Source organism: Haliotis cracherodii, unplaced genomic scaffold (genome assembly GCF_022045235.1).
Source record: "Haliotis cracherodii isolate W230 unplaced genomic scaffold, xgHalCrac1.p SCAF_5, whole genome shotgun sequence".
Classification (NCBI taxonomy): domain Eukaryota; kingdom Metazoa; phylum Mollusca; class Gastropoda; order Lepetellida; family Haliotidae; genus Haliotis; species Haliotis cracherodii.
Window position 1 is genome coordinate 41,616,568 of NW_027266308.1, and position 112,398 is coordinate 41,728,965.

Below are 112,398 nucleotides of genomic sequence, written 5' to 3' on the forward strand. Positions count from 1 at the left end.
AGGTATGGATCATTTCATCTTTATAAGTCCATCCTTGAAACATATTCGAAAGCAATACATAACAAATAAATATGTAATTCGACCGTCAGTCCAACAATTTATTCGCCTTATGGCAACCTCAAATTATTTAAAATCTGTTATGTTATATTTCAAATATGTCTTCAAGATCAGAAATGTACTGACACGAAACGTGTGAATCTGTTTGTAAAATGATCCTATAATGCATTGTATGCACTTCATGTATTTGGGCCAATGGCCTTTCTAAATGAATCAAATTTGAATCTGAGTGCATAGACAATGGGGTCTATTACACTCTCCCAGCAACCTATTACTGAAGGGACATGTATTCAGGGCTTGTTTCTGTTTACCTTGTCAGAACTTTCTTCCACATCAATTGTAGTTTGTTGTTTAAAGTGCAACTTACAACTATTGATAAATAATTGAATCTGGACCAGACAAACCGGTGATTGATATTATGAGAAATGATTCATGCTGTTGGGTACATGAAACAACCAAGTCAACGCGCCCGACCAGCAGGTCCATTCAGTCATATGAACATAACCTGACCTGGAAACCCCATGAGTCCTTGCACAGGTGACCGCCTTCCGTGGTCTAATGGTAGAGCATCCGCCCAGAGAGCGGAAGGTCCGGGGTTCGATCTCCAGCCGCGTCATACCAAAAGACCTTAAAAGATGGTACTTGTTGTTACCTTGTCTGGCAGTCGTCATTAAGGGGCTAAAACAAGGACTGGTCGGCTCGGAGTCAGTATACTGTGTCTGAGTTGGGTATTCATGTTAAACTGCGGCATGGTATCTCAGTGAGCTAGCACTATAAATCGGCATCAGTCCGGACTAGTACAAGAAGCCACACACACACACGTGCATGCACGTTGCTATAAAAGTGCAATAATCTTGGACGTGACGTTAAACCCCATTTCACCTCACCTCACCTTGCACAGCTGCACTGTCAGACTCTCTGATGAGGCACAAAAAAGGTAATATGAATACTTTATTTCACAATCACACACACATCTGACATTTCACACGTCATCAAGTTCAAGTTTGACAGATTAAATGCACTGTGTCAACAGATAATATAAGGAAGAGAATTTATGGATTTCAACTTCTTTGTTATGAGGGACACAACGTTTCAGAGTATGTACTTACTCCTTCATCAGGTGAATGAATGCCATGAGGCAGAGAGCATATATATGTATAGGTAAGGACAACAAAATTAATAAGATGACAAAAGGGTGGCAAATAACAAACGGTAGAAACTAACAAGGGAAGCCAACAGATGATTGGTGCTGATAGGTGATTAGCAATAGACAATGGAGGTCAACAATGATTCAGTAATTAGCGCTGTCATCTTTGTCATCTAATTAATTTTGATGAAGGAGTTAGCATATACTCTGAAATGTTGTGTTCCTCATAATAAAGAAGTTGACATACATAAATTCTCTCCCTTAGTGTATCACTTATAAATGCCTTTCAAAGACCTAATAGATAATATCTCCAACAGATGACCTTTGACAGACCACATCAGGTGATGTATTTGTCCTTGACACCAAGATCAGTTGACAATCTCATTAAAATCAGACCTCAGTTCTCGCTACTGCTAAACAAAGATCTTAGGACATCCCATTAGGGGTCACGTCAGAACGACCTTTCATCCGACCAATCAGAGCATCGCTTACCAGATTATGAAAGTGACAGTCGGAATGTGATTTCTAATCATGCAATCTCGAAAAACTTTAGCATGGGGTATTCCGAACGATAGTTACGGGTTTAACGACTGATTCTATACAATCTGGACCATCTATTAGCCATTCCAGACTGTTTTTTATGTTTCGAAGGGTAGTCGCCAATTTGAAATTAGTACGAGAAAGCTGCCTTCTGATTGGTCATTCCATTGGTCGGTCAAAGTTCGTGCAAGGTCGGTCTGACGTGACCCATAATGGGATGTCCTCAGATATTTGCTTAGCGGTACTGAGAACTAAGATCTGATTTTAATAAGATTGGATCAGTTGATAGCACTAAACATGAATAGCACTGCAGTACTCTACCTCGACATGACGACATTCCTGTACACAGCTCACATTGAACAGACCCACGTCTGAAGATATGCAAACTTTGTCACACTGATACGGATGTGTTTTCCAGGACTGTGTTTCACAAAGCACTCAGAGAGCTAGAACTATCAAAAGCCTATGTTAAAAGTAGTGATGATATGGCGGTCGTAACTACTACGATCACTGAGAATTACAGCCAAGTTCCTTACTCATGCCATCACGGACTTCAAGAAGCTGATCACATCAACAGGAAAAACCTTAGAGTTCCTGCTCATTCTGTACATGTACTGTGTACGTTGAGGTAAATTATCAAGTCGAATTTCACAGAGGTGACATTCCATCTCATGATGCTCACACAAAGGCTGTATCACTAACACAACAAACATATCTTATCATCTTTGCTGTAGAGCTGATCTGTCCCTGTGGTTGATCTATGCCGTCCATGTTGTTGATATTTACCTTACACTCATCCTTGGCTACACTCATTCCTGGCTGGCATCTCCCATCTTGGATTATTCCGAGTATTACATCTCCATTCCATTATGATAAATACCTAGGACACATCTGCCACAATAGCTTTGTTTGGAGCCAAATTCAAATTACACGACACTAAATAAAGACGTCCAATCACATTACCCCCATGAAAGAGATATTCTGTGCCGAGGGAGATTAATATGGGGATGATTTGTTTGTCTGTTGTTTAACGCTCAGCAAAATTCCAGCTATATGACGGCGGTCTGTAACTAATCGAGTCTGGACCAGACAATTCAGTGACTGACACCATGAGCTTCGATCAACGCAATTGGGATACGATGACAATCATCAACCAAGTCAGCGAGCCTGATCCCCCGATCCCGTTAGTCGATATTGGGATGTCATTTCCTCGTTAAAATGGGTCCATGATATTCATCATAATAGAATGGAGATATTATATACTTGATTGTGGCTGACCATTTCCGACAGATACAGTGTCATCTCCCCGTTCTCCTCCTACACACAGTCTCCAGGTTCACCTCTTGCTGAGGGGCAGCTTGTACGGCTTGATGCCTCTGTGACTATGGAACTTGGTGTCCATCTCTGTCTTGTACATCTGATACAACAGCTTCTCCTCCAGCTTCTCCACAGCCGCCACCGTCAGGACCAGCGTCTCGTGCTTCAGCATACTGTACACGTTCAGCCCTGGACAGATAACATACTGTACACGTTCAGCCCTGGACAGATAACATACCGTACACGTTCAGCCCTGGACAGATAACATACTGTACACGTTCAGCCCTGGACAGATAACATACTGTACACGTTCAGCCCTGGACAGATAACATACCGTACACATTCTGCCCTGGACAGATAACATACTGTACACGTTCAGCCCTGGACAGATAACATACCGTACACATTCTGCCCTGGACAGATAACATACTGTACACGTTCAGCCCTGGACAGATAGCATACTGTACACATTCAGCCCTGGACAGATAACATACTGTACACGTTCAGCCCTGGACAGATAACATACTGTACACGTTCAGCCCTGGACAGATAACATACCATACACGTTCAGCCCTGGACAGATAACATACTGTACACGTTCAGCCCTGGACAGATAACATACCATACACGTTCTGCCCTGGACAGATAACATACTGTACACGTTCAGCCCTGGACAGATAACATACTGTACACATTCAGCCCTGGACAGATAACATACCATACACGTTCAGCCCTGGACAGATAACATACTGTACACATTCAGCCCTGGACAGATAACATACTGTACACGTTCAGCCCTGGACAGATAACATACTGTACACGTTCAGCCCTGGACAGATAACATACTGTACACGTTCAGCCCTGGACAGATAACATACTGTACACGTTCAGCCCTGGACAGATAACATACTGTACACGTTCAGCCCTGGACAGATAACATACTGTACACGTTCAGCCCTGGACAGATAACATACTGTACACGTTCAGCCCTGGACAGTAAACTTACAACAGTGTGTACAATTTTTCCTTTGAAAAATCTTGTTCATGTTGTCAAGGCCACAAAAAATATACTATTAAAAATAGAGCTACAAGGCTCTGATTCTCAGCTTCAGATGTCTGTTAGCACACCATAGCTGGGATCATTCATACAAAGTTTCAGCTTCATAGTCCTTGTCGTTTCAGAGGTACCAAAAAAATGTAGTAACACTAGAAAAAGAGGGCTTTTTGCAGGGTCAAAATACAAAATGTGTCACCACTGATTATAATACTTCTTATTATAAGTTATTCTGCATACCAAATACTTGCAGCATATCAAACTTCTTATTGATACATGTAGAAATGGCAGTGTAATAGGCAAAAATGACTTGATGAAAATCGGTTTGGAATTCAGTGAGCACAAGAGTTTCAGCTACACAGGTCTTGTACTTTCAGAGGAAATGTCAAAAATGTAAATGTTTACGAAGGACAACTGGTCAGACGGACGACGACATCATGACATCAGCTCATTTGGCTTTTAGTCAGGTGAGCTAAAAATCTGAGGCGGTAGGCATTCTATTGTTTAGATCTTTTCTTAAAACGATCTTTTCAAAGAATCTGTGTACATTATTTCATAGTAACCGTCTATGGATGTGACTCAGATGATGAGTATGATGTATTTCATCAAGTGGTCATCAGGAGGCAATCTGGCAATGTATATATACATGATATAGTGATATTCTTCATCCATAGGTGGGGGGCATGGGTGGCCTAGACGTCTAAGGCGCCACGATTCGCGGTGCAGTTGCGTCCGTTCGGCACGCCAGAAACCTATGATTGTGGGTACGAATCCTGGTTCGCCCCTATTATGTTTCTAGGTTTGTCAGCACCATACCCGTGCTCGTGGGTTTCACCGAAGTGGTAAACCTGCATCACTTCAGGCTTTCCTCCCACATTAAGCTGACACGCCGCGATATAACTGGAATACTGTTAAAAGTGGCGTTAAAACCCAACTCACTCACTCATTCATCCATAGGTCCTTGAGGACAATAAAATCATGTGGTGTGAGTGGGGATGAAAAATCTTATAATTAATGTATGATGGCCGCAGTTTTGACGAACTGTGTTCATTTAAACAAGTGGGTCTTCTACATCTGTCTACAAGTGACTGAGAGGCATCTCACCATACACAGGCAGCAGGTTGAAGTGGGGAGTGTTGCTCAGGGCCACCGCTATATTCCGGGGCATGTAGTCCGTGCTGGAACACACACCATGTACAATGTCACATCACTGCTTGGAAACATGTCTCAGCTCAGGTATTGAAATAACTCGCACTGCATATCTTAGCTTGAGGTCTATCACTGAACAATGGCCTGATCACCCAACAATTATTTTCATGTCATTTAGTAACAAGTATTTTTGTTAATAACTACATAATTTTGTTATAATTGTTTTATAAATATCATGTGAAGAGGCAATTTTGTGCAAGAAGGAGTACAAGTGACCCTATGTCAGGGAATTACTTGTAACGGGGGACCGTCTCCCATATGAGTTACATCCCCTACACTACTCTACTGTAGTAGGTTTGGTGAAATGGGGTTTAACGTCGCGTCAAAGATTATTGCACTTATATATAGCGACGTGCACGTACGTGTGTGTGTTTGTGTGGCTGCTTGTACTAGTCCGGACTGATGCCGATTTATAGTGCTAGCACACTGAGATACCATGCCGCAGCTTAACATGAATACCCCACTCAGACACAGTATACTGACTCCGAGCCGACCAGTCCTTGTTTAAGCTCCTTAATGCCAAGCACCAGACAAGGTAACAACAAGTACCATCTTTTAACGTCTTTTGGTATGACGCGGCTGGCGATCGAACCCTGGACCTTCCGCTCTCCGGGCGGACGCTCTACGATTAGACCACAGAGGCGGTTCTACTGTAGTAGTACTTGCTATGATAATGATGGCACTCCATGATCATGATAACTACTTCCCTGGTCAGTGGATCAGATATGCTGGGAATTATTAATTATCCTCTTGTCCTTACACAAGGAAAACAATTCATGATGAACATGTGCAAACACATCCTGTACAGGGATTGATCTGGACCTGCCCAGAGGCCGAAATCTGGCCGTAAATCTGTAGTAAATGTCAGCAAACATTCCAAGATTGGACGAAAAAATATCCTAGTTCATATTATCATAGTCATAACTAATGTTATTGCCTTGCAGAAGTGACATGTATTTCACAAATTACAGGACCAAAAAAGATGAAGAGCCTTAAATACTTTTTTGACTGCATTCACAATGTTAAAAAACCTGTGTATTTAAGAAAATAATACAAAAATGTAACACTCTATTTTGTAAAACTATTCCTAACTTTCCTGCTAAGGGCACTCAGTTCCTAGTTGTAGATAAATCCCTGTTGTAATTCGTGAGGGTGTTGGCTACTTACTCATCTACAAAGAGAGCGGAGTATCCCCAGTACCGACTGTCAACCAGGTCCTCCATGTACTGCAGGAGGAGAGAAAAGAAAACCTTCAGAATCCAAATGATGCCAATGCAATGTCCACCATGGAGAGTGAAAGTCCATGTTATACTAACACCTAAGATTTAGGGGGTCTCTTGAAAAAAAATACCAGAGAGTGCCTTATGAACCCCCATGACCCCCTTAATTTCCAAGACTGCTCTTTACAATTATTGGAGTCCCACTCATTTGGGGGTTGAAAGATCAAACAAAACATGTCAAGACTCTTAAGTCAAGAGAGTGATCTGGGTTTAAACTTAACACCTTAACACTAGGACTTTTTTGCCTTAAATCAGAATCTGGTTGTCTGATTGGCACTCATCATGCTTACTTTCACTTTGGCACTCATCATGCTTACTTTCACTTTGGCACTCATCATGCTTACTTTCACTTTGGCACTCATCATGCTCACTTTCACTTTGGCACTCATCATGCTTACTTTCATATCAACATAAACTGTGTCCAAAATTACACTTCACACAAACACACAAGCCTAATGTTGAACATGTAGATGAGACTCTTTTAAGCGTCAATTGTTGTCAGGTTACCATGGTTACTGCAGTTACTTTATCAACAAATGTTCACATCTCATTTTATGAATATTACACATGGATACTAAGTACTTACTTGTGGATCATCAGTGGGTATGTCTAGAGAATCAACTATATGTAAGTCATTCTGAAAAAAAAAAACCAAAATCATTTATAAAGGCACCATGATAAATGTCTGATAGTAATACCCATTCTTGAAAAATTATTTATCCGATTCTTTGAGAATATGATATTCATAATTTGTCTTCTAAATAAGATAAGCTTACAGCATGTTAATTGCTAATATGTTATAGTTTCTGTTGATGACTTTAACAATATTCTACAATGTTTTCATTGACCTGTCTATATTTGACAATATATTCCCACTCAACTGTGCGTATTTAACAGCACTTTTTCCAACTCAACTGTGCATATTTGACAACTTTTTCCAACTCGACTGTGCATATTTGACAACATTTTCATTCTCAGCTGTGCATATTTGACATTTTCATTCTCACCTGCGCATATTTGACAACATTTTCCAACTCAACTGTGCATATTTGACAACATTTTCCTTCTCACATGCGCATATTTGACAACATTTTCATTCTCACCTGTGCATATGTGACATTTTCATTCTCACGTGCGCATATTTGACAACATTTTCCCACTCACCTGTGCATATTTGAAAACATTTTCCTTCTCACATGCGCATATTTGACAACATTTTCCTTCTCACCTGTGCATATTTGACAGACAGCGCCACCCTCAGACCCTGCACCCTCACAGCTGTGGGTAACATGTAGAAATAACTCTTAGGGCCCCTGGGTCCCATGGCTCGTCCACCTGCAAAATTACAGTTGGTTAATATTTTGTGATGATACTTTTTTCAATTCAATTTAGGTATAGGGTTTTGGACAGGAGGAGTTACCTCCCTTCTACTGTTAAGCAAGATAAGCCATCAGATGTGTAAGTCTGGGAGTAATTTGAATCCCCAACAACTTTTTCAGATGTCATAGCTTAATGTTCACATCTCAACTGACCTCACATCGTCATATGCCGGTCACTTATATTCCAGCCATACCTATAGTCATTCCAACAGGTAAACGATCAGTTGTGGGCCATGCAACTCAGTGGTTGATATACATCACATGGACAACAGTGTTGTCGGCACAGTAAACACGAGTGTACCCATCTGATCATCATTCTAGCTGCTCTTATGAAAAGCATGGGAGGATAGATATGTTTGCTCGTCCATTAGCCAAAAAATAGTGAAAAATCTAGATATATTACCTATCCACAAGTCTGAAATGAGTTAGATAAGACCAATGGAGCTTAAGCCTGTATGGGCGGAGCTCTTGTACTCCAGAACCCCCAGGGCCTACACTTTGGGAGTAACTCACCTCCGACCCACAGTGGTGATCTGATGCTGCTGTGTCGAGCTCTCCCCAGGCCCTTCTGTGGCCACGGCCGCTTCCCACCCCCCTGCACCTCCGCCCGGGACTTGGTCTTGGCATGTGACTAGCAACAACAAGCATACCAATTGGAGCACCTATTCACCGGTGTAGAGAGCAAACTTCATAGAGGCAGGGAATATAGCTCATATTAATATTACCTTCAAACCCATATTGTTACTTGGGTAAACATGGTAAAATACTAAAAATAGCATGACTATTTTGTTTATTTACTATCACTTGACCTTTTTACTAATAGCATATCACGCACTGAAACAGTCTGTGACTCTAGCCACTAGTTTGAAGCCCAAATCAAGTAAAATAGTGTTTTGTCTAGCATGTCTAGTAAGCTAGTAGTAAAAGCCCATACATTAACACTAAGATACTGAAAATTATATCAAGTGACAGGTTTGGTCTTGCAGACTCAAAGGTTTTGGGCACAAACTGTAGAAGTAAATTGTGTGAAAAGTGCTGATTTTGAAGACCCGTGAAGATCCGGGGTAGAATAGGTCTTCAGCAACCCATGCTTGCCGTAAAAGGCGACTATGCTTGTCGTAAAAGGCAACTAACGGGATCGGGTGGTCAGGCTTGCTGACTTGGTTGATGCATGTCATCGTTCCCAATTGCGTGGATCGATGCTCATGATACTAATCACTGGACTGTCTGGTCCAGACTCAATTATTTACAGACCGCCGTCATATAGCTGGAATATTGCTGAGTGCGGCATAAAACAACCAACCAACTAACCAACCAAAGCTGATTTTCAAACAGTTGTAGAAAACTTAACTGAAAGCAAGTTCATTTACAAGATGCAGTTTTCACATCTGTACAGCAGTGTCATGTTTATGGGCTGATCTGATTCATCTCTTATAGTCTGTGAGTCTGCTAATTCCCCTGAGCGACACCATCTCCACCACACAACACACTCCTGAGCCACTACATCGACCCTGTCAGCCAGTAGTTCGCCCCTATTATGTTTCTAGGTTTGTCAGCACCATACCCGTGCTCGTGGGTTTCAACGAAGTGGTAAACGTCTGAGACCTGCATCACTTCGGGCTTTCCTCCCACATTAAACTGACACGCCGTGATATAACTGGAATAGTGTTAAAAGCGGCGTTAAACCCAACTCACTGTCAGCCAGTAAGCAGCAGTAACACTTATTACACATATACACTCTACTATGACTACAGAGGATTTGACTTCAATAGTATCACTGTATACTCACAATCCTCTTATATGTTGTCTGCCATTGTATATTCTTGTGAAGCATGTCTAACCTGAAAATAAAGTAGAAATGAACTAGAACAGGTTTTTACTCACAAAAACAAGTGTTTCTCTGCTCCTTTTTTGGCACATCACTTCAAGTTGTTACTATAAATGTGTTTGCAAATCCGAAAAACAATAATAGCAAAGATGTACTGGTACAGATTCTGATTAACATGATTAATGCACATGTACAGATTCATGCAATTATTATTCATTACTTTGAGAGTTTTCAAGTTCTGGCTCGAAATAGGATGGGAACACCGATGACGACGAGAACAAGCCCAAAAAATATGTCTCCCCTCCTTTTGAGAGGTGGACATAATCGCCAGGCTTTGTGTTATTAGTGTCAGCACTGACTAGTGCAAGTGAGTTTGGAATAGTATTCCAGTTATATCACAGCGTGTCAGCTTGATGTGGAAGGAAAGCCTGAAGTGAAGCAGGCCTTAGACGTTTACCACTTTGGTGGAACCCATGAGCACGGGTATGGTTGCACCGTGCTGACAAACCTAGAAACATAATCGAGGCGAACTGGGATTGGAACCCATAGATCAAGGGGCGCAACTCTGCACAGTGAATTGCGGTGCCTTATATGACGGGGCCACTTCCATGTCAGGTGAGCTAAAAAACTCAAGATTTGGGGGTGGGGGGGGGGGGGGGGGGGGGTGGGGGGGTCCCTGGATTCAACCACTATACCAGCAACCTCAAGGATCCCTCTACCCCCACTAATCTCGAACACTGCTAATAGGTAATCATGCTAACAGTATCCAAACAGTTTGACCGCTACCTTGGATTGGTAGCAAATATTTCAGGATGAAGATCAATGACCCCCAGCTTCTCATCTTCTATAGTGTCCAGGGTCTCCAGCCATGCCTGGCGGGATCTCATGCGGGGGTGGAGGTAGTCAACCTTGCGGGATGTCATGACCGGCAGGGGTGGGCGCATGGTTGGGGGTTGGGGGGACTGAGCCTCTGGAAGTGGAAAATACAGTTATATTGTCCGTGATGCATTGATGAAAATATCTGAATGATGTACGGTTAAAATGATATGATATTAACAGGGATGCAATTTCATCATTTACTAGTCTGAATACTAGTGAGTAAGTGAGTTCGGTTTAATGCTATTTTGATTACAAAAACCCACCATTTCTATGTCCTGTATATTACATGTGGAAACTTTCAATACAACGTCTTACAATTTGTAATATCACTTGTCTTCACATTAACATGATTATCATGACTGTTACATGTTAATTATTATCTCTGACAACTCAACATGCTCGGCATGTACAAAGAAGTGATCAGCTAGGTTTTCACTGAATAATATGTTATCATGACATAATTATATTGTTGGCTATGTACATCTTGACCATGTTTGGTCAGCACATTGAACATATTAAACATATCATAAATATTTGTCATGTTTAGATTTTATTCTAACAATGCCATACAACAGCCATGTTGTCATGGTTACCAGTTGTATTGTTAGCTGTGACAATGTCTAAGAGTGACAAATGTCAGGCGTTCTAAGACAGAGCATAAAATCATCCCTGGCAACTTACTGCTACTGCTTTCCGGCTGCTCTGTCAACTCCTGTAGTTTGTTTGATGTTGTTGAAAACGATTGAAGACAACGTTCCTGGAAATGCAGTCATATCGAATATGAGCTACTCAGCTTCAGCAGATAACTAGCCTGTGATAGTCAGATGATACTCAAAATCCTATTCCTGGATCATAAACATGATAACGGGATTACTGGCCACAAACCAGTCACTGACATTTTTTGGTGTTACCGTATTTGACGTAATAAGCGCCCGGGGCGCTCTCAAAATTAGATAAAAAGGGACACTTATTTGAATATAATTTTGGTGAGAAAATCGTTGAATGATCGTAAATGTTGTGGTTTATGCTGACAGCCTGAAATGATACAAAATGCTTATTACTTCGAATATATTTTCCAGAATTTATATGCCTTTATCATGTTTATAATTAAGGGTGCATATAACACACAAGTGTGTATTATACATGAATAAATAAGTCTTGTGTACACTGATCAATCGGAAGGGGTGCCAACTGGGATTGTTCACTATCCCATGTATTTGCAAATATTGCTGTGGGCGCTAATTAGAGTGGAGCGCTTATTACTTCGAATACAGTATTTGTGAAACATTTCGAAATAAAAATTTACTGTACCATGCTGTACTACTAAACTTGATTTTTTTAAGCGAGGTGTGACTATTAGAAAATGTGTTCATTTCAATCTATGGAAAAATGTTGATTTCTATTCATTCAATACCATAACAGTGTGTATAGAAACAATGGAAACAGGAATATCCATTCAACTAAACATGCTAACTATTTCAGTTGCCACCTTCTTCTTCAGATATAACAAATTACCATTACCATCCTTATCAAGAACACTATTTGCTATGGATTTTGCAATATAACATATGCATGTTTGGAAAAAGTACTAAATTAGGCTACAGGATCATATTTTTGTGAACAAATGACAGATCGATTAATTGTCAGCAATGATTGAACAAAATGTGAATCAACTGGTTGTTGAATGTTTACGTGAACTAGTCACATGACAACACTCATATGTCCTCTCTAAAGTTATCTTGAAGTAAAAGATATCTTGTGTAGTTTTACTCCTCCCCACAAGAATAAGATCATGTTTGCTTATTATTTTAATATAATATAATTCTCGCTTGTAATTCCTTAGGAAAAGGGCAAAAGTAAAAAGAGTCGAGAATTGAGATCATGCATGATGTAACTAGCTGTTGGCGATAACTGGTCCTTGGGTGATAGCTGGTTGTAATCCAGTGTACAGTAGCATTTAATTCCAATCAATCCACACCATACACACTTATCAGATTCAGTGTCACTGTGAACATGGTGAACACATTCACAAATACCCGTCAAATACAGGTAAAATGATTCAGATAAAATTAACAATTCTAATTTACGTCTTCTTTTTTTTGCATTTCGTCAAAGTATAAAATCTACCCAAGATAATCTGCAGCAATGTGTGCAACAGTAAACATGGTAAGTAAAGTTCCATGATACAAAAACAAAAATGGTGAGGCCACCCTTTACTGTTATTTAGCAACTCACTTTGATCTTGTTCCTTGCAACGGTTTGTCGGACCAGGAATGACGACATTACTCTTGTAAGGAATGCCATTTGAGTCGTGCACATCTCCATGTTATGTGTGTTGAATTATGAGACTTAGACTTCTGTAAACTAGATCTTGAGCTAGCCTAGAGGTCGCATGGTTGAAACAGGAAACAGCAAGAGTAGCCCGCCCTTAGTTTACAAAACTGCAAATCGTAAATATTACCAAATGTGGGATATGATTTGTCTAAACTTTTAATTTGGGAAACATGAGACACACGTCTTGAGCATCAATTTATTAGAAGTGTAATATAACTCTTCTCCATTTTATTACGACTCATGTCATTGAAATTGTAATGTGAATAAAATCGAAAGATTGCGATTACCACGGGCTTAAATTTACATAAAGCCAATATTAAAGTCGCAGAACTGTCAAGAAGAGAAGGATATTTCCTTATTTCTATTTACAAAGACGTTTTGATATACATCGGCAATATACAGATACAGTAAGTTTACTGATATATCCATTATTAATTTCCCCTAAACATTATTAAAATGTTGAAAGAATTTTAGCAGAAATGGATTTTGTGCAAAACTGTTTATGTTTAGTAGATCTAGCCAACTTGTTTTGAAATCTAAATTGAAAAACTTTACAGGATTTGTGTGTTGGTTGTTGATCAGCCAATACAATGTGTTTTTAAATGTATTTATATTTATATAAATATTTATATTTGAAACCTCTGATCAACCTTCCTGGCACACATCATGCTTGCCATAAAAGGCGACTATGATTGTCGGAGGAGGCGAGTTTACGGGATCAGGTGGTCAGGCTCGTTGACTTGGTTGATGCATGTCATCGTATCCCAATTACGTGGATCGATGCTCATAATATCAATCACTAGATTTTCTTGTCCAGACTTGATTATTTACAGACTGGAATATCATATAGCTGGAATACTGCTGAGTGCAACGTTAAACAACAAACAAACCAAACAAAATCCTGGCACACATAATGTTTGTCTCCGACATAGATGATACAAGATATGGAGGGTCACAGATGTCCCAGTTATCTAGCATGTGTTTTAGCACCAAGAGCTGAGGCAAAGGAGCAGTTAGCATATAGCAGTGGTGGAAGTGTGTAGCTTCCAAAGTAACAGAGTTATGGAGAGTGTGGTGGGAGTCCATGAAGCCAGCGTTAGAAATTGGCACTGGTCCTATAGTCCTTGCCAAACTGCCCACTGGTAAAGGTATCATAAGGACTAGAAGAAATTTGCCCTTTTTAAGGGTTTTGCTTTATGTTATCATTATAAGGACTAGTGGCCAAAAACTGTTAGTTTCTAACCCTGATAAAGCAATTACGTATGCCGTACATGTACCTGACTGTCTTAGGTGCCTTGTTTCTGAGGCATGTGAGAAACATATTATCGTCAGTTTGAAATGCCCTGATTCAATTTCCATGTTTGTCAACATCATAGAGCTGAGTATCGCCTGGTATCTTGCATTACGATTTGTATCACGATACGGACTGATGATACAACTAGTATCTCGATAAACCACATCAATTAGTTAGAAATGATTAAATCACTGAAATACAGCTCTGAAACCTCTTTCTTCATACATTTATTTATTGTTATCTCAAAACCTTTATCAAAGAAAACCCCAAGGAAAAAAACAGTTTGAAATGAAGGGATGATTATTAAATGTAACAGTCGGTGGGTCCTCAGTGCTCAGCCACCACGTCCTCGTGTTCAGCCATGCTTACAGGTGGCGCTGTGTTACTTCTGCTATTACAGAAAGTAACTCTGTTAGTTCCTGTTCTATTTATATTATTGCGGGATCGGGTGGTCAGACTCGCTGACTTGGTTGATGCATGTAATCGATCCCAATTGTGTGGATCAATGCTCATGATATTAATCACTGGATTGTCTGGTCCAGACTCGATTATTTACAGACCGCCGTCATATAGCTGGAATATTGCTGAGTGTGGTGTTAAACAACAAACCAACCAACCAACTATTTATATTAGTGTATCATGATCTAACAAACTGACGATTCAAGTATTGTGTGTGCCAAATTATCATTGTTGTTTGTTTGTTTGTTGTTTAACGCTGCACTCAACCAAGTCAGCGAACCTGACCACCGATACAGTTAGTCAATGATACAGTAGGTATCTGTGAATCGTTACAGCCCTACAACACCATGCCCGTACTCATGATGTTAGTGAAATACTGTTGAAAGCGACATTAAGCCTCACTCACTCCAATCAATGTTATCATCCTGTAGGCCAAGGTGATCTCTGTGTAAGATGTCTCCGGTGCCAGACGAAGACCCAGATAAGCAAGGTATTGAGGACATTGAAGACATGGAGACCCCAAACATGGTGATGCCAGCCGTCATGGAGGACAGTGAGGACGAGGAGGAGGACACTGTCCCCCAGGGCTACCAGCCTCTGTCTCAGGGACCAGAGGACATGAATGGAAACAATTTTGATGAAGATTCTGACGATGACTCTGGCATGTCAGAAGGAGAGGAAACTGGTGGTCAGAATGTCGCTATGGGTACTGGAATAGTACCAAGTGGACTTTATCCCAACTATCCTGAAGGAGAACTTCCCTCATATTTACAGGTAATTTCTGTTTAGATGATGAGGATTAGTTTTGTCTATGGAATGAATCTGGATGGATGGATGGATTTAGTGTGGCCATTATTTCAAAAAAATAGATGATGAGCAGAATTAACAGAAAAGGTTTCAATTTTGACAACTCTTTCATGTTTCCTTTTTTACCTTATAATATAATTGTGATAAACTGTAGACACTTTGCACATGTTAAAGTCAAACACATGTTAAGAATTACCCGTTCAGATAATCAGTAAGTAGAAATACTAAGTGAGTGTTATAAATCAGTTATTTTTGTGGGAAGAATGAACTATTGATTAGGACATTGTAACATATGCCCAACATTAACTTAAGTAGACCTAAACACCTAAACTAGTCTTTGCTGGTGATGAAGTGCTCAACTGGTCAACTCTTGCTGTTTCAGGTACCTGATCTTCCACGAACAGACAAGAAAGATATGCTGTGGAACCAACCACGTCACGCCAGCGCTGATGGAATGGACTCAGGCAAGTGTTTGTCACTGCTTTACAGAGTTGTTTCCCTTAGACACGCCAGACTCATCTGTTCCTGGATTTCAATCTATACCTCGATTCCTCCTGCCAAAATTCAGATGATAATTGTGAAGTTTACACGATTACACACTATGAACCACGTATCTGAGCCTGACCATTCGATCCTTTTGGCCTCTTACAATACCCATACATTTATTGGGATCTTAAGAGGCACAGTCCGGGCCCCACATTTCACTGTCCCCAGCAACCTATGTTTGTCGTTACAGGCGCCAAATGGATCAGGTGGTCAGGCTCAGTGACTTGGTCACTACCCCGATTGCATGGAGCGTTGTTGACACTGTCATACATTGGTGCAGACGTGATTATTTACAGGCGGATGCCATATAGTTGGATGAATGATGAGTGCAGTGTTAACAACCAATAAAGAAAAACAAACTGTGCAACCCACTCGCTAAAGAAATAAACAATATTGGGATACAGCTTTTGTTTTACTATTTTACATGTAGTTGTGTCGGTATGAGTATGTCGGTCACTGTACTGTTATCCTTGCAGGTCAAGCAGCTGCTGTTAAGAATGCCATGAAGGGGTTTGAACTTCCTGGATGTAGCATACCTGACTGGGCCAAAAATGTATCAGAGGACAAATGGAAAGAGCAGCTTATGTCTCGCCTGTCTACACACGGCCCCCGAGATAATATCTTCTCAGCCTCCCTTGTGTCTAGCAGTGAGATGTCGTCACAGAGCTCCGAAAGCAGCCTCAGTGAAGCAGAGAAGGAAATTGGCTGAGAGTATTCCATACTCTTGTGAAATAAACTATTGCATGAAGGAATAATGTGCGTGAATCTGAAAGAAATTGTTTATGGCAAACTGACTTTCTCTGAATCCAGCCATGATGTATGCCGTAACTGTACTGCAAAACGTCAGCCACTTTCACCGACTCATTCACTCACTATCTAACCACTGTCTCCAACGAAGATGATGCTTGTTAAAATTAGAATAAAAATACTTTCAATTACAATGACCGAAAAAATGTACCAATACAGTTGAAAAAAACAATTTGTTCGGCGTCTCATGTCAGAGAAAAAAAATTGCATGTCTTAAACATTTTTTTTGTTTTTTTAACAAAAATCCCAGCCCCCGAGAATAAGATGTAGCACTCCTTACGCAGTTGAGTGTTGTTATCAGATCCAGTGTCTATAAGTCCATGCACTAATGACTTGACTTTTGAAGTTGTTAATGTCATTAGTAAGCTCCAGTAGCATAGTGCAGTACAATTGCTGGGTTTTGTTGCTACGGCTCCAAACCACAAAGCTGCTTTTTACCCCTGGTAAGGACTGAACATTTAGTACTGCAGGCTGAAGAATGTGTAGTCCATAAATGCCTTTGTTTTCTTTCTTTTCTGTCTTAACTGCTGAATTAAGACCAAAACTAAATTTAGAAACTCTGCTTGAAGATCAAATTAACTGTGAACCATGTGTATTGCTGCTTTTACAGGAAGTAACATTTCTAGGTGATATTTAAAGTATATCTATGCCAGACTTCTTTATTTTTTGGTTTAAAGCTTTGTGTGAAAAAATCCTGGTTGGTAGCTTTGTTAGGTGGAATTTGCAAAAATCTTCTTCTTTTTCAAAATATTTACAGTGCTGATGAAGCCAATCTTGTCTGTCTTGCAATTTAATATATTGTGAAAGTAATATATATTTTGTGGTGAAAATCCAAGTGTAATGTGGTCTGCTCTCTCATTGCTTTAATGGCAGTCATTGGTAGGGTTCTCCCAAAGTCCATGTACGAAAGGGGTTCATTTCACCTCAGGAGATATATACAGCCCCATGTCATCAGCTGACTACAAATAGACAGCCAACTACACTGCTAAGTGTCTGTATGTATTCATGGGTGATGGAGATGTGGTTACAAACCCATGAAGTATTGACTATGATACATATAGTTGTTATTCTTATGATGAGAGATGTTATACAAGGAGGGACAGTAGGTATTTCAACCACACTGCTGTAGACCAGGGCCAGTCAGGGACAAAACCGATCCCAAGCACCCCATACTCATCAGTATAGCAAGACTGAATAGGTGAGGTCACCATCCATAGAAAGTCGCATTGGGTGAACTTCCTTATCAGCGTCAAGGTTTCTAAAGTTTCGATACAAGTGAGAGAAACGTTTGTGAAAGTATAAAACAAATATATTTGGGGAGTTCCGATTGCAAGATAAGTGAATCTACACTCTTATAATGTGGATATTTTATACTTCCGTGTTTCCATGGCATTTACATCGAAAAGGTCCTACTATTGAGGCTATGTTTGTATGTTATGGCAGTTTCCCTTTGCTAAGATTGATATTTTCAAATCAAGGTAGTAAACATGGTAAAAAATTAAGTTGAAGCATTTTAGAAAGCAGACATTGCATTGGCTAAAGCAGCAGCGCATCCTTCATTAAGTCAAGGTCAATGTTTGCTCAGGGTTTACTTGAAACAACCAACCGGCTTAGATCTTCCTGCATAGAGGTATCATATTGGAGAACAAAGATTCAATAAGATTGGCTGTCTGGTGTAAGAGACCACTCAGTCACTGTTGTGTACCAGATTTTGATACAATTTAAAGTAGATATCTAACCCTGCTAATCATTTCACCGTTGTTTTACAAATATGATTTACACTCATGTCAGAAACGGGAATGATGTTTTCAGGAATATTTGTCCTGTGAAGTCATTGCAGCAGGTCTCATGTTTAAGCTTCCATTTCCAGATTTATTTATTATTTCCACCTTTGCAATAATGGAACTTTGTCAGGGGGATTTAGTTGAAAATAATAATTAATTGCAGAATACATTACCATGCCTTTGAAACTTGCGTTGAGATCAAAATTCTATTTCACCATGAAGGAACTAAGACTTTAAGGTGATAGACAGAGGAACTTTTTTTTTTGTTAAGACCAGATTTATGAGGACAAAGTTGTACTTATTTTTTTTGAGGACCATATATGTCTGATTTGTGTACATGCATCTGTGTATTTTCATAAAGGAGGCATTCATTGTGTGTATGAAATAAACACAATTGAAAATGTTGATCTGCTTTATGTCATTAATGACTAAATTATAGTTCCTACTGTGTTGTATGCATATTGTATTAAGTGAGTGAATGTGAATTTTGTTGTGATTCAGCAATTATTCAGCTACTTTATACAAACACTGTACATCTTCCTTCCAGACTGTAAGCAAGAGTCCAGCTTCCCTCCACACATTGACTAAAAGTCAATCTTCCAGACATCTTTCTTCAATACATTGACCAAGAGTCCACCTCTCCTCCATACATTAAGCAAGAGTCCACCTTCCCTCCAAACACTGACCAAGAGACCATCTTCCTCTACACATTGACTAAAAGTCAATCTTCCAGACGTCTTTCCTCAATACATTGACCAAGAGTCCACCTTGCCGCCAGAGATTGTCTAAGAGTCCATTTACATTCAGACATTGACTAAGAGTACATCTGTCCTCCAAACATTGACCAAGAGTCCCTGTGTCCTCCAAACATTGACCAAGAGTCCCTGTGTCCTCCAAATATTGACCAAGCCTCAGTCTTTCCCGCAAACAGCGACCAAGAATCCCTGTGTCCTTCAAATATTTGCCAAGCGTCCATCTTTCCCCCAAACATTGGCCAAGATTCAATCCATCTTCCAAACATTGACCAAGCGTCCATCTTTCCCACAAACAGTGACCAAGAGTCCATCTTTCCTACAATCTTTGACAAGGGTCTCATTTTCCCTCCAGGGGTTGTACAAGAGTCCACCTCCCCCCAGACAATTACCAAGAGTCCATGTCCCATCTAGACATTGACCAAGCGTGCATCTCCCATCCAGAAATTGAGACACCGAATTTTCCTAGATACTGACCAGAAGACTCCCTGTCGTCGAACCATAACATTGTGTTCTATAACTGAACTGAATATCTTTCCCACTTCAATCGAACATAAAATGTATGCAGTATGACATGCAATGGGAGTCCGTGGCAAATTAGTCCATAGCAACCTGCGCTAGCTTAAGGAGATTTGGTTGATTGTCTGTCACAGTACAACGACAACGTGGGACCTTGTTTATAATATCAACCATTTGTTTGTTTCGAATACTGATGAATACGGCGTTAAAGCACACTCAATCGTACCAATGTTACTGTGATCGTCCATCCAAAGTCCAGGGCAAGTGAATCATTTTGTCGTCTTTTAAACACCGAAGAAACACCCATAACATGGTAAGTATCCACTGCTTCTGTATATCTCTGAAACAGTTGCAGTGTTTGAAGTTTGAAATAGAAACAATACCAGGCTGCCATCAGGACTCAAAGACTTTAGGAACTTCAGGCCCTGACCAAACTCTTCAGGCACTCATTGAAAGATGCATCAGAAGATGGTATGTCCCCCTGGTCTGGTGCAATTCGGAAATGTAGCTGGGATACTGATACCCTACTTTTGGTTCATTGCCACTGGATAGGTTCAGTTCAGTGACGAAACAAATAATGCTGTCCCAAATCATCACAAGGCACCAGTTCACCGCTAGACGATCAGTATAGCAAGTTTGATCCAGAGATATTCAACGGTTTGGGAGTTCTGCTTAGGAAACGAGCATAACTGTCTATGTAAGAGGAAACTGGACTTTTATAGTCAGTTAACCTCTCTTGCCTTGGGAAGCGATGTCCAGGATGGGGAAATAAAAAAACATCCAGATGAACCAAATTTAACATAAATTACCACAGGGCCACGGATAGCCATACCATACTGACTGTACTGATAACATTCAAAATTTTAATGTAATCAGTACAATCAGTATAGTATGACTATCCGTGGCCCAGTGTAAATTACATTGTAAAATGTTCATGTATTGTTTTACGGTAAACTACCGACAGCTGTGCTGCTAAACTTTTACCGTGAAAAATAACTTTATTAACTTTTTTTACCGTATATTATTACAGTAAATTACCATAAAAGCTTTTCGCTAAATAATTTGCAGCTATGTTAAATACGTTTTGCACCTTTCCGCATCTCCTCCCTACTTTTGGTGAATACCCAAAAGGATAACTCGACACTCGCCAACGCACATTCATGAAACACACTACAACAGAAGAATCAAGAGAAGTTTTAAGAAATTATATTTAAATGAACAATATTGTGTCCATGGATAGGACGGACTATTGAAGTATTTTTTTGAAGGGTATCTTCCCGCGGCAAGAGAGTTAACTGACTTTAAAAGTCCAGTTCACATCCTTGCCGAACTTGGCTGGAATTCCTGGGCTCGATCGTAGCGCCACCAGTGGCTATTACGAGTTGTGTCCTTTCTATGCCTCTCCTATTGACCAATCAGATTCAACCTCTCGTATCACTTGCATTTGCTTCAAACAAAACGGTGGCGCCCAGTCAAGACGATCTGATCGATAATCATGATCTATATTGTGATTAAACGAGTCTTACATTGCGAAGTGCATCAGATAATCTGAGCACCTTGATTAAAATCATGAAAAGATTTAGAAAATATCTGTTGACAACGAGTTAGCGGTGCACATGCTTTGCAAATCCTGCAGTCGACCGAAATCTGCTTGAGACTTTACGAACCGGATTTCAATTTCAGTGCGCGATTTTGATTGGACTATGCATAGACTCGTTAGTCCAGCCACAATGTAACTCCATAATACCAGCATAGTTCGGCAAGGGTGGAAACTGGACTTTTATATAGTCAGTTAACTCACTTGCCTCGGGAAGATGTGTGAAGGGCGGCATTGAAATGTTTTCTGTTGTAATTAATTAGTAGGTGAGATGTTTGAGATAGTTCGCAGCCGCCTCAAATGCATGAACAAATACATAACCTTCATATAGTACCTATTGAAAATAGAGTAATTTGTACAAAGCTCGACAGCTTTATCTGTATTTATGACTCATGTTGCATGATTACAACATTTTAAAGGAGGTGTGAATTTTGCAGTAGTCATGTTATTTTTATTGAAAAAATATTTTCAAATGCTTCATACAGTAACAGTTCATTACAATTCACCACAATATATAAAACTTTTAAATATATAAATGTTAAGTTATCCCGCACATGTAGCGGAAGTATTCTGAAATATTGTGGCCCCAAATAACCTGTGAACTACCAGGAAGGCAGTCTGTCATACAGCCCATGCAAGCCTATAATATTTGGCAAGTCTAGATTACTGCAGTATCTGAAAATGAAGAAAGTCTCTGGGATCTGCATTATTATTTTTTCTGTAAAATAATTCATTTCAGAGACTAGATGTTAGTCTACCAAGAAGGCTGCGTATGCAGCCAACCCATGGAGTTAGTTGCTGCCTGTCCCGGAGCGTCAGGTCGAAGTCCGTCTGAGGGGAGCCCGATGTAGTGTTTGTTTGTGGTTTGTGTTTTGTTCAACGCCACACTCAGCAATATGACGGCGACCTGTAAATATTCGAGTTGAACCAGTGACTGATATGTGAACAACGATACACGTCGTCGGTGTTCGATGACATGCAATCAGCAGTTTGACTACTTGCCTCTTACAACTCTACATGATTATTTTCACATGTTTTGTTTGTTGTTCAACGCCGTTAGATGTAAATGAGCTCAATATGCTTGTTGCGCAGGGTCCTGGCAGCCATTGCCAAGTGTTTTTTACATTACACTTCACGTAGACATATCGCTCTAGTGAGATTAAGCCATTACCAAACATCATGCAGTTAACAATTCCCTCTCAATGTTTGTTTGTTATTTAACGCCGCCATATCATCGCTATAATACGGCGGTCCCTTTAAATGTGTCTCCTGCATGTCGTGCTACTCGTTGATTGACAAGTGTCCAGTTTCCTCTTTGACTAAGATCGGTCTTGAATTTGACCGATGGGGTTTTGAATATTTTGTAAATCACGCTATTGTCGCCATTCTTAACCCAATTTAAAAGATTACTAAACAACAGGTCATGCAAATTATAGAGGAATCATATTTCGGGTAGCCTAGTGGTTAAAGCGTTCGCTCGCAACGCCGAAGACCCGGGTTCGATTCCTGACATGAGTACAATGTGTGAAGCCCATTTCTGGTGTCCCCAGCCGTGATATTGCAAAGAGCGGCATAAAACCATACTCACTCCCACATAAGTCGGAGAAATCATGAGATTCTGGTGCTTCTACTTCCGGTATAAACAGTTTCGCATTCCTCCATTAAATTTAGCCAGGACGTAAAAAGAGTTATGTGGATTGTATGTGGTCAAATAGCCAATTCCCTTCTACTGATAAAGCAACTTGAACTAGAAACAAAGGAGACCAGTGAAACACCCTCATCTCTTTCATATTTAGATCAACGCATAAAGAGTCGGTGGAAAAAAATACTATCAAGACTGGCGTCAAATTCCACTTCTTGCTGACCAATATTCCAGGAGCTCCAGCCTTTCAAAGCTGTTGCGGTACAATCAAGCACCCTCTTTCTACGAAGATTTAAAAAGGTGTCAAGACTGGCTGAAAGTTGTTTGATGAGGGTTAGAGCATTCAGCACGTTCAAGGCTTTAGTAAAGCTATGTTGTAGGGTAGACATTTCTAACTCAGTATTTAGACTCGTACCATACGTTCCAGTGTTTATTCAGGTGAATTTTTGCCTTGCCTTAGCTTGTGTTTGTGACGGGTGCCCCCGCGGTTGTGCAGGATAAGCTCACCTTCTCACGAACACCTGTATCCTCACGATTTAATAATAATTCAGTACCACATATTCAAGACATAGTCGTTGTGGTACAAGAGTCTATGCCTCATTTTAATTTTCTTATGGGTATGGAACAAATGTTACATTATTATAATATAAACATTCACAGCTTTCCAACCTCTTTTCATCATTTTCATCCAATACCACCAATTGCTAAAATGAACTTTTCAGTTTATTATACAGTTTTACTGCATTTTAAACGATAATGTGGTATTTAGAACACTACCGTTACAGTTGCATCTTACTTTTGCAATACTATGGTGATATGAATACCTTTCATTTTCCAACATTGATTTCCTTCTTAATTCTTAATCTTTGCATGTCCTTTTATTAATTAGGTCTGATCATATCCATAATAATGGCATTAATAGTCAGGCGTGATATCAGTGACAACTATTGATATTTTAATTTTCCATCAATATTTTGCCATGGGATCAAGGACAAAATATCACATCCATATGTTATCAATGGTAGAGTGTGGTTTCAGTGTCAACTCTTTATAATTAAACTTATCATCATTTTGCCATTGGATTATAATTAGTTCCATCAACCATCACAAGCCTAGACACAAGATGATAATTTCCAACTAACAATACTGAAACAATATCAAGGCAAAGAGAGTGAGTTATATCGGCAGTTTTCTACAAAGATGTCACTGATGGTAGTGCACCATATAAATGATTCTGAGAACAAAGTAACAAAACCCAAGTCAACATTATAGAGTAATAATTTTATAAGATCAAATTACATCATCTTCAATATTACAAGAGGTCATTCATGTTAATGTGTTGCAATTTTATTCCACAAAAGACATCATACACTATACAGCAACTTTTCTTCCCTCCTTGCAAATGGCTTTCCAATAAGGTTGACCACACCTTTCTTTGAAACAATGTATAAGCATGTCATGCATACCCTATACCAGGTAGCAATGCATATAGCAAGAAGTTACTGAATAAAATGATCTTATGTGCAGCAGTTACATATTTAATGATCCTAACCAAATAGTCAAACAGAAGGCATACAATCCAAATATAAAACAAATTACACTAAACCTCCCCAAGCATAACTTGGAGGACTTGAGACCCAAGAAGTTAAGCTGTAAGGTCAGTCAAGAATTCCCTATTTACAGAATCATAGTAATCATACAATGTAACAACCAGGCAATGTATATATATGCTTATCACACCTTTCTGGTGGGAAGATTTAAGCTATAATTTAAGCTTTTATTTAAGCTTTTAATTGTGGTTTTATATGCATCAGCAGTTATCACTTGAAACATGATAACGAAATGAACTACCCATTTAAAGTATTTATCATTTATCTTAAAATTTGAAGGGACGGACAGAGATCCTTTAAGTAAAAAGTAACATGCATTCGAAATGAACTACCCATTTAAAGTATTTATCATTTATCTTAAAATTTGAAGGGACGGACAGAGATCCTTTAAGTAAAAAGTAACATGCATTAACAGTAGAGGCATGATTTGTTTAAGTTAGCATGTAAAATTTGTTAGCAAAAACTTGATCTGAGATGACCATTAAATGTATATTGTTCATAACAGGTATACTATCACCTTAATACTACATACTCGTTTGTCAAATATTTTCTCTTCCAGTTGACCACTGTGAAACAAGTACGGGAATGAAAGTTCCAGTTTCGGTTGAGCATGCTTTGAAGGAATGAAGATAAATACAGTTATACTAATCAGTTCAAAACAGAATAAATGAGTCTGATAACGTTCCATGTTTATTTTGCACAAGTTCTATCCAAAAGCGCTTTTACGTACCACTATTGGTGGTATTCAAAGTAGACCCCACAACTGTATGATTCCACGCCAGGTTGCCGTTGTACAAAGTGATCTTAGTGCTAAGGAGATCGTAACTCCCATACCTTAACACAGACAGTGGAAAGGCTGTTTTGTACAACGGCACCCTGGTCCATTTGTTTAGCATTGTTTCCTTTGCGAATCACATAACCCCAGAGTTGCATTATAGACGAGATTCAAACACTAGTATTTGGTAACATAAGTTCATGTAATGACTGCTCGAGGTTTTATCTACAATAGCTGCATAAGAACCAGGGTTTCACCAACAACCTTGAACAAGCTATAACTGTATAAACAGCATTGTAGAGACTATTTTGAAGGTGTTAAATTATTTTGACCGACCAAACAGGCCACAGTTTGAATTCACAGTCCCTCTATACGAGTCATTAGTGCATTACATATAAAAATTATGAATATGATTATGTGCACAAGATTTACATTCAATTTCTTGATCTCATTGAAGAAGTGGATATTTAAGGAAACCAGTGTGATCCCCACTCCATACAGCTTTATGTCTATCTACAATGTTGAATAGCTATTCATCAGGTCATGTACACTACTCAACTTTTGCAAAGAAAATTAGCATCTGATGTGTTAATGACATGTATCAATGTACTTCAGTTATTAACATCAGGAAAAAAATCACTTCTGTTATGACTTTTCTATGCACTAGATTTGCACTTCTTCTGCAGTTGATTTTGCCAACCTCCCTTACAAAAGTAGAGTAGCATACATCAGTATAAAGATATTCCTTCATGTGTGTATCTTTAGTCGACTAATAATTTTGCTATTACACTGAAAAATTAATGTTGAAAACAACAGAAACCCTTTAATAAAAATATGCATTTATTACATTAAAAGTCCCACATTTGAACATTGTTATAGTTTCAACAAAGTGATTATCAAGATTTCATATTATACTCATATGCAAATAAAAGGACACCTTCATTATAAAATCGGTATTACTCCTTACCTCTAAAAGCTTTCTTGCTGAATAAAATGACATCTCCTTGCTGAGAAGCAGTGAGGAGATAGCAACATGGTTCATGGCATGAATCCTATACACACAAGAGACTTCATGGTTCTACATTCCCTTGCTGGAGCACACTACAAACTGATGCTCCAATGCCGAGCACTAACATTACATCAAGAAGATAATCACAGATGTTCGGTTGCCTTGTGAAATGTTAGAAAAGGATTGTTTCAAACAAAATAAAAAATATCCTCAAAACGGCTGACAGAATTTCATGACCACTTTGATATCACTACAGACAATGACATATAATTATCACTCATGCGGCTTAATGCAGTAAGCCAGAAACAATAACAATGAGCATTGCTCATAATTTCTCTCACACCCATACGCTAACTCGCATACCAGTCTCATTCGAACAAGCTAAAATATTACTTTTTCTCAACCGGGCATTTAACAAGTCACAGACATTGTTGAACTTTCTTCTGGTTAACGAGTGCAGTTTCTAGATGCTGCTATAGCAATACTAGACACAACCATTATAACACAGCCACCATGTTAGAGTCACACTTTTCTCCAAACATGATTAATATCCACTAAAAACAGAGTCTATAAAACCCTCTTTTCGAATATAGCTGTCAGAAACAAGGATAATATTTGTTGCTGATATCCCGTTTAGCATGTGCAACCAGACACACAAACAATAAGGAAGTGAAAAATGTTCAAAATTATCATAAAGTTCATTCTTATTTTTATGTTCTTCATCAATCAGCAAATATTCAGTAATAACCATCATGAGCAGCAGAAATGTGACGACTTGAAGAAATGGGCCTTACATGCACTCACTATCAGGAAGAAAATCTAACAAAGTAGGACGAGTGGAAAATAACATGCTTCTTGATAATGTCAGGACACCGTTTGCATATTAAGCACAGAACCTATATAATACAAAGTACATTAAATATTAGTATACAAAGATAAATCGTCAACACTTTACACGTCTCTATCCTATAATTTGGGTTCCTTTACAGTCGAGATAAAACGTATGCATCTGCAAGGAATACATCTATAATGCAATTATCTGCTACATGGTACATCATTCTGGAATATATCAGGTATACAGTCAGGGCTTTTCAGTTAACAAACAACTCAGAACTCTCAAAATAGAAACCCCAAGATTATACAATCAAGGGATCTAAAAAATAACAATTTCTGGACAAACAAAAGAAATGGGGTACAAAAATTATTCATGCACAGCTTTGTTTCTTTCTTAGGGAAAAAAGTCACTCTGTGAAAGAAGTATGGGAAGCTTAATCTATGAAGAACACACACATGTTGAGAGATAAACGCCACCAAGTGACTGGAATCATGAGCCTTAAATTAGGATTGAGCCAATAGGTAAGAAAAGAACTGATGTGGAGATTGAACATAATACACAGCCACACACTCGTACAGACATGCACACGCACAATCAAAGTTGAAGAGTGACAAGTGAGTGAGCCGATTACAGTGAAACAGTGTGAAATCAATGGACTAGTCACAAACACACGCATTCAATAGTTACATGATTTACCACCTGATTGTAAGTGGGTTGTCTTATGCGAATGAATGATAATACATCAAACACATGGTAGTAATTATATTCTGACTACCTACGTCTCTTACGGATATACTTGCACCAAACTCACGGTCCTCGCCTCTCAGAGAGTAAATAAATAATACATTAAGTGCCTCGTCACACATCTAATATTCCATTCATTGTCAGCCTCTCTTTCAAACCTCATAATGGAAGCCGAAATGGCCGACCTACAAGCTCGGAGGAGGAAGAAAGCAAGCAGTTTGAACTTTATTAGTTGCGGAACGGTGTGAGCTACCACACAGGCAGGTTGTTGGTGGATAGCACACACTCTATGCCTGTACACAAACAGTAAAACAGTATCATGAATCAGGACTATGTACAATAAAATGTCAGTGTTTTCTATCTACACTACTTCAGTCGCAGATGTTAAGTGCCGCTCAAACTGCATGCTTTCTTCTTCACTATATTTGGTCAGCGGGGTAGCAGGGTGGGGTGGGTAAAGCCACAAATCCCCTCCCTCCCGCCCCGGTTAGTCTAAGGCAACACCCATCCCTCGCTATCTTCTGCCTCTGGAGACGCTCGTCCATCGTCGTCAATTGCTTTCGGAGGTGTTAGTCAGATATTCATCTGACCTAGTGTGGCTCTCCAATGCTTTAATCATAGTCATGTCATGTGGTAACTCGGATTTACGTCGTAAAAGGGGCTTGTCTTTTGGTTTTTTCTTGGTAATCTGGAAAGTAAAAGAAGGATATAACTATTTGTCAGCCAACCAGCCAATACAAGTTCATCATGGCTTAAATTAATGCCTAAAATTACAAACCAATCAACTGAGTATGTCCTCAATTATCTTCTGAAGCTTGTAATAATGCTTCTAGACATTATTGCTATCAATGGTCTTATTTCATCTTTCAATATTTACTGTAGAAAAGCATAATATTAATAAACCTTTATGAAAGCACGAATCTAGATATGTACAATATCAATCTAATCTAATACAAAAATAACGAAACAACAAGTAGTCCTGGTTAAAGGTGCAAATCAGGTAGTATTGATATAACTCAAAATATGAACCCAATCAAATGCAAACCAGCCTTCCAACAGCCGAGAATACATTTTGGCTTTACTTGCAGATGGTATGTACTAAACCGAACTGAGGTGAAACAGGCTATCAGTAACAGTCATACAAGTGCCGAGGACCAAGGCCTGGTGCGGATAATCGAAAAATTATGCACAGAACAATGAAATCAAAAGCATTTATTGTTTCAGTGACATCAACATGTCATTTACCAGCATTCAGAGCACAATTACCACCAGTGCAGCCTTTCCTTGACACCAGTCAGAACAACTTCCTAAACAGTATCTTCTCTGAACTTTTGAAAGATATTTTCAAGTGTTTTGATGTCCAGGACAATTTTCCTCTTCAGCCATGGGTTTAATATTTTGATGCACACATTATATTATATAGATCTATTATGCTTTGAAAGCTGTTAGCAAGGATTTCAAAGTTTGATGTTAAATGTCAGAATGGCAATTTCACACAATCAAGTTAGACATGATTGTTCCTATGTGTATTTAAAAATAATAGGAACTTATTGAATCACGGACGAAAGAAATGAAATGCCCACAAATTTGAAACAAATGTAAATTTTAAATGTTTCTAAAGATTAGTTCTTATTGTGTTGTGTCAATATTTTAAAGTGAAAAGGCATGCAGAAAATCTCAATAAATCAATGTTTCTCAAGATAGCAAAACAAAAACGTAACAATCAAACAAATAAACATGATAAATCCAACCGGAAGTTTTGCCTTACAATATAACCATCAGTCTATGACAATAGCCACTAGTCCGAACACGCAGGTCAGTAAAATTTCTTTTTGTCTTCGCGAATAAAAGTTTGTATATTAACATACACAAAATCACTGAAAAGGGATATTGGGAGCTCAGTTCGGGCTAGTAGACTCAAAGGTTTCTGACATATATCAAATAATTAACATGATTCAGTCTAATTTGAATGAACTTGTCAAGAAAGTAATATTACCTTTTCCGCCTTACATGCAAGAAAAGAAAGAATAAAATATTTCAACAATTATTGATTTGTTCACATTTCACAAGAAATGTTAGTAAAACAGATTCAACCAACACTGATTTTTGTCACTTGATTAGAGAACTTGGTTTTCATGCTATAACTAAATATTGGTTTTGGGTCCAAGCACCATTTCGATGAAGAACATCCAAAAATAACCTTGAAAGAATATCAGCTAAAAATACACAAGAAAGGGGCATATTGGACTACAAAGTATTCTGCACACATACCCACCTAGACTGTTTGAAAATAATTTGACATCACTATCCTCAGCAACGTCATAACACATTAAACATGGACACTCAAACCCTGCATCTTTACAGTCTTCACCTTACTTAATGGCAAACTGCTAACAAACACACTGAAATGCTGCCATCGACCTGTCCTATTTGTCACTTCTGTCAAAGGAAATCTGCTGCTATTATCAATGCTAACTCTCAAGAAGTTATCAATTCTTTGACAAAATAAGAACTAACTTTCCCTAGATCAAGTGCAAATGACACTATACCAATCACTATACACTACTACCTGAAGTTCCATCTAAACAAAATTTCAAAACATTAGGTCTTATAGTTCTGTAAAACTTAAAACCTTTCTTATTGTTCAAGTGGGAAGAACTTTGAAATAACAATCATACACTTTCTTCCCATATCAAGTTACTGTCAGAATTATATTTATGAAATTTATTATAAAGTTCATCAAACCATTGAAAAGAAAAAGAAAAAAGCCCTTTCCCAAACCGCCCCATGCAAAGCAGGGTTCACTGTTAATAACTGTTTCTTCTATTTGACAAATAGAACTTTTGTAAGTATTAAATCATACTCTGAACAAAAATCAATGCTCATGCTCAAATTTGAGAAATAACTTTGGTATGCACATTGGATGATTATTTAAAAAAAAAAAAGTGTTACATTTTCAATGACAAACACAAGAAATTCTTTGATGCTCATGCCAAATTTGTTCAAGGCATTCCAAAACGTTACCTTCTAAAAGAGTTTTTTCCCTCCTGAAAATGTGAACACCATCTAACTTGCACAATATTAAAAAAACACATGGTTTTTCTATAGTTCTTCCTGTGACAAAAATTTGAAATTCATGATGGCAGTGATGGAGTTACGAATGATAGTGAAATCTACGACAGGAGCAAGATCACACAGCTGTGGTTAGCACTATGTGAAAGAAATCATTCTCTGCTGAGAACAAGCGATGTAAAACGTGACGTGTAACGTGATGTGTGACGATGTTATTTATGCCCATTTGTACTGCTTACCGATTCCACAGCATCCATGTCATTGTTTCAATCTACACAGTGCATAACTTTAAGATCTATGATGAAAATTGGCAATGACAAAAAAAATATGTTTGATGGAGTCCTAAAAATTAACGTTAGAAAAGAGTGGGTTTAAGAAAAAGGAACTATTGACAGCGACAGAGGCAGCTGACAGACTGTCTACATTAACACGAAAAATGTGTCTTCTAAAACCGATTACCAAAACGATGTCGGTATGTCCCAAAAACCTTAGACAGCTGAAAATAATTAAACCAAATAATCAAAAATAAATCATAGGCGCTACCTAATTAACCATGAAATAAGCAAATACTAACAAGAATTGCAAAAGGGCAAAACAAGTCACAATGGATGGTCTTGCCTAGTTGATCAGAAACATTTGCTACCTCAATCTTCAGTTTCTTGTTGTTGAAACTGGCATTGTCAAGGGTTAAAAAAAAAAATGGACAGAGGGAACACATATATCCAAATATTGTTTCAAGAAAATGAACACAATGAGAATGATGCAATAAATCAAATCGAGTATAGGATGGTGAAACTTCAATGAGAATCCTGTGACAGCCAGATAGCAAAGTGAAATTATTTCTTCCGTTAGTGTGCTAGTTTTTCAAACTGGTCACAGATGACCGACATAACAGCACACTGTGTTAGATTCAGTTACCGTGGAGACAGTGACAGTTATAGAGTGACATGATCAATGCCTTGTGAGCAAATACCAGTCTGTGATTGGGTTCATTCTGCTTCTAGTCAGCTAGAAACAAAATAAGCAAATCAAGCAAAAGGGATTATACGAAAATAAAACTATCCAAACCACTGAAGACCAAATCCTACCAGATAAATGCTTGCTGCTACCGATTGCAACTCTGGAAGGACAAAAGATGTCATCACTGGTCATTTTCTGCATTGGTACTGTTCCTGATGAACACTTCCGTAGAGCACTACAGTATTCTAAGGGTAATGTCAAAGTTTGCACATCAGTTCCTAACATGATTAAGTATGAACCTTGACCCCATAGGGGACCTCAGATGAGGTGGAAGTAACAAACAACATGTAAAACATTCAGCAATCATAAGCATTTTTAACCTTGAAACAAAAGTAAAATGTCAGCATATTAAGTTTCAAGAAATTGATGAATGTTGAATCTTCAATACTTTCATAAGGAGTTATTGTAAAAAGTGAGGTGTTCGGGTGCCTGAGCATACCATAAATAACTCTCCATGAAAGTATATTAGCGAATCAAACAAATAAATCCTGCATGGAAATAATGTACAAACTGACAACCCCAACATGCAAATGGGCAGGGCCGTACACATGTTTTACTTACTGTTCAACAAGCATACTACTCTTATGTCTTATACATCAGACACATTAATCACCATTGAAATAGAAGTACTATGCACTCAGAATTTGAACAGTATGAGGAAACTCAGGTTAAAGGAAAACATACAGCAAACCTGACAACTACTAAGAGTTCATACAGTTTCGGACGAGGTAAAAATATAAAAACACTCTCCTACATATAAAAAGGAGACTTCCAATTATGAAATGAACATTCCAACAAACAAACCTGAACTACTATTTGTTAGACAAGGGATGGGTTACATTAAAAGCTGGAAAGAATCACTTATATGTCTATCAAATTTGTTAATAATAATCTACAGCAAGCGCAAGCAAAACATCAGCAGACTAGGCATCACCTGTGCTTCTCAAACAAGCATATAACAATATCCTGCTCAGTCATGTCACAAGCAAACTGACGAGGAGTTCCAAGTGAAATTATTCACACTAATTATGAATGAAAACAGGTCTTTGTGAATCAATGTGAAGTAAGACACAGGTTGGGAGGAAATGGCTCAATGTCAATGGGAGGAGCAAGTGAAACCTTTTATTACATATGTCAATGATAATGCAAGTGTTACTGAAAACATGATATTTCAAACAGTCTAAGTGAGGGTAGGTGTACAAGGAAATAAAAAGGGAAAAAACTGTGGAAAGAAAACTGAATTCATCCATATATGAATAAATGATGCAATTATGGAAATTGTTTGTAATGCAATACCTTTCTTGTGACTGATAAGAGTTACGTCCCTTAGTACATATTGAATTCAAATTGTCCCGTTTTTGACAGCAATTTTCAAGTCATTCTTTAACTTAATCACCTGAGCTACACAATGTAACATGTGTTCAATCAAATCCTTACGATAAATGCGCCATAAACATTATAACAAAGGATTTTCCTTTCTTTAAAATTACATTCAGATGTCCATTTATGAAAAGTGTGTCATAATTCCTAAACCAAATGGCTGCATAATGAGTGGCGCCGTCACTGTGTAGCGAAACAGCTGCCTACCTCCTTAGCCTCGTTTTCCAATTTTTCCATGGTAAGGTTCATGTCCCCCTCATCCTCTGCTGTGTTGTTGGGTACCGGCGAGTTACCGGAGTTGGCCGACATTTCCGTCGGCGTGGTACTCCCTAATGATCTAAACTATAATAAAAAAAAGAAAACATTTGAGGACTAGACTGTCCCCTTGCTTACAAGCTGCATTCTCTCTTAGTGAAGCTTGATTTTGCCATAAGCGACTAGACCAAAACACTGCCACAACCAGAAGCAGGCAACGTATCCATGGAGATAAGCATGTCCCGCTTTAAACAATTAAATTTCATTCACTGCTTACTGGTGTTCTTTTCGAGACTTTGTTTGAAATGAAATATAATGTGGGTGAGAAGTTAAAAAGGTTGCTCAACAAATTCTAATGTGAAACACAACAGCAATTCACACAAATACATGCTCATAATTGTTACATTTTGGGGATGTTATTAATAAACTGCTTCAATGAAATCACTGTCAGTGTACTGTCTGCAAATAAAGTAATACATGCATGAAGATGGGAACCTAAAAAATGGTCTAATTCATTCACATTCTGTGTGATAAAACTGGCGATGAGGGAAATGGTCAACTCGAACAGGCGTCATGCTGCATGCGACACAATCTACTACACTTTGGCAGGATACCCTATATCATGTTGCCATGGAAACAGACACCAGTTGTGCTCAATAAGATAGTTAACAACAAACAAAACACTCTCATAATATGAAATACTGATATCTCAAAATATTGTATTATTTTAAGGATACTTTCCTGACCTACAATGTCCTATCTGCACCATCTTCATCCCCAAGACTCAAGGTGGTCCAATAACACGGCAATATAATATTTTTAACACAATTAACCCATTGAAGCCTTGAATACAGTGATTAATGTTGACTGAAGCCCTCATTGACAAAACAGTTATAGTATCTCATTTATTAGATGTCTTTTACCTAAACACTGACTGGCATCAGTTGAATCACTTTATGGAACAGGGCCTGGGATCAAACATTACTAAACAAGATCAAAGGCACAATATAAGAGCCAAAACTATTTACCTTATTAGAGACCTACAAAAAGTGGTATCTTTCAGTCATCCTTCTTATCATTAACATATACCAATTGAGCACCCGAGTCTGAATGTTGTTTCTATGGCAACCTTGAACGCCGGATCCTGCCAACAGCATCAGTGCACACGTACCTGTGGATTGTCTTTGGCCAAGGTGTGGATTTTAGTCCAGGCTTCTTCTCTTTGTTTGTTTTTCTCCTTTTCCCTGAAAGAATCACTGATCCTTAGCAATATGTTGCCTATTCATTTGTATCAATTTCTCGTGGGTGATTTTATTACAGACTAAAACATGACATGAGTGAGAGTCAAAATTGGTATTAGTCAAATGTAATTCAAGCAATATCATGTCAAACAAACCAGTGGTTGATAGGATGAGCATCACCATATGCATCAGGAGTAATACAACAAAACTTAGTGCTCCTCCTCAGAGGGAGAGCAAACCTAAATATTTTTCTGAAACAAATGTAACCACCTGGTCAGAAACTTAGATCGTCTTTTACAACAAGCATTGGGTACATAAGACCTAGTCTGCCTCAGATTCACCACTTGTGGACATGTGGATGTGACAACTAAAAAGTCACTCACGTTGACAGATGCACAATTAAGTTTATACTCCTTTTGCTCTTTCACCAATCACAAAGTTAAATGCAATATTTTTCAATGGAATCAGCTCTTGAAACTTGCAGCCACATCAAGTAGCATATGACCAAATTTTCTTCATGCTGAGAATGCATTTCACCTACAATACTCCCAATAACACTGAAGATAAGGAGTGAGTGAGTGTGAGTGAGTGTGAGTGAGTTTGATTTTATGCCACTTTTAGCAATATTCCAGCAATATCACGGCGGGGGACACCAGAAATGGGCTTCACACCTGAAGATCAGATATGAGGAGTTTAACATCGCGTTCCAAGATTAGTGCACTTACATAGTGACTTGCATGCACGTGTGTGTGTGACTGCTTCTAAAACTCCCGACTCCCAGTCTTTTAGTACTAGGCCATTAAGATCCTAAGTCTCAGTTTAATAGGATGCCCTGCTCTCAGAGTAACCTGACTGGCCGACCAGTCCTTGTTTTAGCACCTTAATGCCAAGCACCAGGGAGCGTAACAACAAGTACCATAATAACACTGAAAACTATGAAAGAGAACCACCCACTTCTGTCTCTCTGCCTTGTATTGCTGAGTGCAGTCATCAAACAGTTTCTGATTCATTTCCATGAAGAGCTTGAGAGCGTTGTAGATCAACCCGTGTATTGTCCTGTAACCAATCATACTTCAACGTCAACACAACACAACCTCCTTGCAGCAACAGCATGCATTTTCAATTAAAAACTCATCACTGTGAACAATTTAATAACAATACTAACATTTAGTATTCTGTTGATCTGATGATTTGAAACAAAAACATTTTATCACCAATCAGTGACAATTGTCTTACATTAAAGTTAAGTGTGCAAGACATGGTTTTGACAACACTCAGTACATATAGAACTTTATCCCTACACACAGCTGTTGATGTGAGAATCTACATGCGCACTCACACACAAACACATCAGCTGCAATATCATGCCATCAAAATAAAGATGATTACTGTTGAACCACCTTCATGCTAACCAAAGTGGTAGTAGTGCAACCAAAGTAAAGGTATCAAATCTTGTCAGTGAATCCAAACATCAACTGATGGTAGGTATCAAATGAATGGCAATGTTACGCATGAAAGTTTCATTCCAGGTTTTTCTTACGACTTTCGTCACAAACGCTGGCAAAACATCAGGATTATTTCCAAACTCAATCCGCTGAAATCAGCTATTTATATCAAGCTTTTTGTGGTTAGTTGATAAGCTTGCATGATTTTTTTTGCGCATTTGTACCCTACCTACCTAAGCTAAGTGAGTGAGTGAGTGAGTATGGTTTTACACCGCTCTTAGCCATATTCCAGCAATATCACGGCGGGGGTCACCAGAAACGGGCTTCACACATTGTACCCATGTCGGGAATGAACCTGGGCCTTTGGCGCGATTAGCAAATGCTTAAACCACTCGGCTCCCACACCGCCCCCATCCCCAAAGCAAAGTGATTAAATTGGCATATTCAGCGTCAACTAACGCGCATAATGTTGGCAGCTTACTTGTTCCAATGCTCCTTGCTCTTGTAAAGAGCGGGGAACATGATTGGCAAAACGGCTGAGGCATTGTCACTGATCAAACTCAAGATGTACTCGTTATTCCAAAAATACAGTGCTCGCTCGGCAACCTGGACGATGAAACAAAAATAGCAAAAGAACTGATGACAAGCATGACAATGGATCCAATACATAGGTATGTTTGACAGATATGTATATATGTACAAGGTAGATATGAATTACTCATGCAATGCAGAGCATAGAGACACATGGGGAACTGAAAGAAAGAAGTCAAACTCAAATCATGTGAAAAATGTATGGCTTGTCTGGCACCTTTACATAATGGGGCTCTATGTATAAGGATGGGATGACAGGGATACAACTCTGATACAGTCTTAGATATTTTTTGTTGCCCCAAATCTGTCATTAACATTAGAAACAGAAGAGGACTGCTTGTCTTTCATACCAAACATTGAACACTGGCCAAGAAATGTCTTTCAAGTCATAGACTTCAAAGAAAGAAACTGGTGAAGTAAAGTCTTGAATGATATATGAGTGGTAATTCAAGTATATCTTGTGTTGCATCATTCTGCATGTTACTTCAGAGACTTTTAATTCAAAGTGACCAGTAGGTGACTCCAGACAAGAGTTGTTTTCTAGAAAAGAATTGATTACTGGCATCAGAGAAAGTACTACAGATAATGAGGCCATCTTGTGCTCCTTGAAGGACTTCCCCTAAAGGTAAAGGCATCAGACGTGGCCAGGGGGGCCTGAGCAACGCTCTTTCAGGCAGGGCAGGAGGGGAGCGGTCACCATGGAAACGAGGCATTGTGCACAGACAACCAGGCTCAGATATGTAATGGCTGCAGATTACCTGAAACTCGATCACCAAAGTGTTATTTCCTCTACTGGGGAATATTTAATCATTGATGTCATTGATTTCATCAATGGCTATCAAAATGTCAGTGGCCTTTACGAATCCAAAGACATGCACATAAAGAAGATTGAGTCAAAATGCCACCAAAATATTTCAGACATGTTATCAATTTTATTTTCTTTGGTCATAAATTGACTGTTATAAAAATCAATAGTTTAATTAATTTTTTTTTTTTTAATTTTCAGTCAGAGTGTGTCTGTTCATGACTTAAAATTCACATGGTACAAGACTTAAAAGAATAAGAAACCCATTACAGAATTTTTTTAAACTTCTGGTTGCAAGCATACTGCAGTCAAAACCATCTCCAACCGACAGTTGGCATGCACGCATGTGGGGTGGCTGGACGGACGGATGGACATATGTACGAAAGTAGGGGTAGGAAGAGACCAATCTTACTTGTTCCAGTGTTGTTTGGTCTTATAGAGAGCTGGGAACATTACAGGGAGGATGGTACTAACATTGTCGCTGATTAGACTAAGGATGTACTCATTATTCCAGTAGTACAGAGCCCGCTCTGCAACCTGCAAATACAGACAGCTTCTCTTGTTTAGTCCACAGTATATAGGATACACACAGGGCCTCAACTACACAAACTCAGGGTATTGGGCTACACAAACACTCCTCTCAGACTCTGTGAGGAATAGTGACTGCGGGCTGCAACAGGATAACAACATCAGGAATGGCCACAAGACAATCCATGGAATGTTCAGTTTGGAATGTTTGGAAACATGCATTAACCATCTCAACAAGAGTATTTCTAGTCCGAGTGTAACATTTGACTATCATTTTGTATTCATATTTTATATTTTTATTGCAATATGTGACGACTGTATGATCTATTGTGAATTGCCTACTAGGATGCTCCTGTAGTGATGAGGGCACAAATACCTGGAAGTGTGGACTTGAGACACATTTGGCCAGCTGTTTGAAGAGAGGGCCCATCACCTTGGTGAACTCTGCTGGTTCTATCACATCAAGGATCTCCTCAAGCTCGTTCAGAAACATCACCTGAAAACAATCCCATTGGAACTGTATGGGCAAAGTTTCATCTAATTCTTAATGATCATATGGTTCCCAATGCAATAGTTAAATGTTCTTATTATATCACTATTAACTTTCCCTACTATAATAGCAAAACATGTTTTACAGTGATTTCACTGCAGTGTTCCAGAGTCCAAAAATTTCTGGAGGAAAGAATATTCATAAGGAAAAACATTCCAGTGTGAGTAAGATACCGGCTAAAGAAATAATATCCTTGGCACAGTGGAAAGTTTTACAAAAGATATTACTTTCTCCTGGAATGAATTTCCAGGGGGAAATAATATCCTATTACACTATACTTTGAGTAACTTTTGACTCCTACCTCTTTTGGACTGTGCACTTTGGGCCAGAATTTCAACAGTCCCATGATAACCTGCAAAAAACAAAGCATACTGAAGAATGTGGTCTATGAGGCGTTCTACCCTGTACACATTTTCTCAAAGTCATCTGAGCTTGGGTGCTATTTACAAAAACATTTACTAGACAACACAGTCAGTTGTACAGGAATAGGAGACCAGCCCATGTGATCCAAGGTCTCATTCAACAAAGCAATGTTATTGCTATGATTATTGTTAATCTATGAAGTAATTTATGATATTCCAACAGTCATGGTGAAAAGATTGCTATGAGGGCTGGAGCCGTGGAAATCAACGTCTATTTGATGGGCAATGCTTTAGAGAAAGACAGCTTTTTTTTTTCTCTACACTAATCCAGAAATCACTAAAGAAACATTAACTTCTTCTAAGACATTACACATATATCATGTCTATAAATGGAAAAGTCAATTCTGGATATATTGAGACACCCATTATAAATCAATCGCTACGGTTCCAGCTCTTACAAAAGGTTTCACATCTTGAATAAAAAGTGACAGGATGAAGTGAAATGAGGTTGAAGGTCATTACACTTATATAGTGACGTGCATGCATGCATCTGTGTGGCTGCTTGTACTAGTCTGGACTTATGCCAGTTTCATAGTGCTAGCCCACAGCGATAGTGAGTGAGCAATATTCCAGTTATATGATGGCGGTCTGTAAATAATCGAGTTTGGACCAGATGATCAAGTGACTGACATCATGAGCATCATTCTAAGCAATTGTGATATGACATGAATCAACCAAGTCGATGAGCCTGACCACCCGATCCCGTCAGTCACCTCTTATCACAAGCGTAGTCGCCTGTTACGGCAAGCATGGGTTGCTGAAGACTATTTTCTACCCGGATCTTCACAGGTGCTACTAGCATACAGTATTAAGTTGCAAGACAACATGACATAACTAAATGTGTCATGTCCAGGAAACACTAACACTGTGATGCTCCAGGTTTTGAAGAGGTTTCTCATTAGAACTTACAACTCCTGTCCAAAACACTAGACTGACAAAATATATTTCAAAAAGCTTTGTAGAAGAAATATTGACTCACTGGTTCTGTGAGACTGGGGTCTTTCTCTAGGAACTGCACCACACAGTAGGCCAGCTGAGGGTGGTACACGCTTAGAGATTTCACCTTATGCAGAGGGAGTAATACTTTCAGCAAGAATACTTTGTGCTCCTCCTTCAGAGGAAGAGCAAACCCATTTATTATACTGAAACAAATACAAAACAATTTTTAGACAAACGAATTCAGTATAAATTATATACAGTAAATAAAAACTAAAAAGACTTTGCTGATCCAATTATACATCTGCCAAACTATGTTGGTATTATTTCTTTAATTGATACTCATATCTCTGCCGAAAGTCCCAAGATGTAGTGCAATATTTCATTCTTGAAATTTTTTTTTTATCAGTAACATCACACATGTTAGGTAGGAATCAAAAGGGCAAGTACACACATTGGAATAACATCTGAATGCCTGTTTTTCAATAATTTTAGCGCCGTTTTAACCAATCATCAAAATTCAAACCAACACTAAAATTTGATAGCTCTGCTTAATCATGACCGCAAAAACATGCCAGACATATTCCACAGGGTACTGTACACATGACAAAACACAATTATCTACCTTCCCATAAACAACAAGCCTCATTATAGGGTGGTAATAACTTTCTATCAGGCCTTAGCACATCAGAGTAAGGTTGTGTGCAGAGTCCTAGCTAATCATCAATCAATGACAGTTTGACGGACACGTTAGGAAATGAAACAAGACAGGCCTCTCTTAACCAGCTCACGACTTACAGGCACATACATCTTAGTGAATATTGATTCTAGTTGAACTTCAAGTTATCTTAACTAAACTATTAATGCCTTTCCTGATATAACGACTTATCTGATGCAGTATCTAATAATAGCATAGTGTTTATAACTTAAGATCTTGACAAGCTAACACTTTAACAACGCAACTACCAATATTGCCCAACTCGGAGACATCAGTTGAACTTTCAAGGAACAAAGAGCAATACCTAACAATATTTTACAGCAATTAAAATCTCAAGACACTATCTTCACAAGCAAACACCTTAACCACTACTCTACCACACTCCTAAAGTAATGGGAAAAGATAAGAGTCTAAGGTTAAAGGCTCAAAAGTGACCAATAGGAAAGACTCTAGATTGAAGTCAACAGAACAAGGAACCATACCTCATCAAAGCGACAATCAGTATAGACACTAGATCTTGAAATGACACCTACAGTCACACGGTTACTAAGTCACAGAGACTATTAGCATATGTAAACTAACTATCTCAACCATGCCATTGAAGTACGTATCTTAGCAGGCAAACACTAAAATAGAATTCCTAAGAGAACCCATCCCAAATCCTACAGAACAGTATGTGAGGTTAGGCTGGAAAGCCTTCAGAGTAAAATGAATAATTTGTTTTCTAAAACAAACTTTTTTAATAGAAAAGTAGCAGAAACCAACAACTCACCTTCCCAAGATTTCTAACAATTCTGCAATACCGTTATGATGCTCTGTTTCATAAATAAACCTGGAAAAAAGACTAAAACACCTTATCAGTATGCTCTATGAAATAACTGGCCGTTAGAACTAACTATACAAAGGGATAAAATTGAAAGCAACGTGGAAGGCTTTTTCAATCATTAACTTATCGGAATGATAATGACATTTCAAATCATAACATAAAGTTTTTTCATATAATAAATGAGAAAAATATGCAAAATGTTGATCTGTTAAATTACAAACTAAATTACAGGTCTGACTACCTGTTTTGATAAGCTCCAAGATTTTACAAGACAAAATGGTGCCCAGAGCATCAACTTTTGAGTTAATCTGACAAAATAGTGCTGTGAGGCTCTGCAGCTCACTTTCATCTCATGATGTCCACAACATCACAATTCACATTGACAACTTTTTAATGATCTAAAGAAATATGAAGAATTATGTTTCTATGGTTTCATTATGAATAACCATGCAATGTGCTATATGAGTAGTGGATGAAGCTTTGTTTTTTATTGTGGCAATACCTCGATCTAGTTAAAACAACTGATTAAAGTGTCCATGGATAAGATGAGTTCATAAACTCAAGTTGTTTCTTGATATCATTAGAGTTACAATCTCATTAAAATCAGACCTTAGTTTTTGCTACCGCTAAACAAAGATCTGAAGACATCCCATTAGGGGTCACGTCAGAACGACCTTTCATCCGACTAATCAGAGCGTCGCTTACCGGATTATATAAGTGACAGTCGGATTGTGATTTCTAATCATGCAATCTCGAAAAGTTTAACATGGGGTATTCTGAACGATAGTTACGGGTTTAACGACTGAATCCTTACAATCTAAACCATCTATTAGCCATTCCAGAATGTTTTTTTGTTCAGGTTTCAAATCTGTAATCGAGAATTTGTCAAAATATGTTTCGAAGCGTAGTCGCCAATTTGAAATTAGTGCCGTAAAGCACGAGAAAGCGGCCTTCTGATTGGTCATTTCATTGGTTGGTCATTCCATTGGTCGGTCAAAGTTCATGCAAGGTCGATCTGACGTGACCCGTAATGGGATGTCCTCAGATCTTAGTTTAGCGGTAGCGAGAACTAAGATCTGATTTTAATGAGATTGAGTTGGAATGGGCAAATACAAAAATATACATACTCCTTGTACATCCAATTTCAGTCTGGACCAAAAACATTTGAGTCTACTAGTCCGAACTTAACCCTAAATCATTTTCAGATACATAACAGGCAAAATGATACTTCAATATGGCTGTCATAACAGCCATGCTACAAACCGGATCTGAATTCTGTGAGAAAGGTTTATTTTTACGAGTTGCAAACACCATAGGCACTTTGAGAGGAATCGATGAAATTGTAATTGTTCAGATGACAGACAAGTCCTCACAGTGTAAGTTCACACGAAACTGTGGTTCAGCTACTTGAACAATATAAACTTAACATTAATAATATGATGTCAACAGCCTCTGCCTCAATCTTATCCAAATAATGTCTAAAATATTATTAGATACTTACCTATAAAATATGTTATTAATTTGTTTTCGTATGTATGCCCGCAAACCCAGGAACTTTCCGTATATCCTGTGTAATATTGTTTTCAAAAAGTCTCTTTCCCTGGGATCTTCACTATCAAATAAATCGAGAAGCTGAAACAAGACAAACAGTGAATTAAGATTGTGCATTTATGGTGAACAAACTTGTTTCATGACTGTCAAACCTTTCTTCCAAGCTACCATGTATTGTATGCACCCACGTAAAATGTTTGGAATGAGTGAGTGAGTGAGTGAGTGAGTTTGGTTTTACGCAGCTTTTAGCAATATTCCAGCAATATCACGGCGGGGGACACCAGAAATGGGCTTCACACATTGTACCCATGTCGGGAATCGAACCCGGGTCTTCGGCGTGATGAGCAAACGCTTTAACCACTAGGCTACCCTACCGCTCCTGTTTGAAATGAAGCGGGTCCTAGAGCCCGTGAGGTTTGCTCCTGTAGTATTGAATCTAAGAGCCCCTTAAAGTTTCAACTTTCTATACAAGAATTCTGACAAGGACCACTTGACTTTAATGCTAACTACGAAGTATGTACTGCATCATCATATCATTACAACACACATAACATGCATTCTTAAAAAACAAACAACTTCAGCATTCATTCATTCATTCATCAGTATTAAAGCTACATCATATAAGCAATCCCACTTAGTCATACAAACATGTGGCCAACAGTGTGAGTGAGCTTCAGTGCGAGTTGATTTAACTGGTAGCTACCCATCCAAACATTGTACATGCTCAAGTGGTGACCAAATCCCCCATTTGGGCAGTTCTTACAACTGAACCCCATTGATTCCCTTCACTAGATTAAAACAGCAAATATCAAGACTTCAAGCATTAATATCTAGAGAAGAGATCATGCCATTATTCATGTTGATTACTTATTATATTCCAAACATGCAAATCAAGATAAAGACCGTAATTACCTGCAGAACAAACTTCTGATCTATGTATCTCTTTGCTGTGTTTGGTTGAAAATCCGGAGACTCAAGAAACCGGAGGAAAAACTCATACACCAGCTGAAAAACAATACATTGTTGTAAGTCTTAATGCATCTGGAGAGGCATCTCAAACATATTTGGGCTCTTTCCATATGGCTGCTAACTGTTTGTTTAACACTGCACTCAGCAATATTCCAGCTATATGACAGTGGTCTGTAAATAATCGAGTGCACCAGATAATCCAGTGATTGACACCATGAGGATCGATTCATGCAATTGTGATTGATGACATGCATCAACCAAGTCAGTGAGCCTGACCAACCGATCCCGTTCGTCGCCTCCTACAATAAGCATAGTCGCCTTTTACGGCAAGGAAGGGTTGCTGAAGACCTGGAATGACTTGCCCATATCAGACTAAACATATCTTAGCTAAGCTCTTAGTGACACCTTGTCCTTCAGCTGTACACTTTAGGTAATTGGAAGGAAAGTTGTTTGGAGCTGCTAGACATACGGAAAACGCCTCTGTGGTCTAGAGGATAGGGCGTCTCTACAAAATTGTTGAAGGTCAGTGGTTCAATCCCCAGAACATTTTTTCCCAGATGAAGTTAAAAGATGGTACTTCTTGTTACCCTGACTGGAGCTCAGCATAAAGCAGATATAAAAAGTACTGGTCGGCTCAGTGTCTGAGTAGGGTATCCATGTTTAACCGCAGCATGGTATCTCGGTGGTCTAGGACTATAACACCAGACTAATACAAGCAGCTACATACACATGTGCATGCACCTTACCTCTTATGTGCAATAATCTTGGAACATGACATTATACCCCATTTCCCACACCCTCACATCATAGGTACTTTCCAGTGACGATAATTGATAGCTTACAAGACTGAATCCCATTTTAAAAATCCACATCAGTGCCACAACCACTGCAAGACTATTTTTTTAAGTATGAAAGTTACAACAGCTGTAGACCCTACATCCCCTGAGAAACTGAGTCTTGATAACTGGACACACAGTATTAGACATGTCAATGAATACAAAGATTTAACCGGCCCAGAAATGACATATCCAAACACTGGCAGCAACAGAAACTAACACTTAGTCCACTAGTCTTCATAAGGGTAACATATAGCAAAACCCTTACAAATGGCAAATTTATATTAGTCCTTATGTCTCAGCTACTGGGCAGTTTGGCAAGGAATAAAGTGCCTGTTGACAATTTCTATTGCTGGACTGGTATTTCCTGATGCTCTGTGCTATATAATGTACATGAGCTGTATCAGCACAAACCTGTAGATGTGGCCAGGCTGCCTCTAGTGTTGGTTCATCTTCCTCGGGGTCAAACTCAGCCCCGCTTGGGTTGGACGATGGTGGCAATGTCCGAAACAGATTTGACCCAAACTGCAAGATAAACACAAATACTTAATTCACAACTTGTTGGTATACAGACATTTTACACAACTTACAGGGATACAAGTAAAGATGGTAATGGTTCTTATAGCATGTGTGTAACTCCACGGTAGAAAGTACCAATGATAACACCCAGTTTGTCAATGAGATACTCACCATGTGTATGACCTCATGGTAGAAAGTATCAATGATAACGCCACACTCAGCAATATTCCAGCTATATGATGGCGGTCTGTAAATAATCGAGTCTGGACCATAAGCTTCTATCCATGCAATTGGGATATGATGACGTGCATCAACCAAGTCAGCGAGCCTGACCATCCGATCCCGTTAGTCGCCTCTTACGACATACATAGTCGCCTCTTACGGCAAGCATGGGTAGCTGCTGGACCTATTTTAACCCTATGAGATACTCACCATGTGTATGACCTCCGGGTAAATGGCATCCGTGATCACTCCTCTGTTCTGGGTGACATACTCCACCATCTCGTTGAGAGCGGCCCTTTTCACTTCCTTCCATTTCAGATCACTGAGTGGATCCTGCACGAAGTCAAAGAGCACGCAACACTGGCGGATCTTCTGGACAAAGAGCTCCTCCCTTTCGGCTGGTGTTGCCTCTGTTAACAGAAAACAACATGCCATCACACATTAGTCAGTCTGTCTGTGAGATTTCACTCACTATTCAGTCAAACTTGATCTTCCCTGCCAAAATACATTTTTGGCAGACACCTGGATCACACTATAGCTGCATTTGTAGATCCTTCAGGAGATGTATTCAGCACACTTTGCATGTCATTATATACATTTATTTCCCTGGTGTTGGACCAGAATAGGTCGACAGTACCTCATGGGTTTGAAATTGACTAGTCTGTGACTAGTAAATGCAGGAAGGACAAGTGATATGAATTTGTGGATAAACACTTTAACCATTGGGTAGAAAACAACTCGGTCAACTAGCAGATGACTTATGCGGATTAGTGAAAATACAAATTAATTCCTAACCCTGAATGCCGATCAACAAAGAGTCAATAGGATATAGGAATCTGGTACTTTTGGTAGACAATTTACAGGGTGCAGTGGTATAGCTGTGATACTGCTGACTCTGGCACTGAGCAACATTCACTCACTCACTCACTCACTTCACATATATCCAATTAGTCTTGTACCTGTTGTATGACGCTAATGTTTAAAGATGAACATGTGGTCAAGTCATAAGAAGTGCCGTCATTTGTGGTCAAATAACTGACTCAGACATATAATGCCTTAACTTCTTCAATGAGTCATCCTTTTGGTAAGTATCTTCTGTTTATGAACAAAACTGACAACAACCAGCGATTGTTGAAATATGTTCCTAAGTATATCATAATATTTCATATTGACAGGTGTTTATTTGATGCAATTTAAAAACAACTTTAGGTACAGAGATAAACTGTGAACTCTGATATTGTCATCAAGATTTCAAAGCATAATTTTGTACTTGGGTCAAAGCTATTTATCTCACACATCTTTCTGACATAATAAAGACCCCAATAAAGAATGTTTCAGGCATATTAATTATAACAATTGTTTACTAAGATGACCAACTACTCAGTGTCAAATTTACGGCAACAGGTGTACCAATTACAAATGTTTGCAATCAAACCAAAATAATTCACCAGAATAAGGGACCATACATGAACAAATACTGTCTACATTTACATCAAGAGACACATTCGTTTGTTTGTTGTTTAATGCCACACTCAGCAATATTCCTGCTATATGACGACTCTGTAAATAATTGAGTCTGGACCAGACAATCCAGTGATTGACATCATGAGCATTAATCCACACAATTGGGATCGATGACACATCAAGCAAGTAGGCAAGCCTGACAACCTAATCCTGTTAGTCGCCTCTTACAACAAGCATAGTCGCCTCTTACGACAAGCATAGTCGCCTTTTACAGCAAGCATGGGTTAGTTAAGACCTATTCTACCCCGCATCTTCACGGGTCCAAGAGATTCGTAAGTAGCAATATAGTAGCAAGTAGTAATATGAATACCTGTACATAAATCAGTGCTCAATGCTGAAAGGTTTCCATCCAGTGTCATAAAAGAGTGATATCCCAATATCCTTTAACCATGTAAACCATGTTTTCAGAAACACAAGGTACTTTTTTTATGAAAATAGATATATTAGAATTGTTAGTTTGTTCAATGCCACCATCAGCATTGGTATGTAAATATTGGAGCCTGGACCAGACGATCCAGTGATTGACATCATGAACAACGATCAATGCAATCGGTATGCGCTGACATGCAATCAGCCAAGTCAACAAGTATAGGTCTCTAGGGACCTATATTTTTACCCAGAATCCCAACAGGCTTGAAATATTAGAATGCATGAATGAAACTTAAATAAAACTAAACAAAACCAATGATTACATTTGCAAAATTAACATTACCATAACATTCAGTAGCTATTAAGTAAATAGTAAACAAATCCTGAAGATCAGTACACCCAACTGTGCAAAGATTTCATCACTTCTGCTGCATTAACTTTCTATCTACGTCTCACAGGGCACAATTCAACCTGTACAAACATACTCTGTAATCCCTTTCCCCTCATACAATAACACACCACCGAAACAACAAAGGCTGTTCTTACCACAAGCAAAGATTTTACCTTCTGAAAATCACATATTCTAGAATACGATTCTTAGTTATTTTATGCTAGAGTGGGTTTGGCTCTCCTCGGAGCAAGGATTTCAAGTAGGTTAAATAAGCGTCATGCTTCAGAGATTTCTTCCATTCAATCAGCTAAGAACTTGGACTCTGTTCACCCCTCCCACAAATACAGCTAATATATCTGAATGCATTCCCCGGACACAGAAGGCCATGACAATGAACAGTGATCTACTCTTGGCAGTCTAGACTTGCCTGTTCCATGGAACACTAGACTAAACCAAGAATTGACAAAAACAAACACCTTCCTATTTATAATCCTCACAACTTCGACTTTCAGAGTTTGCCCATTTTAAATTTTCAAAGGATAATACAACCAACAAGTTCTTTTAATAAATTTGTCTTTCTAAACAGAAACACCTTCGACAAAAGACAGTGGAAGAATAGTTACTTATGGTTTTTTTATAGTCAACAATAAAAAATAAACAATATGAAATAATGGCTTGCTCAAAGAATAATCAGTGACTACTATGCATACAAATAAAATCTTGCTTTCAAGAAGCATTCACAGATAATAATAATGAAATCAGCTTTCTATTTTCGAAAATGAATTTACCGATAGATATGTTAGACAATCAACTCTCACCATCACTGACAAATCATTAAGAACTGGTCGTTGACATCTACCAGTTTTGATGCTATAGAATAAAATTCCACACAAAACATCTGGTAAAAAATGCCCCAAACATCATCAAATAATGAATACCAGCAGTGACGTAAATGCTATACCATACTCACATTACAGATCTGACAAATCAATATAATGCTTAAGCAATCCAATTGCAGACTGGAGGTAAGGTGAGGTGAGGTTATAGTGCCAGCCTACAGTTTAACATGGATACCCCACTCAGACACAAAAACTGACACAGAATCGACCAGTTCGTCTTTTAGCCCCTTAATGACGATCGTCAATACAGGGTAACAAGAAGTACCATCTTTTAACGTCTTTTGGTATGATGCTGACGGGGATCGAAAACCCAACATTCCGCTCTCCAGGCAGACATTCCATCCACCAGATCATGGAGAGGGGCCATTTCAGATTGGAGCAAACACTTAAGTTAATTGTTACCTACAAAGTCCATTTACATGGATTGCCAACACAAAAACATTCCATGGGGAATACTGTAGTGTGCATTAGAATCTATTGTGTTATCAGCATATCAACAGGTTTTGATCAATATCTAATCAAATAGATTAGCACTGTAAGCACTAACAATGCTACATTAGAAATATCAATCGTCACAAAAATCCTGCTTTACTAAACACCCCCTATTGAGCAAGAGATCAAACTATGTACTGTTTAAAGTCCACAATAAACCAGATCAATCATGGCCTTGACACCAAGATAAAAATAGACAGCAAAGTTAAAATGTGTTGAAGCATAACTATGTGCAAGGTATCACTATTCCCTTCATTGCAACACACGGGCACATACTTCCACAGAAACAGACACCGACCATCAAGTAACATATGCATGCTGTCTCAGCAGAGACTGCCAAATCTCACAGACGGATGCTTCATCATGGTCCCTGGGCAGCAGACATAGCTCTCACCACTGGCCACAAAATGTAAGAAAACAACATGGAACACAAAGTACCTTTGCAGAAATCTGCATCTAAACTGGTGGCACGGCAAATCAGTGCATTTGGGGATGTTTTCTCCATCATCTTAACAAAGATCATTCCATAAACATTTGTGACGAGATGATCTTAATTGCTTCCAGCAGCTCGTCTTTAGCCTCGTCAGAAATCCCAGCTGCCTGCAACAGGCGTGCTATGAACGACAACAGAGTTTGCCAGAAGTCCACCTACCTTCCAGCGAGACAAACGTCATTGTAGCACAGCGCTAAGTTGTGATATATTCAGTGCCATTCCCTTTAATCAACAAGTCCAGTGTGAACACACATGAAACTGTTTTTTACAAAGCAGACATGGCTCACTTGTTCTAAACATAGCAACTGTCAAGTCCTAATCAATAAATGTCACATGTCATCAGATCTCATGTTAATAACATGTTGTACATATCAAGGCGTTAGTTATTCCTCAAACTGCCAGCTTATGAAGAGGGACTTGCAAAGGAATTGATTTTCTGAGGTGCGTAGACATAACTATTTCACCTGCAAGTGATTGACGTTGATGGATTGTAGTGACCATAGCAACTGTCTGACGATCAAACTTTGACAACAAAAACAACTTCTTTCTGCAAAATCTATTTCTGACTTAAGTGCTATCTTTGAAATGTCAGGAAGCTTGATAAAGAATGTGCATGCCACCACAGGGTTTGATATAACCCTGCCAAATACCTATGTAAGAAACACCTACATGCTCCAGACAAAGACGTGACATCACATATCCAAAGAAATATTTTATGATGTTAAAAATGTCATTGCATTCACACAGTTAATGAACAAAAGTCAACAAATATAACTTTAAAATTTGCTGGACTTGTAAAAGTATGTTTAATACTTTTGTCAATTTTAATTCTAGAAACTCAATGTTATTTAAGTGGCAATTTGAATGTCAACAAAAAATGTATTTCATATGACAGAGCAAAATCTTTTTGATTGATACTGAAATTGAAATGAAAGTTATGTTCAGATTTTGCAACCTATATTGGTAGACAAACAGAATACAAGGCACTTGTCATCTTGCAAGAAGCAACCTCATGTTAAAAGAATCCTTTTGGGGATTGGAAATGTCTTATATTTGATGCTTCGCCTGTAAGTTACCATTACTTAGGAGAGTGCTGGAAAAAAGAGTCGAATTGCCTGAAGCTGATAAACATTCAACTCTTTGATTCTTAACAAACCAGTGCCATCAGTAACACATTTCTTATCAGGATAATAACAAACATTTTTGTTTTAATAAAATATAATAACTTAAGAATATATTACTGAAAATCATCAAACTGATACTTAAACTATAAAAAAGTTGGTATAGGTGAAAACATACATTTAAAATGGCATCCTAAAATGCAACACTGTCAAACACGCCTCCAAAACACATACCATCCAGCAAAGACAATATAAAACTCAATATATCACAGCAATGAGTGACATATGTCAATGTTGACAGTTGTATATAGCACATCAATCAGTCATGTGTCACACCAGCTCCAATGGTGACGCCTTTTATCTTAGCTGGAGTTCTATGCAAAACATCTATTATTGACCTGACCTACATACCAGACTGACATTACGCCCACTATCATTGCTGTTCTGCATAGACTTGACATACACAACTACTTGCAAAATGGAGACCAGGTACACCTGTGTTCGGGCACTCTTAGTCTGTGGAGGGAACAATCTTGGCTTACATCATTCCAAGGTCAATATAACACATGTACCTGGAAATAGTCAGAGTCCATCCTGTGTGTTTCGAGGGGACAGTGATGTAGTATATATGTCTCAAGCACATTGACATGCGCATACATTAATTTTTATACACATAATTATTTTTCACATCAAAAACTTACATTTCCAGGCGTGTCCTGTTACAAAGATCAGGGTCTGGTTGTTATAGGATTTATAATCACCTTAGCGCAAAGATCCCTTTGTAGAGAGGGGCCCTGGACTTGAAATTAATAGGAGCAGGTAGGAACAAATACATATATGTCACTCCACAAATTAGCAAAACGCTACTACAGCTACCTGAGTAACTTGCTCCCATGCCCTCATGTATTTGTTACAATTTCAAAGTGAAAAATATTTGTTCATAAAAAATAAATTCATACTAGAGAATACAATATTTAAGAATGAGACACTGCTTATTATGTGTTATTAAACTGTTTTGTCATGGATGGATTTTGCCCACAGGGAATGGAAAATGTTACCCCAAAATCAGTTACAGAAATTCAATATTGTTTGTTTACATCAACTAGGAAATGACAACTAATACTGTAATGCTTAGCAATTGGCTAGCGGGCAAGATATCAAGGGTATGTTGGATCAATAATAATGAAAAAGTTAAAAGGGGGTCGCCGACACTTTCAATATTAACACGCTTCCATTCTGGCCCAACACATTATGAATCCAAACAAGGCTACCCGGGTGACTGAAAATATAACAACTAATGAAGTTTATTCTGTGAAAAGGCCCTAGGCTTGTCAATAATAAATTCAGAAAGATTATGGATATCTGAGCGTTACCTGTCTGTATTGCATACTTTATATCTTTGTTCATGTTGTTGGGTCAGAACACTTCAAATCTTGCATCTATCTGTTATTAGTGTTAACAACGTAACAGAGCAACAATGTTAACTATAGATATTTTAACAAGACATAAATGCACTGTCATAGGTCTGTGGATTATTGTTACACCAAACCATTGTCCTTGAATAACTTAGTCACATGAAGAAGCCATGACTATGAAATAACTGAGCACAGCCTCCCACTCAGGTTGCTATAGAGATTTGACTGCTACTGATTAATTAGAAACAATAATGTCTTCAATTTAACGTCAGGTACTGACATAAAATACATTACATTTTGCAGAAAACCTGGATAGCTCTCCTTCAAATCAAACTTCAAATCTTAGCTTGTATTTATCCCATGGTGTAGCCTTATCAACACAAAGACAGACATAAGGCAAATGAAACCCAAGTGACAAAATGTTCAGATCGTTCACACAAATCTAGTTGTTGGATATCTACAAGCAATTACTGTTGAGGGTCTCCAGAACGCTTTGAATGTAGAACAATGCCATCGGCTGAACGTCTTAGAAATAAATCTGTCTGTTGAAATGGATGTTAGTGAGTACATGTAGTAGGAACCACACATGTTTTATTATGACAACTCCATTACTGTCAAGAGGACTCTTGTAGCAGTGCCTATTACATGTAAGTACAACACACCTTCAGGACACATCTGGTTCAAGTGTAGACCTTACATATGTTACACTGAACAATTTGATAAAAATGTTATATACACAACCTTACGTGATAATTAGCATGTTAGATCTTCGTTTTATCAAAATACAGGAACAACATCGATATTTTGGACATGTTGTGACTCGGCAGTGTGTGTTTTGTGAAATTCAAATGGCACGGGAAAATGGTGGTTACAAACAAACAAAATGATCAAGGTAACAAAAGGTTTGGATGTATCTGTGAAATTCAAATGACACCGATAAATGGTGGTTACAAACAGCAATGGTCAAGATAACAAAACATGGTGAGGGCAAACATCATTATGTATTTATCTGTGTTAAAGTATGAGAGCTGCAATGTGGAAAGACAACCAGGCATAATGACCGACCAGTGCAATACACAGGGCCTTATTAGAGCTAATGATACTGGGTCCTCTGCTTTCTGACTCTTCAGTTAACCCACAGGACAACAGCCTCCAGTATTGATGTGTGAAAGAAATGTATTTTCGGTATGCAGCTGCACAGAGCGCTCCCTGATAATAGAGTTTCTTTTGCAGTGTTGTAGATAAAGCCTTTGAACATGAGTAGTTGTCTAATTTCTAATCTAGAGAGCGGGGACAAACTACAACATGGAAGTGATGGCTGAGCTGTTCGGATAATGGCACATCCCCAACTGAACTTCATTAAGTGTATTGATACCACTTACATTTAAAAAACACATGATTCAATGTAATTATCAGCATAGTATCATTAATCTTAGGCTTGAGAGTCAAGCTACGGATAAGGCTTTCAAAGATAGCATTGCATGCTGGCTATCTAATGTGTACTTTAAATTAAAGACAGACAATATATCTCTACATATATACATATACAGAGCTACAGATAAGCAGTGTATTTGCGTAAAATATGCAAAACAAAATATTCAAAACCCAATTACTTTTAATTAATTTGCATACAGAAACGCATGCATTAAATGAAAAAGTCAAAGTCAAACAGCTCGCGTAAATACCCTATGAAGCTTTTTCAGCATGCGTACAAAGGAGTTAATTTCCGAAAGACAATTACGAGGTAATTTACTTTCCAAGGAAAACCTATATATTTAGAACAGTCACATACATCTGAAACATTATTTCATGTTTTTTAAATCTTAAAATGTTCACTAATTTGGGGAAAAACCCAATAGAGTGATGAATAGATGAGTGACAAAATATTGGTTATCCAATGAAAAATGTAATAACCAAATTAAAATAGAAACCCTAGAGTAAAAACTCAATTGCTCAAAAAGTTATCCGGAGATCTGATATACCTGAAAATAATCACACATCAAATGCTATTTCACAATTTTCACCCAATGGCAGTGGTCTGATATTTTATTGATACTTTTGGGCTCAAACGCTGAATAAAGAAAACAAGAACAAATGAACTTATAAGGAATTAGATTTATGCAACTCTCATGACACTTAATTGTGGAAAGTTTGTAATCCAAATCTAGGATCCCATTAATCTCATCAGCCTTAAGCCTACTAACTAGTGTATCAGACAATAAGCCCTCTTACCGAGTCAAAACAAGTTAATCTCCAGATCACTAAGTCAGTAAGTGGTCAGTCCGACTGACACCATTCATTCAGACACAATTATGTCAAGTCTTGGCAAGGGCTACTTTTTTTATAATACCTTCATCTAGGTCAGGCATGTATTAAGACAAACATCACCTGCTTCTGTAGTGAGGGCATTTTTGCGTATCTGGTACTTACACTGAAGCAAATAGTGTATTCAGCTGTTGCAAAACAAACATGGATCTCATGCTGCATACATGTATCAGATTATGACAACTCAATTGTTTACAGGTCACCATCATATAGTTGGAATATTCCTCCACACAGCATTAAAAAAACCAAACAATAAACATACAAACAAACTCTGTTTCTACCCTAACCACTGTCACCCCACAGCCACAGGATTGTTTTTTAACCTTAATGTACACACATAACATTTTTACTTGACTCTGGCTTCAGACTAGTGGCTAAAGTTGCATGCACCACAGACTAATTTCACTGCAATCAGGCTTACTTGACTGTTACATTATTAACTCAATTGATACTCTTCCCAATCACGTTATCTAAAATTCATTGGTGAATCTACAACAGACCAAATGGCCTGCTGAAAACTCAAGGGCATGATGACATCAAATATAGAAAACACCTATTTTCTCTTTGTTATTTACTTATTTGGAGCGGATTTTAATTTTTTGTCACTCATGTATTTTTTTATGTGGTCATGGGTGACTGAATATTTTGAGAAATGATAAATGTAAGAAAAATGGACAACACAGTCAAACAAATATTCATCACCGTTAAAAACAGGGCAAAGCAGCAGTACTTCATAATTCAATCAGAGACCAGATCTCTCAACTGCTTGACTGCACACAACATTACATGGTTATGACTTGACTCTGGAAGCTAATGGTCAACATGTTCCTTGAAACATCAGTGCCCTGAAAAACATTGTGTAACTTGTGCATCAGGTACTTTGTTTAGTGTATACATGTATGCTAGTGAGTGAGAGAGTGATGTTGGTTATATCCCCATGATCCCAGTCAGCAATACTACAGCTACAGCCCCTGTAAATAACTTATGGTTGATATAGTATGAGGAACCACCCACACAACTGAGACATGATAACACACAATCAGTAATGTCAGACATAAACCACACAATCCTCATTCATTAGTTCTTACAAGCATGGGTATAAGTGACCTCTTCTGCCCCGGAATATAAACATATAACAGTATTGTTCAAATTGCTAATAGCCTGTGTTTAAGTTTTTACTCACTAACATTGCTACCAGGTGTGCAAATTGCACTCATGCATGTCCTGTCTGATATTGGGATCACGCCTATTACAATGTGATGGATAGTTGACAGTGAAGAGGATCTGAAGATTTGATGGTGTGATGACAGCCTAAATGCGGGATTTATGGCTATGATGTAATAGAGGCTTACCAGCAGGGAAAGAAATGTATGTTTCAAGTATGCCAAAAGGCATACATAAAGATGTAGTGTAGATGTGCCCACTTGAGTAAAAGAGTGCCAGCTTGAAGAATAATTAGAATAATTTTGTTTTTGATCCATCAACAAACTCGGTAAACGTCGTTTCAGGAAGACCAGTTAGTTAATAAACAGTTGTAATTCAAAGTTTGCTTTCTTCCCTTTATCATTTCTGAATACCCCAACATATTTGTGAATCATACTGTGCATGTAACGTGTGGACATGCTCATTTTCCGTGTTTGTGTGTGGTTTCGTATAACGAACACTGTCACATGGTATTGTTGATAAAATAATCGAATTTCCAAATGTGTTCTTTAGACACTGGGTACTTATTTTAACCATGCCATCAGCACAGCAAGAAAACAAAACCCCAAATCCTGACTAGTATTATTATCATTATTTGAGCAAGTCTAAGAAAATCAACTGTTTTCTCTCAAATACACTACTAATATGGCATTCTTCAGCTCCATATGAGAAACACCAGAAGTAGATCACATCTCCTGTTCAGCTGGGACAACAGGGTGACAAAGCCTATGTACATGTGATATGGGTAGGCAAGGTGATATACTTCCCCATAACGTCACACAATGGTGAGGAGGAAACCACCACAGACTGGGATCAAATAATTTCATCGTATTCACACAGTCAGTTGTTGGGGTATAACCCCTTAACTACCATATATCCATGTCAGCCTGCCCACCTTGTAATTGACTGATACATTTTCAGAGATATGGAACATTGAAATACACATTAGAAGTGTTTCATTTCAAATAACATTTTTAACATTATTCCTCATGGAGGAATTACCTGAAATCTCATCAGGTGGTTGAACAAGGCATGACATGCAAAATTGACTCTCTTCACAGCATTGTTTACATTACTGATCAACATCCTGGTATTACAAACTTCTATCTATTACAGGGTTTTACAGGACACATAACAGATGTGATATGAACACAGAAAAGGAAAAACGCAATGAAACACCTTGGATAATTCTAAAAGTGTGTTACAGCTTGTTCTATTATCAGCATGTACAGAGGAAACATTATGAAGTAGGGCTGGGACAAGTCCACATTTACTACCCGGGTACCCAACCACCTACTACCCGACCCTACCCGGGTACCCACTGTAGGCCTCAAGAATTGGGAACAAAATGTCTGATTGGGAATTGTTTTACCGCTACCCTGGCAAAAACTATCAGATCATGTGTACAATGAAGTTGACTGAAGCTTTATCTTTACTCAAACATATACGTCAAGAGGAATGTGTTCATCGTCAGGAAGAAATGTGAACTTTTAGTGTAACCACTGAGCTATAGTGAGTATTAAACAATATATCACAAAACTAACCATGGGTCCGGGCAATACTGTGGGTACCACTCTGGACCCATCCAACCCGAGTACCCGAGTTACACGTCCCAGCCCTATTATGAAGCAATACTTGTATCTGATAATACCGTTGTGACAGTTCAGTATTAAGACTCACTGTAGAGAAATCGACAAAAGCAATATGCTATTAAGAAAAGTAAAAAAATAATTTCTGTCATTTTGTCAAGGAAAAACAAATCTCATATAACCATTAAGAATTCACTTATCCCTTTTAATGACTTCTTTATGTTGATATAATGCTAAATTATTACTTCATGCCTTTAAGTTTTCATATTTACAACATGATTTTGCGCATTACAGTAGCATCTTGCACAGAAAGCTGCAATCTATCGAACTGGACCTGGCACTGTCTACTGTGTCTAAGTTCTCTTGATTTATTGATTTACAAACATAGAGGCATTGATGCTTCTCAGCAATCCACTCTTCCTCTAAAAGATAGTACAGCGGATCATCAGCCTCATTTCAATCATGAAAGATGATTTTTAAGACTTCTCAAGATTTTTTGGTGCAGTAACCAACAAGATCAATTTTCTGCCCTTCATGATTTGTAGCTTCTTTAGCCTTTGATCTCTTCAGGACTACATTATCATTACAAAGTTTGACAATTACCATTGCCTGTTGAACGTGTCTAGTGAAAATACAGGCTGAGACAGGACAAAAGGCTATGGGCAGCAAAACCATTTACACCTTAATGCATTTCCACAGTTAAAGATCAGCTACTCAATGCAATGCAAGTGCTATGATTTACATATTTGTACGTACACTGAAAAGGACTAGAAACAATGCTACATCATATCATTTTCTTTTGATACAAAAGAAATGGCGTATTATACACGACAGATATATTTTTCCAGAATTTAATTGCCCAAAATTAAGGGTGCATATAACACACAAGTGTGTATTATACATGAACAAATAAGTCTTGTGTACATTGATCAATCGTAAGACGTGCTAATTGGGATTGTTCACTAGCAAATATATTAGCAAATATCACCGAGGGCGCTTATTAGAGTGTGGCACTTATTACGTCGAATACGGTACTTCTTTTAGTCTTCAATTCCAAATTGATCACCTGTTTACCTACAGAATATCTTTATGTTGTTTCACTGAAGGGCAATAGGGCCCTAAGTCTCTATATAAATCTATTACTGGTAACCAGAGAGCCTCTTGCACTTGATGTTTTATGAAAAATATGCTGATCCAACAAAATCTCAGGAGTCACACTCACTCACTCTCTATACTCACAGAGTCTCATAACGTTCAGCCGTGTGTCTCATAGGGCTGGATCAACATGTGTTGTTCAGGTACTCCATCAGATCTGTTTTCAATATTCATTAAATCCACAAAAACTGGTCTATTATTAAAACAAATCTACTTGATGTGTATGTATTCTGTCTTGTATTTCATGTTCTACTCATAATTGAAATGAATACTACTTCATGAGTATATATAAAAAATTATTAGGTTATTATATACTTTGAATACATAATCTGTTTTCATGTTACACAACATGAAAGTCACCTATGTCATCAACAATATACATACTGTACATCATACCATTTGAGCTACAGCATGATAGCAAATGATCTGATGCAATAACTCATCCCAACCTCTTGTGCTTATGATGGTCAAAAAGGCATGGGAACAGTTTCTTTAAGAACTTCTGGTCATAAGCCCTTTTTCTGACCCATTCAACATAAAACTTGCATTACATACAGCGTCAATTCTGATTAAATAGCAAAGACGCAAGAGCTGAAGTTCTTATTGGAAACCTGTTTTCCTAAACCCATAACAACAAGTATGCAGCCATTACATAATAATAAATGGCACTGAATCAGGAGATCATGCTGCCTTTATTGATGTGGCTGATATCAAAATCGATAGCAAACTTTAATCCAAACAGGTTATACAATTCAATAGCCATTGTAGCATACATATTACAAGCATTCTATAGCAATAAAATATGTAAATGACAACAATATCGCTGCTAGACAGCACAGGCCATGAACTATTTCCATAATGACGTCAGGAGCCAGGCAGGGCAAGACCACCATTGATCCAAATAACTAAACCATAGAGAAGAGATCTACTAATAACTGAAACTGTTTACAAAGCGCAAGTTGGCTTCTATCAACACGTTCGATCTGCCAGAAAGGCCCCGCTGCCAATTCTACAAACAATTCTTGTCAGACCTACTGGGCAGAGCCAGCAAGGCATTCACGCTACACTGTCTGTGCCCTTGGTTCGAGAAGAAACAGCAAGTTTCAACAGAAATAATTGGGAAAAGCACACACAGTAACACCAGTGGGACCTGGTACAAGATTTCTACCAGATGATTGTATATGAGAGTCCATTACCACATGTTTGATTATCTGGTCCAGTCAATGACTGCAAGGGAACTTCTGGTGTGTGTGTTGCCTTCCTTCAATGAAATGTAAAGACACAATTGAGAATCTTTCTTCTCAATCAATACACTATAACCTGAAGTGTTGAGCCTTGATAATTGTCGGCTATTTGAAGAATGAAGGCAAGGCACTGTTTATTGTACCTTTTATTCCAAGCAATGTCAAAGTCATTAATGAAAGGATTACGCTGGGGCACAAACCTATACGTTCAAGGATTTCAACTTCTGAAAAATTGGTGTAGGTAGGAAACATTCTTTGCATCTATGAAGAAGAATACAAACTGGCTGTCATTATTATTGTACAAATTAATAATAAGTACAAATAAGAGGCTGTCATGAACAGTTTTCTGAGTAAGTGATAGTAAGTGAATGTTGTTTTACACTCTGCCATCAATGTAGGTTAATTCACAGCAGGCTGTAATTACCTGTTTGACCACACATAGTATGTGCAATTCTCCCCACTGTCAGTATGTGATAGCAGACCTGCTACGTTAGCACAAGCAGGGAGTACAGGAACTTATGTTTAGCATACTGTTTGATATCTACCAATATCCTCACCACCACCCACCTTCACCCCCAAATAGCCCTTGCCTGATAATATGTTATGTTGCTGATGGCAAGCAAGGACTCCCTCCCTGCTCCCAGATCTTACATCACTCCGGATAATAACAGAAGACCTACCACATGGCCCAACCCAATACCATAAACTCACCACTACGCCCTTAGCATGTCTCTCCAACCACCAGATTCACCATCCTATGTTCCAGTTAAATATTATTACGAGAAGCTTTCATTATAACACAGATGTGAATGCATCCATCTGTGGTAACTACCAACTCCACACTCACCACAGGTTGTAGACACAAGTGGCAAAAGAGCGAATGATTGAGTTTGTGTCAACAGATGAATACCTCACCAGTTTGGAAACCATTACATCATTATCAGATGCTTATGCCTGAAGTAAGTTACAGACAGTTCAAATGGTCGAACCGAAGCCAATATTTCATCCACTCCTAATGCATGCTATATTGAATTCTGGACAGGCGGGACAATTCGGACAAGGTGAAAATGAACACCATGAGCTGCTACAGTCTCATAAGGCAAATACATCAGAGAGACAAGCTTATAGAATTTGCTGCACGTCAGAGGCAATCAAATATAGGCCCATCTTCCCTCCACAAATCAACCTATTGATTACAGGGTATGCTAAAAATACCTAGGTAATCAATAGGGAATGTAGTTACCACATATCTAGCTGTTTGGGGGAAACTTATACTCATAGGAAGGACATTATCTTTTCAAACGGAGGAACCCAAAATTTCAGTTCAAACTGCAAGGTCAATTAACAATTGTATTTTTCAGTTCAAAATTCACCTCAGTTGTTGTATAGAAGTTCACAACTTCAGGAAAAAATTTAATTTGGCATGACTTGAAAGAGTTTGCTAATGCCTCTCTGCTGAATGAGCTTGATATTAAGTCTCATGAACACATCTATAAAAATCAATTCAATTTTTAAAAATATGGTTCATATGATACAGATACAGTTATACAGTTGAATCTAATACCTACAGAAGCAATAAACTCAATTTCAGTACAGTTAGACTGAGAAGAGAAAAGGAAATGTTCTTGTCTCCGAGGACTTGCGTATGTTACAATTCCTGATGGCGGTACTGATTTGATTTTTGTCAATTCAAATCACATTTGATGCTTTGTATACCACTCTTAATGGATTTATGAGAAGACAATGTATATCGACCAGTCTTAGAAACTAAGCATGAAAGACAATGAGGTCCTTGTCATTATCCTAATGTTAAAAGTTTAGAATTTGGGGGGTCCCTAAATTCAAATACAATAGGATCAAATCTCAAGGATCCCAGAACCCAACCATTCACTTTGAACACTGCCAATACAAATGAAAATCAAATTATCCCTCATTACAGCTACAAGCATTAGCTACATGAGTACAAACAAGACACTATTGAAAATTGAGCAAGGCATACTCTTCAATGACTTTGGTGATTGATATAATAATATATATGCTTGTTTGTTTGTTTGACATTCAACACCGCATGTAGCAATATTCCAGCTGTATGATGGCGGTCTGTAAATAATCGAGTCTGGAACAGATAATTCAGTGATTGACATCATGAGGATCGACCTACGCAATTGGGATATGATGACATGCATCAATCACATCAGCAAGTCTGACCACTGGTCATTCACCACTTCAGACACACCTGGATTGCTGAAGACCAATTCTAACCAAGATGTCTATGTATGTCTGCTGATTCTTTACAGGATAAGTCAAGTGAGAAACTGTCAAGATATTGTAAAGTAGCAGAACCATATTCCAACTGATGCATATTTCATGGCACAGTGTTACAACCCTCTCAATGTAATTAGCTACACCTTGCCTACACGCAATACAAAGCTGCACTGACAGCATGAAACACACGTAAGAACAGACAGTTGAGGTAATGAAGTTAATCACATGAACTCTTTATAGTCATCTTCTGTCGACGGTAGTCACAACTTAACACCATCACCCAAATTACTTGTCATTTTCTCAGCTGATTGAGAGTACCCAGGGAGATAGAGCCACCTGTTTGTTGATGGCAAGATATTGCTTATTACCTACATGTAGCAACACAAATGAATTGATCAGTGCTGGCCACATCAGTCGACTGATTGACCAGCTTCCTAACTGGACTCCACAGATCAATACCCCCACACTGGCCTGCATTTGGATGACGACAAGATGAGTGCTGGATGCGTCTAGTATTGCAGGCACCTTTGAAACATAGTCTGCAAACTGGCTTAAAACCTTGTCACACTGTAGTGTTGTAGTGTTCGAAAATAAACATGAAAGTCAAGGTGTCCATGTCATTAGTCAATTAGATTAAGGGGATGCCCTTGATTAAAAAACCTGAAGGAGCATATCTCAAGTCCCCCCAACCCTAAACTTGAACACTCAGATGAAAACACATCAAGGACACTAGGTCAATATCAAGGTCAACAAACTTAAAATATCAAACATAACGTGATAGTCAACTTTTTACTAACTATTTTTTTAATAGATAAATGAGAACTATTTTTAAGAAGATTCAAGATATTGTTGCCATTTGAAGTCATCTGACATGGCCACGACACTATTAACATAAAATACAATAAACATGCTCAATGCTAGTCTTTTTCTAAGGAGCCACTGCAGAAAATATATTGATCCTTTCTTATCTGTCAGTCATGTCAAGGAGCAGGTTAGATAGCTGATCCATACGTCAAACACGTTTACTTCGGTATCACACATTAAACCTTCACCCAAGGCTGTACACTTAGAAATTTTACCAGAACTCATTATTCAAAACTTGGCCTTCTCAGGAGAATAATCAAGCCTGGACAAAACAATCCAGTGATAGATATTGTAAACATAATCCATGCCATCAGGGTACGAGTCACAGAGCCAGACCAACCAATCTATTTGGTTAGCTCTTTATGACCAGAATAGGTTGCTTGGGACATATCATAACCTGAAATCCCCACTAGAAATGTGCTATTGTATGCAATATTCAAAATTAAGCATGCCTGTCAAGGTTTTTTTCCTCATAACCTATTTTTAAAGATTTAGGGGAATCCAACACTTAAATACTAAAGCAGAAAAGCCCAAGGAACCTAAGCACCCCATTATTTCTAACATTGTTGCCGGGTTATGTAAGACTCACATAGGACTACACCGCCTCTGTGGTCTAGTGGTAGAGCATCTGCCCGGAGTGCTGAAGGCCCGGGGTTCGAACCCCAGCTGCGTCATACCAAAAGACATTTTAAGATGGTACTTGTTGTTACCCTGTCTGTGGCTCGGCATTAAGGGGCTTAAACAAGGACTGGTCGGCTCGAAGGAGGTATATTGCGTCTGAGTGGAGTATTCATGTCAAACTGCGGCATGGTATCTCAGTGGGCTAGCACTATAAATCGGTATCACTATCAGTCAAGACTATGCATACACGTGCATGCACAATACTATGTAAGTGCCAAAATCTTGGACGCAATGTTAAACCCCCTTTCACCTCCCCTCACCTGTGGCAGAAAAGTACCTCACTTTTATACAACCTCTTGTACAGAATGACATCATACACAAGTTGATGGAAATAGCACTGATGCTGTCGGTTTCATTTCTGCATTGTCTGTGATTTTACAATATAGGCTTTGGGCACTTTCACTATCCTTTTAAAGAGCCAGTTTTATATTTCAGGGTTAAGATGATGAGATGTATATACGAACAAGAAAACAGCATTATCACAATCCCGTGCCTTGGGGCATATATAGCAGTGAATATTAACCATAAAAAAAGAGTCATATAAAGCTTTAAGAAGAGATAGGCACTTTGGGTCGCTTAATTTCAACAGAAAAAATGATCAAATGTGAAATTAATACACACAAAAGGCCCTTCTCTGGAAAAAATAACTGTCTTGATAACCTCTTAGATAAGCTACTTCAGTAGTTTCTGAGAAAACTTGTCCCCAGACACTATGCACAAAGTTAAATAACATGGATCAAGGGCTGTATCAATTTTCGAACAAGTATTGACAAGAATTTCTTAAAAAAGCATGCAAAAAGCATGCAAACTTATAAATGCAACTTCAGTAGTTACTGAGAAAATTTGTCCCCATTTCAAGCAGTATGCACGAGTTGAAAAGAATGGAGCAAGGGCCACAACTCTGCAAAAAATGAATTCACTGCACCAATTTTCGAACTCATCTGAGATCATGACCAGTAACATTAGTGTGTAAAATTTCATTTCTTGGACTTGCATGGGTTTTTTAAAAGAAAATTTGTCCCATTTGAGAAGCGGACAGACAGACAAACTTTGTTTCAATATCCCATCCCACATCGTGGCAGCGAGATAATAAAGCCTATTTTTCATTAACTCATGGTCATGCCAAGTGAGACATTGCTAAAGATGTTCCCGAAGGTTATCAAGTATTTATAGAGGTAACAATTGAAGAGTGAACCACAACAGATGTTTCCAAGACCACATGTCTCATACATTTTCATTTTTAAATTGTTTTGTGTTACGAGGGTGATCTATCTAGTATGTCATAGTCATAAAGACAAACCTTCATAAGAATGATAACTCCTAGAAAATGTAAACAAGCATGAAATACTCATGTCCCCCGCCAAAATGACATGTCTGGTTGTGTGCAATGCATTAGCTCCTGTGAACTATGTTCAATACTGCGAGATGACATTACACCATTTTCAGACAAAGTCGTTGCCATGGAAACTCGATAAATAAGTTCTTTAAAAATGACAAACTATCAAAAGGCACCAATTCCAACTAGACCTATCTTTGTGCCAAGTTTGGTAAAGAAATATGGTACGGTTTTTAAGATCTGCTCCGGAAACGAAATGTGACGGACGGAAGGACGGCACCCATTCCTAACATCCCCCTTCCACTTCGTGGCAGGGGATAATAAATTCTTCAGAATGGCAATCAGACATCAAACCCTGGCATCGGATTAGGAATAGCAAAAGTATGCAAGCATTCACAACACATTCAAGTATATTTACACACATTCAGTCAGCGTAACAGACAATACCAATAAACAATACAACAAATATGACTTTAAAGGTTTGTCTTACTCAGCCAAAAATGTCATCCACCTACATTTACAGGAATAAACATGGCCACTAGAAGTATTGAAACCAGCACATCTTATTTTTGTATCGTGAAAACTAACTATATAACAGAGTAGTAGTAGTAGAAACATAAGGCAGTGCCATTATATTGCAGGAATTATCCTGAAAGTTTTTACCTTTGAGAGAAAATCTCCCCTGGGCCAAAAGCAATGAGATCTTTTGGCTTGTGATGAGATTTTGCTAATTTTCAGAGATATTTCATCTTCACAGTGGGGAAACTGTATTTGATTTAGGAGGCATGTTTACCACCATCAGCTGTTCATTTCGTTGGCATGCAGGAGACAAAAATCTGCAGTTATCAAATTTCAACGATGTGTGTTAAGATTGTAATTCAATATATTTAGAGTGATGACATGAAATAGTGACTGTTGTAAGTGGTATTACAGTTTGATGGCAAAAAATATATTATTTACATTCCAGTGCTTTTGCCAATTTCACGGTCTTATTTCCGTCTGAAGCGTGTACCATATCAGAGGCGGGGTCTCTGACCGTAACAAATGAAATCTTATCAATATGGACTTTTCCATTCTTTATACAATAACTATTGCTCCAGGTTCACCCTCTTGTTTAATAAGCAACAATTAAGTCATTTATTTCACACAGAAGACGGCGTGTTTGACATGTGCAGAAGCCAGAAAACGTTTACGGGTAACCGGAAGTTGAAAATAATGTTAGTTTCCACCTGTGATCGCGCTGATTGAATGTTGATGCGATATCTACAACTATGAGAGAATATCGCTGAATAGCGACCTTAGTCAATCCCTGATATTGGTGTGGATATTTTAGACATCCTGTCTTTTCTGCACACCATGGATTCTGCAGTCAAAAAAGGAGTACCATTCTTATTTGTGAAAATCATAACTTTTAAGTCAAGGTGGGAAAGAATTAAGCCGAGTTGTTTTAGAAAGCTGACATCTGATTGGCCACACATCCTTCATTTAAATAGGGCAGACAAAGACCTTTCATGGAAGTGACTTTAGATCTTAATGCAGAGAGGTATCTTATCTGAGCAAAAGATTTGTTTGTTGTTTCATGCTTCACTCAGCAATATTCAAGCTATATGACGCTAGGCTGTAAATAATCAAGTGTGGACCAGACAATCCAGTAATTGGCATCATGAGCATCGATCTACGCATTACGGATAGGGAGCGGTGACATGCATCGAACAAGCCTGACCACCCTATCCCGTTAATCACCTCTTACGAGAAGCATGGGTTACTGAAGATCAATTCTAACCCAGGTCTTCATGAGATGCCACTTTCTCCAGAATGACCCACTCATTATTTATGCATTGCAATTTCTCAGCTCATTATAAACTGTATCATTGTAAAATGAGAACATCAAGACACCCCCAGCTTTGTCATATTAGTGCAAAGTTAAATTATAATATCAAACATTTAATTATGTTCAAGGATCTGACTCAACCTCCAATTCTTTTGCAGACGAATATGTTGATGACAGGATAAACACATGAGTTATAGCATCAATCATATTTAACCTGGTTCTTACATATAATATTTGTTAAGTCAATATTTGTAGACCTTAAAAACCATAACTGCTGGAACCATGGGAACAGTAATATCATATAAAAAGTCCACAAGATTCACACCACTGATAAATATACATTACACAACATGTAGTTGGAAAACTCTTGAACATTGGAAATTTGTGAAACCATTGATCTTGAAGAGCCAAGTTGTGCTGCCAATCAGATGCCTATAGTAACCTGGCCAAATAGGTTCAATCAGCAATGCTAAGTATGTGTAATCACACTCACAGCTATCATTTCTCGTTCCTGCAATCTAGCACTCAAAGGTAATGCATGAAACGATCTTTGTAAATGCCATTATAGATGGATAATTGATCTGGTGACCACTCATTTTGGACATTACCTCAGAGTGGAATTGAGCAATAGAACTTTAAAAATCTACCCAGCACCATATAATATCCACACTGACTAAAATCAAAACAATCATAATGAATTAATAAATGCAGTGTTCTAATTAAGCATGAAAGTTAAGGGTCCTTGTCATAACCTTAATCTGAAAAAGTTTAGAATTTGGGGGGTCCCTAGATACAAACACTGAATTGTATGTTGACCAATTTTGATGATCATTGATTCAAACTTAATCATTCATTAGGTTCCACTTGAAAGGTTCATAAAAACCCATGTGAGCACTAGTTGATCTGTGCATAGATGAGCTCAAGCCATGATAATCACCATGGAAGTCACTGGTAGAATATCAACATTATCATTATTAGAGGATCAATAAGCACTATATCAACAATGAATTTCCAACACCCCAGCAGTTGATGAACATCATTTTTGTGTGTTTTTGTTTAACCCCACACTCAGCAATATTCCAGCTATATAACAGCGGTCTGTAAATAATCACTTCTGGACCAGACAATCCAATGATCAATATTGCATGTAACAATCCATAACGTCAGGGAACGATAAGCAATAAACCAAGTCACTGAGTCGGACCACAAGATCCATATAGTCACCTGCTACAAGAAGTTTAGGTTGCAGGGAACAAATTCTGACCTGGAATCATTAGAGGGGCATATACTCATTAGTTTAAGGGATGATCAAGGGTGTTTGTAACTTTTACATATACACATAGTGAGAATGGGTGCATAAGTTACACAGCAAGTCCTGTGGCCTCCAAATGAGATGGCTGATTCAATCATTAAACTAACAAAAAAAAGTAGATTGCTTGTTGCACACAAGAGACATTTCTATTGTAGTAAGAGTTTTGTGTGTCGATGACAGATTTTCATTGAAATCACAATTTTTAATAGGCTAAAACCTTCAAAGGTTGTGCAATGGACATTAGTAAACTTCTTGTATATCACTTCTACAAGGCCATAACTCTAGTTTTATCTATGATAACATGAAACATTCATTTTTCAACCCCAATTTGGGATTTGTACTTTAGATTTAGTGTAGATAAATCTCTGACAACACACTATGTACTGTTGTAATTTCACAATGATTCAGTTGATGCATGCTGTGTAGCCAAGTATTAATGCCTAATGGGATAAACATAGCTTCAGTAAGGCTAACATGGCCGCAGTGATAAAAATTGCTTTGGGGTTACCGTTTTTGGCATCCATCAGGCAAAGTTGAACATGACAAGCCCTGAAGTTTCAGAGATATTAAAATGGAAGAGTTTCGACAGAGATGGACCTCATGCTATGCTTGTAAGCTTACATTAAAACTTGAAACAAAGTTACATGACCAATACACAGAACTGTCAAAATTGGTTTTGTAAAAAACAAATTGATACTGAATGTGCTTCTTTATTTCCAAGCAGGAACATTGATGTTGAAAAGGAGGTTAATACTCCTTCCCATCAGAATAAGAGGGTAAGGATATCACAAAGGAGCATAATTACCTTAAGTGTCAACAATCCACCAGTAGCAAACAACACAAAGTAATCCCTTCAGAGTGACTTGACACACCACCGTGGTCGAGTACACATGTCAATACACTTGACGTGTACTCAACCATGTTGGTGTGACAATCTTTGTAATTAACATCTCCATGGGTATCAGAACATGGTTACGGCAGATATATGACTACCCTTAACCCCTGTCAATCACTTGGAGGATCAAAATAATAACTGAATTTGAACTGATCAATATCTTCAGAACATTTTGGATGACAATCTGCCTCTGTCCTAGAAAATGAAATTGACCTAAAACCTTATAGATTAGGTATCATATACTTTTATGTTTTTTTACATATGAATCATCCAAGGTCTATCTATTTTAATTATTATAACAAAAGGTGACTTGACCCAAACTCTATCCCAGGGTCAGGTTAAAAAAACACAACATCTGAAATGACTTAACCCAATCTATGCCAGCTCCTGTAACAAGGATGAAATACAGGGATCCCATTCTGCATCGAATACAAAGCAAATTGTGAGGTAGAAACTAACAGTTTTAGTCCACTAGTCCTTATAAAGATACCATATAGCTAACCCCTTAAAAACGGCAAATTTCTACTTGTCCTTATGATACCTTAATTATTGGGCAGTTTGGCAAGGACCACAGGACCTGTACCAATTTCAAACGCTGTATATTTGATTTGATCAACGACGATGATTCAAACCTTGGCTTAAATGTGTATAGAAAATAAAGTCAACAATGAATTTTACTCATTTACGCAATTTGTGGCTTGAAGGTGTGATGAAAAACATGGATTCATATGTTTGTATCTGAATAATTCTACCTTCTATGATCATGAAGAAACCTGCCAATTTACCAATTTTTATAGCGAGTAGATATTTCTTGCAGAATTAGTCTTTTTCGCAAAGACAAATTACACAAATGCAGCATTTTCAAAAGTTGGCAGATATAAAATAACAATCAATAGGAATGGGAAATATTTCATCTGCTTTCATTTCAAGTTTTCTCAGATTTAATCAAAAAAATTATTTTGATGGCCACTCACTGCCATGTCCACACAGGGAAAACTTGAAAGAAACACTCATCACACAGACTAGTTCCATAATTTGCAGCTGACGGTCATGGGGTCACTTCAGACTGTACATGCTGTACAAATTGTACATTAGATATCTTTGAAGAATGATATAGCAGCTTTATATAAAATATAGTAGCTACCCCAGCGTTAGAAATTGGCACTAGTCTTGTAGTCCTTGAGAAACTGCCCAATAGTTAAGGAAACATAAGGACTAGTAGAAATTTGCCAATTTTAAGGGTTTGGCTATAGTGTGATCATTATAAGGACTAGTGGACTAAAAATGTTAGTTTCTATCGCTGTACACTGCAATAGTTCTAGCAGAAAACATTGAGAACACACACTAATAGCAAAACAGTTTTTGGGGACATAGTCTATCTGCTATGGGTTGCCACTTGTATAAAATACTTTTAGGCAGACCAAGACATTAACATAATAACCTCTAAATACTGGCCAAATAATTGACTATCTATTAGGCTAGTGCTGGTACCAAGACATCAAAATTTCCGGAATTTATATTCTTGGTAACGTATCACAGCATTGGTGACAACACACACATTCAATGAGATTTAGAACTAGTGTGTCGTGCAATCAATGTGACAGTAACTTACCTTTGAGAGGTGGCAACTTCTGCAGTTCTCTGTTTTTGGAAACATTGAATCGAGAAGAGTTTTGTCTTTTGTCCTTTTTCACGTGAGGGGGTCCTGTGAACTTGATCTTGTTTATTTGGGATGGAGGTGGATGGGTCTCATTATTCTGCTGAGCTTTCTTTTTGGCAGCCTGTAAAGGGAACATGACTTATACTGTCTCATTCGCGATAAAATGTGTAGTAATAGATCATTCAACTGCATTCATTGGCAAACGGAGACGATTATCTTCATGGCTCTCGGTTTCAGAAAAGTTGGCCGCCATCTTGGATATCCATGTCAATATGGCTGCCTACTGCAAAACAGTGATCAACATCGAGTCACTAAACAGACATCCCTACCTCATTTTCCGCATTCTCTGATCCCTCTTTTCCGCCAGCTTTGGAACTTCCCGTTGTCTTGGTTGTCGTCTGAAATATCAAATGACATGTTAGAAGCACGGATATCCAAATGAATGCCTAACAACCTACCCCCTCCTTCAAATTTTGACAACCGTAATATGCGTGAATACAGCCATCATTTGCGTGATCGGCACCTAAAACTTCATCCATTTAGTGCAGTAAGCTTCTAGGGGGGTAGAATTAGACATACCTTTTCTTTCTTAGTCTTATTTGGCATGTCTAGCGGCGACCTGTACCCCAGGGAAGGTTGATACTCTATTATCGACGTACTCGATCGCCTCAACACTAAACAAGGAAGATGATTGGTCTATTTAGGTCACATGGCTTTCGAAGGCTCTGCCGAAATCATGTGACAACCAAAGCGAAAGTTTGGAAACGTCAATAAAATAAATGAATATATAATCTAATCGAAATGTGTGAGCATGTTAAAATATTTTTATATATTTCATAAAACTTGACTAACAGTTATGCATAAATTGGTTTTATTGAGAATGTGTATATATTAATTGCAACAACACATGCTTTCGTCACAAAGCTGAAAATAGTGACTTTTCTCAGATGTGTTTGTAATCAAACCACTAATTGTACATACCTAAATGACTTATGTGATTGTGTCCCTAATGAGTATCGATTTGAAATTTTAGCAAATTAAAAACCCATTGTTCCTTAATTTTGTGGCATAAAACCACTAGAAGTGTAACAGCGTATACGCACTTTCATATGCTGAATATAGTTTAGGCCTTTATATAATCGATGTGTAAATATATAATCTTAATTTTACACTAAAAACAACTTTACTTTAAACAAGAAAAGGGTAATAATGCAAACTTTGTCGTTTCAGAAACAACTCTATATCTGCAATTCATGTCATGCATATCAGGAACACACCTTTATAAAAACACATACAGTTGAATTGTGTTGATGATATGATCTATGCATGATTGTTTCTGAGTACATGGTATGCGACAAGTGAAGCCATGAATAACTGATCTTCATGAGCATTTAAACATAATCCTATTACTCAGTCATTTTTGTCTGTCGGTCTGTCTGTCTGTCTGTATTTAAAATTGCTATACATTTTTTTACTTTGCTATATATGTTAAATTTGCAAATGTCTTAATATGCATTTTAGACTTGAGGTGTCTTTTAGGCCTGTTATGGTCCGGTGTGAATTATGTTTGTTCTCATAATATACACAATTGTTAACACAAGGCACTGGAATTATTATTATTATTATTATTATTATTGTTATTATTATTATTATTATTATTATTATTATTATTGTCGACATCGGTCAAGTAATTTGCATGCATCTATTCCTCACATCGACATATCTCCTCTTTTATGTGAATTAACGTCCACAAGCACGGTATTAAGAAATGTTCTTCACACATATTAATACCCCATGGCATATTTACTGTGACAATGTATTAAGATGTATGTCGACAAAGTATGCTTCTAAGAATGTCATTTACATTGGAGTTGCGTTGAAAAATCTTGTACATCACGCAATATACACGTATGCGTTGCCACGAACAACAGGAAAGATATGTCCAAAATATACTTGAATAAACAGAATAAACAGGAAGGTAGTCCGCCTATTCACCTGCAAGCATATATTTATACACATCAGCGTTCTAAATTTCATAAACTTCCCTGTTTCACACCATGATTTACATATGTTTTCCTGATAAGTATGAATTATCTGTATGTAACATGTACATTATATATTATTTTTAGGGTACAGTACTTCACATCCTACCAGCCAGGCGTATCACTCATGTCTACTTATACAAAACACATGATACACGCCCCTCATTTGACGGATTACATGTATTAAGCTCGTGAATTTGGATTCCCCAACCCCCCCCCCCCCCCCCCCCCCACCAACACACACACACACACACCATTGGGTGTCCATTAATACTTCTTGTTTGAGCGGATGCATTGTATATTGATGGGTGGCCTTGCGCTATATAGACCAATGGTCTGTGTCAGGCCCCGGTGGCAGTGGCTATATGGAGCCTTCTTGCGACGTGAAATAGATCCACTCTCTCACTCAAACTCTCACTCATTCACTAACTCACTCACTCCACCATTGGTTGGTTTGTTGTTTTACGCCGCACTCAGCAATATTCCAGATATATGACGGCGGTCTGTAAATAATCGAGTCTGGACCAGACAATCCAGTGATTGACATCATGAACATTGATCCACGCAATGACATGCTTCAACCAAGGTAGCGGGCCTGACCACCCGATCCCCTCAGTCGCCTCTTTCGACAAGCATAGTCGCCTTTTACGACAAGATTGGGTTGCTGAAGACCTATTCTACCCCGGATCTTCATGGCTACGCTCCACATGTGGATTAACGGGGCAGAACATGAAATCATGAACACGGCGTTTCTTGGCCAGTTCCGTGTTTCACATATTCATGAGCATTTCCTGACGATTTGAACAACAAATCTGAAACGAACACACGGAAATCAACAAAATCTGGTATCATGTAGACAGGAATGAACGCGGCAATACTATCAATCTTACCGGAAACTTTACAAAATCACACGAGACAATTTACACGGAGCTATAGAAATTAAGTTTACTGTAAAGATAGGTGACGGATATACATAGATACATGTACTAAGATGGTTATGCCAGGGTAAATACGCATAGTTACAGCTATGCGTTTTGTACCAGAAGGGGATGGCGGTGTCACGTGTCACCAAAATCTGCCCCTCATCGATTAGCTGTAATTTTGGTGACTCTATAAGTTTTTCAATGTTATGGTATACATATATGACGGTGGCCTTTTATATATACCTTACAAAAAACAAAAAACCGCAAAGTAGTAAAATCTTAACTATCTGACAGAGTGTTGCCGATATCCATACAAATTTAATTCCAAAAATGAAGTCATTTCTGCATGGACTGATTCTTTTGATTTGTTTGTCAGGTGTGAGACTTTTGTCTAGGGCGAAAGATGGAGATGGGGAGTGAGTGAGTGAATACGTGGATGGTATCGGCCCGAGGAAAGGGAGTTAACTGACTATAAAAGTCCAGTTTCCATCCTTGCCGAACTACGCCCTAATTTCCTGGCTCGATCGTGGCTATTACGAGTTATGTCCCTTCTATGGCCCTCCTATTGACTATTCAGATTCCACCTCTCATATCACTTGTATTTGCTTTAAACAAAATGGCGGCGAGTCAAGACGATCTGATCGATAATCAAGATCTATACTGTAATAAGATGGGTCATGCCTCGCGATGTGCATCAAATCATTTGATCACCTTGAAAAATAACATGAACAGATTTGCAAAATATCTGTTGATGCCAAGTTGACGGTACACATACTTTACAAATCCTGCAGTCGATCGAAATCTGCACGTTGAATTTTTAGTTGTTTACGAACCGGATGTCTGGTTCGATGCGCGATTTTGATTGGACTGTGCGTAGACTCGTTTGTCCAGCCAAAATGTAACTCCGGAATATCGGCCTAGTTCGGCAAGGGTGGAAACTGGACTTTTACAGTCAGTTAACTCCCTTACCTCGGGAAGATGGGGATGGGTGAGTCGGTGAGTGAGTCGATGAGTGCGTGGGTAGGTGAGTGAATGAGTCAGTTTTGAGTGAGTGACCAAGTGGGTGGTATGGGTGGGTGAGTGTGTAAATGAGTCAGTGAATAGATTGGTGGATGAGTGAGTGAGTGAGTGAGTGAGCGAGCTTCACATATTTGATTGCAATGTATCTCAGTATTAATTTGTATTGTCGCAACTACTGCAGTGGTAAATATTAATGAATGAAGCCACGACATACAAACTCCCTATATAATCCATCATTATAACTAAAATAGACACAAAGCGACCTAAAAGGACTATCGTGTAACCTGTGACGACAATGTCGGTAGTAATTTAATGTACAAAGAACTACAGTATTTTACATTACACGATATCCTACATACCGTACATGTGTATCTTGTTAACCTAGCATACGTCAAATACAGTGTCGAGTGTCTCATAATAGAGAAGCCCATCATACATATATATGTTAACTGAAATAAACAACTCCGTTCTAAAGGTGAACGAGCCATTACCGCACACCTGGCATCACGTACCGTTAGTCTGTAACTTCACACCCTGGTAATATCATGACAGTATAACAATAGAACCTGTTTGGAGAAAGCTAGCCTTAAAAAAAACCGCTGCATAATCACAAATCGAGGTTTTACATTTCCGCACCAGTTTGGACGTGGATTTCTTTTCTACACTTGGTAAATGATAGATAAGGCTGGTGTCGTGTGCAGAAGGTGACGTCCGTTGTGATGCTTTTTGGTCATGTGTTACTTTAGGTCTTGTAGTCTTTGGGTATTGATCGATAGTTGCATCTAGCCCCTGTATCTTTGCTATTGCTCATTATTGTTCTTGGGGTAATGTTGCTCAAACGCAACACAAAACCTTACTCACTCATGTAATGGGGGTCTGAAAGGGCGGCGAGGTAGTCTGTTGGTTAAAGCGTTCGCTCGTAACGCCGAAGGTTCGATTCTCCATATGGGTACAATATGTGAAGCCCATTGCAGAAGTCCCCCGCTGTGATGTTGCTGGAATGGTGCTAAACGCGGAGTAAAACCATATTCACTCACCATGTCACGAATTATTTCAAGTCCAAGAGATCATTTAGACATAGGACCCGTGAAGATCCGGGGTAGAATAGGTCAGCAACTCATGCCTGCCGTAAAAGGCGACCATAATTGTCGTAAGAGGCGACTAACGGGATCGGGTGGTCAGGCTCGCTGACTTGGTTGATGCATGTCATCGTATCTCAATTGCGTGGATCGATGCTCATGATGTCAATCACTGGATTGTCTGGACCGTCATATAACTGGAATATTGCTGAGTGCGGCGTTAAACAACAAACATTATATCACATCATTTAGTCATAGCCAGTACAGGTACCAACACATGGCATATGAGGCTGTGGTGTCTACCCCCTAGACTAACATCTCGTCTCTGAAATGAAAATATTTTACAGAAAAAACAGTTGTTACATTAAAGTTATAAAATATAATAAAAAGGAGTCAAGAGACTTGATTTATTTTCAGATACTGCAGTAATCTAGACTTGCCAAACATAATAGACTTGCATGGGCTGTATTGGACATATTTGTTTTAGGGTCTGTATGGCAGACTATCTACCTCCGTACCTCCTCTGTCATTGTACAATGCATCCAGACATATTTAATCGCCATATCGACTCCCGTTAAAATTTAATGACCGTGGATAGGTCAAAGATCAAAGATATATAATTAGAAATAAATATCTATAGATATACCTGATCTATATATAGCTTTGTGTCCGATAGATAACATCGTCCTTGACCACCGAGGACAATTGGACATTGACAGTGATGAGGGTTAAATTCATTTTATTCTATGGTCAAATCAAGCAAGGAAATATTAGCTGCTTGTTTGATGGGCAGATAGGCCGAGCAGTCTTTGGAGTTGATCAGGCAGTGTAGGCTATCACGTGTAGCGACTGTAGAGGCTAGTGATTGACCTTTGCTATCACTGCCTTGGGTAGTTTGGTTGATCTGCTCAAGCACTGACTATTGTTGTTAATTAGAGGTGCCCCCCGGTACCCCCTGCCCTTGGTAGCTTGCAGAGAGAGAGAGAGAGAGAGAGAGAGAGAGAGAGAGAGAGAGAGAGAGAGAGAATTACGAATTACGCTGAAAGAGAGAGCGAACTACGAATTACACTGAAAAATAGAAAGGCACCAGTGAATAAGTAGGAGTGAGAGAGGCACAGCTTGAGGATTAACATATCTAACGTGAGGGGGGAAGTTTTACACGGCAGTCAAATTTTCAGTTGTACCACGGCGGCTTACGTACATCGAATCTGGACCAGGTAAACCAGTGACTGAAAGCCCGAGTCATCATGACTCGCAGTCAGCTCACTGTCAGAGCAACCCGATCCTCAAGGAGATGCCTGTTTACCAGTGTGTAGGTGAGATATGAGCGGAGAGAAAGAAGAGCTGTAACAGAAGTAAGGAAAAAAGATTGTAGCCTTCAAATACACCCCGATCTGAGACACACTACCGGAGCCCTCGTTCCCCCGGGGTGAACTTGGTTTCAGCTGGCAGTGACCTCGAACAAAGCTTGAGGTTGTAGCGAATAACATTTACCAGGATCTCTCGTGCTGGAGTGACAGCAGTACTCGGCGTACAAGGCTTATTTATTCTTTACACCCAAAACTCTCCACTGCAGACGCGAACACGAATGGCATGAAAACTCCATTTCATTTTATATTTAGGCATGATGGGAATTCGATTCAGAATTATTTTGAAAAATAATTAATACGAAATAGTTATTACAAAATCCCCCGAAAATCTATATGTACTGCCAAGGCAAATACAGTCGAACACAGTTGTGTTGAAGCGGAAGTGACCTACGTAACACATAGCTTTACTTCGAGACAAACGTGAGTTCGGCACATCAAAGTTCGACACAACGGTGTTTAACTGTATTTGATTTTGAAACTTAATTTACTTACGTTCAACGTCTGAAGCAGTCTTAGAACGGGTACATCTAAGTTCAAAATACATACATGTATTTGTTTTGATTTTTTAATCTTATTTATTCTTTTCGACAACATTCCACATAGTTCCTGAGGTATTGCCATAGTTGGTTTACCAAGGAATTAAATATCCCCGCAAATTAAAATTCATATATGACGAGTCGCCCGAATGAGTTTTGAAACTGTTTTATTGTTATTTTGTTATCATCGTGCTACTTTAATGAACAATTGCCTGTCCACTATTTGTTGAAATGCCCCTCAACAATATCCCTACCTCCTAAATGCCACCCTCTAATTTCAATTGATCAAGAATGAAATACAAACCCGATATTGACACCTGTCCCAGTGATATGCACGCACAGTTATCACGGACAAGAGTCTGCACTCTAAACTGGTTTACTTTTTGTGTACACGAAAGCTTACAACCTACACAAACAAAGCCTTATGCCATTCTAACCCATCAATTAAACTATTTTTGTCAACCCGTTGATAACTGTCTGACGTAATACTGTAAACATACTGTATTGTACCTGGCCACCAGCTGCAGGCCCGTTAGTGATGTTAAAGTTTCTGATTGTTCAACTGACCTACACTATGTTTCATCACTTGTGGACACCCAAACACGCATTTTAAGTACGCATCAGAGAGCTAGAGACAACGTTAATCAGAGAGGAGTTATCTCCCCTGTCCACGTCGATCTTTCCTCATGCGGTCGATCGCTGTATGGGTTCTATATAATCTTTATAAGCATGGACTCCTGGGCCCACTTGCACAAAGCGATCTTAGCGCCAAGACTACCGTAAGCCTATGTTCAAGTATGGCAGTTACGATCATTTAAGCGCTAAGATTCCTTTGTGCAAGTAGGCCCTGATTACAGCACACATGGAGAGATGTGCGTGATTTGCCTGTACCATCAACTACGAATGAACAGAGGCTTCTGAACAATTATATTCAACGACTTCTGTCGCTATATGGCTGAAATAATGCCTACGCGACGTTAGATTTTAAATTTTAACTTCCTCAGTGATTTCTTGGTAGTTTATATACATAGTTTATATAAGACGTATGAATTCTTCATCAGTTCACAGGGTGAAACATATACGGTTGAATCACGCTCAAACACAAAAGACAGAATATATAAAAAAAAAATGGTCATCAAAAGAAACTGACAATTATTTTATTGTTGACATGTTGAAAAGAAAGTAAATGTTTGGTTTGCATAACAGGATCAAAATACACGAGAGAGGTCAAAGTTGAACGCTAAGCGGGTCATATATCTTTGTTTGTTTGTTTGTTTATTGCACTAAGCAATATTCCAGCTATATGACGGCGGTCTATAAATAATCCAGTCTGGACCAGACAAGCCAGTGATTGACACCATGAGCATCGATCCACGCAATTGGGATACGATGGCATGCATCAACCAAGTCAGCCAGCCTGACCACCCGATCCCGTTAGTCGCCTCTTACGGCAAGCATGGGTTGTTGAAGACCTATTGTACCCCGATCTTCACGGGTCTATTACTTTGTAAACTCGTGGATAATACATTTAGATTCACTCTCTCATTCCTCCATTGTTCTCTCTCCCCTCATGTTTTCTCTCCAATAGTATGGTTTACAAACAAGGAGGATAGTTCTATTGATATACAACTTCTTTCTTAAAAATTATGCGACGTTTCGGTCGAAATATTTACCTTGTACATACCAACTTCTAAATGCCGGTGGTCCATAGTCACAGAACGGTTCACATATATATCAGGAATGCCATACTTGAAATGCTATTTTAATCAAAATATTTGTGTGCCGCTTCATTCAATATTAACACTTCACTCACAGAATTAATAAGTTTTCATTCAAAAGACGCAACATAAGCAGCCAATCTCGTGTCAGAGAGCGGAAGGCAAAGTTCTCCCTTGTAAATATAATTCAGCGTTTTTGTTATATAAGTTGAACCGATCTGTGTCACCAGCACCTGTCGGCCTACCTGTGTTTTGAAGGCAATCAACGGGTTCAAGGCGGTAGTAATGTTAGGCAGAACTGATGAAAGTGAGTGAGCGAGTGAATGTGATTGGTTTTAACTCCACTAAAACATTATTCACCAATTGAAGTGTCAGACATTCCAACAGTCTTAACTAAACTTGAATACATATTTCTTATCACGGCACATAACCTGCCACGTATACCATGTTTCATAACAGAATGTCAAAGTCAAAGACCCTTTTAAAGTGAACAAAGAGACAGTAGAATCTCCCACCAGTCATGGATAAACACTTCTGGACAAGACACTACACGGTGAGGATGTCAGCTGTACAGTAACCTTTCGAAATCCTGCATGAGCTTTTGGCATCTTCTCAAAATAATCAGCAAATATAGTACTGTGCAAAACAGTTTACTAAATAAGTCCCTGAAATGTGTTCCGAGTTATTAACACATCTGGCATGTTATGAAGTGTCGCAATGGTTGCTTTTGCCCATTCATAAACGTGGCAAGAAGGTAGAAAAAGTAGTAAAGGTAGAAACGCTTTAGTAAAGGTGAAATCAGGGTACTAAAGGTAGAAACACGATAGTGCAAGTAGAATCAAGGTAGTACCAGAAATGGGCTTCACACATTGTACCAATGTCGGGAATCGAACCCGAGTCTTCGGCGTGACGAGCGAACGCTTTAACCACTAGGCTAAACGACCGCCCTAGTACTGGTAAAACCAAGGTAATGAATGCACGAAGTAAACTAGAACTGTTAGAATCCACACTTCAAAAAGGCATTTGCGAATATAAAACAGCAGCCTTATTGATGAGAGAATATAATTTACCTTTCCATATAGCTGCCTGGTCCAGACTCGATTAATTACAGACTTCAGTATTATAATTGGAATATTGCTGACTGCGACAAACAAACAAACAAACCATCGGTGGGGAAGGTTTCGCTGACTCTCGCGAGCACCCGGTAAAAAACATGTTTATGATATAAATCGTAATTGTACAATGGACGGCGCTTATGACAGATATTGCTTGTGAATATGGAAAGGGTTTGTCTCTTTTATTTATCTTTATTGAAGATATTTCTTATTTCTTTCTCATATTGCCAAACCAAGTTTTCATCCTTAACATCATGCATACATGTGTTATTGGATACTTTAAACTTTAAACCTGTTCTGTTATGTGGCTATTGTGCTAGACTTGAGACGCGAATGCAATTACATCGTTCTCCATCAGGAAGCGCGCACCATCCATGACCGGCTGCCCGGTCGATGACAGGGTCTGGACAGAGCACTTGTTCCCCTCCATGACTCCCACAGTCCGACGGTGAACCGTGACACATATTGATAAAAACAAACAAGTATATACATGAACACAAGTTTATCACATATGGATACTCTATTCTTCTGTACAGGACACAACACGTATATACATGAACACAAGAACATAAATACACGACACTTGTTATGGATAATAACTTCTTTTATTCTTTGTCACGACGTTTCAGAGCTACTTCATGCTCCTTCATCGTTCATCCGAAAAAGAAGCAAGAAGTAGCTCTGAAACGTCGTGACATCATTCAACCGATAAAGGAGCAAGAATTAAGTAGCTCTGAAACGTCGTGACATCATTCACCCGATAAAGAAGCAAGAAGTAGCTCTGAAACGTCGTGACATCGTTCAACCGATAAAGGAGCAAGAATTAAGTAGCTCTGAAACGTCGTGACATCATTCACCCGATAAAGAAGCAAGAAGTAGCTCTCTGAAACATCGTGACATCGTTCAACCGATAAAGGAGCAAGAATTAGTAGCTCTGAAACGTCGTGACAATCAACCCACTTTTACAAATATGGAAACGTCATAGAACAAACCAGATGACGTCACTATTGAATGTGACGTCATCTATCCCTATCCTATGACGTGACCTAACAACAGGCGTGATATTGGCCCGTCGTCAAGCAATATGAGGGCGTTATCAAATTACATTGGCCCGCCGATTTCTGATAACATGCGGGCGGTTTATTGATAATTCTATCCATTTTAGCTATAATACAGCCTATGGCATAACAGGTACGTTATTCTGTGGCAGGAAGTCCATAGATGCACGTGCTGTATGTGCTCCGGCGTCCTGTTGGAAAATATGCAGCTCTTGGCGTTGACGGAAACAGAGGACAACGTGACGTTTTAAACATGGCGTCCCTGTAGTAAATTGCATTAACACGACTTATGCATATATAGAGCTGCGCTCTGTGCCGAAAACGGATATCACACCAAACCATCACACTTCCGCCGCCCAATTGATAATCAGTCTGCACAACACGATCAGCGTGACAACGTTCACCACGGCGACGCCATACCCGTATAAGTCCGTCGGCGTTCCTGAGGTGAAATGTTGATTCGTCAGAGAAGAGAACGCCATGCCAGCGTCGAAGTAACCATTGTCTCTGCCGTGTAGACGTGCATTTCGGTACCTTAAGGTCAGAATAGGGTCTACGAAAATATGACGGCACGTTCCCATTACCAAAGTGTCAGTCTCGGCATTGCGTCCCCAGTGGTATTCCGCGGCTACAGCGATTATGCGGGTAGCCTTTGAATGCCAACCCTTTATACCCCATTTCTGCACGAAAAGGTAATGATACTTTGCATTTTTCGTACTTTGCACGTGTGAAAACGTGCTTGTTCTCTTTTGCTTTTGGATGACGACTCACAACGGCTATCACAATTGACAACAGTTTTGGAGCTTCCTAGTCCTAAACATAGGGTATTTTCATTGTTCTTTGCCATTTGATATTTTCATGGATTCATCTTTGTAAGTGTCAGTATATTTCTGTCGTCTTGTTTCAAATTGCTCGAATAGCTTTGTGAAGAACTGTTCATGGGAAGCAGGTTTACAGTGTCTGAACTAAGTACGCATAAGCAACTACGGTTACTCCGGTTTAGAATAAGAGCTCAATGCTTCACGTGCGATTAAACTTGGACTAAGATGATCACAATGGATACTGAGTATGAATCTGACTTGGATGGAAGGCCAACAGAGAAGAGCAACTCCCAGCTAGGACAGTCTCTGGTCTGTCTGGTCGAGCCCAAAGTTTTTTATATTGTTGGTACGCCGTTAATCACTGAAACTGTTAATCCTTTAACTTGTAATGTCGTTTCACGTTCTACTCACGTAGTATAATATATTTCTGTTGCAAATCCTTTCTGTTGCACACTTAATGAACAATAGTGTTTCTGGTTACGAATATGGATTAAACCACCATAGAAAAGTAGGGCCCTTTGAGCAACTTTTGTCTATTTCTTGCTTCAGCGTCAGTTCGAGGTTTTTCGGTTCTAGTATGCCATACAAGTACCTGAAATGAGAGACCCCATGCAGTTGTAATAACAGAGAGACACGCACGCTAATCAACGTTTTAACCCCCACAAGCCCACGTCCACCCCCTCACGCGAACACCCATCTAAGCCCTCGCCAACCCTCGTGCAATCACCCACCCACGCCCACATTAACTTCTTCACGCCAACATCCACCCATCCGCAAACACCCATCAATAATCACCCCCCCACCGCCTCACGCGAACACTCCAATCCCTGAAACAAACACCCACTCACGCTCACCTTCATTCACTCACGCGAACACCCACCCAGGCCCACCTCCACTCCCTCACGCAAACAAACACCCACGCCCACCTCCACTCTCTCACGCGAACAAACACCCACGCCCACCTCCACTCCCTCACGCAAACAAACACCCACGCCCACCTCCACTCCCTCACGCAAACAAACACCCACGCCCACCTCCACTCTCTCACGCAAACAAACACCCACGCCCACCTCCACTCTCTCACGCAAACAAACACCCACGCCCACCTCCACTCTCTCACGCAAACAAACACCCACGCCCACCTCCACTCCCTCACGCAAACAAACACCCACGCCCACCTCCACTCTCTCACGCAAACAAACACCCACGCCCACCTCCACTCTCTCACGCAAACAAACACCCACGCCCACCTCCACTCTCTCACGCAAACAAACACCCACGCCCACCTCCACTCTCTCACGCGAACAAACACCCACGCCCACCTCCACTCTCTCACGCAAACAAACACCCACGCCCACCTCCGCTCTCTCACGCAAACAAACACCCACGCCCACCTCCACTCTCTCACGCGAACAAACACCCACGCCCACCTCCACTCTCTCACGCGAACAAACACCCACGCCCACCTCCACTCCCTCACGCAAACAAACACCCACGCCCACCTCCACTCTCTCACGCAAACAAACACCCACGCCCACCTCCACTCTCTCACGCAAACAAACACCCACGCCCACCTCCACTCCCTCACGCAAACAAACACCCACGCCCACCTCCACTCTCTCACGCAAACAAACACCCACGCCCACCTCCACTCTCTCACGCAAACAAACACCCACGCCCACCTCCACTCTCTCACGCAAACAAACACCCACGCCCACCTCCACTCCCTCACGCAAACAAACACCCACGCCCACCTCCACTCTCTCACGCAAACAAACACCCACGCCCACCTCCACTCTCTCACGCAAACAAACACCCACGCCCACCTCCACTCCCTCACGCAAACAAACACCCACGCCCACCTCCACTCTCTCACGCAAACAAACACCCACGCCCACCTCCACTCTCTCACGCAAACAAACACCCACGCCCACCTCCACTCTCTCACGCAAACAAACACCCACGCCCACCTCCACTCCCTCACGCAAACAAACACCCACGCCCACCTCCACTCTCTCACGCAAACAAACACCCACGCCCACCTCCACTCCCTCACGCAAACAAACACCCACGCCCACCTCCACTCTCTCACGCAAACAAACACCCACGCCCACCTCCACTCCCTCACGCAAACAAACACCCACGCCCACCTCCACTCCCTCACGCGAACACCCACCTCCCCTCCCTGAAACAAACACGCACTCATGCTCACCTTTCATTCCTTGACGCGAACACCCACCTCCTTTCCCTGAAACAAACACCCACTCACGCGAACACTCCCCTCCCCTCCCTGAAACAAATATGCACTCATGCTCACCTTCATTCTTTGACGCGAACACCTACCTCCTTTCCCTGAAACAAACTCCCACTCATGCTCACCTTCATTCCTTGACGCGAACACCCACCTCCTCTCCCTGAAACAAACACCCACTCACGCGAACACCCACCTCCCCTCCCTGAAACAAAAAACACCACTCACGCGAACACCCACCTCCTCTCCCTGAAACAAACACCCACTCACGATCACCTTCATTAACTCACGCGAACACCCACCTCCCCTCCCTGAAACAAACACCCACTCACTCGAACACCCCCCTCCCCTCCCTGAAACAAACACACACTCACGCGAACACCCACCTCCTCTCCCAGAAACAAACACCACTCATGCTCACCTTCATTCACTCACTCGAACACCCACCTCCCCTCCCTGAAATAAACACCACTCACGCGAACACCCACCTCCTCTCCCTGAAACAAACACCCACTCACGATCACCTTCATTAACTCACGCGAACACCCACCTCCCCTCCCTGAAACAAACACCCACTCACTCGAACACCCCCCTCCCCTCCCTGAAACAAACACACACTCACGCGAACACCCACCTCCTCTCCCAGAAACAAACACCACTCACGCCCACCTCCACTCCCTCAAGCGAACACCCACCCACCCCTCCCTGAAATAAACACCACTCACGCTCACCTTCATTCCTTGACGCGAACACACCCCTCCCCTCCCTGAAACAAACACCCAATCACCCGAACACCCACCTCCTCTCCCTGAAACAAACACCCACCCACGCTCACCTTCATTCACGCAAGCACCCATCCACGCCTACAAACATCAACTTATAAAATCCGTTTCTCAAGGAGCTTGGTATAGAAATACGGAAAGTTCATACAGTAGGTTAAGTATCCATACGTCATTTGAGGGGATCGCTAAACCACGTGGGATACGAACACTATGCACATTTAACGATAATGCAAAAGCCCAAACCAAGGAAAACTCTCCTCTCATCTAAATCGTATAGTCTAGCCATCATACGTACAGGGCATCACAAAGACAAACAACCTGCTGAAACCACGGACGTGACACACAAGGTGTGGAACATCAGGTCACTGGTTGAAGGTTATAGGTTTACACTGTTACGACGTGTCGGTACAGACACTAGATACTAGTACCATATTCAACTATGGCACTATGTGAGGTGAGGTGAAATGGAGTTTGAAGTCACGTCCAAGATTATTGCACTTATATAGCGACGTGCATGCACGTGTATGTGTGTGTAGCTGCTTGTACTAGTCCGGACTGATGCCGATTTACAGTGCTAGCTCACTGAGATACCATGCCGCAGTTTAACATGATTACCCCACTCAGACACAGTATACTGACTCCGAGCCAACCAATCCTTGTTTTAGCCCCTTAATGCCGAGGGCCAGACGGGGTAACAACAAGTACCATCTTTTAACGTCTTTTGGTATGACGCGGCCGGAGATCGAACCCCGGACCTTCCACTTTCCGTGCGAACGCTCTACCACTAGACCACCGAAGCGGTACGTCACTATGTAATATATATGCGAAGAAACGTTGAAACAGTGTACAGGCAGACGTTTGCGTCCATACAGTTGTTTGTTATTGTGTTACCCAACTTGTATTTCAATCCAATATCATACTAACTATAGTCGATAAATTTAAAAACATGAAATATATAACGTCAAAGTCCATGTTGTGGACGGTGTACGGTTTACTCAAGGTTGGATGTTCATATGGTTATCTGTAGCTCGACAGTTGAGTTCCACGCGGACATTTGCCGACGAGATCACAGCCTGCTACAGGTACACTACAGTGTAGCGCCAGCGCAGCATACCCAGGGAACCAGGCTGACGAGACCATACTAGGCTCCACACTCACCTTCGTACAATTGTCAGCAAGAGGTTCAAGGTCGTTCAGTGATATATGAAGTCGCTGCAATATATGGGATTCCTGAAACCCTGATCTGACTTTATAGTTGGAAAACTGTGCCTCTGGATATTGAAAAAAAAGTTTAATGTTGATGGCAAATCCGGCCATGTCAATGGCAAAAGGGCGATGCAGTTCTAGTCCCGTCAGCCAGCCAGTCACCTGTGAAAGTATATCGATAATATATATATATATAAACATGTCGCGTCCGCACGAGTGTTGAGAAGGAGGGTCATAGCCGTGATTCAGCCACAAGGTTGAAGAACATACTTGGAGTTCTCATGTCACTATTTGTTACAACAGCTGCTTACATCTGCCCGGACGTTTAGTTTTCCTCGGTCCGATACTTAATTTATTCTGGGTAGGAATGTAGGTCACTGTCAACCTATGCTTGTCGTAACATGCGACTTAATGAATTAGGTGATGAGGCACGGTGACTTAACACCCATGAGCTTGAGTTCCATGTTAAAGCTCAGTTCCGTGCCATATAAATACAGTAAACTACGGTTATAACGAACAGGCTTATAACGAACTGACGGATATAACGAACTTACTTTTTGGTCCCGACTTCTTGCTGTAGTCGTGCTGTATATGTACTTGTTACGAACTACGGTTATAACGAACTAAAATTAGTAGTGCCTTTGAGTTCGTTATATCCGTAGTTTACTGTAGTAGGGTATTAGGTCAAGTCCACAAGCATATACGCAATGCCTAGGTTAGGAAAAAAATGAATGTGAAATCAATGTAGTAAAGGTAGAATCAAAGTAGCAACGGCCAAACCAAGATAGATAAAGGTAGAAACAAAGTAGTAAAAGTGCCGAGAAGGTTGAGTGAGTGAGTGAGTTAGTATGGTTTTACGCCGCTTTTAGCAATATTCCAGCAATATCACGACGGGGGTCACCAGAGATGGGCTTCACACATTGTACCCATGTCGGGAATCGAATCCGGGTCTTCGGCGTGACGAGCGAACGCTTAAACCACTAGGCTACCCGACAGCCCCCCAAGAAGATAGAAAATATAATAACGGTAGAAACACTTTAGTGAAGGGGATCTTATGTCATTAGGTGTTAAGCTTACACTAGACTGGACGTTCCTTTTTCCTCATCATAATCCTGTAGGTATTCTGGATAGATATATAGGTGTCCATCAACCTACGGTTATGGCGAGAGGCGACTAAATGGATCAGGTAATCAGGCACGGGGACTTATAGGCTTCCACAACACATCACATGTTAAACTGAGATCTAGTTTCGTGGCCTACATGTGGTCGGGAATTATGTCAAGTGCACATGCATAAACATCACGACTTAGTAAGAAAAGCTTAGATAAACCATAAAATAATGTATAATCCAGGTGTTTGAGGTAGACCATAGTGTTGGTAGGATCACTAGTCGTAAAGGCCGAAAAAGGTAGAAAAACACGATAATATTGTGGAATCAACGTAATAAAGGTAGGTAGAAAAGGTAGAAATGTGTAGGACAAGAAGAATGAATAAAGGAAACACAGAATCACTGTTGTAGAGACGGAAACAGGGTAGTAAATGGAGAAACAATGATATAAAGGCAGAAACAATGAAATAAAGATAGAAACAACATAGTAGGACAGAAACAATGTAGTAAAGGTAGAAACAATGTAGCAAAGGTAGAAACAATGTAGTAAAGGGAGAACAATGTAGTAAGGGTGGAAACAATGTAGTAAAGATAGAACAATGAAGTAAGGTAGGAAACAATGTAGCAAAGGTAGAAACAATGTAGTAAAGGTAGAAACAATGTAGCAAAGGTAGAACAATGAAGTAAGGGTGGAAACAACAAAGTAAAGGTAGAAACATGTAGTTAAGGTAGAAACAATGTAGCCAAGGTAGAACAATGTAGTAAGGGTGGAAACAATGTAGTAAAGGCAGAAAGAAGGAAGGAAAAGCAGAAAGAAGGAAGTAAAGGCAGAAGGAAGGAAGGAAAAGCAGAAAGAAGGAAGTAAAGGCGGAAACAAGGAATTAAAGATGGAAACAAGGAAGTGAAGCAAGAATCAAGGTAGTGGAGCAAGCAACATCAGGACGTCATTGTGGCAATGGCGTGATGAATAAGTCACGTACGACATTTCGGCACAATCTGAAAACAAACCCTGACTACATATGTATATGGAGTTGCTGTTACCTTTCCATGTGTCACGACTGGGCCTCCATATTTCAAATGTCCTGTAAACCCCACAGGCCACACTGCAACCTTTTGCGTCACCCGCATCTGCAATAAAGTAGCAGTGTCTGAGTCTTCAGGTCTCTACGCCCAACGTACATATTTAGATCTTAGCGTAAAGATTCAGTGTCTCAAAATTCTCCACAAGACAGTGTGACCAGAGGGATTGTCATACCGCCATGTCAGAAAATAGATGGTATCTGATCAGTTCACGAGATCTTTATAAAATACTTGGTTTCCCGTCCCTGAGGGGAAAGAAATTTCTGAGAGGCAGAAGATTGGTCCAGCCCATCTTGCCTTTTGTTCTCTACATTACACAACTCTTGAGGAGCTACAATCGACCATGCTCTTTCTATTTCTTTCTACTTTGTTTATATATTATTATTATATAAGAACTGCATCGCCCTTGCCATTGACATGGCCGGATTTGCCATCAACATTGAACTTTTTTCTCAATATCCAGAGGCACAGTTTTCCAACTGTAAAGTCTGCACGAGTGTTGAGAAGGAGGGTCATTGCCATGGTTCAGCCACAAAAGTGACAAAACCCTTTCAGAGTTGATAGTCAAGCAAGACGTTGTCAAGCAAGCCTTGCTTGACAACGGTTTAAGGATCTATACCGAAACATCGATTTTTACAGTATTAATGAAGTTGTTATCCTTAAAATAGTGTCTACCTTGTAAACCCACCTACCCTGCTTTTGGAAAGACAGGCGTAGAACTGTGGGCATATTTATTTTCACAAGTTGTCTGTAAATACTAGTATATGGGGGCCGGTAGGGCTACAACTATATAATTCTTTTTTTTAAAATTGTTGTTGTAAATCAAATGTTAATTCATTTATACCCTGCGTCTTGAGATTTGTATTTAACTAGACGTACAGATGTGGAACTCACCTCATCAAACACCTGTAAATCATACGTATTATCATCATCAGCAAAATATACAACTCCAGACTGGGTCTCGGGATCCAAATTATCCCGTATCCATGACAACCCGGCATTTCTTTGCGATACCCCTCTAGGTTTTGAATAAGGGGCATCTGTGGGTTTCAACTTTACATTCGGTGGTGTTAGAGCATGCAAATGTGTATACGATAGACCGCTTGATCGTAACAAGTTGATCACCAGGCTAGTCTTGTTTTCGGAATCTTCTACAAGTATCCAATGAAAATGTGACAGGTGAAGAAATGTTTGTGACAGCCTTGTGAGTTCAGCCTTCTGTTCCAAACGCGAATATGTTGGTGTGATGGCATATATTACTGGTATAGTTGGACCGAATTTCCGATGGCGTTTTTCCCCATCATCAAGAACAAAATGCCAATATTGGGATTTCTTGGTCTCGGGTTTTATTTCGTTTTTAGTTCGTGTTGTTTGCAGTTTGTGTCTGAGATTGATCTTTTCCCAGTTTCTTCTTGCCTTCACTTCAAAAATCCCATTAGATTGGCGTCCAGATTTGGTAACTGTGTTTGCAGTTCTGTTGCATGTATCTGCAAATAACACAGAGGAAAGAGGACATATTGTTAACATGGCTTTTGATAATTATTTCGACAAATGACAATGTTTGACAAGACGGAACAAATAAGGATTTAAGATGGAGGAAAACTAATCATTTACTATAACACGTTTTTCTACACTACACAAACCCCACTAAATACCAGATCCGTCGACAAGGTGGCTCTTTGCGTATTATATTTCATGCGTATTTTAAAACATAACACGGTTCAGGTATTTCAATGGTATTTAGAAGTGATACACATGAGTAGAGAAGTTATGGTGTTCCTCATAATAAAGAAGTTGGAATCCATAAATTCTCTCTCATAAAACTTTATATAAGGGGGATTCTTTGACAACAGTGTTTATAATCAAACGCGCATTCTGAAGAGCCTCTTCCCTGAGACCGACTCCGTGGTGCAGTGGATAGAGCGTCTGCCAGGAGACCGACTCCGTGGTGCAGTGGATAGAGCGTCTGCCCGGAGACCGACTCCGTGGCGCAGTGGATAGAGCGTCTGCCCGGAGACGGATTCCGTGGTGCAGTGGAGAGAGCGTTATCCTGAAGAGCTGAAGGTCGATGATTCAATCCCCGGCCACATCATACCAAGTGAAGTCAAAAGTGGGATGTAAAAGTCAAAAGTGCAATAACCCTGAACGCGACGTTAAACCCCTCACCTAAATCTTCATGGTCCTTTGAGCCGAATGTGAAATTATAAGACACATTCAAATATGCCAAGTTCATCAATCATTTCTCCTATGTATATAAATGACATTAATAAAAGCGATAATGCCCTTTCCATAGCATAAGAATAACAATCCAAGTATATTTGGACTTAGTATAGTTCTAGTTCAGGTGAGTAAATCGGTGGAAGGGAATTGCCTCTTTGACTATTACTGAACGCTATCACCGATACACCTAAAGCTCAAGTTAAACCTCTCAGCTAAATTCGAATGTTTTGTCAGTTATTCAAAAGGCATTTGCGAATATAAATTATCAAAAATAAATTTCCGAAACACTTTCTTGGAAGCAATACCCTATTGACGAGAGAGTGTAATTGCCCTTTCGATTCATGAAGGTTGTTGTGTAAGGGGTGGAAAAAAGTTTAAATTTAATTTTCTGAGTGGAATCTCCTCACATGATCTTAGTTTGATTTAAATGTGTGAATCTTTATTGGAATGGCCGTCTAATATCGACTACCGCTCACCGAGCCACAGAGAGCGCGATTGATTTTATGGTGTTTAACCGTATGTACAGACAGAACCTTCAATTTAATATTCATGATAATCAATATGTCTGCTTTATAGAGCAGAATGTAATAGGGTCACAAACAAATCGAACGTAAAGGGATCACTGAATCTATGTAATTTCAAACCAAACAGATAGCGTTCAGAGAAATCTACCACGGATGGCTGCTTCTGTTATCGACGAGATGTGTGTCAATTTGAAAGTCCCAAAGATCCTTTGGAAGATAATTCCTGAAGACAAGTCTAAATATAAATTATTTATCTCAGTCTATACTGGCGATTCTTTAATGGGTCGGTCAGAATGCATGCCTTTATGCTCCAGTTTTACTGTTTTTAGTTACGTGAAGACTTCGTAATTTATTTGAACATTTTGTCCAAAAACCTGATACATGATAGCAGTGTGTGTTAATTGGAACACATATACTCCTTAAGAAAGTAGGGAAAAGGAAATAGATATAGATATAAAGATCGTCAGTGAAAGATCAGCTTACTGACTCCCAAAATAGAATGGTTTCGAAACCAATACGTAACGCCCCGAAACACCCGAAACATGGCACCTGGACCACGCATACCCTCTGTGCACGTAGTTAGGGGTCATTCTTGATTTTGACACTTTACTAAAAGGTCGTCAACTCGCTCTGAGCCATTAATATTGTTGCCTTTTATTATCCGCAGGAAAACCTCAGCTCTCTACTCACGCTTTTATGCAGTATTTGTGACCAGATTGGGAATGCGTCATCAACAGCTTGATGAACCCCTAAGGGATATTGGTATGCTTCAAACCGGTAGCGCTCAGCTAGAGATAGCCAATATATTCAATGTGTCTCAGTCTGGCCTTTGCATACTTTTCTTCATCTATTTTCAATTTCTTATTTTAAATGAATAATTTGCAAATGAATAAACAATTGCGAAAGAATGAGTTGGCTCGTCAAACATACTTTTGTACAAAAGCATATATCAATATCAGAGAAGTTCAATACTTTTACAACAGGAATAAGCGAACGTTGTTGTAACACCTACATTTAGTTTACCATAAGACGCGTGTAGAATAAGAATTGTCGTTCTTGTTTAAAGTAGTTCTCGTGTTCATAAGCCAATATGGAAACATTCGAGAGGGGCAGGAGTCTACATTCGGCTTGTACCGGAATGGGACGAGTTGGTCACGAATGGTAGTGAAATGAGTTTAAGCCACTTTGCCCAGCATTTCATGCATATAACTGTGTGTCGGTTTACCGACAGTGAGGCTTGCATGGAACTGAGTTCAACTCTTCAAAGAGAATCGCGGTGCATTGAACCTCAGATTGAAAGCTAGAACAAAATGCGCACTTACCAGATTTAAAGAGCATCCACGCCAATACAAATAAGAGAAAAAAGACGTATACAAGTCTCCTAGGCCTCCGAAACATAGTCAACAAACCGGGCATAGACCTCGACAGTAACAGTGAGTCGATTAGTCCGAAGTGCGGGTTCGCTGGCTCTGAGTAAGGACGCCGATAGTGCGCATTTTTAATGAGGTAACCGGTCATGCATGGAGAAGCAGTAATCGGTATGGTGGATACAGTACACTTGGCTTTTTTATTTTATAGGAAGACAGGCATAGGCGTAGTATAGCCTCTGAATCTCTCACATTTAGTTATATATGCCACACAATTATCCATGGCATAATAATGAGGTGAGGTGAAATGGGGTTTAACGTCGCGTTCAAGATTATTGCACTTATATAGCAACGTGCGTGTGCGTGTGTGTGTGTGCGTGTGCGTGTGCGTGTGTGTGTGTGTGTGTGTGTGTGTGTGTGTGTGTGTGTGTGTGCTATCTGGACTAAGGCCGATGTTATAGTGTTAGACCACGAAGATACCATGTAGTTTAACATGAATATCCCACTCAAACACAATATACTGACTCCGAGCCGACCAATCATTGTTTTAGTCCTGTAATGCCGAACGCCAGGCAGGTTAACTATAAGTTCCATATTTTCACGTCTTTTGATATGACGCGGCAGGGAATCGAACCCCTGACCTTCCGCGCTCCGGGCAGAGTCCCTATCCACGAGACCACGGAGGCGTGTCTCATTAAACATGAAAACATTACGTGACTGCGCATGAATTCTGACATTCTAACCTAAGTTTCGCCAATTTAGAATTATACATATACGAACGTATTCACAATGTTTTGTCGTTTGCGAGGAAACATTCCATTTTTCCATATACAATCGATAATTTATTCACAACAAATATTAAGCTATGTCACTCGAGAGAATTACACAAATTGCCGGAACTACTTTCATTCTGCCTTATTGACAGTATTGTTTTCAACCTAACATCAGTGAGAAAATACATGGCAAATAAAACAACTTTTGGCCGTTCTTGGCAAACATGACCTGAAAAAGGTGACATATTCTCTCGTGATTGCGCCACCGACGAAACAATAATTTTCCCGCTCACTCAACAACAGATAAATGTATATCAAAATAAGCGAGATAATACACTTTATCACAAAGCACGTGTACTAAGGACTGTGCTCTCCATGTTTGCTGACGTTATGCAAATACCGATGTTAACGTATTATATCCAGCAATGTTGACGTCATGTTCAATGACGTCACGCCGAAGACCGGATTTTGAATCCCCACATTGACAAAGTATGTGAAGCACGGGACATGTATGGACGATTTCTAAAATCAATATACAACCCTACTAACACACCAAACACCTTCCTGTAATAACAAGCGGGTGGTAAAGTGACCAAAGGGTTGGTCGGCTTCGTACTATCTTTGTCTTTGACAATTTCCAGGTTTCACGGGTGAAGCATTTACAGAATACAAACTACAACCACTAGGGATTCAAGATATTAAGAATATCTGCCCTCAGGAACCTAAGTTTTTCGTGCAAGGCGGCTAAATGGATCAGATGGTCAAGCTCGGTTGATTGCATGCCCTCGTATCCCAATTGTGGATCAATGCTCATTATGTAAATCATTGGTTTGAGTTGCCCAGATTCGATTATTTACAGACAGCTGTCTTCTGACTGGAATATGCCGAGTAAGGTCTTAAACAACAGATAAACAAACCACCGACGGGACAGGATACACTCACCTACTCACGTATGATTACACTCTGATAGCCGTTTACAAATAAAAGCGATAACCCTTTCCATGTTCATCCGAAATCTCTGCCAAGAGCAGTTTCGATTGTACGATTCCGACAAAAGTATGTGTTTATGGATCACTATCAAAATTAATAGTGATGACACCAGGTGTTCGCGAATAGCTGAGAGCACACAGTCCCCCCGGTGGCACCCGTCACAAACTCATGCAAAGGCAAGTCAATTGTTCACCTGAAAAAACACAAGGGAACATATGGTACAAGTATGGAATACTTTAAGGGACATTCTCGCGATCTCGCATTCTCGCGATCTCGCCCTTTGGAAACGAGGTAAATATGCCCAAAACACGAGAACGCGAGATCGCGAGAAAATGAAATGTCGCATTCTCGCGTTCTCGCGATTTCGTTATTTTGTGGCCTAATTTGACAAGTCGAGATTGCGATATTTTGCATCATGCCCAAATGTCGCATTCTCGCGTTGTCGACTTTTTGACAAAAAGTGCTATGTACCAAAAACACGAGAATGCGAGATCGCGAGAACGCGAGATTTTGGCAATGGCCATGTCCTCCACATGTCTACAACTTTTTGAAAGCTTTACTGAGGCCTTGAATGTTGTAACCTTGATCAAACAACTTCTGAGCAAAAGTAGAAAGACTCTCTTTGAAATCATGGTGCAAGGACCATGCTCGATTGTCCCTCAATAGTTGTGAAATGGAGACATTAAGGGCTGGAGCTGCAGGAATATTGCTTGACATAAAGCGAAAGTTGACTATTGACAAAACACAGACTTGTGATAAATTCGCAATCGAACAATGGACTCTGCTTTTATTAACGACTTTTTATGATTATGGAATAATAATTGTCGTTTTATTATTATTTTTTAAAGACTTTTCATATTTTTCCTTCTTATATTGTCAGGGCGATGAGGTAGCCTAGTGGTTAACGTGTTCGCTCGTCACGTCGACTACCCGGGTTCGATTCACCACAAGGGTACAATGTGTGAAGCCCATTTTTGGTGTTCACTGGAGTTGCGTTGATGGACTATTGCTAAAAGTGGCGTAAAACCATATTCACTCCCTTATTGTCAACCAAAGTATATAATTTGGCATCCTTTACATCGACCAAGATATACCATCTCACCCCAGTGTGTTCTTTGGATACGGACTTCAATACCTGTTCTGTTACGTGGCAAGATGTGAGATGCGAAAGGGGTTACGTCGTTCGGCTTCAGGAAGCGTCAACCATCCATGACCGGTTTCCCTGGCAATGACACAGTCTGCACAGTACACTATTCCCGACAGTACTGGAGTCACACAGTACGGTTCTGTTCTCAGACAGTCGGGCGATGAACTTTGACGCATATAGAGAAAATCAATATTCTTCCGGGCACGGGACACAGCAAGTATATATGTAACAGTTGGATTGTGTAACCAGGGATTTCGTGAAAAGCCAAGACCATTCTTCTGAACATTCTTCTGAAATTGATGAAACTTGATTCAAAAACCCCAGTCTTGGGAATTATTGTCAAACAACCACACGACCAGCATGTTAAACAACAAACAAACAAACAGTGTGAACGTTTATCGTATATTCTCGTTTCCTCTCTGAGTTCTAATACATTGATCTGGTCCCGTTACAATGTTAGTATGCTCCCCCGTAGTTATTGATGACGTTATCGGAACACAAAGGGACTTTATCCTTTTGGCATGCGTATGTGATGCTAGCTCTTCAAGCGGTTCTCTATTTCGCAGCTTACAGCGATTTGAAACACTTAGATATGGGTCTTTGTACTTTGGATTTAATTTATGTGACTTTTTTCTTCACAGTAACTGGATTTGTTATCCGGACGAGGACGACTCCATCAGTGGACTCATCAGCCTTCAAGTTGTTACAGGGGGCACGGCTGGCCCAGTCGTCTCAGGCGCCGCGATTCGCTGTGCAGAGTTGCGTCCCTTGGGCATGCCAGAAACCTATGATTGTGGGTTCGAAAATCGGCTGGCCCCGATTATGTTTCTAGGTTTGTCAGCACCATACCCGTGCTCGTGGGTTTCACCGAAGTGGTAAACGTCTGAGACCTGCATCACTTCGGGCTTTCCTCCCACATTAAGCTGACACGCCGTGATATAACTGGAATACTGATGGAAGCGGCGTTTAACCCAACTCACTCAATCACTCATTCAAGTTGTTTCATTTTCTCAGCTTTAACTTTTTTTCTGAAACTACTCTTTGCGCAATTATCAGGTTATCCAACACCTGTACGACATGTTCAACTGCGCTTTAATCCGAAGAATCCTTTGGATGTAATTGCTGTGCCTTAGAAAATGTGCATTTCCTTGCCAAAGAGTAAATGACATGGAGAAAACCCTGTAGAGTGTACCCGTGGTGTCATACGGAATGCATAATTACCTCTAGCCCGTGAAAATTCCGGGGTAGAATAGGTCTTCAGCAACCCATGCTTGCCGTTGAAAGGCGACTATGCTTGTCGTAAAAGGCGACTAACAGGATCGGGTGGTCAGGCTCGATGACTTGGTTGATGCATGTCATCGATCCCAATTGCGTGGATCGATGCTCATGATATCAATCACTGGATTGTCTGGTCCAGACTGGATTATTTACAGACCGACGTCATATAGCTGGAATATTGCTGAGTGTGGCGTTAAACAACAAACCAACCAACAAACCATAATTACCTCTAGGATCAAACTAGCTTGACTGATCTGTGTCACAGTATATGCGGAGGGATTGCAGGATGGTACTATTTGTGTGTTCACAGACTCAGTTCGTCATAGGACGAAGGCTATTCACTGGTTCAATGGCGTGTGACGTGAAAGATTTCACAAAGCATTAACGGAGCTTAGATGGGAAGTTATTGTCTTGGTCAGATACGAGTATTCCGGGGATTTGAGAGGGAATGCCTCAGACCAACGACAGTAGCAATGTACCACGAGGGAAACTGGTTGGCGCTATCAGGTGTTTCTGTCAATGGTCCAAGGCAGTCAATGTGACCCCGTTCAAATGTTTCCGTAATGGTCAGTTGTGCTTAGTTGGGATGACTTGAAACGTTGGAGGCTTCTCATTGCTGACATGATTTGATGTAAGCATAAACATTGTGTTACATCCACGACAATAGTACTTTTGTCTGAGAGCCAAATACACTCTGACAGCACCAAGGTGACCACCACCTGCTTGGCAATCGTGAGAATCGAGTGTGAGAATTTCTTTAGAGATCCTTGGAAAGGGCTAATTAACCAATCATTCTATCAGTTGCCTTATCTTGCGAGCACAAGGCTGATAGAAATGGTCTACAATTAAAACCTCGTACTCACGAATGGTGCTTTAGATCCTTTACCTTGGGTTGACGTCTTCTGTTAGGAAACCATCTTCGAGGAAATTGATAGCGCCTTCAACATCAGGACACTGTCGTTGCATTTCTCCAATGTTGCCTAGATCAGAAGAACAGGGGGCGGAGGGTGGCTCAACGATGGTATACATAGCAGGGAATAGATGGGGATGAGGTGTCATAAAAGCTGGGTCGGTATAGTGGAGTAGGTTCTCCCAGCTAGCGCATCAATATTGGTGGTTGCCTTTCCAGGTCTATGAACAGTGTCATAGGTGCGTGTTCTTGCAGTTCATGTGTCCATACACCGACTGGTAGTGTGTTTGATGCTCTGTAACCAGACCAATGCCTTACGTAAAGCTTTCAGGTGTTTATGGTTATCGTGTGGAGGGTATTTCCAAATTTGATGCATCAGTGACAAAGATTATGTCCGATGCAATTCCCTATTTTGACTAGTACCATATGTTCCTGTTTTAGTTCAGGTGAGCAATTGACTTGTCTTTGCGTGTGTTTGTGATGCGTGCCACATTGTTGCAGGATACGCTCACCTTTTCCTGGTATCATGACTATTTGCAATTATAAGCAAGACTGAATGAGAAACAGTGTACAGAATGTATGTAGTTGGTGGAGGATTAACAGTAACAACAGTTGCATACATGAGTGGGATAACATGAGTAAGTAATGACAACAGAAGGATAATATTGTCACAACACGATGGACAGAGAACACATAGGTGGAGGCCAATGGGACATGAAGCCACATGGTGATTATTGCTTAATAAGTTCATTGTAAGCGGATGGGATTAAATAGCCATGATCTCTGTTGATTGATGGCTTGTGGCGGCGAATGTGGACTGCTTCTGCTAGTTTTCTTTTAGTGAAGTCATAGAAGTTGTTGGAGAGGATTTGGACATTGTCCCAGTTGATGTTGTGATTAGGGCAGTTGCTGATATGGTCCGAGATGGCTGATTTATTGTCTGATTTAATGGTTGGGGTTACGTCTCTTTGATTCTAGTGTTGATGGGATGGGGTGTTTCACCTACCTAGGATTGTCAACAGTTGCAGTCAGATTTATAAACAACACCTTTAGGCTCTAGAGGTTTGGTTGTGTTCCTGCCGTTGGCTCTTAGCAGGGTATCGAGGGAGGTGGAACTGGTGAAGTAGGTGTCAATATTGGCTTGACGAGGGGGCTGATGATGAGGGAGGTTTTTGCTATGAATGGGAAGGCGATGCTGAAGGGCTTGGGGTTTGGGGGTTGCAGATCTGGGTGTGGGATGCAGTACGGAGGAGATGATTTTGTCGACGAGATTGGTGGATAATTGTTAAGGTGGGTGAAGACTAGGCTGAGGTGTTTGTGAACCTCGAGCAGTACAGAATCATCAACCAAATCAATATTATCATCAACAGAAATAGTACTATTATTCTTGTTGTTGCTACACTCAACATTGTATCAAAATAAGCAAATATGCATGCATTAATTCTTCATATTCTCTGTAATTAATATGTTATATCAATTTCCTGCAAATTCATATAATTGTCACCGCTATTTGGTATTTTACGTCCAATGGAATCTGTTTCGTAGGATAATCAAGACTGGTTATTCTCTGGCGTTGACGTTCTACATTTCCATCATCATCATCATGATCATCATCATCATCATCATCGATTACATCATCGATCATGTCATCGATTACAACAAACATTGCTCAGTGGATATCTAGATCCGTATATCCAGTCTCTGTGATCATGATAATTAAAGAGCATTTCAGTTTAGGATAAGGATTTGTAAAAGAAAATCGTTATTATCTTTCTTACGAATGAAGTGAACCGATTGTATTAATTTTCATGCTCATTGATATCATGAATTTGTAAAATCGATCACATTCGCGTACACCTAATGTTCGCCGAGACATTTTATATCATATACATATATATTATATCATATATGTCAATCTTTATTGCGAGAATTCCCACATCGACCACTGTGCAACATATGGCTGTATATCTTGCATTGGCTTCACTTCAGCAAACCTGATATTGCTACATATTACTCGTCTGGGACAAACTTATGGCAAAAATAACAAGTCAGTACATATAAATAAAGGATCATGCATCTGTTTAATAGAAAAAGTGTAAATGTTTGAACATAACCTGGTATTGTGTCGACTATATTCTTAAAAGTTATGGCCTTGGTGGTCATATGAATACTTCCAAACCATCAACAGTTTGGTAGTGTTGTAGTTGATCATATGAATACTTCCAAACCATCAACAGTTTGGTAGTGTTGTAGTTGATCATATGAATACTTCCAAACCATCAACAGTTTGGTAGTGTTGTAGTTGATCATATGAATACTTCCAAACCATCAACAGTTTGGTAGTGTTGTAGTTGATCATATGAATACTTCCAAACCATCAACAGTTTGGTAGTGTTGTAGGTGATCATATGAATACTTCCAAACCATCAACAGTTTGGTAGTGTTGTAGGTGATCATATGAATACTTCCAAAACATCAACAGTTTGGTAGTGTTGTAGGTGATCATATGAATACTTCCAAACCATCAACAGTTTGGTAGTGTTGTAGGTGATCATATGAATACTTCCAAACCATCAACCGTCTGGTAGTGTTGTAGTTGATCATATGAATACTTCCAAACCATCAACAGTTTGGTAGTGTTGTAGGTGATCATATGAATACTTCCAAACCATCAACAGTTTGGTAGTGTTGTAGGTGATCATATGAATACTTCCAAACCATCAACAGTTTGGTAGTGTTGTAGGTGATCATATGAATACTTCCAAACCATCAACAGTTTGGTAGTGTTGTAGGTGATCATATGAATACTTCCAAATCATCAACAGTTTGGTAGTGTTGTAGGTGATCATATGAATACTTCCAAACCGTCAACAGTTTGGTAGTGTTGTAACTGTGTTCTGGGCCCTACTACAGTTACCTATTCTATTGACGTTCCGTGTCGTCATAGACAAGGTAAGTCATGACTTTGCCACTCGCTGGGTCAGAATCGATTCATCTTAGTGAAGTAGTGATTGGTATATGGACTCTTACCCCGAACTGTCTCCCTCAGCACACATGCGCTGGTCCTTGTTCTCACTGATCAACACAACACGCGGGTTACTCTCACATACTTTTAATAACGTTCCAGTCCATCTTCAAAATACAGCTTCTGAACGAGACAGGCTAGACTCGTTATAGACTGGACAAACTGAGTGGTAGCGATCTGCCTCAGTCACTGCCAGCACCACTGAGCTAGCCTCAGGGTATCTTTTTAAGGAATCCGAACTTTCTATGTCACATGTAATAATACCTCAATTTGAATCGTTAAAGGTTCGATCTGACCATGAACTCATGTACGAGTGTCATACTCGGAAAAATACCGAAGCCAGATAGAGCATCCCTCTATTTTCTGACTCACCCCGGATTCTACAAATGAAAAGTATCTTACCTCCTTCATAATTCATTAACTAATCGATGATAATGTGGACACAATCAGATGATAAATTTGAATTTCTTTCTCTATCAATTCCCTTCTAACCTAAAGTGTTTGTCATGAACTTTATGTACAATGAAACTACATCATTGAAACTATGAAAGGTTTTATTTGTTACAATTTGTTAATGTTTTCGAGATGCATTTTACCCTAAAAAAGTTATCGTGACATTCTCATTTGAAGAAGGTGCTCATTTAGCGAGTGCTTGAATTGCAGGATGGAATAAATAAGCAGAATACTGATTGAAACAAAAGTACTCCCGACTCCGAAAAAGCGTTATCCCGACGAGAACGATCCACGCAAGTACTACCAAGATCATTAGTGGCATAATTCTCATTTGAAGGGGGCACGGGTGGCCCAGTCGTCTAAGGCGCCGCGATTCGCTATGCAGAGTTGCGTCCCTTGGGCACGCCAGAAACCTATGATTGTGGGTTCGAATCCCGGTTCGCCGCGATTATGTTTCTAGGTTTGTCAGCACTATACCCGTGCTCGTGGGTTTCACCGAAGCGGTAAACGTCTGAGACCTGCATCACTTCGGGCTTTCCTCCCACATTTAGCTGACACGCCGTGATATAACTGGAATACTGTCAAAAGCGGCGTTAAACCCAACTCACTCACTCACTCATTTGAAAGTCATTGCCTGGAACTGGGAGAGTATTCTTGACATCAGTTGTCGCACAACCCAACACCAGATCTGACTGCAAATCCAGAAAATGGAGAGATGCTACAGTATGATGGCCCTTGTTGGTATGGCCATCGTGTTCTTTATCAACTATTCATGTTGAATACAAATTCGCAGTACTTATTCACTACGTTTACCCGAAACAAATTTACATTCGGCAAATTGAAGTGGACTTTATGCTTCGTATAGTGAGGGGAGCGATAAGACACTTCGGTTTGGTACGTTATGTAACTTACATGCCTTCGAAAATGAAATTCATTTTGTATTTACATTCCCCGCATATTTCAAAATTCGTTCAAAATATTTTCTATTTTTCAATGTCCTTACTTCTACTAATCCAAGGGATAGTTTAATAACAATGTTGTAGTCCTCTGATCAAAGCGTTCTAAAATATTGAGCAAATTACATTAAACGTGCCATCAATCTCCGATCTTCACAATTGTACATATTTGCCGTTGCACTCGTGTTTAAATTACCTTCATTTTATGAATTGTACATGGGACTGAGGCCTTAATGCTGAAAACAATGATTGATTGAATTCGTTGGAACATAAATTGTATGGTTTAACACGTCCCCTTAATTAATTCAGCTGTACATAAAGGATACATGGACACTTGTGTGATAATCATTGCTTAGAAATTGACGGGTGACAAAGAAGGCACGATGTATGGATAGCAACTGAGGTTTTTCTTGACAATGATATAGATTGTATACCGAAACGTCGCTATACTAGTACATTAAAGAAGTTTACATCCATATAATGTGTCTACTTTATAATGAACGGAGAGTTTCGAACGGAATTTTATTTAGCCACAAACTAAATAGTGAAACCTGCTCCTACATGTTAAACATAGCAATAGCAGTTCTTTAATATATATAATAGTGGTTGCTCAATATTCCACGGGCCTGTGATAGTGGTTGCTCAATACACCACGGGCCTGTAATAGTGGTTGCTCAATACACCACGGGACTGTAATAGTGGTTGCTCAATACACCACGGGACTGTAATAGTTGTTGCTCAATACACCACGGGCCTGTAATAGTGGTTGTTCAATACACCACGGGCCTGTAATAGTGATTGCTCAATACACCACGAGCCTGTAATAGTGGTTGCTCAATACACCACGGGTCTGTTATAGTGATTGCTCAATACACCACGGGCCTGTAATAGTGGTTGCTCAATACACCACGGGCCTGTAATAGTGGTTGTTCAATACACCACGGGCCTGTAATAGTGATTGCTCAATACACCATGGGTCTGTAATAGTGGCTGCTCAATACACCACAGACCTGTAATAGTGGCTGCTCAATACACCACGGGCCTGTAATAGTGGTTGTTCAATACACCACGGGCCTGTAATAGTGGTTGTTAAATACACCACTGGCCTGTAATAGTGGTTGTTCAATACACCACGGGCCTGTAATAGTGGTTGTTTAATACACCACGGGCCTGTAATAGTGGTTGTTCAATACACCACGGGCCTGTAATAGTGGCTGCTCAATACACCACGGGCCTGTAATAGTGGTTGTTTAATACACCACGGACGCTGGTGATGTCTTGGTTGATAGCAGCTCTTCTGGATCTTTTCGTCTGTTGTCGGGGAGCGCTAACAGTTATAATATTCAATACAACTCGGGAACGTTCACGAAAATTAAAGGACTCGATCGTTTACGACCGAGGCTGACTAATACAATATCCAATTGCGGACAATGCTTAATATGACATAATCCAGCACCGAAGTTCAGTCTTAATCCCGGACAATCTTAATTCTGCAACATTAATATAGTCCACGAGTTCTGCAGAATCGTATGTATCTTGCAACTGAAATATTGATATATAGTGTCTGAAGGACGTGGATGGCGGCTGGACAAACACATGTCTCATTAATTCAAACCATGTGTGGGCATGGACACTAAAACCTTCGCGATGAGGGGTAAGAAATAAGCGTGTTCAGAAGAAGAAGAAGAAGAAGAAGAAGAAGAAATGTTTATTTAAGTGTCACATATTGTACATAAAACACATTTTAAACAAAAACAAGTTGCCATTAAAAGTACAAAAGTAGTTGAGTCCCCTTGTATTTAAGGTTGGCTGCACATACAGCTCAGTGAAGCGGCCTTTCAATGATTGAGACATATAGTTGGACATTACCACGGGCATGTGATAGCCGTTCTTCAATGTACCACCAGACTGTAAAAGTAGTTCTTCATCACCTGTAATAGCGGTGTTTCAATATACCACGAATCTGTAATAGTGGCTGTTCAACACATCACGGGCCTGCAATAGCGGTGTTTCAATATACCACGAATCTGTAATAGTGGCTGTTTAACACATCACGGGCCTGCAATAGCGGTGTTTCAATATACCACGAATCTGTAATAGTGGCTGTTCAACACATCACGGGCCTGTAATAGGGGTTCTTCAATATACCACGAATCTGTAATAGTGGCTGTTCAACACATCACGGGCCTGCAATAGCGGTGTTTCAATATACCACGAATTTGTAATAGTGGCTGTTCAACACATCACGGGCCTGCAATAGCGGTTCTTCAATATACCCCCAATCTGTAAAAGCAGTTCTTCATCACGTGTAGTCGTGGTTCCTCTATATCAACTCTCTCTTGCAATGATTTTGTATCTTTTTGTACAAGTTTTGATATATTTGGTTTCTTAGAGACGATGTGTTGTGATGCACAAAATCTATTATGACAAACTTTTGATGATTATCTTTGTTTTACATCAGAGGCAAAACGTCGGCAGAACCGTGGACGATTTTCTAGGGGAATTTCTGTTTGTATAAGCAAAACATTAAAATCATATTTCAAGCGGATTAAATGTAACTGGGGAAATTGTGTCATTTTTCAATTACTTAATGCTAATTTGCCCTATCCAACGTTTCTTGCATTCTATATACACCCGGCGCGGTCGACAGAGTATGACAATTCGGAAGATAGTGGTCTCGACCTATTAGAAGATAAGAGTTAAAACATGAATATGGAGTTGACTCTTCGTTTATCATGTGTGGAGATTTTACTGCTAGAACAGACTTTGAACCAGATTATATTCTGGACGATGACCCCAAATATGTACCTGTTGATGAAGAACTATATCATGAAGATTCGTTTGCTAAACCAAGATTATCTTGTGATTATGTAGTCAACAATTAAGGAAAACAACTTCTTGCTTTGTGCAAAGTCATGAATATGCATATTGTTAATGGTCGTACAAACGGCGACACTCCAAGGAACTTTATTTTTATTTCAAATATAGGAACTAGTGTTGTTGACTATGTTATCATTAAAGTACTCACGGAAATGAAAAAAACCCTGTTTTTTCGACCTCAGATCTAAAAAAATTGCAGTTGATATACAAAATATGTAAATATTCAAACAACTAAATTAGTACTAATTGGGTTGTGGCACAAATGCACCGTATCAAATGTTTTTATACCTTTTTACACGTAAAAGTGTGTAAAAATGTGAATAAAACAGACTATTGTGAAACAGGGCATAACCAGGTGTAAGTAGATCAAGGTGACCTATGACACCTTGACGACAGGTGAGAACAGGTGCATAATGCCTATAGTCTGTTTCTGCTATGTCAATTTGGACTTAGTTTTATTTTTGAATGTTGAAAGTGCCGACAAATTACCTCCTGTAAAGTACATTTTGTATTGTTCACTGAGATCAAACTAGCAAATCCAGACTAGTACTTTTCCAGTTGTTTTGTTATTTCGTATTTAAAGCTACGTAACACTTTGTGTCGATTTTTAAATTGAGAAAAACAGGGTTTTTTTCATTTCTGTGAGTACTTTAGTACTGCCTTATTTACTAATCCCCATGATATGACTGTATTGCCGCGAACTGAGTCTGATCATTTGCCACTGGAATGTAAGTTGGAAAACAAGTTTGGATTGTAATTTAGTAAATATTCCTGTTGAGAAAATCTCAAGATTTAGGCTGCGAGATGATTCTCATTTGAAGTTTGATATCTTAATTTCAAACAACTCTTTGAGTTTGATGAAGGAAGAATATGTAATGTTATTAACTGAGGATGTCAATGCTGCAGTAGTTAAATTAACTGAATTATTTGGACTTTGTTGCTCACAAGTTGGTTATGACAGCTATAATTTTGCTCAGAGAACAGATAATCAACCACCTTGGTTTGATGAAGAATGTAATAATCGCAAGGCTGTAAAGTACAAATGTCTTTAAAAGTTAAGGAAATTTAAGTGCGAAAAGAACATCAATGATTATATATCGGCCAAATCCAACTTTAAACGTTGCTGTAAGCAAAAAACGAGTTTCTATGACAGTAAAACAGCTGATGATATTAAAGATGCAGCCTCCCAGAGTAACTGTAAACAGTTTTGGAAATCATTCAAACGCCTTCTCTATAGTGATAAAGGCAAATCATCTATTACCCCAAAAGTGTGGTATTCCTATTTTAAGAATTTGTTAAACCGGATCAACGAACTGATCATTTGCTGTTTGATCAATCCGTTCCAGATTTGGTTGAAAGCCATTCATGTCACGATTGTAACGCATTGCCATTTACTGAAGAATTGTTATCTAGCCGTATGACTGAGAAAGAAATCCAGGACAGTATTGCAGACTTAAAGTTGGGAAAAGCACCAGGACGGTATACCGCCTGAATTCTTAAAACTTTCTAATAATTTTTTTCTACCACTTCTAGTCTTGTTATTTAACAAAGTTCTTGATAGCGGAGTGTTTCCTGAGGTATGGAATCTAGGAATGATCATACCGTTATACAAAAGTGGAGTTAAAACAGATCCTAACAACTACAGGGGCATTTCTGTTTTAAACATCTTAGGGAGCTTTTTACGTCTATTCTAGAAAAACGCCTTAGAACCTGTATATAAATAATTGAGCTTATTTCAGAATCCCAAGCAGGTTTCCGTTCTCAATATTCTACCATTGATCATATCTTTACGCTGCAGGCATTATGTTCCAAATATCTCTGTAAGACAAAAGGCAGATTTTATTGTGGATTCATTGTTTTAAGAAAGGCGTTTGATTATGTTGACAGGAAAAAATGCTATAATTACTCCTTCAAAAAGGATGTCATGGTAAAAGGCACAATTTGTTAAAAAGTATGTATGCATCTGTAAAAGCATGAGTAAAGATTGGTTGCTTTAAAACTTCTTTCTTAACACCGCTAGTGGGGTAAGACAAGGCTGGGTTTTGAGCCCCGTCTTATTTATATTCTTTATCAATGAGCTTGTGTTGGAAATGTATGCTGCTTGCGATCATGGTATATTTGTTACCCAAAATATTAAAGATCTGATGTTACTCTTATTTGCCGATGACATTGTACTTTTCTCATATACTGTTTGGGGCTTGCAGAGACAGCTAGATGTTTTAAATACATATTGTTTGAAATGGGGATTGTGTGTAAATCTTGATAAATCAAATGTTATTTTATTTAGAAATGGAGGGATAATAACCATGTACGAAGCATGGATACTTGATAATGTAAAGATAAAGACGGTAACGTATTATAAATATCTTGGAATAATCTTCTCCTCACGGTTAATATGGTCTAAAGCATGTGAAACCCTTGCCTTAACAGCACTGAAGGTAATAGGGCCAGTTTTTCATTTGTTTAGTAATAACAGATTTACAGATTTCTCGACTGCTTGTAAAATATTTGACAGTAAAATCGCTCAAATATTGATGTATGGTTCGGAAATATGGCGTATTAAATATTATGATACAAATGAAAAGATACAAACATGCTATTTTAAACGTTTTCTTGGTGCGGGTAAATTTGCATCAAACAAAGCTATTCTGGGTGAAAATGGACGTCATTGTATGTTTATAAATACTCAAATAAGGGTCATTAAGTACTGGATTAATCTTTTGCGAATGAATGCAAGTCGATACCGAATGTTATGTTATGCTCAAAGTATTAGATGAGAATGGAAAAGTCAATTGGGCATCGTATGTGAGGGAAATGTTATGAAATAGCGGTTTTGAGTATGTGTGGTTATTACGAGATGTTGGTGATAAGAACATGTTTTTATCTGCATTTAGAAGACGCTTAAAAGATATATATTTTCAATCATGGTACCACAGTTTAGAGTCTTCTATTTTTTAGTGCATTATGCTCGTGTAAAATCTCTTCTGCAACCCGAATTATACATAACATTACTCAGAGACAAACGATTAGTTAGAGCAATGTGTAAATTTCGAATATCACCTCACAACTTTCGAGTCAACATTTTTTCGCCCAAGGTCATTGTTAAATATACCTCATACAAAATCTATATGTAAAGAATGTGACTAAGATTTGGTAGAGGATAAAAAACATTTCTTTTTTGTATGTAAGAAATATATTCGCTTGAGAAATACCTCTTTTTACCTCATTACAGAAATATTATATAGGTAATATTACGTTTACAAATTTATTTAAATCATGTGATATTACTGTACTACGCTTGACAGCTTTATATTTATGTAAATTATTCAAAATGAGATCGACAGGGGTGTCACACTCTGGACATGTGACCTAAAATGTTATTCATCTTACAACTGTACTATGAATTACATGTGGCCTAAATTACGAAATAAACTTGATTGTTTCTTCTATAACAGGGGCTTGTAAAATTGGTTCTTTAACATACCACGGGCCTGTAATAGCAGTTCTTTACCATACCACGGGCCTGTGAAAATACTGGTTCTTTTATATACCACGGGCCTGTAATAGCGGTTCTTTAATATGCCTCGGGCCTGTGAAAATACTGGTTCTTTTATATACCACGGGCCTGTAATAGCGGTTCTTTAATATGCCTCGGGGCTGTGAAAATACTGGTTCTTTTATATACCACGGGCCTGTAATAGCGGTTCTTTAATATGCCTCGGGGCTGTGAAAATACTGGTTCTTTTATATACCACGGGTCTGGAATAACGGTTCTTTAATATTTCACGGGTCTGTAATAAAGGTTGTTCAATGCACCACGGCCCGGTAATAACAGTTGTTCAATATAGCACGGGCCTATTATACATATTCCCCGTCGTCTCCTTTGTATTGAACGAAATTTAATGAAATGGGTAACTTTGTGGGCATTTGAGATTGTATTCCACATCACATGGGGCAACAGCTTGTTTATGTTTGAAAAAGTCATATTGAGTATATTTAAAGAATAGACTGCGCGCCCGAAGGTATACAGGCTAGCCATAAACCTTAGCTATGTGCTTGCGTATCAGTAACGCTGCAGGGGTTCTCGTTAACGTCATGGCAAGTCACAATACAGCTGCGTATCCTTGGTAACTAAATTTCATTTTATTGAACCACGGAGTATAAAAAAACCTTGCATTTATAAATCTATTGTAAAGTATGTTTGAGGGAAAAGGTTGGTAGTTAGCTCAAAGTCAATGCTGCAACAGCTGCAACATGACCTGTCCTACTCTACACATGGTACTTCAACCTGATGAACATTCAATATATTTACATAATGTCGAATTAAAGATCAGTGACGTTCTATGCGTATAATAGATATTCGTACACATGTCAATAGATGAAGAAAAAAGTGAAAAGAAAAACGATGCAAAAAAGTACCTGCAATGAAAGCACTGTACCGTTACACAACTGCATTGCAGATAATTACCACAGGTTAACATGTTATCTGAACTGGAAACAGATAATAACCAACCACACGAGTTTTTCCATGATGCAGTCTATATGTTCTGGGTCGTACCATTGATGGACCTCTGTGTCAAAACCACAAGCATGGCGAAGACGGCAATAAAAGGATCGAGCAACTCCACCATGTCGCTTAAGATGCTGCGTTTGTGCCAAAGCTGAGCATCCACTGACAATGTGTTGGACAGTCTCAATAAATTGGATAATCGACATTTCATCTTTACAATTTGATGCAAAATCACATATTGACGGTTTTGAGTGGGAAGTGACTGGTTCTTAGCAGCAAACAGAAAGTCTTCTGTTTCACTTTTCAGGCTAGCCGACTTCATCAAAGCGAAAGACACTGTGGGGTTGCTGATCTTCTCAACACACTGCATATAAACTCGATGCAGTGGTCGTTCAGATAGCCTCTCCTTGAAAAATTGGGTCTGGGCCGATTTTATTTAGGACTCCGTTCGATTGACACTCACTTCTGTACCGTCGAGCATTACAGAACCATCAACAAAATCAACTTGACATTGATATTATGTCCAACATCTTGGCTTGTTTAAGAAAACTATATTATTATTATGATCAGATTAAAATAAAAAATGCAGCAAAGAGGCTTTGGGTGATTCTGGTACAGTCAGGCTGGTAAGGCTCAACATTAGCTCAGGGCCCTTGTCCCCTCTAAACGCAGCCCAGACAGCGAATGGGACTTCTCACAGGAAGAGCTGACAAGTCCAACTCACCAAGAACTTTTCGGAGAATGTTAAGACTCCCTAACACTGCAGCCTTCTGCATTACCCAGATTGTCAGAAGGGCTGTATTCCTGGTAGCAAATCCGGGTCCTCTCCCAAAGTCAGTCAACAGATTGGGATGTACCAAACCTAAGGCATTGAGAACAATGGGGACAACTTGGTACTAGGTTATGCAAGCGTGACACTTCGAAAGCTATGTCTTCATATTTGCCATGTTTTTCCTGAATCTTGTCAATCACATTAGTGGCAAAAGGGACAGAAAATTCAATAATTATAAATTATTTCATTGGATTTATAAAAAAGGACAAGATCAGGTTTGTTGGTCTGAACACACCCGATGCTGTAAATGGGCCTATTCCAAAGAATTTTGTATTTATCATTTTCCATGACGCCCTCTACATAATCTGGGTCGTACCATGGATGGACCTCTGTGTCAAAACCACAAGCATTGCGAAGACGGTAATAATCTTGACATGCTTCACAAGAGGATAATCAGACAAATAAATTATTATCATTATTATTATCATTGTTGTTGTTATGCTCGACATTGTATCCATTTGAGCAAATATTCATTTATTAATTCTACATTATATCATTTTCTTTAATTAACCTTAATTCAACACTTACTAAGGAATCCAAGTCACACATATTCGCATGTACTCAAACACTATGCCCTGATCAAATAATGCCTTCTGGCAAATCCGTAAGTGATATTTACGTTGTCATTCAAGTATTTCAAATCAACAAAGGTAGAAGAGACATATATAGCAGCACAGAATAGAAACACTACGGACTATAGCGGCAATGCTGACTGATTGCAGCGCCACTTCGTTGTTCTTCCCTATCACAGCTCCACGCACATGTGTTCGTATACTAAACAAGTAGGCTATTGATATGCGCTTATCGGTATGTCACCTGTAAATTTGTTCTGCCGAAATGAAGACATTCCCACAGATTTATTGACCGCGCCACGTAGCAGTTTGCCTTGTTGCACGGCTCATCAAGTCTAGCCTTGTCAGAGGTTTTGTTGTCCATGAGCTGATGCGTGCCTAACAAGTGACCCGCGACAGTGCGCCTGTGAGACATGTACAGTGAAATTGTGTGAGACGTTGCGTCAGGGACATACAGGGGCGCTGTGTGAGCGAAACCAAGTGAGGTTACGTTCGACGGGCATTGGGATTGTGTGATGGACATACAGTGAGACAGTGGGCGAGACAGTCAGTGAGGTTGTGTCAAAGGCGCACATTCAGGTTGTGTTGGGGCCATGCAGTGAGACAGTATGAGACGCACCATGAGGTTGTGTTAGACGCAAACTGGCGTTGTGTCCGAGATACGGTGAGACAGTGTCTGAGACATACAGTGAGACAGT

General features: G+C 39.3%; 4 protein-coding genes across 17 annotated transcripts; 1 reads left to right on the plus strand and 3 right to left on the minus strand.

Moving 5' to 3' along the window:
* Window positions 1–995: 995 nt before the first annotated feature.
* On the minus strand, window positions 996–13,090 carry LOC139442154 (large ribosomal subunit protein uL4m-like). Its single transcript, XM_071222956.1, has 10 exons — window positions 12,926–13,090; window positions 11,372–11,447; window positions 10,598–10,781; window positions 9,773–9,824; window positions 8,497–8,614; window positions 7,833–7,939; window positions 7,191–7,241; window positions 6,492–6,550; window positions 5,220–5,293; window positions 996–3,250 (listed from the first exon to the last, which is right to left on the minus strand). Exons 1-10 carry the CDS (start codon window positions 13,013–13,015, stop codon window positions 3,081–3,083), a joined length of 981 nt encoding a protein of 326 aa, XP_071079057.1. The 5' UTR covers window positions 13,016–13,090; the 3' UTR covers window positions 996–3,080.
* Window positions 13,091–13,345: 255 nt separating this feature from the next.
* Window positions 13,346–19,082, plus strand: LOC139443922 (uncharacterized). The gene is made up of 4 exons (XM_071224812.1): window positions 13,346–13,431; window positions 15,209–15,551; window positions 15,967–16,048; window positions 16,607–19,082. The coding sequence occupies exons 2-4, from the start codon at window positions 15,231–15,233 to the stop codon at window positions 16,837–16,839; spliced, it is 636 nt and encodes a 211-aa protein (XP_071080913.1). The 5' UTR covers window positions 13,346–13,431; window positions 15,209–15,230; the 3' UTR covers window positions 16,840–19,082.
* Window positions 19,083–24,515: 5,433 nt separating this feature from the next.
* On the minus strand, window positions 24,516–71,822 carry LOC139442908 (serine/threonine-protein phosphatase 2A 56 kDa regulatory subunit delta isoform-like). Of its 14 annotated transcripts, XM_071223826.1 has the most exons (18): window positions 71,734–71,822; window positions 71,484–71,552; window positions 71,107–71,275; window positions 46,301–46,500; window positions 45,764–45,874; window positions 44,457–44,549; window positions 43,495–43,625; window positions 41,940–42,011; window positions 40,493–40,655; window positions 39,393–39,443; window positions 38,918–39,037; window positions 37,099–37,223; window positions 36,127–36,228; window positions 35,103–35,175; window positions 33,884–34,018; window positions 32,365–32,396; window positions 31,229–31,251; window positions 28,834–28,892 (listed from the first exon to the last, which is right to left on the minus strand). In XM_071223826.1, the coding sequence occupies exons 1-16, from the start codon at window positions 71,758–71,760 to the stop codon at window positions 32,382–32,384; spliced, it is 1,656 nt and encodes a 551-aa protein (XP_071079927.1). In that variant the 5' UTR covers window positions 71,761–71,822; the 3' UTR covers window positions 28,834–28,892; window positions 31,229–31,251; window positions 32,365–32,381. The 14 variants fall into 14 exon arrangements, with proteins under 14 accessions (XP_071079923.1, XP_071079924.1, XP_071079930.1 ...); XM_071223824.1 differs by lacking the exons at window positions 31,229–31,251; window positions 32,365–32,396 and adding an exon at window positions 31,736–31,772 and having other exon boundaries at window positions 28,759–28,892; XM_071223825.1 differs by lacking the exon at window positions 31,229–31,251 and having other exon boundaries at window positions 28,806–28,892.
* An 11,504-nt stretch (window positions 71,823–83,326) lies between these two features.
* Window positions 83,327–93,423, minus strand: LOC139444018 (galactosylgalactosylxylosylprotein 3-beta-glucuronosyltransferase 1-like). Its single transcript, XM_071224920.1, has 5 exons — window positions 93,330–93,423; window positions 90,158–90,750; window positions 89,225–89,311; window positions 87,028–87,237; window positions 83,327–83,428 (listed from the first exon to the last, which is right to left on the minus strand). Exons 1-5 carry the CDS (start codon window positions 93,421–93,423, stop codon window positions 83,327–83,329), a joined length of 1,086 nt encoding a protein of 361 aa, XP_071081021.1.
* Between the last annotated feature and the right edge of the window lie 18,975 nt (window positions 93,424–112,398).

What these genes read in the sequence shown, in the direction of transcription:
- LOC139444018 (XM_071224920.1), bottom strand. Translation starts at nt 93,423, where the DNA reads ATGCCCGGTTTGTTGACTATGTTTCGGAGGCCTAGGAGACTTGTATAC. An exon ending in ATTTACAGGTGTTTGATGAG is followed by an intron (nt 89,312 to 90,157) that starts GTGAGTTCCACA and finishes ACTTTATTGCAG; the next exon opens with ATGCGGGTGACGCAAAAGGT. An exon ending in CAGTCGTGACACATGGAAAG is followed by an intron (nt 87,238 to 89,224) that starts GTAACAGCAACT and finishes ATACTTTCACAG; the next exon opens with GTGACTGGCTGGCTGACGGG.
- LOC139442908 (XM_071223820.1), bottom strand. Translation starts at nt 71,760, where the DNA reads ATGCCAAATAAGACTAAGAAAGAAAAG. An exon ending in ACCCCAGTCTCACAGAACCA is followed by an intron (nt 39,444 to 40,492) that starts GTGAGTCAATAT and finishes TGTTTTTTGCAG; the next exon opens with GTTATCATGGGACTGTTGAA. An exon ending in TCTCAAGTCCACACTTCCAG is followed by an intron (nt 37,224 to 38,917) that starts GTATTTGTGCCC and finishes TTCATCGTCCAG; the next exon opens with GTTGCCGAGCGAGCACTGTA.
- LOC139443922 (XM_071224812.1), top strand. Translation starts at nt 15,231, where the DNA reads ATGTCTCCGGTGCCAGACGAAGACCCAGATAAGCAAGGTATTGAGGAC. An exon ending in AACTTCCCTCATATTTACAG is followed by an intron (nt 15,552 to 15,966) that starts GTAATTTCTGTT and finishes TTGCTGTTTCAG; the next exon opens with GTACCTGATCTTCCACGAAC. An exon ending in CGCTGATGGAATGGACTCAG is followed by an intron (nt 16,049 to 16,606) that starts GCAAGTGTTTGT and finishes TTATCCTTGCAG; the next exon opens with GTCAAGCAGCTGCTGTTAAG.
- LOC139442154 (XM_071222956.1), bottom strand. Translation starts at nt 13,015, where the DNA reads ATGGAGATGTGCACGACTCAAATGGCATTCCTTACAAGAGTAATGTCG. An exon ending in ATATTTGCTACCAATCCAAG is followed by an intron (nt 9,825 to 10,597) that starts GTAGCGGTCAAA and finishes CTTTATTTTCAG; the next exon opens with GTTAGACATGCTTCACAAGA. An exon ending in TCCGCTCTCTTTGTAGATGA is followed by an intron (nt 5,294 to 6,491) that starts GTAAGTAGCCAA and finishes TGTGTGTTCCAG; the next exon opens with CACGGACTACATGCCCCGGA.